Source organism: Carcharhinus amblyrhynchos, chromosome 10 (genome assembly GCF_965287045.1).
Source record: "Carcharhinus amblyrhynchos chromosome 10, sCarAmb.v2.hapA, whole genome shotgun sequence".
NCBI classification, from domain to species: Eukaryota; Metazoa; Chordata; class Chondrichthyes; order Carcharhiniformes; family Carcharhinidae; genus Carcharhinus; species Carcharhinus amblyrhynchos.
This window is the reverse complement of record NC_137333.1, coordinates 82,999,900-83,121,795: the sequence shown is the minus strand read 5'-3', so window position 1 is coordinate 83,121,795 and position 121,896 is coordinate 82,999,900. Positions and strand designations below refer to the sequence as shown.

The following is a 121,896-nucleotide window of genomic DNA, read 5'->3' as shown; positions in this document are numbered from 1 at the left end:
ATTAAAGGCCTTAAAGATACTCAATGACCTGGTCTCCACAGCCTTCTGCAGCAAAGAGTTCCACAGATTCATCACTCTCTGGTGAAAAAATTCCTCTTCATCTCTGTTTTAAAGAACCATCCCTTTAGCCTGAGGCTGGGTCCTCTGATTCTAGTTTTTCCTATGAGTGGAAATATCTTCTCTGTGTCCACTCTATCCAGGCCTCGCAGTATCTTGTAAGTTTCAACAAGATCTCCCCTCATTCTTCTAAACTCCAATGAGTACAAACCCATAATTCTCAACCATTCCTCATACAAAAAGCTCTTCATTCCAGGGATCATTCTTGTGAACATCTTCTGGACCCCTTCCAAGGCCAGCACATCATTCCTTAGATATGAGACCCAAAACTACTCACAATATTCCAAATGGGGACTGACCAGAGCCTTGTACAGACTCAGAAGTACATCCCTGCTCTTACATTCTAGCTCTCTCAACATGAATGCTAACATTGCATTTGCCTTCCTAACTGCACATTAACCTTAAGAGAATCTTGAACAATGACTCCCAAGTCCCTTTGTGTTTCTGATTTTCTAAACATTTCCCCATTTAGAAAATAGTCAATGATTCCATTCCTCCTTCCAAAGTGCATAACCTCACACTTTTCCACATTGTATTCCACCTGCCACTTCTTTGCCCACTCTCCTAACCTGTCCAACTCTTTCTGCAGCCCTCCACTTCCTCAACACTACCTGTCTCTCTCTACATATTTTTGTATTATCTGCAAACTTAGCAACAGTGCCTTCAGCTCCTTCCTCCAAATCGTTAATGTGTATTGTGAAAAGTTGTGGTCCCAGCACTGACCCCTGAGGCACACCACTACTCACCGGCTGCCATCCTGAAAAAGACCCCTTTATCCCTTCTGCCAGTCAGCCAATCCTCTAGCCATGCCAGGATCTTGCCCTTAACACCATGGGCACTTAGCTTATTTAACAGTCTCCTATGTGGCACCTTGTCAAAGGCCTTCTGGAAATCTAAATAAATCACATCCACTAGTTCTCCTTTATCTAACTTCCTTGTTACCTCTTCAAAGAACTCTAACAGATTTGTCAGGCATGACCTGCCCTTGACGAAGCCTTGCTGACTCACTCCTACTTTATCATGCACTTCCAAGTACTCTGCAATCGCACCTTTACTAACAGACTCTAAAATCTTGCCATAATGTTTGGAATGTGACACAAGAGTTTGTGCCACTTTAATACTTCATCATGGAATTCAACAGACAGCAAATGTATTCACTCTGGCAGCAGATGGGAACAATCCAGGTTAAATTGTGATTCGTTGCCTTGGCAGTTGAGATGGGGTTGCATTTAGTCAGGCTGAACCGGAGATCTCCATCAGTTCCATGGGGGAAGGCCAGAGATTATCAAGTTGGATATTTGAGTAATCACCATTCCCTGCAGCTACCCACCACCACCACCACCCCCATCACACCCTCCCTGCCAACCAGGACTTGGGAATTTGGCAGTGGAAATTCTGCCCGGGGAAAGCTGCCGGCTAATCAGAGACTAGCAGCTTTCCATTGCTCGTTAGCGCCACCCGGAGCAGTGGTGACTGACAACAGTACACCCACCAGAGGCTCAGGCTAAAAGTGAGTGAGGGTGGAATGGGATTGGCAGGAGAGTGACAGGGGAGTTGGAGGCTAGGACAAGGGTGGCTTTTAGTGCAACACCTTCCCTCTTGGGATGCCAGGTCCTTTGATCGGGAACCAATTGAGGCACCTCCCCAAGAGGCTGCTGGCAAACCCAGAAAGCATGGGAGCGTCGCATGGCTCCTATTTAATGGCTCAACCCCCACCATTTGTTTGCTTTTATAGATATAACTCTTGAGGCAAAAGGAATATGGGGGGGACACAGGTACAGGACACTGAATTTGATTATCATAATGAATGATGGAGCAGGTACAAAGGGCTGAATGGCCAACTCCTGCTGCTATTTTCTACATATGTTTCCATATATACATGTTTGCCTAACTGACATCCTACTGCAGAAATTCCACATCAGCTCATTCTGCCCACTGAGTAAACCAGAGGAGGATTTTGCCACCACGGGGACACTGAGTTGGACCTCTCCAGAGACGAAGTGGATCCAGACAACATGCTTTTTATTGCAATGGAGCCACATTAAATCCAGATCATGCTGTTTGTCTAAATTGTAACATTAGTGCCCTTGGCAGGAAGAAAGCAGCTTGGACTATTATATTACAGCACTCCGCCCTCCCCCCGTTCTTAGGGGTTTCCATTTAAACAAAGAAAATACATTAACCTGTCTTAAAAAGTTAATTTGAAAGGGGAACAGATTTTTTGGTATGCAAACAAACAAAACTGTTGAACAAACACAGCAGGTCTGGCAGTATTTGTGGAGAGAGAATGTCTTGAGACTATATGACCCTTCTATAGAACATTATTGGGGAACAAGGGTGGCATGGTGGTTAGCACTGCTGATTCACAGTCCCAGAGACTTGGGCTTGATTCCTGGCTTAGGTCACTGTCTGTGCAGAGTCTGCACATTCTCCCCATGTCTGCATGGGTTTCCTCTGGGTGCTCCAATTTCCTCTCACAGTTCAAAAGTAACAGTGCTGGCTACTTGGCTTGGCCATGCTAAATTTTCCCTCAGTGTACCCGAACAGGCACTGGAGTGTAACTTCATTGCAGTGTTCATGTAAGCTGACACTAATAATTAAATAAAACCACAGTGTGAAATGTTCATTGTTGTCTGAGAGCAAGTTTTTAGCATAGCTTAGCATAGAGCCGTGAAGAAAGCTTATAGTGTATTAGCGTTTATTAACAGGGGATTGAGGTTAAGAGCAGTGGGTTATGCTGCAACTATACCGGACGTTGGTGAGGCCACATTTGGAATATTGTGTTCAGTTCTGGTCACCTCACTATAAGAAGGATGTGGAAGCATTGGAGAGAGTGCAGAGGAGATTTACCAGGATGCTGTCTGGCTTGGAGGGTAGGTCTTATGAGGAAAGGTTGAGGGAGCTGGGGCTTTTCGCTTTAGAGCGGAGGGGGATGAGAGGCGACTTAATAGAGGTTTATAAGATGATGAGGGGGATAGATAGAGTGGACGTGCAGAGACTATTTCCTCGGGTGGATGTAGCTGTTACTAGGGGGCATAACTGGTGGGAGATATAGGAGGGATGTCTGAGGTAGATTCTTCACTCAGTGGTTGGGGTATGGAATGCACTGCCTGTTGTGATAGTGGAGTCGGACACTTTAGGAACTTTCAAGCAGTTATTGGATAGGCACATGGAGCACACCAGAATAATAGGGAATGGGATAGCTTGATCTTTAGTTTAGACATAGCTGGGCACAACATTGAGGGCCGAAGGGCCTGTACTGTGCTGTACCATTCTATGTTCTATGCTCAACCAGTAGAGGGCGACAGATTCAAACTTTGGAGATGAAAGTTCTCACAATTACAACCACGATTAGACTGTCAAGGAAATCAACACAATTTCACCAAGTTTTTAAAATAACATCTAAACTAACACTTCTGTGACATCTTCAATGTAAGAACACATCCAAAATATTTCGCAGAGGCAAATGAATCCTTTGGAAAATCCAAAAATGAAAGTTAATATTTGATTAAGGCGCGCAAGAGCAGAAATGACAAGATTTTTATTCTAATGTGTTACACTGATAATACTTCTCACCCTGACTGCCGGATGTTGAGTGCAAAGAATTAAAATTATTCCAAAACCTTCACTTTGTGTCACCTGGATCTTCAGATTCTGCCCTATTAGATTTATATTCAATTTCTTTGAGTTATAAAAGGGTGCAGATACTTTCACACATGTTCCTGGTGACACAGTATCTCGTTCCTGAAGTTGTTCCACATTGGTTAAGGAAACAAAATAGAAGTGAGGAGAGTGAGAATGAAACTTGAATAATCTGCTGAAATTCGCCTGCATCAAGTGTAAATGGTGGTCACAGTAAAAAACAGTTAGGTTAAGGCAGGTTAGCATTGCACACACACACACACAGACCAACATGTTTGTGTAATTAACCTGTTACTGAAGGGTAGAATTGATGAATCAATTTACACTTGGATTATGATTCATGAATTGAAACAAAAAGATGTGTGTGCATTCTGAGCCTGGCTTGATTCATTGGAGCGATTATATTTATTTTAGTGGCTGTGGGACTTCGATAACTTTCATGCTGCGGGGAGTTTGGTCTGGCAGTCTGCACGATATTGCTTTGGATGTGATCGACGGGCGGTTTTGCTTCCTAATCTCGCTTTTTTTTTCAGGGTGGGTGTTGTGGAATGTCTGCCTGGGGCTGGTCCTCCTCCAGGCTCAGCTGTTGTATAAAAGCTGCCTGCTGGTTTCGCTCCTGTCCTATTCCACTACTGCTGAAGGTGGGACAGCCGACAAGATGAAGCTCTTATTTTTAAGCACCTTCAGTCTCTTTGTCTTAACATACTTTGACCAAGCTGAAGCATCTTATTATGACAAAATATTGTCTCACAGTCGAATCAGGGCAAAGGACAAGGGGTAAGCAAATCGATTTAATTTTCAACTTAATAGAAAAGTAACAAAGCATGGAAATCCACATGTAGATTTTATTGCACACAAATTCTAAGCATGAAAATATAGTAGAATTTGTGTACAATAAAGTAGCACAGCAACTTTACAATGAACTTTGGAGAGTTTTAATATTGCAACTTTTCAGGTTCATTGAATACACTTGCCTCTGAACTCCATTCCATTCATTGTTCAACATTATTATATACAGTTCCAATCGCTCTTTTACATCTGATTCTCTGTTGCTGTCTGCAGACCCAATGTGTGCGCCCTTCAGCAAGTGGCCGGGACTAAAAAGAAATATTTCAGCACTTGCAGGAACTGGTATCGAAAGTCCGTTTGCGGCAAGAAAGCGTAAGTTTCATGCAAGCTTTCACGTCAGGAGCAGGGTGATGAAATATAACCTCAGACAGGTGATTGTAGCAATCCGCTATTTGAACCTTTGGAGACAGCTGCATACTGCTTGAGTCACACTTTGGAATTGGGGCAGACAGATGGGATTGGTTGCGTTTATTCGATCTAAATCCATAACATTAAAAACTTTGATTATGAGAAAGTTGATCTTCTCGATTCTTCTCTCAGTTGATAATTTTCCGGATAGAGGAAGATCTGTAGTGGCGTTCCCCAGGGCTTGATATTGGAACCCCTGCTTTTCCTAATATATATTAGTAAGCTCCACCTTAGTGTGTGGGGGGACAGTTTCAAAGTTAGCAGGTGTGGCTTTCAAGTATTGCAGAATTGAGGAACTTCAAAAGGATGTAGACAAAGTGGTGGAGTGGGCAGATTGGTGGCAGATGAAGTTCAGTGCTGAGAAGTGATGCATTTTGGTAGGAAGAACATGGGGAGAGAAAACAAAATAAGGGTAAAATTCTTAAAAGGGCTACAGGAGAAGGACCTGAATGCATATGTGCATAGTCAGGTGGAGAGAGCAGTTAATACAGCCTATAGTATTCTTGGCTTTAATAGGAGCATAGGGTACAATATCGAGGAGGTTATGCTGAACTTAAACAAGACAGTTAGATCCCAGCTGGAATAACGTGTACTGTTCTGTGCACCACGCTATAGGGACGATAATGAATTTATTGGAGAGGTTCACAAGAATGGTCTCAGAGATGAGAAACTTCAGTGATGAGGATAGATTGGTGAGGTTAAGACTATTCTCCTTCAAGGCTGAGAGGAGATTTGATACAGATGTTCCAAATCGTGAGGGGGCTGAACAGAGTAGATAGGGAGAAACCATTCCCACTCATAAAAGAATCAAGAATGAGAGGCACAGATTTAAAGTGATTTTGTAAAAGAAATAAGCGTGAGAAAAAACTTTTTCACATAACAAGTGGTTTGGGTCTGGAATGTACTGCCCGGAAGTGTGGGGGAGGTAGGTGCAATCGAGGCATTCAGAAGGAGATTAGATGATTATTTAAATAGAAATGTGCAGAGAAAAGGCAGAGGAATGGAACTAAATCATAATGCTCTTTGGGGGTGCCAGTGCAGATATGATGGGCCAAATGGCCTCTCTCTACGCCGTAACAATCTTATGATTCTCGAACAGATGGTGTTCACTTTGTAGATGGCTTAACAAGGGCAGTTTTGAAATTGGGAAATCAAAATCAGGTGCAATATTTAACTCGTGATACAGATTGGGGAAGAGATGAGACCCTAAATTACAATTAGCTGAACTGATGACTCTTCCAGCTTTTCCAATGTCATGGTGGGGCTGGGGATGGTGGGGATGGTGGGGATGGTGGGGGGTGGGGTTTGCGGTGTCACCACAATATTGGGTAACCACCCCTCTCCACCTTCATCAAATCAACCATTGTGTTTGGATTTGGCAGGCGGTTTTCAAGCTGGATTATCTTCCTGGCACTAATCCTCCCCATTTCGTTCCATGATTCTATGATTTATTCATGCTGGAGGTTGGCTCCAATATATGCTGAACTGCCATCATCATAGAATTGAAGAATAGAATCACAGAATCCCTACAGTGCAGAAGGAGGCCATTCGGCCCATCAAGCCTCCGTTGACAACATTTCCACCCAGGTCCTATCCTCGTAACCCCGCATATTTACCCCGCTAATCCCCCTGACACTAAGAGGCAATTTAGCATGGCCAATCACCCCAACCTCCACATCTTTGGAGTGTGGGAGGAAACCAGAGCACCTGGAGGAACCCACACAGACATGGAGGGAATGTGCAAACTCCAACCAATCTCTCAAGGCCAGAATTGAACCTGGGTCCCTGGCGTTGTGAGGCAGCAGTGCTAACCACTGTGCCACCATGTCACTCACCAGTGGGTGAGTTCCTCTCCAGCCAACAAGTGCTGGAGTGGGATTTGACCGCGGAGCAGATTTACTGCCTGAGACAGGAGACTCCCCCTGCCTCGCCAAGTTTACAAACTCATTTCCCCTATTTAAAAAAAGAACTTTCTTCAGATGTGATTACAAAATAATACTTGCTGATAGCTGCTCTATGACAGGAGATGGGTTATGCTGGTAAAGAAGACTTTGACAAGAATTCTCGCATGGGTGGACCAACTCTTAAGGAAATTTCAGGACTGTTAGTGCCTGGCATGAAGTTATAACAACTGATGTGGGGGTTGCGGGGGATATCACCAAGAATAGGCACTTGAACCAAAATAGGCGACACCGGGGAAGGCGACCAAAACCTTGGTTAAAGAAGTGATCTATGAAGGAAGTCTTCAAGGTGAAGAAGGAGCTGGGGAAGGAATTCCAAAATGCACAGTCATGGCTGAAGGCATAACTGAAAATGATGGGATGGAAGGAAGAGAGCATTTCAGGGGGTGTAACAAGAATCTCCAATAAACTGGTAGATACTGATCAGTGTGGAAGAATAAGTTACCATGGATTGTCTACTCACAGAACTTTAAAGAGAGCCGGACAGATTGATAAGGTAGTAAGGAAGGCAGTTTGACATGCTTTCCTTAGTAGCTGAAGCATACAATATCAGAGTATGGAGGCTATGCTAGAACAACACTAGTAGGACCACTGCTTGAGTGCTCATACAGTTCTGGTCCCCATATTACAGGATGTATGTGATTGCACTGGAGAGAGTTCAAAGGAGAGTTATGAGGATGTTGGCCAAATTAGAAAATGTTAATTGGGAGGGTCAGTTCCAGAAATGTTAACTATGGGGAAAGATTGGATAGGCTGGGGTTGATTTTATTTTCAAACAGAGGTAGCTGAAGGGTGCCTTGATTGAGGTGTACAAAACTACAAGGGGCTTAGATAGAGTGATTAATCTATTCACTTAGCAAGAGATGGCAAAAACCAGGGAGCATAGAAGTCAAATAACTGGTGGAAAAATTAGAGGGGAAATATGGAAATATTCTTTCATCCAGTGGGTGGTAGGGATTTGTAAATCACTGACTGGTTTTGTCTGAAGCATCTTTTCAGTCAATCACCATATTTTAAAAAATACCTGGATATCTACTAGATCTGTAGGGCTTTGGACCTACTCAGGGAGGTGGGGTTAGGCTCGGAAGCTCTTTATCAACCAGCACTAACACAATGGGCTGAGTGATCTCCATCTGTGTCATAAATTTGCTATGATTTCTCTGATGCCCAAACAGAGGAACTGAGAGTGGCAGAGGTGGAGATGGTTACAGAGATAGGGTTGGACACAGCCATGGAACAAATTAAGAACAAGGATGAACACAATTAAATTTGAAGTGTTCGGAGACTGAGGAGAGTTGGTAATCCCTTTGGATGGTTCAGGAGTTTCCCAGAATGAACAATCTTCTGAATGTTACTGCAGGCAAACCTGGGGAAATGTACATTCGGGTTCCAGTTCATACCTGGGCACCAGTTGCACTTTTGGTGCTTAGTATCAATGCCCATCTCAAGTAAGGTTTACTAAATTTACCAAACATCACAGTATCTAGGCAATCATTTCTGTATTTTGTAACACCAGTAGAAACATCAATCAACCTGTGATGTGGTTTGGACAAAGTCCACAGTACATCTCAAAAACTTATTTTCTCATTTTGCATCTGTCTATTGGGTGTAACTGAAGCAATTATAGCCAGAAGTACATAATAGTTTTCAAAAACATGATAGATTATGCAAGCTACTGATTTCTAGTGGCTGGAAAGTTACAGATCATAAAAGGAAGATGGAACAATAATAAACTGGCAAACTGTAAGAGTCACACATATAATTTTAACAATTTTGTTGTAAACTTTGAGCAAGGTGAGAGTTACCAGTGCAAAGAAGAGGAATGTTTTCTTTCATAAGTACCAGTCAACTGTTCTCAGATGAGGTACAATAATTAAGTCAACTTCTAATAAAGTCAACACTCAGGTGAGGAAATATAAATTGACATTTGACAGCAGACCATTCATTTCTCCCTATATTAATGCCATGTAATTGGATATTATGTGATCACACCTCCATCATAGATACATCTAGAGTTGGCATGGCTAGGGATTGGTAAACACAGTAAGCATTCTCACAACACCAGGTTAAAGTCCAACACGCTTACTTGGTAGCACAAGCCACTAGCTTTCGGAGTGCTGCTCTTTCATCGGTAAGTGTAAGTTCTGTTCACAAACAGGGCATATAAAGACACAAACTTAATTTACAAAATAATGGTTGGAATGCGAGTCTTTACAGGTAATCAAGTCTTAAAGGTACAGACAATGTGAGTGGAGAGAGCATTAAGCACTGGTTAAAGAGATGTTTGTTGTCCCCAGCCAAGACAGTTAGTGAGATTTTGCAAGCCCAGGCAAGTCATGGGATTACAGATAGTGTGACATGAACCCAAGATCCTGGTTGAGGCCATCCTCATGTGTGCAGAACTTGGCTATTGGTCTCTGCTCAGCCACTCTGCATTGTCATGTGTCGTGAAGGCCGCCTTGGAGAAGCATTCTGCACACATGACGACAGGTTTTAATTTAACATTATAAAGTCTGAATAAAGGCACGAATGAGCGTTCTGTTGCTGGGTTGAGGAAGCCGGATAAGTCCCCAGTTAATCCAAGTTGGTCTTTGAAATGGATATATGTACACACACACTGAATCCTTAAATGGAAATATTACCGGTGCCAACATTAGTGGATGAATGCTTAACATGTTTATATGGCAGTCTCTGCTATTTTAACACTGTATTTGTACATTTAAACAGGTCATCAATGTTTAACATTTAAACAGGTTAACTGATATTGCTGACAATACTCTCTTGACTTAATTGTTCAGAGCCTTTGGTGATGTTGACCTCCTGTATTCAGTGAATGAGAGTGGTATTTGGGCTTTAGACCAACATGAACTGGGGAATGTAAATCTACTGCAGGGTGAAACCTACCTCCAGAAACGTTGGAGTGATTCTTCTCAAAGCAGACAGTCTCAATGTCCTTTATTTGAACACCACATGGAGTACAAATCCAGTGTGACGGCAAACCTGGCTTGCAAAGAAAACGTGTGCATGCACCTTGCCCCAGTTAAATGTTCGTGGATTGGAAATTTCGCCAGCTTCTTTTCTAAGCATTTAAATTATAAACACTCTGCTTGTGCCTTTATCCAGCTTTGTACACAGTTGCTTCCTGTGATTAAGGTACCAGTTCCTGCAATAAATGCAGCAGTTATTTAACTGGAACCCAAATTTTGTGACTGGGTTTTAACAATACAATTAGAAAACAAAATTTACATTGAAGTAACACAATTTTAACCTAAAGCTGGAAGTATAATTCTGGTCAAGTTGATCTTGATCGCCTGGTGTGACCCTCATCTCCAAGAAGTAGTTTCACGTTGCCTGTGATTGTGTAACATACATTTCTGATCACAAACAGGTCTGATCAGAACTCCCATCCACCTGACAAAGGAGCAGCACTCCGAAAGCTAGTGGCATTTGCTACAAATAAACCTGTTGGACTTTAACCTGGTGTTGTGAAACTTCTTGCTGTGTTTACCCCAGTCCAACGCAAGCATCTCTATTTTTTAACACAGGATGCCCAAGAAGGAGGACCAACCTTCACCCCTAGTTGCAGATATATCTGCCAGGGTTCACCTGGTAGTTTATCCACATGATGTGGCCCCTGTCCAATGCTAGTTGAATTTTTCTTTATTCATTTGTGGGACATGGGTGTCGTTGGCTGGCCAGCATTTATTACTCATCTCTGGTTGCCTTTGGAGGGCATTTGTGAGTCAACTACATTGCTGTGGCTCTGGAGTGATATGTAGGCCAAACCAGGTAAAGGAAGCAGATTTTCTTCCCTAAAGGACATTATAGAACCAGGTGGACTTTTCCAACAATTGACAATGTTTTCACAGTCATCAGTTTTTAATTCCTAGATATTTTTTATTGAATTCATTTTTATTGATTCAAACTTGGGTCCCCAGAATATTAGCTGAATTAATAAAGTGATAGTCTAGCAATAATACCACTAGGCTATCACCTCCACTTGAATACCAGTGGTGGTAAAGCTCCAGTTGCAAATTGCCATTTTTGGTTACGATATAATGGTTATGATGCAGACCTGGATTTTGGATAGCCAGAAGTGGGAATTAAACATTCTGGGATCCAGTTCATTCAGGACAAGCAAGAAAGGAAAAAAGTCAGGGTGAGTGTGGCAATGCTGAACAAGGATGATATTCTAGCCCGACTGAGCGATGGTGTATTGGAGAGTATATTTGTTTAGAGTTCAGGAAAGAAAAGGAACTATTACATTTATGAGTGTTTACAATGGAATCCCAAGAAAGGGATGGAGGAGCAAGTTGGTTGGTTAATTTCTAAGAAATATAAAAATAATAAAGCAGTAATAGTGTAGGATTTCAATAGTCCTAAAATGGAGAGGGAAAAATGGTGCATGGGGCAGAGTGGGAGAAGAATTGATAAAATGCATCTAGGAGAACTTCCTTAATCTGTATATTTCTATTTCAAAGAGAATAGAAGTAGTGCTAGACCTAGTTCTGGGGAGTCATAGATTGGTGCAACACTGAAAGAGGCCCATTGTGCCTGTCCTGGCTCTGGGTAGAGTGAGCTAACTGGTCCTGTTCCATAATTCATTCCCAATAGTCTTGCAATTTCTTTTTCCTTCAGCCATTCACCCAACTTCTTTTTGAAAGTTAATTCCACCGTCATTTCTGTCAATGCATCCCAGATGAATGAGATAGGAAAAGTTCAGCTTGTTTCAGTGATATGGAATATAATTAGGCTTAATTTGATTTGATTTATTATTGTCACGTGTATTAGTATACAGTGGAAAGTATTGTTTATTGTGCTGTATACAGACAAAGCTTACCTTTCATAGAGAAGGAAATGAGAGAGCACAGAATGTAGTGTTACAGTCATAGCCAAGGTGTGGAGAAAGATCAACTTAGTGCAAGGTAAGTCCATTCAAAAATCTGATGGCAGCAGGGAAGAAGCTGTTCGTGAGTCAGTTGGTACATGACCACAGACTTTTATATCTTTGTGCTGATGGAAGAAGGTGGAAGAGAGAATGTCTGGGGTGCGTGGGGTCCTTAATTGTGCTGCTGCTTTTCTGAGGCAGCGGGAAGTATAGACAGAGTCAGTGGATGGAGGCTCAGTTGACTTCTGAAGTCGTTTCAGAAGGAGACAAACAAAAGTCAATAATAAAAATACCCAACTAGAAGGGAGTTTATTTCATTAATTTGGGAAAGGATCCAGTACTGGTGGACAGGAATGAAAGATTAGCTAGGGAAACTGTGAATGAGGAATGGCAGGCCTTTAAGACTAAGATAGTTCAGGTGCAGACTAAACATAGTCCCATCAAGAGGAAAGATGAAGCATCCAAATTAGAGCTCAACAGATGACAAAGGAAATAGATGTTAAAGCAAAACGGAACAAGGAACTTTCCGACTAATGCCTGCCAAAAATGAGCCAGATTATGGAGGGTGTGGGGGAAATTTGAAAAAAGGGTGGCAGGGCAAAGAGAGAGTATAGGAAAAGATTAGCGGGTAACAACCAGATATCTAAAATATGTTCCAAATGTATAAATTTTAAAAAATAGTTAAAGCAATGGTGGGAATGATTCGGGATAAACAAGGAAGTTTTCTTGTGGACACAAACCCTGGGGGCATGATTGAGTTACTGAATAAATGCTTTGTGTCTATCTTTATAAAAGAAGATAATGATATTAATGTTACAGTCAAGGAAGCAGAGCAGAATGGTCATTGGTTTAAAACAGATAGAAATGAAATTCTAGATAGGGTGGCATCACTCAGAAGTTAGCCAATCATTTGGTCCAGATGGGATGCATCCAAGCTTGCAGACAGAAGCTAGGGTGATAATAACAAAAGCATTGGCCATAATGTTTCAATCCTCTTTGTATAAGGGAGTGGTGCCAGAGGACTCGAGGTTTGCAGATGTTACATCCCCATACAACAAAGGAGGGATAAAACTACAGGTCAATCAATCAAATGTCTGTAGCGGGAAACTGACTTGAGACCTCTTTCAAGGAGAAGGTTAATTCTTCTTGGGAGAAATATAGACTAACAAAGGACAACAACCAGGAATTTGTTCAGGCAAATAGTGTCTGACCAACCTTATTAAGTTCCTTGATGAAGTAACAGAGAGCAGTGGTGAATGTAGTGCAGTAATCTATTCCAGCAAGTCAGCTAATATTTTCAGACCTCATATCAATTCTTGCACTTTCCACTCTTACATAACAGTCTATGATCCTCACTTCTTGGCAGTCATCTTAAACATTCAATCAATATTTAAACTTTCAGTAGCTTTTCATGCATATTCCACAACCGTTGCAGCCCTCCATTCACTATACCCCTCTGGAATATATGTCATCCAACTACCCTGTGGATATGGCAGCTCTGTCCTGTGTGTCAGGATCAGTCACTTCACCATTAGCTCGCCTTTGTTTTAATGTTTTTGAATCCTCAAGATTTCCATCGCAAAATACAAGTACATGAAGTTCAAAGTGCCTCATTTAAGAGATGATGTGGAGATGCCGGCATTGGACTGGAGAGGGCACAGTCAGAAATTTCACAACACCAGGTTAAAGTACAACACGTTTGTTTGGAAACACGAGCTCCTTCATCAAGTGAGTGGAGAGGTGTGTTCACAAATGCAGCATATATAGACAAAGAGCCAATTGCAAGATTGCAACCATTATCTTTCCAAACCAACCATTATTTTGCAATTGGGTCTCTGTCTATACATACCGTGTTTGTGAATCCACCTCTCCACTCACCTGAAGAAGGAGCAGCACTCTGAGAGCCCGTGATTCCAAATAAACCTGTTGGACTTGGTGTTGTGAGACTACTTACTGTGTTGCTTAAGAGATTCGGAATTTTGGTCATTAATTCTGATTTAATCACGAGGAATGCACATAAACTGTTTGATTGTAATTTACGACAAATACTGCCTTACTGACATGACCCATTTCTGAATCCATGCCTTTCTATTCCCTACTACTCCCCATTTAAAGTACATCAAATCACTTGAGTTAAATTCTGTCTCAGATGGTCTCCTCCTGTGCCATACTGCTCTCGGAATCTTTGACACATCCTCAGCCTCGAGGAAGTGCCTGCCTCCAGGTGTGCATCATTTAAATGTGCAAGAAAAATGAAAGTAACTGTAGCGCTTTCACGAGTTGGAGGACTATCCCTACCCAAACACTCTGTGACAGAATTCAGCACAGAATTGTGTTAACTTGTACTCAGCTATGAAACTCTTGAGTTCAAAAGCATTTAACGAAGTAATCAGTGCGCTGAAAACCACATCAATTGCAAATTATTTATCTGCTCAGCACAGCACAGGAGGCATTTTGGGATTTGGTTTGTAAACTGATAGCTAGGGATTGTATCATCCATCAATCAGAGGGGAATTCTTTACATGAATGGCCCATGCCAGAATATATGTCAACAAGCATATGGTCAATCAATTAAAATTTCCTGCAGTGGTTTATCAATCACCACATGAATCCTTTCACGGATTCCATTGCTGCAGTGTCCATGGCCACGATATTCATGTTTTCACACATCTCTTGCCTCAACATTGGTAAATTCTACTTCATTATCAATTGGAAACTTGCCTGGTGCCCCAAGTCAGATTCCTATTCATTTCTCCATGATTTGGTCTATGATAGCCATTTTTTTCTGACTAAGCATTATTGTGGAGAGGTTGAGGGGGCAGCACTGCTGCCTCAAAGCACCAGGGACCTGGGTTCAATCCCGGCCTTGGGTCACTGTCTGTGTGGAGGTTGCACATTTTTCCCATGTCCGCGTGGGTTTCCTCCGGGTGCTCCGCTTTCCTCCCACATGCCAAAGATGTACAGGTTAGATGGATTGGCCATGCTAAACTGCCCCATCACGTCCAAGATGTGGAGGTTAAGGTGACTGGTGGGAAAAATATGTGGAGTTACCAAGATCTGGCAGCGGAGGTGGGTCCAGGTAAGATGCTCTGTTGGAGCGTCGGAGATGTCTCAATGGACAGATTGGCCTCCTACACTGTAGGGATTGTATGGGGAAATTTTGCATAATTTGGGAATGTAAATCCAGAAATCCCAAAATGGAACTTCATCAAGCTTGAATATGGATTTTAAAATCCATCAGATAGGGTCCCATTTTCAATTCCAGTCTTGGATGACTGTGTGGAGTTTGCACATTCTCCCCATGCTGCGTGAGTTTCCTCTGGGTGCTTCAGTTTCCTCCCACAGTCCAAAGACATGCAAATTAGATGGATTGGCCATGCTAAATTGCCCCTTAGTGTCCCAAGATGTGTAGGTTAGCGGGGTTAGCACAGTAAATGGGGTTACATGGATAGGGTGGGGGGGGGGGTGCAAAGATGGGTCTGGTAAGATGTTCTTAAGGAGAGTCGGTGCAAATTCAATGGGCCAAATGGCCTCCTTCAGCACAGTAAGGGTTTTACGGTGGAACAATTGAAATTGCTTCATCTAGCTAGTGGGTTGATAACCAGAGATTATAGATTTAAAACAATTGGCAATGAACCAGTGAAGATAGTTATTTTTTTCACATAGAAGGTTGGGAAGATTTGAAATGTTATATCCGAAAGGAAAGTCGAATCAATTTCCTCAAGAACTTTCAAAACTGGTTGTCTTATTTGTGCAGTTATGACGAAAAACTGGGGTATGGGACTAAATTGGGCAGTTCTTTCAAAGAATTGGCTCAGGGACAATGGATTGAATAACCTTCTGTATTGCAAGGCTCTGTGGTTCTATTGGTGATATTGTAAATATCTTACAAAGCTTATTTGGGAATGCCATATGTAAGCTTTATATTAACACTGCAATGAATTTACTGTGAAAATCCCCAAGTCGTCACAGTCCGGCTCCTGTTTGGATACATGAGGAAGAATTTAGCAAGGCCAATGAATCTAACCAGCACACCTTTCTAACTGGAATAAAACTGGAGCACCTGAAGGGAACACACGCAGAGATGGGGAGAACATGCAAACTCCATACAGACAGTGACCCAAGCTGGGAATTGAACCGTGTCCCTGGTGCTGTGAGGCAGCAATGCTAACTAAACACTGTGCCGCCCTTGCTGCCAATTTTCTCCTGGGGACTAGTCTTTTTTAAATTTTGAAAAGCGTTTAATTATCTTTAGTGAATGATTTTACTGTGGGCAATTTCATGGAATAAAACGTTGTTAACAGTCAATAATTTTCAGTTATAATAATGACCCTGTAGCACTTGTTAAGCAACAAAGAAGTGGTTTAATTGGAATAAACAATGAAAAGTTTGTTAACCCAGCAGTGAAGCGTGTATGTTGTAAGCATTCAGTGAAAATGATGAACACGGAATCATCCAGCCTTGCGGTAATTAGATAAACATCCATGAAATACAAAATGTAAAGTAGTCATGTGGGCCGTGTTCCCCAGCAAGCTGGAACCTAGCTCAGACATACAGAATGAAAGATTCTGTTCTCTGATTATCAGTGATCATTATTCTGTTCCCAGTAAAAAGAGTGCAGAATTCAGCAATAGCTGTTATTAGAGTGGTTTCTGTATCCCTCCCACCCTTAAAATTAATCCAAAAGGATAGGGAATATTGGGATATGAAATGTCCCAGTGGTGTAGTAAAGGAGTTCTTTTTCAAGTTTTCGGAAGAGGAAGAGGCTCAGACAGATGTAAATAGACCATATCCTTGCTTTTCATTCAAACCATGACGTACCAGGCTGGAGAATGCAGGATACCGTCAAATCTTGATGAGCTGAATGACTCTCGAATTGTCAGCTTTTTCAAATGAGCATTAGAAAAAAGAGAAATAAGAAAACAGAAAGAGTTTGCACAGTCCCACACTATGACTTGGTGTCCCAGTATGCAGTGCCACACGTAAGCAAGATTCACATCCGCAATCCTTTTGATTTGATTTATTATTGTCACATGCATTGGTATGCAATGAAAAGTATTGTTTCTTGCACAATATACAGACAAAGCATGTCATTCATAGAGAATGCAGGGGAGAAAGAAAGGAGAGGGTGCAGAGTATAGGGTTACAGTCATAGCTAGGGTGTAGAGAAAGATCAACTTAATATAAGGTAGGCCCATTCACAAGTCTGATGGCAGCAGGGAGGAAGGTGTTCTTGCGTCAGTTGGTATGTGATCTTAGACTTTTGTACCTTTTTCCTGATGGAAAAAGGTGGAACAGAGCATGTCGGACTGCACAGGATACTTGATTATGCTGGTTGCTTTGCCAAGGCAGCGGGAAGTATGGACAGAGTCAATTGATGGGAAGCTGGTTTGTGTGATGGATTGGGCTATGTTCACAACCCTTTGTAATTTCTTGTGGTCTTAAAGTTTAAAGTTTATTTATTAGTGCCACAAGTATGCTTACATTAACACAGCAATTAATTTACTGTGAAAATCCACTAGTCGCTGCACTCTGGTGCCTGTTCGGGTACAGAGAGGGATAATTTATCATGGCCAATGCACCTAAGCAGCATATCTTTCAGACTGTGGGAGGAAACTGGAGTACCTGGAGGAAACCCACGCAGACATGGGGAGAATGTGCAAACTCTTCACAGACAGTGAGTCAAGCCGAGAATCGAACCCAGGCCCCTGGCACTGTGAGGCAGCAGTCTGACCAGTGTGCCATCATACCACCCATCTTGGTCAGAGAAAGAGCCAAACCAAGTTGTGATATATCCAGAAAGGATGCTTTCTATGGTGCATCTCTCACAAACCAGTTCTCAATCTCAGCCATATGGTTGTGGAGGGGAACAAACCAGACAGCTCCCTGCAGAGACCAGAGAAAGAGGAGAAAAAAATTTTAGGAATTTGCATCTTAAATTCATGAACAAGGAAAAGTACAGCATGGAAACAAGGCCTTTGGCCCTCCAAGCTTGTGCCAATCATGATGTCCTAACTTAACTAAAATAAACCTTTGCTCTTACTCGGTCCGTATCCCTCTACTTCCTCCCTATTCATGTACCATCTGGGTGCCTCTTAAATGTTGCTAATGTGCCTGCTTCCACCACCTCCTCTGGCAGCACATTCTAGGCACCCACCACTCTGCATGAAAAACCTCTCCCGCACATCTCCCTTCACCTTTCCTCTTCTCACCTTGAACCTATGCCCCCTTGTAATTGACACGTCCATTCTTAGGGAAAGCCTCTGACTATCCACCCTGTCTATGCCTCTCATAATTTTATTGACCTCTATCAGGCCTCCCCTCAGCCTCCATCTTTCCAGTGAAAACAATCCTAGTTTATTCAACCTCTCCCCATAGACAATACCCTCAAGACTAGATAACATCCTGGCGAACCTTCTTTGACTCTCCCCAAAGCTTCCACATCCTTTTGGTAGTGTGGTGGCCAGAGCTGCATGCAATACTCCAAATGCAGCCTAACCAAGGTGTTATATAACTGATTTTCCAACTCTTGTACTCAGTGCCCCGGGCGATGAAGGCAAGCATGCCATATGCTTTCTTAATCACTTTAGCCACTTGTGTTGCCACTTTTAGGGAACTGTAGATCTGCACACCCAGATCCCTCTGTATGTTAATGTTCCTAAGGGTTGTGTCATTACAGCATAATTCACACCTAAATTTGATCGTCCAAAATGCATCACCTCGCATTTGTCTGGATTTCTGTGCCCAAGTCTCCAATCTATCTATATCTTGTTGTATCTGCTGATAATCCCCAGTACTATCAGCAACTCCATCAATCTTTGTGTCATCTGCAAATCAGACCAGCTCCATTTGTCTCCAGATCATTTATATATTCATTCCTTTTGTGTATTTCCTTTGCAGCATTGAGAAAGGAAAGAAAGGCGAAGCAAGGGAGGGAGATGTTATTAAAAAGACTTAAAATTATGCAGGCTCGTACTTAAAAAACAAACTGGGCAGTACCAACAGACTAGGGTTAAGGAGAGGGAAGATACAAGCCTGTATTCACACTTGCAAAATAGGTGTCAATCCCAGGTCAGTAAGGAGTCACAAAGGTAAGGTACACTGCTCTTTCACTGGGGAAAAACAACTAGCAGGCAAGAATTCCTAAAGGAGATAAAAGCAAAATACTGCAGATGCTGGAATCTGAAACAAAAAATGCTGGAAAATCTCAGCAGGTCTGACAAAGCAAATGTATCTGCTGGAATTTTGCCACCTCGCTGGCTCAAGGCTCGTAAGATCCCACCCAAACGGAGGATGCTGTTCTGCGAGCCTCGCCCACCCCGATTCTGGGGGTGCATGCCGGTAAAATTCGTGTCTGAATAACCCCTTCTCAGAGCTGCAGAAGGACTGTAAAGTTTCTGATTGTAAGGCAACATTACAGATTGAGGGAGAGATAATCTGTCTGCCTATCCTTTAGGAACACAATTGTGCCTTTTACAGAATGAGAGTAATTAAAAGTGAATAGAGCTTACATTATGGAGGAGCCCAGGCAGACCGCAGTGTCACTCCTTGGGCACAATGTGTTTTGAGAAACTATTTTTTTAATGTCAGTTGTGTAGATCTTACCATTGGACCTCAAGACAAACAATTACAGGAAAATGTGTCAAAGTATTAATTTTTGAGGTAACTGCATTGCTAAGCTTTGACTTGGGAGCATTTGTTTACATATTCGATAACACTGAAGAGATATGTTCATGAGAAAGCTGGACTTTGTCAACACTTTAACACTTGGATACTGCATTGATGGGGAATCAGCTTTGAGATAGATCTTGTTTGTGTATAAATGATCTGTGGTTAAAAAGTCAAATGCAACAGATAATGGAAATCGGAAATAAAAACAGGCAATGCTGGGAGTGGTCAGTGAATCAAATGCTTTCTGTGGAGAGAGCAGACAAGTCAATATTTTAGGTATCACTGCTCACCAGTTCTCTCCACATTTATTTCGCAGAAATATGTTCATATAAAATCTGAAAGACATGTTACAAAACATTTTGGATTGTAAAGTGCAATGATAGTCACAGTTTCTCCAGAGATCAAGGTGCACTCTGAGGTACTTCAGTTCAGTAATGAGTACATTTCAAATAGTTCAATATGTTCATTGGAGAAAGTAAAATTCTTTACAAACAACATATATTGGTCATGTTGCACTCTGCAGTAGTTCAATACATAGAATTAGATTCAGTACAATAGAATTAAGATTAAGCACACAGTCCGAGGGGTGTTGCACAGTTACCAGCCCCTTTGTGTACATTGGCTGAAGGGCCCTTCCACCATCTGTTCTCTCCACATTATCAGTAATGTTAATTTCTGTGGAAACCAAGTGATTTATTTTGACTTGAGGATAATCAGGGAGATAAAGCTACTCAGAAAGCTCTTCATTGTTAAATTGGCTTCCTACTTTCCAGTTCCTGGGAATATTGACTTTGATGGATTGGAAAACTCAAGCCCCGAGAGAAATACTGTGCCTGTAGAAGAGATAAGACACTCATTCAGTCTGGAGCATTGCTTCTCTAACCATTGGTTGTTGACGACTGATTTCTCCAGAAGCAGTTCTGGGCTCATCTTCTGCAATGATTTATGCTGGGACCATTTTCCAGGGATCAGCTATTCAGTGGAACTGGCCACTCAAAATCACAGTCTTGCAATACTTTTTTGCCCTTTACCAAGTAGAAATGTGTTGCTTTTTGAACTTGTTACCCCATGTCTGCGTGGATTTCCTCCAAGTGCTCCAGTTTCCTCCCACGGTCCAAAGGTGTGCAGGTTAGGTTGATTGGCCATGCTAAATTGCCTCTTAGTGTCCTGGGATGCGTAGGTTAGAGGGATAAATGGGGTAAATATGTGGAGTTACAGGAATAGGGCCTGGGTGTAATTGTTGTTGGTGCAGACTCGATGGGCCGAATGGGCTCCTTCTGCACTATAAGGTTTCTATGATTTTGTTGATTTCTGTAATATTATGTCGAAAGCGTACAGATGTCACGTCATCCTGGCTGGAAAGAATGTTTGCTTTTCCTGAGGTTTCCTTCCAATATGTAAATTCGGTTTCCAAAAGTCTCAGTATAAGAGAATGTTTCTGCTGGGAACAGGTAATGCAGACGGTAATTAATTGGTTGTTATATTTTGAAGCCACGTATGCATTTGCCTTTGTTGCATTTACAGGGCCAGCACAAATGAAGCTTATTAAATAACACTGCCTCATTTATATTAGCCAGGTTATACAGCTGCAAACAGGAGTGTTCCACTTTCTTCTCAAACTCAGAATGCCACAATGTATTCATTAATTCCATGTATGCTGCAGTGTGTGTGTATAAACAGGGACACTCAAAATCTGAGGCCTATGAACCATTCCTGTCAATCCACCACTTAACAATTCAAAATCCAAAAGTTCATATGCTCATAAGATCTAGAATTGGACTATTTGGCCCATTGAGTCTACTTCACCATTCGACCATGGCTGATATGCTCCTCATCCCCAAATTCCTGCCTTCTCCCCATAACCCTTCAACCCATTACCAGTTAAAAATCTGTCTAACTCCTCCTTAAATTTACTCACTGTCCCAGCATCCATCGCACTTTGGAGTAGCGAATTCCACAGATTCAAAGCCTTTGTGAGGAGTAGTCTCTCCTTAATTCTGTTTTAAATTTGCTAAAACAAAACTCTTATGCTAAGACTGTGACCTCTTGTTCTAAAATGCCCCTCAAGAGGAAGCGCCCACTCAAGATCCACTTTATCCATACCTTTTATCATCAATTACCTCAATTTGATCTCCCCTTATTCTTGTAAATTCCAGAGAGTATAGGCCTAAACTGTTCATGTGTCATTTCAGTCAACATCTGGATTGGCTTATTTTCTAATAACTTTCATAGAATGGGAAGTGGTTCGATTTGACCTAAATAAATTGTTTCAGACTTTAGTGAAAGGGATTCTGATGCACTTACCTTCTCTGGTACAGAGTTTGCTCAGTATAATGGTCTAGCGGTTATAAAGTTTTTAAAGTTTATTTATTAGTGTCACATTAGTACCACAATAAAGTTACTGTGAAAATTCCCTAGTCACTACACTCTGGCGCCTGTTCGGGTACACTGAGGAAGAACTTAGCATGGCCAATGTCCCTAACCAGCACGTCTTTCAGAGCATACAGAGGAAACCCACGCTGACAAGGAGAGAATGTGCAGACTCACGGAATTAGACAGCCAGTGTTTGTAAACTGTGAAATCAAACTCAATAATCTGATCATTGTCATAAAAATCCAACAGGTTGACTGATGCCCTTCAGGACAAAGGACATGCTTTCTGGTCTATGATTTTACTGGGTTCCCCAGGGTACAGAGCACAAGCATATATCAGGCTGAGTCGTGTTCATGAGGCAGGAAGAGGTATTCCTGGATGAGGAATTCCTGGTGTCTCACTTCTTCCTTTGCTGTACCATCTTGTAGCACACCCCAGTGCAGATCTTCCAAAGAAACACAGAAGGTAGGAGCATTTGGCCCTTTGAGCCTGTTCCACCATTCATCACAATCATGGCTGATGATTCAACTCAATAGCCTAATCCTGTTTTCTCCCCATAACCTTTGATCCCATTCGCCCCAAAGAAGATTGCACCATGCCATTGCCCAACCAACCAGACACTCTGTAGGTTAGAAAGAAGCTGGAAAAATCAAGGCAAGGCCTCTGCCATTGGCCGTAAATTTGAATTTGTGGAGTGCAAAACTGATACTGTTGGATAAGCAGTCATACATCCTGTTCAATTTCCCATTCTGCTCCATTGAAACCAGTTTTACATCCTTGATTAAAACTTACCCACATTGTTTACTTCACCATCTCCTTCCACACCATCCCAACACCTTCATTTATTTTGCTCAATTGGTTGCCAGTGGTTCCAGTGCCTGAGATATAGCCATGGGCCTGAGGAACTTGCAGCTGCATTCAATGTTTATCTGTTCCAAATTCCATTCAGAACCATAACTCACTTGGGTGATAGCCACTCCCAAATTATATATTGTACTCGTGGGGCTTAATTCATGTTGCACTGCTTGTCAGTATATGTCTGCTGTACCAACTATTTTTGAACAGATGTAAAACATTTTACGATAGTTAAGTAAAAATGTGACATCTTCAATACTTTTCTATTCTGTTATGAATTTCTGCCATGTCAGCATTGGCTCCTTTAGTAGCATTTTTTTATTCATTCATAAGATTTGGGCACTGCTGGCCAGCCAACATTTATTGCCCATCCCTACTTGCCCTTGAGAAGGTGATGGTGAGCTGTCTTCTTGAATCGCCTCAGTCCATGTGCTGTGGGTTGACCCACAATGCCGTTAGGGAGGGAATTCCAGGATTTTGACTCAGCAACTGTGAAGGAACGGCGATATATTTCCAAGTCAAGATGGTGAGCAGCTGGAAGGGGAACTTGCAGGTGGTGGCATTCCCATGTATCTGCCACCCTCGTCCTATTAGATGGAAGTGGTCATGGGTTTCGAAGGAGCTGTCTCAGGATCCTTGGTGAATTGCTGTGATGCACTTTGTAGATAGTACACACTGCTGCTACTGAGCATTGGTGATGAAGGGAGTGGATGTTTCTAGATGTGGGCTGCTTTGTCCTGGATAGTGCCAAGCTTCTTGAGTGTTGTTGGAGCTGTACCCATCCAGTGGGGAATATTCCATCATACTACTGACTTGTGCCTTGTAGATGGTGAATAGGCTTTGCGCAGTCAGGAGGTGAGTTACTCATCACAATATTCCTAGCCTCTGACCTGCTCTTATAGATACTGTGTTTATGTGTGAGTCCAGTTGAGTTTTTGGTCAATGGTAACTCCAAGGATGTTGACAGCGGGGGATTGAGTGATAGTAACACCATGGAATGTCAAGCAGTGGTGGTTAGAGTGTCTCTTATTGGTGATGGTCATTGCCTGGCATTTGTGTGCTATGAATGTTACTTGTCTCTGGAGTAGAAGATTGTGGGTTTAAATCCCACCCCAGCAATTCAAAAATCTTGGCCGGAATTTTACTGCCTTGCCTGCTCAGATTGTGGGGCAGGTGAGGCTTCCAGAATGGAAATCTCCATTGGCCTCAGGCAGCATTTTACGATCTTGCCCGCGCAGGGTTGTAAAATCCTGCCCCTAATCTGCATTGACAATATAGCCCTGAGTACTGTGTTGTCTTTTGGTTGAGAGCACATGCATAGCCTGTTTGAAAACACAAATCAATCCATAAAATAGAAGTTAGGCTTAGAAGTTGCTTTGGCTTTTTGACACCTATGACCATTGGGTGCAGTGTGGTGGATGGCATGCGTATGCTCATTTCACATTGGAAAAGAACCACTCACCAAATGGATTATGGTTTTTCCACAAGTATCCGGCGTGAATGCTGACACCCACTTCAGCCAATGTGCAAATATGAGGTATAATATATGTTTAAAATCCCTTTCAAAATTGCATACACCGCATTGTGGTTTGTGTCTTTGAATATTTGACAATCAAATAAGCAGATCTTTCAAGGGCTATTGGACACTGCCATCAGAAAGGTAAGTTAATTTTTTTAAACTAAAGAGACTTTGGAGAGACAGAAGAAGAAAGATTACTCCTCCCAGCTTCATGTTAAATCTACAAACCCCTGCTAGTCATCACTCAAATCCTACAAGATCATCTTGTGATCTTCAACTGACACAGGAACAGCTTCTTCCCTGCTGGCATCAGACTTTGAATGGACCTACCATAAATTAGGTTGATTTTTCTCTCCATCCTAGCTGTGATTGTAACACTACATTCTGCACCCTCTCCTTTTCTTCTCCCCTATGCATTCTATGAATGGTATGTTTTGTCTGTACAGTGTTCAAGAAACAATACTTTTCATTATATCCCAATACATGTGATAATAATAAATCAAATCAAATCCCACGCGTATTTGCATGCCTCCCCAGTAGGATACGTTTGTCTGGATTTTGGCTGCCTATGAGCCGAATCTGACACTGGCTTCAATAACTGTGACCCCCATGACCACATCCTCTGGGGTAGACCTGCTGTGTTCAGGCAGTAAGGAAATGAGGCTCCTGCTGCTGGAAGATACACCCTGGCCCAATTCCTGGACCTTAATGTTCTTCACACAAATGGCAGATGTGGCACATTTATTTCCCTTGTCTGCTAAAGCAAACACTGGTTGAAAAATAAAGCATAGGAGGCGCCACGTCACCCACCATCTTCCCACAATAACATTCAGTTGTCCGGAATGTGACACGTCAGTGAACCTAATCAGTTGGTGTTAACTGATTTCAAAGGAGCCTTATTTATTTGCACACTTTAACATTGATCTTTCTTTCCATCACTTTGCTCCACAGTGAGTAAAGTTATTTGTCCCGGATCCCGGTTAAATGGCAGCTGTCTTTTGGTCCTGCACCAGGTTTGCAGCTGTTCCGCATTAGGCATGTTCTGGTGTATATAGCAATTAAAAATGGTCTGATTTGGCTTTGTTGTGCAGGCCAGGCTCCCACCTGCAGGGTGTGAGTTTCAATTTGCTTTGCGGCAATGTAACATGACTCACAGGCGTGTGCAAATACAGTCAGGTGCGGCCAAAGTGGACCTGGGCACCCTGCCGTCGTCTTAAGGTTTTCATTGTTAATTCCAAACGTGTTCATGTGCTATCTGATGTCAGTTCAATGAAATCCTGTCTGGCTTTCTGCCGTAGTCATAATACACGGTTCTATTTGCCATCCGGCTTAAATGGTTCAATGGCTCAATGACTCAATTGCTGTTTCTCTGGAAGCCGCGAATGCATTGAATGTTTCACTGATTCCCAGCTGTATTGATTCTAAGAGAAATAAAGCTTACCATATCTAATATTTGCAAGTGGATTATCAGCGAGGGTGAATATTATCTCTCTGTATTGGTGGGATCATAAACGTGATTGGAACGTGTCTTCTATTCGCTGTTTCCCAGCACAATCATACACTTGAAGAAGGATTATTTCACTGGAAAGAGAGGGAAATTGCCCTGCTGTGTTTATGCTTAAGGTCACACATGGAGCCCAGGGGAAGTCTTTTCCTTGTACATTAATGCCGTTTCATTATTTATTAACTTTCTGTTGGGGTCAACAGTCTCATTCAGCATCGTCTGTGAGGTCTGTTTAGGGATGGTTTGAAACGCCGCAGCACAGTGAGAAGGAAAGCCAGTCCGCAGGGAATGCCTCTCACAATGAGTTCCAGATTCCCAATAGACCCACGCTGTGCTGTTCCATAGTAAAAAGCCACGCACTTCCCCTGTTCAGGACTGACCCGAGCTCCATCAAGGCAGCAGGGGGAGAGAACAATGCTGACCTCAGTCGTAAGCAATACCCTCCAGCTCAGCAAGCTGACTGACTAAATCCTGACTGTGGATTTAGGAGAATTCTTTTATCTTGAGAGGCAGTTTTTTTTCGCCTGTCGAGAGCCCAAACTTGGAAATCGGCGATCACGTTCCTGACAGATTCCAGCCAGTTGAGACGAAGGGCCAGAAAAACAAACAAAGCCAGAGCTTCCTGGATGATGAAAGAGATAAAATGATGAAGAGAGGATGTGTATGACGGGTGTCAGATTGATAAGATCTGTGAGAACAAGGCTGAATGTCAAAAGTTTGGAGATGTAATGGAATCAGCATTATACGAGAAGCAAGAGATTGTGAGAAGATTTTTTTATTTGATTTATTATTATCTCATGTATTAATATATAACGAAAAGTATTGCTTCTTGCAGGCTATACAGACAAAGCATACCGTTTGTAGAGCAGATAGGGGAGAAGGAAAGGACAGGGTGCAAAATGCAGTGTGGGGAAAGATCAATTTAATGCGAAGTAGGTCCATTCAGAAGTTTGATGGCAACAGGGAAGAAGCTGTTCTTGAGTCAGTTGATATATGATCTCAGACTTTTGTATCTTTTTCCCGATGGAAGAAGGTGGAAGAGAGAATGTCTGGGGTGCGTGGGGTGCTTGATTATGCTGGCTGCTTTTCCAAGGCAGCAGGAAATGTAGACTGATTTAGTGCAGGACTGATTTGGGACCTAAAATTCGATTAATGCACGGAGGCAGAGTGTAAGGCTTAGCATTTGACTTTATCAAGGAAGAAAATGCTTCAGATAGTTGAGACAAAAATTAATAAAGAGGTATTAGAAATTTGGCAGAGATGTAATATTGATTCATCACCACAACCAGATGAGATGCATCCAAGGGAAGATTAATCTTTTTAAAGTTTAAATTTTATTTATTAGTGTCAAGAGTAGACTTACCTTAACACTGCAATGAGGTTACTGTGAAAATCCCTGAGTTGCCACACCCTTGGCACCTGTTTGGTTACACTGATGGAGAATTTAGCTTGGCCAATGTACCGAACATAAGAAATAGGAGCAGGAGTAGGCCATCTAGCCCTTCAAGCCTGCCCTGCTATTCAATAAGATCATGGCTGATCTCCAGTGGACCAGTTCCACTTTCCCGCTTTCTCCCCATAACCGTTAATTCCCTTGTCTATCAAAAACCTATCTACCCGTGACTTAAATATATTTAGCGAGGTAGCCTCCACCACTTCAACGGGCAGAGAATTCCAGAGGTTCACCACCCTTTGAGTGAAGAAGTTCCTCCTCAACTCTGATCTAAACTGCCCCCCCGACCTTGAGGCTGTGCCCTCTAGTCCTGCTATCCTTTCTAAGCGGGAAGAATCTCTCTACCTGTACCCTATCCATCCCCTTCATTATCTTATACATCTCTATAAGATCTCCCCTCATCCTTCTAAACTCCAATGAGTACAGACCCAGTCTATTTAGTCTCTCTTCATAGTCCAACCCCCTCATCTCCGGTATCAGCCTAGTGAACCTCCTCTGTACTCCCTCCAAGGCCAATATATCCTTCCGCAACTGCGGCGACCAAAACTGCACACAGTACTCCAGCTGCGGCCTCACCAGTACCCTGTACAGTTGCAGCAAGACCTCCCTACTTTTATATTCAATCCCCCTCGCTATGAAGGCCAACATTCCATTCGCCTTCTTGATCACCTGCTGCACCTGCAGACTGGGTTTTTGCGACTCGTGCACAAGGACCCCGAGGTCCCTCTGCACCGTAGCATGCTGCAGCTTTTCGCCTTTTAAATAATAATCCCTCCTACTATTATTTCTGCCAAAGTGGATAACCTCACACTTGCTAACATTATACTTCGTCTGCCAGGTCCTCGCCCACTCGCTCAGCCTATCCAGATCCCTCTGCAGACTTTCCACACCCTCCACGCAATTTGCTTTTCCACTCATCTTCGTGTCATCAGCAAATTTGGCCACCCTACACTCAGCCCCCTTCTCCAGATCATCTATATAAATGGTAGATAGCTGAGGCCCCAGCACCGATCCCTGCGGCACTCCGCTAGTCACCAACCGCCAATCAGAATAGCACCCATTGATACCAACTGTCTGCTTCCTATTAGACAGCCGATCCTCTATCCACGCTAACACCTCACCCCCAACTCCGTGCACCCTAACCTTCTGTAGCAATCTTTTATACCTAACCAGTATGTCTTTCGGGCTGTGGGAGGAAACCAGAGCACCCAGAGGAAACCCATGCAGATACGGGGAAAATATGCGGACTCTGCACAGACAGTGATCCAAGCTGGGAATCAAATCAGGTTCCTGGCACTGTGAGGCAGCAGTGCTTACCACTGTGCCACCCTGGGGAATCTGAGGGCAGTAAGAGTGAAAATTGTTGAGGCTCTGGCCATAATCTTTAGATACAGAACAGAGAATTGCAAATATTGCACCCTTGCTCAAAAAATAATGTTTTTCCAATGCTCATTCATGGGATTCGGGCATCACTGCCTAAGCTAGCATTCATTACCCATCCTAGTGCCCTTTGAATTGATTGGTAAGCTAGGGCAGGGGGCAGTTAAGAGGCAACCACATTGGATAAATATCTTGATTAACTGAGCAAAGGTTACATTTATTTGTTAAAGGCAAGTCATTTCTAACTAACGATGATTGAGCATTTGGTGAGATTTTGGTAAGTTAATAGAGAGGTTAGTGAAGGGAATACGGTTGATGTGGTGCATATGGACTTCGAAAAGGCGTTTGACAATGTGCCACATTGCAGGCTTGTCAGCGAAGTTTAATCCATGAAATAAAAGTGACAGTAGCAGCAAAGATACACAATTCTTACAGGGTGTGACAGGGTAGATGTAAACAGGATGTTTGTCCTGACTGGTCAGTCTAGATGTGGAGATGCCGGCGTTGGACTGGCGTAAACACAGTAAGAAGTCTGACAACACCAGGTTTAAGTCCAACCAATTTATTTGATAATAAACTCACAAGCTTTTGAGGTTCCCCTCTTCGTCAGGTGAATGAAGAGTTCTGGCCTCAGACAGAGCATATAAAGCACAGACAGTTTACAGATTACTGATTAGAATGCGAATCTTTACACCTAACCTGCTGTTCAAGCCTTAAAGTGGCCGACAATGTGAGTGGAAGGCGCACTGATCACAGGTTAAAGAGATGTGTATTGTATCCAGACAGTACAGTAAGTGAGGTTTTGCAAACTCAGGCAAGTCACAGGGGTTACAGATAGTGCAACATGAACCCAAGATCCCTGTTGAGACCATTCTCATGTGTGCGGAACTTGGCTATCAGTCTTTGCTCAGTGACTCTGCACTGTCGTGTGTCGTGAAGGCCGCCTTGGCTCTCCCCCTGGGTGTGGGGTTCAATCCCCGCACTCTCCCCCTGGGTGAAGGCGCCAAGGCGGCCTTCACGACATATGACGGCGCAGAGTCACTGAACAGAGACTGATAGCCAAGTTCCGCACACATGAGGACGTTCTCAACAGGGATCTTGAGTTCGTGTTGCACTATCTGTTACCCCTGTGACTTGCCTGGGTTTGCTAAACCTCACTTACTGTACCGTCTGGAGACAATACACATCTCTTTAACCTGTGCTCAGTGCGCCTTCCACTCACATTGTTAGCCACTTTAAGACTTGAATAGCAGGTCAGATGTGAAGATTCGCATTCTAATCAGTAATCTGTAAACTGTCTGTGCTTTATATGCTCTGTCTGAGGCCAGAGCTCTTCATTCACCTGATGAAGAGGAGAACCTCGAAAGCTTGTGAGTTTATTATCAAATAAATCGATTGGACTTGAACCTGGTGTTGTCAGACTTCTTAGTGGTCAGTCTAGAACCAGGGAACATTGCCTCAGATTAGGAGGCAGGCCATTTAAGACTGACTTGAGGAATTTCTTCATGCAGAGAATGGTGAATCTTTAGAATTCTTTACCCCCAGAGCTTTGGGTATAGAGTGTATTCAAGACTGAAATAGATTTTGCCATACTAATGGTCTCCTTATCAGAGGAAGAATACTCTTGCTATAGAGGGAATGTAGCAAAGGTTTGCCACACTGAGGAGAGATTCAGTCAGTTAGGATTATATTCGCTGGAGTTCAGAAGAATGAAGGGGGAATCTCTGAGAAAACTATAAAGTTCTAACTGGATTAGACATGGTAAATGCAGGAATGATGTTCCTGATGGTGGGGAGTCCAGAACCAGGGTTCACAATATAAGGTTATGAAGTAAGCCTTTAAAGACTATGAGGAGGAGTTTATTCAGCCAGAGGCCTGTGGAATTTACTACCACTGAAAGCAGTTGAGGCTGAAACATTGAATGCTTTCAAGAAGGGGTTACATATAGTCCTTGGAGTGAAGGGAATAAAGGGTACGGGGAAAATAGAATCAGACTAATGAATTGGAAATCAGCCATGTTCATAATGAATGGTGTAGATCAGGCTCAAGGGGCTGAATGACCTACTCCTGCTCCTATTTTTATGTTTCTATCAAGGGATATGGGGGTAATGGTGGAAAGATGGTGTAGAGGTAACTGAACATTTGAATAGCTGAACAGCCTCGACTGACCGAATGGCCTGCACCTGTTCCTATATTCCTAAAGATGGCTGAATATCAGGAACCGCAGTGGATGCTTTTTTCAGGCTGGAGTAGGGTATGCAGAGGGGTTCCCCAGGAGATTAATGCAAAGCCGCTGATTTTATTGATCTATATTAATCACACTTAGACTTAGATGAGCAGGGCGCAATCTCATAACTTACACAACACAAAACATGGAAGTATTGTGAACCAGGAAGATAGTGAAAGACTTCAAGAGGACATACAGGCTGGTGGAATGGATGGACGTATGGCATCTGAAATTTAAGGTGGTGAAGTGTAAAGTAATTCATTTTGGAAAGGATAACAAGGAGAGACAATCTAAAATAAAGAATATGATCTAAAAGGAGTGTGGGAGCAAAGGGACCTGGGTGACTCTGCACACAAGTTGTTGAAGGTGGCAGAGCAGGTTGAGAAAGTGGTTAATAAGGCATAGGGTATCATGCAATTTATTAATAGAAGCATGGAATATTAAATCAAACATGTTATGATTTATCTTTTACAAAACATTGGGTTGGCTTCAACTGAAGTATTTGTGTCCAAGTCTGAAAATCACACTTTACGAAGGATGTGAAGGCCTTTGATATTTATGAGAATGGTTCCAGGGATGTGGATAGATTCTGGAAGCTCAGGCTGTTCTCCTTGAAGAAGAAAAGGTTGATAGGAGATTTGATAGAGATGCTCAAATTAATGAGGGTTCTGGATGATTGATAAGAAACTGATCCCATTGGTGAAAGGGTTGCATATAACACCAATTTATGGTGAATAATAATAAAAGAAGCCAGGGTCCTGAGCTTCCTTCCACGTTGTAACCATCCACTGATTCCATAACAAGCCTTCAGTTTACGATGTTCAGAAAGCATATTTGTAAAGTCAGTCCCAGAAATGATAAACCTGACACCCAACTCTTTACAAACAGCAGGTCTACTGAGGATCATAGTGAGGTGTAAGTGGGACACACATGGCCACTCTGTTATGATGAGTGCCATTAAACTAGGGCCTGCAGTGTTGATCTTAAATCACTTTAATTGCTGTTACGCTGGTAGGTATTTAGCCAAATGGGAGTAACATTTAAAATTTGCTTTATCCAATAGATGCAGAATCATTAGAATTCCCTACCAGTTTATACTGTTCGGAATTTTTGGACCGTTCTCGCCAGCAGGATCTTCCAGTCCCACCAATGGTAAACCCCTGCTGTGGGTTTCCTGTCGGCGAGGGGGTGCATCCAATGAGAAACCCCTCTGACGACAGCAGGACCAGAAGATCCCACCACCAGCCGATGGCGGGCCACCTCTGCCACTCTGCAACATGTGGCAGGGTCGCATAGAAAATCCTGGCCGCTATATCATGTACACCAAATCGTGCTTTCTGCATAACATGATAACAAGATGTGTATGATTATGGGGGTAAAATTCAATTAAGAGCAGCAGCTTGCCTCTCTTTTAGAGAACTGGCTGAGGTGCATAAAGGAATGGAAAATACAACGATGTATAAAACTTGACCGAGTCATCGGTAGTCATTTTGTACCCCACCAGAGTTGAATTTTAATCCCTATATTTTCAAACTGAGAAGAACTCAGCACACACACAATAGTTAGCACTGCTGCCCTCACAGCGCCAAGGACTTGGGTTCAATTCCTGGCTTGGGTTACTGTCTTTGCGAAGTCTGCACATTCTCCCCGTGTCTGTGCAGGTTTCCTCTGGGCACTCCGGTTTCCCCCCACAATCTGAAAGACGTGCTGGTTAAGTGCAATGGCCATGTTAAATTGCCCCTTAGTATACCCGAATACTGAGTGTAGCGAGTAGGGGATTTTCACAGTAACTTCATTACTGTGTTTAATGTAAGCCTACTTGTGACACTAATAAGTAAACCCCATGAAATTTTAAAAGTTTAAAAACTGCATGAAGAAAGCAATATGTTTGTTGCTATACAATGGCAAACTCATTTAATTAAAAGGCAACCTGCTGTAATGTATAATGGCAGTTGTGAAAGAACAATGGTGTACTAAAGTTCCTCAGGACACTGCATAGCAACAACCAAATAACAAATGTGACATTGAACCTCATAAAAATAGATTAAATCAGATAGTTAAGGAGATATGTTTTAAGGGGTATCTTAAAGGAGGAAAGCCGGGTGCAACAATGGAAAGATGTAGGCAAGGAATTCCAGAGATTCACTCCTAGGTAACTGAACACACGGAAATCAATAATGGAGCAAAATCTATATTGTATAACATGTTCATTCATGGGACATATGCATTGCTGGCAAGATTAAAATCAGAGATGTCCAGGATGCCAGAATTAGATGAGCTCGGAAGGTTGTGGGCTGGAGGAGATTATGGGATTAAGGAAGGGCAATGGCAAGATGAATTTGAAAACAAATGTTTGACAAGAATTTAAAACCAAGATGTTGCCTGACCAGTAGGCAATGCAGGCCAGTGAACTGAGGGCTGTGAGGTAAATGGGACTTTGTATGAGTTCAGACATGGACAGCCGAATGTTGGAAGATTTCTAGGAAAGGTAGGAGGCCAACCAGGAGTGCATTGGAATAGTCAAGTCAAGAGGTAACAAAGGCATGAATGAAGGTTTCATGGGTAGACGAAATGAGGCAGAGGTGAAATTGGCCAATGTAACAGAAGTGAAAAGAAGCTGCCTTAGTGATGTGAATATGGGTCGGAAACTCATCTTGCGGTCAGTTAGCATACCATTTCTATTTGAATATGGAATATTCTCATTCTCATATTAATCAAGCTAGTTTTTGGATAAAACCACCAACCTCAGAGAATCATGTGTTATGCATTGAGCGATGAACAATTCAGTCATAACTCGTTTTCAGGAGACTTGTTTGTTCTCAGTCCAGTTTTTTTTTGGCTAACATATTTGCATATTTTCATTCTTTTGACTGCAGGTTGGTCTTATATGAATGCTGCCCAGGTTATATGAGGCTTGATGGAGGGCGTGGGTGCCCAGCAGGTAATTAAATTGTCCTGATGTAATCATTTTTAACACTGAATTTTAATTGTTGCATATGCAAAAGTCACAAAAAATTGTAATTCAATGTTATTCTAATTATATTTTCTGTTCATGCAATGGTATCTCCATTAGCTCCTCCCATCAAGGGTACTTACTTACTTATGTATAATGGAGATTACTGCATAATCTAGAGATCCTAAATGTTGGCTTTATGTTATATTTTGTGGCAATACAGTGGTTGTACAGCAATGAGGATACAGTGCAAATAATAAACATTGAATTTAGTTTTCCTGGTACAAAATATTTGGGCCAGGATTTTACAGCCCCACCACAGTGTGTCTCCCCTGATGGATGCAGTGGGTCATTTAAATCCCCATTTACTTCAGGAGGACTGGAATATCTTGCCGGGCAGGAGAGGCTGTAAAATCCTGTCCTTAGTGTATGTCACACAACGTGAGTTGATGTCAACTATAAGATCAGGTCTGTACTATAAGATGGTACCTGGATCGAAGCCTTTCTTGCAAAAAGCCTGATGGGATGTTAAAGCACGTAATGTAAATGGGACACTGGATGTTGATGTATCTGTGCTGGTTATTTAGTAATTAGCAACTAATAATGGTATTCCTGTGGTACAGTGGGTTAGTGCCCTTGCCTCTGAGCCAGCAGCTCAGGGTTTGAATCCCACCCCAGACTCAATGGCCAAAGAAGGTACATTCATAAGAAGGTGCGCTAAACAAGTGTCAACCTGCAGATCCTTCTAAACATGCAAATGGCTGGTGGTAAGAGCGGGTGAGACTGCTGGTCAGCCACACTTGATGTGGAGTGGCTCCCCTCAAACTATGAAATTCTAGAGACAGACTAGTGACTTGTTCTGGGAATTACTGGCTACGAAAACAGATGAAAGTCTGTCTTAGAGCACAGTTAAGTGTGGGAAGAGAACTGGAATTGGAACAAAGAATCCATCTTTGTGCATCAATATCAAAGCATAGAAGTAGTGGCTTCCTCTATCATTGAATCCCTACAGTACAGAAGGAGGCCTTCAGCCCATTGAGTCTGCACCGACAATAATCCCACCTAGGTCCTATCCCTGTAATCCCATCTAATACTCTGCTAGTCCCCTGACGCTGAAGACAATTGAGCACGGCCAATCAAATAACCCATACATCTTTGGACTGTGGGAGGAAACCGGAGCACCTGGAGGAGACCCATGCAGACATGGGGAGAATGTGCAAACTCCACACAGACTGTGACTGAGACCAGAAATTGAACCCAGGTCCCTGGCGCTGAGAGGCAGCAGTGCTAACCACTGTGCCGTCCATTCAAGACTATTCTCATAAATGATGCACTATACTGAAGAAAGCCTAAGTAAACTAGAATGGAAGGTCAGATTCTGAAGATAACTATCAAAGACACAAACTTTTCTTTCAGACTAAACCCATGGTGTGGTTATCATTTTGTAGGCCGGTAATTATATTTAATTATTTTTCCACTGCCAATCCAGAAATATTGAGGGTAACTGTAGTTCCGTTAATGTGGTTACACCCCCTCCATCTCGATACTGAGAGTAATTATGGAGCCCCTCTAGCCACACACAGACACTGAGGGTCAGGGCAGCGTTTCTGCTTACTGCTCTCCTCATTGAGAAGTACTGGAATTAATTCTAATGCTGTATAGCTATTCTATCAGCATATTCAACATTGGCTGCTTTCCCATTCTACATGATACAGTTAATCCTTGGATAACCCCAGTGAGCCATGAAAGGGAACTGTGCTGTTAATCATTTAAAGGGAGCTTTGAAGTCCTGTGTTGCCCTGTAAACCATTAAGCAATTATCTGCTGCGGTACCACAGGAGTTAGAGAATATCATTCCCTTTGCTCAATAATATTTAACCCATCTATCAATCAAAGTCTAAAATATTCTATTCTGTTAGGCAATTCTGTGTAACAGTGTATCATTTCATGCATCATCAGTAAAAGTAAAATCCCTGGGTGGGGGAGGGGTGGCCACTTCATCACCTTCCCACCCCTCCTGGAGATGCTCCCCCAATAACATGGTAGGTAGGCAGATGTTAAAATAGGCAGCCTGACCGTTATTTTTAAATAAAAGGTCAATCAAGTTTGTTACCATGTCAGTTGACAGGAATAATCAGCTGCTCAGATCATCATGCAGTTGGTATGGACAAGCAGGCAGGAGCGCGCAGGTCTTTTTCTTAAACAAAATACTTAAAAGATACAAAAGAAGTGAGGTACGTCCTTTGTGGGCTGCCCTTTACACATCAGGGGCATTCTCCCCTGCCAAGATGTATACCCCCTTGGTTCCTTCCTCTAGCGACCTCTAAAACCCACCCTCCTTACATCATCCCCCATCCCCCCTGCCCTCCTCTCAGGTTTTAGAATCCCCTCTTGCCCTAGAAGCCCAGGGCTTATCTCAGTCCAGACACCATCGCTCTCCCTCATGTCTCCTACTAGCACTCTCAGCAATGCCTGCTGCTGAGCCCTGGTTCTCCTGAGGCTGCGAGAGCTGCTGGCTAATCAGTGTGGTCCATCGCCCTAGAGGGCAGGAGTCCCAACAAGAGACAGCAGTCTCACTTTCTACATGTTTAGCCTGCTGACAACACAAGAAGACAACAAGCCACAAGATAAGGGCAAGGCATCACAGGCAGCAACAAGGGTTGGACATGAGCCGAAAGAAAAGTGGCAGAACACGAAGAAAAGGGGACACGTCCTCTCTCTGTCTGATCCCAAAAATCTCTGCATGTTTAGTCTGCTGGCAACACATTATAGCTGTGGGGCAGGGATTCTTTGAGGTGTGTCGGTAAATGGTCGACTCTTGCAATGGATGAATAATACCAAACCCCAACTCAACAGCCCACTGCCATGAAATCCAATCCCATGTTATTGACGTTAGATAAGACTTTCTTCACTTTTCTCAGCTGTAATTCCTTATCAGGGTATCAACTTTGGTCGATGTAATAAAGTCAGCCCATTTAAATGAGTTATAGATCACTGAGTCCAAATTGCTGTGGCAACATATATGTTTACATGCATGTTGTAGCATGAGTTATGGATAGTGATGGTAGAGACTCCAGTGTCCTTTCTGTCACATGGCTAATCAGGAATCTCTCCCATGTTTACCACTTGCCAATGACATGTGTTGAAAGGATGTGCAGGTTGATTCTCAGCCTGCGTTATGGATGCACCTTATTTGGCCATCAAGTCCTGGAGCGAGACTGAACCTGAAGCTTGGCTGGCTCAGAGGCAGGGATGCTACCCACTGCACTGCAAGATTTCCTCCCAGAATAGACCCTCTTGATCTAATGTGAATGAAGCAAGAAATTAATCGTTGTCATTTAATCACCAACAACCTGTCCTGGTCCCCCCATGCTGACACTATAGTTAAGAAAGCCACCAGCACCTCTACTTTCTCAGAAGACTAAGGAAATTTGGCATGTCAGCTACAACTCTCACCAACCTTTACAGATGCACCATAGAAAGCATTCTTTCTGGTTGTATCGCAGCTTGGTATGGTGCCTGCTCCGCCCAAGACCACAGCAACTACAAAAGGTCATGAATGTAGCCCAGTCTATCACGCAAACCAGCCTCCCATCCATTGACTGTCTACACTTCCTGCTGCTTCAGAAAAGCAGCCAGCATAACTCAGGACCCCATGCACCCCAATATTCTCTCTTCCACCTTCTTTCATTGGGAAAAAGATACAGAAATTTGAGGTCATGTACCAACTGACTCCCTCCTGCCTTTAGACTTTTGAATAGACTTACCTTGCGTTAAGTTGATCTTTCTCTGCACTCTAGCTATGACTGTAACACTACATTCTGCACCCTCTTGTTTCCTTCTCTATGAAAGGTATGCTTTGTCTGTACAGTGCACAAGAAACAATACTTTTCACTGTACTAAAACATGTGACAATAATAAATCAAATCAAATCTAACTCAATGTAGATTATAATATTTGGAATGATACTTTACAACTCAAGGCAGTATTTTCCAGCCATGCTCGCTCCAAGACTGGAAAATCTCACCTGAGGAAAACAGACCTCTGCATGGTCCGTGTCTCACCTGCTACGATTCCCTTGGCAGGTGGGATGGGAAAATTCTGCCCACAGTGTATGATGTAATTTAACTGAAAACCGTTCACGTGCAATGAAATTTTGAGAGACATTAAAAGGAATGATCAGGTGACACACTTTACACTATAGTATAAAAGCAAAATATTGTGGATGCTGGAATTGGAAACAAAAATAGAAAATGCTGGAAAAACTCAGCAGGTCTGACAGCATCTGTGGAGAAAGAATCATCAGACCTCAGCAGTGCAGTGGAAGCGACCGACCAGTGATAAAATCATGTGACTGGACATTCTAAAGGTCATCTCCCAATTCTCCACTGTAACTAGCAGAAACCCTTCTCTGACCAAAGTATATATGGAAAAAAAAGGCTCTGACAAAGGGTCATCCTGACTCAAAACATTGGCTCTATTCTCTCTCCACAGATGCTGTCAGACCTGCTGAGATTTTCCAGAGTGTTCTATTTTTGTGACATATTTTACAATACTGATTAAAGTAAAATATACGTCATGTTAAACACTGCCTCCAAAACGAGACTAATGTCATGTTATTCCAAATTACACTTATATTGATTGCCCAGCTTCTGAGCACAATTACCACAGCACTGGGAATATCCATAGTGGAAATGGTGACACTGTCTACCACTCAGATAATTTAGCTGTCTGTTGCTAAGATTATTATCAGTTTCTTAACTTGCGGAAATTCAAAGGCTTGCATTCTGTTTGCTGGCGTATATTCCTTTGACGATTAGTTTTGACTGAAACTCTTCCTTGTTTATCTTTTCTTTGTAGTTGCCCCTATTGACCATGTCTATGGTACTTTGGGTGTCGTGGGCGCCAGAAGTACACAGGATTATGCAGACAGATCTGATCTAAGAAGAGAGATTGAAGGGGCCGGATCATTCACATTTTTTGCACCGAGTGATGATGCTTGGATGTTGCTGGATGCCGTAAGTTGTCCATGAAATATTCATGAGAGAAATAGCAACAAGATTGTGCAAGGATAGCAAATTGCAAGTTATTTGAGGGACAGTCAATTTGAACGGCTGTGGCTATAGTTTGAATTCCACTGCTGGCTGATGGCAGTAATCAATGAGTTAAGTTGAAGTTTATTTATTTATTAGTCACAAGTAGTCTTACATTAACACTGCAATGAAGTTACTGTGAAAATCCCCTAGTCACCACACTCTGGCGACTGTTCGGGTACACTGAGGGGTAATTCAGCATGGACAGTGTACCTAACCAGCACATCTTTCAGACTGTGGGAGGAAACTGGAGGAAACCAATACACACATGGGGAGAATGTGCAGACACCGCACAGACAGTGACCCAAGCCAGGAATTGAACGCAGATACCTGGCACTGTGAAGCAGGAGTGCGAACCTCTGTGCCTGTAGGTGTCTGTGGTAACTGTCCCTTTAAGGGCAGCTCAGGAGAGGAGGGTCACTTGCTTTGAGGGGCCAATTGGGACTGAGAGTGGGTAATCACTCCAGGGGGTGGAGTCCTCTCTTAGGCATAAGACAGCCCGAAAACATGAATGGAATCCTTAAAGTGCAGAATGAGGCCAATTGGCCCATTGAGTCTGCACCAACTGTCTGACAGAGAATCTTACCCAGGCCCTATACCCGTAACCAGTTATATATTTACTCCACTAATCCCCCTAACCTACACATCTTTGGTCACTAAGTGGTAATTTAGCTTGGCCAATCCACCTAACCTAATCTTTGGACTGTGGGACGTTACGGGAGCATTTGATGGAAACCCATGCAGACATGGGGGTAATGTGCAAAGTCACCCAAGGCTGGAATTGAGCCCGGGTCCCTGGCACTGTGAGGCAGCAGTGCTAATCACTGTGCCACCATGCCACACTGTAAAAGATGTGTAGGGACTGGTGGGCTGCTGTGGAGGGGTGGAGCTTGCCAACTTCTGTACAATGTTTCCGAATTAACCTTTTTGAGTTCCTGACAAAGTCTGTCACCATTCATCATTCAGTGTCCCACTTCAGAAAATCTCCCTTTTGAAGTAAAAATAGTTAATTCCAAAAGGAAACATGAAATTTGCAGAATTAAAAATGGCCTGGACAGATTGAGACCCAGTCAGGTGCCAGCTGAGCTGGAGAGGGGATATTCAGAAGCAGTAACTGTGTTGGGGCTGGGGGAGGAGGAGATGTCTAACCAGGGAGAAATGTATCAGGATAAAATGTAACACTGAAAAACTTGAGCTCATAAACAACTGCTTTGCATCAGCTAAAAATATTTCTCTGTTCATGACTGTTCTTAAAATTTCAATTATAATAATGAGTTAGTTATTAGTAGATATTTATAAGATTTGACAAATAGATGATGATATTTCGCTGCATTAATTCAATGGAGAAATTTTAATCTTGCATATTACATTCCTAATTAGCATTATAAATTGTAGGCACTGGTTAAGTAGCTGACATTTTCTTTTTATTTCCTAATAGGAGATTCGCGATGCACTGTTAAGCAATGTGAACATTGAACTCCTTAACGCTCTGCATTACCATATGGTCAATTATCGCTTATTGACAAAGGATATGAAGGATGGAATGACTGTACAGTCTATGTATAGTGACCTTGGCATCCTCATCAATCATTATCCAAATGGGGTGGGTTTGTTGATCTTTACTCAGTTTTACATCTTTCAGCATTCGCTCGTGGTGGTTTGGTTAGCTCAGATGGCAAGAGTGTGATGCAGAATGATGCTAACATTCCGGGTTCAATCCCCATGCCAGCTGTGATAGTTTGTGGAGATCTGTCTTCTTCTCTTGCCCCACGCTTGCTGTGCAGAGTGGTGCCCCTTGAGCTACATCACTCATTGTTTCTCTCTAGTGGAGAGGGATACCTGTGATCCTTGGTGGATGACAACAGATTATCAGGGTGCCTTCAATATAAAATAAGTTAGCATGAGTGTTTACTCAGCGTGGAAGTTGGATGCAAGGCAAAAAAGTTTAAAGTTTACTTATTAGTGTCACAAGGGGCAGCGTGGTGGTACAGTAGTTAGCACTGCTGTCTCACAGCACCAGGGATCCGGGTTCGATTCCCAGCTTGGGTCATGTCTGTGTGGTGTTTGCACGTTCTCCCCATATCTGTGGGGATTTCCTTTGGGTGCTCCGGTTTCCTCCCAAAATTCAAAGATATACTGGTTAGGTGGTTTGACCATGCTAAATTATCCCTTAGTTACAGGGGGTTAGCAGGGTAAATAAATGGGGTTACATGGTCGGACCTGGGCGGGATTATGATTGGTGCAGACTTAATGGGCCAAATGGCGTCCTTCTGCACTGTAGGGATTCTATGATTTTAAGTAGGCTTACATTACCACTGCAATGAAGTTACTGTGAAAATCCCATAGTCACCACACTCTGGTGCCTGTTCAGGTACACTGAGGGGGAATTTAGCATGGCCAATGCACCTAACCAGCATGTGTTTCGGACTGTGAGAGAAAACCAAAGCACCCAGAGGAAACCCACACAGACACAGGGAGAATGTGCAAACTCCACACAGACACTGACCCAGCTGGGAATTGAACCTGGGTCCCTGGCACTGTGAGGCAGCAGTGCTAACCACTGTGCCACCATAAATGTGATTTGATTTGTGGCAGAACCTGGTACATATTCTGAAGCCACAAGGTTCCAGCTCATATAATCTTAATATATCCTAGGTAATTTATAAATTGTGGGCAAATCATGATAATCCAGAAGTGCTAAAGCTTAAGGCATGTGCACCAAAGAATGACCTCTTTTGTGCTTTTCTTCTTCTTTCCTGGAGGTACCAAGGGCAGAGATTTGGCATTTTGGAGCACTACAAATGCTTTAGAATTCCAAAATGCGTAAAATCCACTGGAGGCCGTCTTGGAAAAGAAATTAACACGTGGAGTGTGATTCTCCCAGCTTGCTGTGTTGCTCTAGCAGCGCAACGGGCTGGGAGACATCAGCAGAGGCCATTTAGCAGGCTCTCCACTGGGCGCCACAGCCTCCGTGTGTCAGTGGGGACAGGATTTATGGCATCTTCAGCTCCACATCGAAAATCGGTGCAGTGCTGATATAAATATTATAATCACCATTTAAATCCAATTAACTGTCCCGGGACTGAAGTCTCGGGCCTGCTAGCAACTCCCCCACAGCCAGGAATGCTTTACAACAGCTCCCCACTAACGGGGAGCTGGCAGTCCGACCCCACTGAAGTGAAGGAAGACCAATAAATTGGGCGTAAGGAGAAGTACCCCCTGACAGTGCCAGCCTGACTCCCTGGCACTGCTCAAAGGGGAAAACTGGCAATGTCCCAAGGGCACCTTGGCACTGCCCACCAGGCATTGGGCAGTGTCAAGGGGGCAGGGCTATAGGGAGGCCAACCTGTGGGGGTGGGGGTTCCCTCTGTCACCCTGCAGTCAAGATCATTGGCAGAGGGAAGGAGGGAAAGGGCAGATTGGGGCTGGCCATCAAAGACGGAGTGGGGTTTGAGACTGCAGGGGAGGGGGGGGGTGGGTGAGGTGGGGTGGGGGAGATCAGGACAGGAGGAGGAAGAGGGTTGGGAGATCGTGCCTTACAGTGGGGTGGGGGAAGGACAGGAGGCCAGCAATCGGGGAGTGAAGGGATCAGAGAGGCAGTGATGCGGGGTTGCTGTGTTGGCCAGTAGTGTGGGGCTACTTGTGACAATCTCAGCGCTAAAGGATCGATGGGTGCACAGTGGTCCACTCAGCGCTATGCTGCCGGCCTCTCCAGCAGTGAAAAAAATTCCATTAAGGAAGGATCCACTCTCCTTATCGAATCTGGCCTGTATATCACTCCAGACCCACTGCAGTGTGACTGATTCTTAATTGGATTGGCTCTGGTGATGACTGAAGTAAACATTTGTGGTTCATGGCTATCTGGTCCAGTCATTTAGTACTCAGTGTGTGTCTGGAGGGCTTCCTGGGGGTACAAAGCGCCACTCCTTCTCCCCAGTCTCGAAGGCCTCCAGTCCAGCGTTGGAAAACCTTGGTGCATGCTCTCCCTCACCATGGTCAGGCAATTCCTGAGCAACACTATCCCAAATGATCACAGCAGCACCCTTCCCTTTCAGAGACAGGGGCTGATTTTAAATACTGCTAACAACTCACAATATCGGGTACCCTGTTTTAGGGTGTAGTCAATGGAATGCATGGTCCATTGGAATGAGGGCCGTCACTACCTTTTGTTATCCTGTTTTTGCTTGACAGTCACATGCCTACTCTTCCAGGGTGGTGACTGCTAGGATACTGAGCAAGAACCCTTGGTTGGCTGTTCCCCTTCTGAGACCGTAAGAACTATTATCAATTATGGCATCCCTGCCACTTACTTTCACTTATTTATTTGAGTGCTGTTGGAAAGGCTGGCATTTATTGCCCATCCCTAACTGCCCGAGAAAGGTGGTGCTGAGCTATCTTCTTGAATCATTGCAGCCTACATAATGCAGGTACACCCTGTCAGGGAAGGAGTTCTAGAATTTTGACCCAGCGACAGGGCAAGGATCGGTTCCAAGTCAGCGCGGTATGGGACTTGCATAGAACGTGCAAGTGTTTCCATGTGACTGCTGACTTCATTCATCTATGTGTCAGAGGTTGTGGGTTTGGAAGGTGCTGTCAAAGGTGAGTTGCTGCAGTGCATCCTATAGTTGGTGTACACTGCTACCAGTGTGCAACTCTGTGGTGGAGAGAGTGAATGTTTGTGGCTGGGGTGCAAATCAAGTGAACTCATTTGCCCCAGATGGCCTTGAGTTTTGTTGGAATCACATTCAACAAGGCAAGTGGGGAGTATTCCATCACACTCTGGATTTGTACCTTACAGATGGCTGAGAGTTTTTAGGAAATCAGGAGGCGAATTCTGACCTGCTCTTGCAGCCACAGTGATTATATTCATTCATATGAAGCATATACATTACTTAATATCACAATTTTCGGTCTAACTTTAATTGTCAGTGACACATAGACGTTTACAACACAGAAAGAGGCCATTCTACTGCTTTAAGTTTTGTGTTTATCTGAATTTATTAATGTAATAATGTAAGTGCTTCCATTGAATATGTTCCAATCAGGCCACACATAGTTAAAAAGTAGAACTGGGGAAAGATGGACGGCCACGCTCGCCCCAAGGCCGGAAATCCCCACCTGAGGTCAACAAACCCTTGCATGGCTGTGTAGGCATGGAAGGTAAAGACATCTCAGGTAAAGGGTTGGCTAAACTGGGACAGATAAGAATGGAATGATGATAGGACCTGCCACAAAGGTGGGCCAATGTTGAAGACAGCATAAAAAATTTGAAATATTAACTGGAAAATACTCTTCTTATGCTTTGGATGTTGAAAATGTGGAACTAAGGTAGAAATGTTTGAAAAATGGTAAAAGCCTTTGATTCTTTCTTTTAACCTTTGCAGATTGTTACAGTGAACTGTGCAAAAATACTTTATGCAAACCAGATTGCAACCAATGGCATTGTGCATGTCATTGACCGAGTCATCACGGCACTCGGTAACACAATAGCAGATGTTATTGAAGGAAATGAGGATCTTTCATCTTTCAGGGTAAGTTGATGTCTAACAGATGATCCATATAAGCATCATCGCAACAGAATAAATCTCTGATTTTTCAGCACATTAAATATTGACAATTTGTTGAATTCCACAGTGCTGACTAGATACTTAATTTAATTAAATAATTAACATGTGATTTAATTGAGAAGTTATTTTGACACTATTATGTTTAAACATTGAATGAATGCTTAATATTCTACCTGAAAACCTGACCCAGCACGATGAACTGTGTTAAAATGTGGCATTATGAATTGAGACATATTGGAGGTGATTTTTGCCTCACTCCCATCTCAATTCTGGGCACTAGTGGAAGGAAAATCAGGCAAATTAGATGTCCATTTGGTTAAGGTCCTGTTTAATTTTTATGTTGGGTCTGGCCTGGATTTGAAGCCTCTACCTAAAGTAGTTAATGTACTCAGAGGGCACTTGAAAGGGCTTTGCACTGTTTCTAGGCTTAAGGCCTGCTGCGGATCAAGTTTTCAGCATGCTATTGAAGCTTGTCATGGTGCAGTGGGATTTGCAGGTTGCAGGAAATGGACCATAGCAAGGTAAGTTCAGTTGGCTTTCTAAAAACTGTTTTCCTTCATTTCCAGCACTTGGAAATTCATGAGTCTTTTTGCCACATGCAGCTATTTATTTATTCTCCCTTGTGACTCCAGAGGATTTGCCACCAGGCATTGTTTGATCTAATGTGGTCACAGGAAAGGGAATCAGTAGAACCATAGAATCCCTACAAGTGCAGAAAGAGGCCATTCAGCCCATCGAGCCTGCACAAACTCTCTAAAAGAGCATCCCACCCAGGCCCTCCCTCCAATCTATCCCCATAACCACCCACATTTACCATGGCTTAATCCTTCTAACCTACCAATGATGGGAAGAGGATAAACTAGCCATTGTGTTAACATATCTTCTAAGCCCAGGAGACAAGAAGACAACAAGCCATAGTATAAGGGCAAGGAATCAAAAGCGCAACAAGGCTTGGACATGAGCCAAATGAAAAGAGGCAGAGCAAGAAGAAAAGGGGACATGTCCTCTCTGTCTGACCCCAAAAACCCATATTACCTATATTCCCTTACTGGGCTGAAATTTCAACTGATAATTCAGTGACCTTGAAAAATTTGGGTTTCACCTTTAGTGGGCAACACCACTTGTAACATCACCAAATTAGACATGAATTCTCAGTATTAAACATGTCTGATTGGGAGGTTGCCTATTGGAAAATGGATTTAAAGAGTTCCAGCAGTTTCAAGAGACAGCCTTTAGCGTAAATGACTTTTCAACCTTTGTTACTGTTCCTATTGTCCGGGGTTATGGTTCTTTATTCCAATTTCCTTTTGTTTTCAATTTGCATTAAGTTTGTAAGGGAAAGCTAATCAGAAAATATATAGTCTAATTGTATCATGTAGTTAAAAAGGAGAGTTTTTAACTTCAGACCAGAGACTATTTTGCCATTTTTATCAATGAAAAATAGGAACTGCTATCTAGCGGTGTATTTTCATGCTGCTTATTCTTTCTCAATGGCCAGTTATTTTGTGGGAAATTATGAAATGACTTCTTTGCAGAGTACTTGCTGTTTCGTAACTGCATTTTAACCTTGGACCATTGGATAAATGTTCATTTGTGAGATTCTAACATGTTAAGAATTGTAATTTATTGGGTGCTATCTAATGTGCATTCCCTTTAGACTGCCGCCGCTGCTTCAGGACTGCTGGAAACCCTTAGGGAAGATGGACATTACACAGTCTTTGTTCCGACCAATGATGCCTTTAGCAGAATTTCCCCAGAGATGCTGGGACGCATCCTTGGCGATCCTGTGGCATTGAGAGGTACAGTGTTAAGTGATGCACAATACAGTGAATGACACAGCAGGGTCAGTGAGCAAGCATTTGGACTACTGTCTTTTGTCGGATGCTACGCCCAACATTCCATGACTGGCTTTGATTTATATCAGTATCTGCGTTTCAGACATGTTAAGATGGTTTGCTGGCCTAATTTACACATGGGTGTAAATCTTAAAGCGTAACGTCAGCTAACAAGTCAGTTATCCACTGGGGTCAGTAAAACAAAATCCAAGAAAGGAGTAAATAAGGCAGGCTGCTGACTGGCACAATGCATTTCATCCTGTCGCACAAAGATCCTCCCTAAAGTGCTTGCCGGCTGCAAAGGGTTTTTGAAATCACATTCCTCTTTGTCATAAATCCAGTCCTGGTGCTTTGTGAACATAATTTAAAGAATGGCAAAATGGTCTTTACAGCTGTACATAAATAGCTTTGCATGCACTAATCACTTAGATACAACACAAACCCATGTTTTCACAAGGGTTTGACTGATCATTTTATTCACCTTTGAATGTGCTGACAGATGTGGTTCAAGAATAGTTCATTTTGTCCAACATTACATTTCTGGATATCACATTAAATACAGATGTTTTGGAAATTCAATGGAATAAAAATCACACGTTTCATTCAAATTAAAGCCTTAAGCTTTGATAACATTCCTCACACTTTTCTATCTCACCCTGAATGCTTAAATGTTCCAGGCCAGCCTGCACAGCAGACCAAGGGCTGAATTTCCCCGCCCTTCCCATCAGTGGACTCTCCAGTTCCGCTGCAGGTGACCCTCCATGACGGGATCCCTGGCTGGCAGCACGGCCGACGAACAAAGCACACGTTGTTGACACTGGCGGGACTGGAAGATCCCGCTGCCAGCCACCTCTGTTTCCAAAAAACAAACAGCAGGGGGAGGGGGAGAAGAAGGGGCAGGGGTGAGTGAAAATCCCACGATAAGTGTAGTGCAATAGGTTTTGTGCTCAGTCAAGTCGAGCTCACATAAAGACTTGGTAAAATTTGTTCTTGCTCTTGAGTTCTTACCTGCACTTGATACCACAACACTGGAGTATCAGAGACACCATCTTTTTGGATGTTGCAGGTGGGTAGATCCCAATGCACTATATTGAATGCATCATTATCCTCAATGTCCTGGGGATGTTTATCTCTCAGTCAATACCATCGAAACTGATTATCTGGTCATTATCACTTTGTTGTTTGTGACAGCTTGCTGTGCATTTCCCACTTTAGAACAGTGCTTCTGTTTATGTTTATGGAAACATGCTGCTATCATCGCCATCACTTTAAGAGAGCTGTATTGCCTGGAAAGTGTTATGGAACATCCTGAAGTTGTGAAAAGCACTATATAAATCATAAAATCAAAGGTTACACACATAGGGGGGCATTTGGTCCATCTTACCCATGCTATCTCTTTGCAAGAGCAACTCAGCTATTCCCATTCCTCTACATTTTCCCTGGAACCTTGAAAATTATTTTCTATTCAACTAACTACTCAAGTATTTGTTTGATTGCCATGATTGAACCTGCCTCCATCACACTCTCAGGCCATTTACCTTAAATGCAATGCCCTCTGGTTCTCGATCTTTCCGCCATTGGGAACAGTTTTTCCCAATCTACTCTATCCAACTCCCTCACGATCTCTATCAAGTCTCCTCTCAACCTTTTTCCTGTATATAAGGGAAACATCCATAGTTTTTCCAATCTATCTACTCCCTCACCTCTGGGACCGTTTTCTTGAATCTTTTTTGCACACTAATCTCTTTGCATCTTTCTGGAAGTGTGCTTCCCAGAATGGGGCACAATACTGCAGTTGAGGTCAACCTAGTGTTTTATAAAAGTTCAGCATAACTTGGAAATCCCTTCTTTGGATGGAGTGAGAAGAGGCTGCTACCATAGGAGATAGGTGTGTGCAGCAGGTGTCAAGGACAGAGCACTGGGGACATGTTGGCCGGAATTCTCCAACCTTGTCCATGGCTGGGATTATCGATCCGATCCAACTGCTGTGAACGGAGATTTGGTTGAACGCCAAATTCTCCGCTTTTGGTGGCCAAGGGCTCCATGAAACCGAGGAATTCTCACCTTGAGACAACCTCCTTCCTTCTATGTCTGTCAGCAACTCACTTCAAATAAGATTTTCACATGATTGAGTTTATAGAACAGACTTTTTTTGTCCAGCACAGGTGATCATTGTAAACAGTAAAAATAGTAGTGGTGGATTTTCCAAACATTTCTAACACTTTCTCATGATTAATTACCTCCAGACTTCATTAATTTACTGTCTCCCGAGCTTTCTGAGGACAGCCAAACTAATTGATCCCACTGCTTGTGTTTGTAACACTGATCGCTAAAACTACACATTAATCATTCGTGGTTGATATTGTATTTCCTCACACACACATCCCCCCTTGCAGATGACAAGAGGCGTCTGGAGTGGAACATAATTCATCCCGCATGGCTCATAGGCAGCCTACTGTTCCATCTCTCCTGTTATTCCCAGGAAGCCTGTTGCTCCACGAGCAGTTATCAGTCAACAATTCAGTCTGATAATTCACTCTTAATTCTCCGACAGGAGATAGGAATGAATTGGCAAAATCTACCGACAAAAATTAGCCACCCTTTATCCCAATTTCACTTCATTGATTTCAACTTTGGTTGTTCACACAAAGTTTTTTTGGATATATTTTTAGCTTTAAAACACTGCCTTCCATTTTCTTCTTGAAATCACCAATTTGGCAGCTATGTTTGGCATTGTTAGAAATGGGATCCGATGTAAACATGTGTGGAATCTTGAGCTAATGAATGATTTAAAATACTTTTACTGGCAGTGGTTGAAATAGTAAGCCTGCTTGATTTTAATCACCCCTCTCTGCCCATCCTTCTCACCGTTAATGAGGTGAATGTGTGGCTAAGATCCCATTTGCACCATGCTTTCTCAGCTGTCTGAATTCAGGGATGGGATGACTCCCTGACTCCTTGGAGGAAGCCCCTAATTTAAATGGCAGAGTTATGCCCCATGGGCACAATTTTCCATCGGCCTGACTACCCCCTGCAAATTTTCAGTCCTTTCAGTAAAAGCAGTGAAGGTGATGGCTCAGTGGTATTATCACTAGATTATTCATCCAGAAACTCAGCTAACGTTCTGGGGACCCGAGTTCGAATCCCGCCACGGCAGATGGTGGAACTTGAATTCAATAAAAAAAAACCTGGAATTAAAAATCTACTGATGATCATGAAACTATTGTCAATGGAAAATCCCATCTGGTTTACTAATATTCTTTAGGGAAGGAAATTTGACATCCTTACCTGGTCTGGCCTACATGTGACTTCAGCACCACAGCAATGCGGCTGTCTCTCAGCTGCTCCCAGGCAACTATGGGTAGGCTATAAATGCTGGCAAGCCAGCAATGCCCATGTCCTATGAATGAATAAAAAATGATTCTGGCTACTAATGGGTCACATTCATTTTACTTAATGAAGTCAGATACACATGGATACCTTTGGATCTTCCTTTGCCCGGGGCTTACACTCCTCCCCCTCTCCCCGGGCCTGGATTAACCCAGTGTCAGACTATCCCAAGCTTACTCCACATTCCTGATTTATATTATCAAGGATCATCTCCCTATCTCTCTGGTAGGGCTGTGACACACCCCTCGCACCTGACAGACTTCAACTCCCACCAGTGCTTTTGGGAGGTATTCAATATCAGGGGCGGGATTCTCCGGCTGCACTCGCCTGAAAACCGGAACTTCTCGTTCGACTTCAATGGACCTTTACATGATCCGCCCCCCTGCCCCGCCCCATCAGCTAGAATTTCAGTGGCAGGCGGGACAGGAGAATTCCAGCTCACAGCTTGTTGAATGTGACCTAGTCAGTTTGCAGACATTAACCCGTGCCATCTTTTTTCTTGTAGCTATGCTGAACTACCACATTCTCAACTCTGTCCAGTGTTCAGAAGCCATTATGTCCGGGTCAACCTACGCCACCTTGGAAGGAACACACATAGAGATTGGATGTGACGGTGATAGTCTTACTGTTAATGGGCAGAGGATGGTCAATCGCAAAGACATTGTCACAAGCAATGGTGTGATTCACTTAATCGATAAATTACTGATCCCAGATGCAGGTAATTGATGAAAGCCATTGGCTGACAGAATTCCTGAAAGAGCATGTGCTTCCTTTCCTCCTGGTACACATTTTTTTCAAAGAATTTGTTACAATTCTAGTCTTGGCAACTCAATGAGAGTTGGACACAATTCTTTGGTCTAAGTTGAAACTGCTGGAAGGTCTATACATTTCTTAACAAATCAGTGCTTAATGTATAAGGAGCAAAAATGTCAGTTTGTACAATTTTGTGAATACATTAATTTATAATACTTTCCTGTTCATTTAAATGTATTATGAAATTGAAAGAATTATATTTCTTCAAATGTGTAATTTTTCTAACAAGTAAAATAATGCAGCACTCTTTTGAAAATCATTGTGCTGAATGTATTCTTTGCGATACACTTGACCTTTTTCCAAATCTTTTAGTTTCCCACAGTTTGAATTCTTGTGTTGACAAGTTAGATTAAATGGAAAATTGTGCCCGTGTGAATGTTGGGAGAGGATATTATCAGGATTGCATGAGATAGTCTCTTCTGATTGTCCTCGTCTATCAAATCAGTTCCTCCAGGGAAGAAAATGATGTACTGAAACTCTCTGTAAGCCTGCCAGTGCGGTATCACATTTAACTGAAAAACACTACGCTTCACAATGAATGTACATTCTGTCATTTCTGATCCACTGCATCAATGTAATTGTGTGTACTCAATAACTGATACAATACCGACTTTTGGTTAAAGTATTCTCCCCATTGTAAGGATACTTGTGTTTTTATAAACACTGATAATTCCAGCATCATAAATTAATTCCTGGTAGAAAGTAATTTTCAAATTGGTACAAACTCAAATGTTTGCTCCTAACACAGTAAGCCCTGAATTGTGTAAGAAACATATAGATGTTTTATCATATGTATCCCATATCACATATTATGTTTGTAATGGTCTGGGATTTGAAAAGGAAGTGTATGACTTTGGATATGGAATGCCTGAATCAACTTTCCACCTTAAAATAACAGTCCTAATAAGATGTAATAACTCCAAACTAATAATAAAAATGAGAGAAATTCATAGTTCTCCAAGGTAAAATGTCAATGCTTAATCAATAGTCATTTGTATATTACCCAGTCTGAATCCTACAGCCAAAGAGTTCTTAACACAAAGTAAAGAAATACTGAGATCAACTATTGAGACACTGTACCATTACCGATACTCTTTTTCTTATTGCATTTAAAGCTATGCAGATCTTGGAGCTGACTAATGGCAAACAGACCACCTTTTACGACTTAGTGAAGGAAACTGGAATCTCGACTTCTCTCTCTGAAGATAAGGAGTACACCTTACTCGCTCCTATGAATGATGCCTTTGATGGTAAATCCTCATTGTCAAATGTTCCATGCAACATGCTGATTTTTATTTGCAAACACCAACGTACATTTTATGGTATTATATAAATACTCAATGCATTTGGATGACATTTCTCTGACTGCTGTTTTAGCAGAGACTGTAAGGTGGATATTTAAAATTTTTAGAATGATAAAATTATGGCAGACGTATTAACTTGACCTAAGCATGTTAATCATTAATGCAAGGATATTGTGGACTTTTCAGACCATTGCACTGCCTTTGGGCTTAATTTTACCAGCACGTCTCTCCAAGTTTCACATGGCCCCGCCTGAGGCCAATGGAGAATGCCATTCTCTGAGCCTTGCCTGTCTCCGCAATCGGGGCGGGCATGTTGGCAAAATTCCAACCTTTGTCTCTGATAATGCAATCAGTTATTTCAGGATAATTGCTTGAAACATTTTTGGCTGGAGGAGGTGGGCTAGCCTCGGGCTTGGGGGAGGTGGTCCAGCCTAGGGGCTAAGTGTTAAGTGAATAAGGCCTCAGCTTCCACGCTACCCAGGAGGATGCCTCGCCTCCTAGAGCTGTTGATCCAATCAGATGACCAACAGCTCTCCAGTCTCAGCAGCACCACTGAAAGCAGTGGCCACTGTTGGATCTACAATCTATCCACCACAAAGAACAAAATGGCAGATGGATTTAAAAGTGGATGGGGTTGTTCCACAAGGACCAGTTGGGCAGTCCCAGCAAGGAGGCTGTGGGAGAGGGGTTGGGTGTGGGGTATGGTGGAACAGGAGAAGGCAGCGATCATGTTAGAGAGATTCTGTGTTGGACAAGGAGGAACCTCTGAGAAGAGGCCCATAAGGGTCAATAATTGGTCAGTTAAGGGCCTCAATTATCCCAAAGGTGGGTGGTCTGTATGCCATCTATCATGTTGTTAGTAAAATATTAACTGAGGCAGGTAAGCCATGTGACCCCTTCCCAAATGTATCCCACCTGACTTTCCAATCCCCTGCCTGTTGGCCCACTCCCAGTGGGGTGTAATATTTTGGGCTTTGGTAACATTGAATTGCTCTCATTATACTTTAGAAAGAGCAATGTTTTGAATGAAGTAATTCTTTTACAAATGTACATTAACCAATCTCCCAGCCACTTAATTTAGAGTTCGTATAGAACTGCTAGGTGGCAGCCTCTATGAATACATGGTAACATGCAGTGAGGCTGCAAAAAGCTTTTATGTTGGAGTTTGTACTTTCAGTTGCTTGTTGATGTTATCTCAGTGCATCCATATTCAAAACGATTGCTTTTTGTTAGCTGTTCTTTGCTCATGACGAACCTCAATATACAACATCAATCAGGTTCTTTGGAGCTGTGGGTCGTTTGGACGCTTCTTGGGCAAGCAAACTAAAAGCAGCAAGGGGGCAGCCAATGGTACATTGACAGCTTCCGAATCCACTTTCTGGCCCCCATTCTAGTTACAGGAGCTATCAGTGAAATGAATAAGCCAGGGTGTGTTAATGTCCTAAAGTGACAAATTCAGCTAGGCTTGGGCTGTGTCAGATACTTTGGCTGTTCTCTGCTTGACTAATGCCCTCAGACAGAGTGGTGAGGAATGCTAGATCAATAAGTAAAAATTCTATTGATTTGGACATAGGGTGCACACATATGCTTGGAATTAATCATTATCTGCGTTGTCATTGTCTAAAGATGTGTAGGTTAGGGGGATTAACGGGGTAAATACATGGAGTTATGTGGATAGGGCCTTGGTGGGATGTCAGAGAGTTGGTGCGGACGTGATGGGGCTGAATGGCCTCCTTTTGCACTGTAAGGATTCTATGAAGGATTCTATGAGTAATTTGCTTCCATTGTTGGCTTATTTCTATTTTAACCTGTCTGCTCCATTGCAAGATGAATTGAAGAGGGAGGTGTCTCCATCATCAGTACTTTAAATATCAACGATTAAAAAGAATCCAGTTCACAAGTTGATAGCCTTTAGTTTCCTTTTCTTCAATTTCTTCATTTTTTTAACCAGTGCTAGTGATTGCTTTGAATGGTTGAAATCTGACAATTCAAGGGATGAAGTTAGCTGATAATGTCACTAAAAATCCTGGGTTGATGACTGTACAGACTTACACTAATATAGTTCAATCACACAAGATGCCTGGTAACCAAATTCCCAGATATTGTCAGAAGTAATCGTTGTTTAATCAAAAATACTTCAATAGATGGTAATATATTATGAATGAAAAATAATTGAAGTGAATAAGGAGGCAAATGGCATAGTGGTATTGTCACTGGACTAGTAATCCAGAGTGTCAGGGCACAACTCTGGGGACCTATGTTCGAATTCCACTGTAGCAGATGGTGAAATTTGAATTCAATAAAAATCTGGAATGAAAAGTCTAACAATGACCACAAAACTACTGCCGATTGTCGGAAAAACCCATCCGGTTCACCAATGTCCTTTAGGGAAGGAAATCTGCTGTCCTTACTTGGTCTGGCCTACATGTGACTCCATACCCACAGCAGTGTGGTTGACTCTTCAGTATCCTCAGGAATGGACAGTAGATGCTGGGCCAGTCAGTGGTGCCCACACCCCAGGAATGAATGAAGAAAAGGAAGGAATAGTGATTCTATTTATAAATAAATGCATGTGGCATCCCTCTCTTACATGTAGATGTATGTGTCAGACTATTCAGTTCTAAACTGATCTTTTCCACTTCTATTTGACAGCGGAAATTATGGGACTTGATCAACGATTACTGAAAGTAATCCTGAGAAACCATATTCTGAAACTGAAAGTGGTCCTCAATGAGCTGCACAACGGACAAAAGCTGGAGACATTAGGAGGAAATTTCCTCAGGGTTTTTATCTACCGCACTGTAAGTACACAAGGATGGAATTTCCCTGTGCGTGTCTTCCTGGGCTTGATCCAGCAAGGGTACCAGTCTGAGAAGTAGCTCCCATGGCTTTCCATTCCGATTTCCCAATACACATACCCAGCAAGCAAATCTGGCCCTCAATACTGTCAAATTAAAACATTATCAGCCCTCAACCTATTTGTTTCCTTTCCCCTTTTTATGTGCAATGTTTTAAATATAAAATGACGCAAGGGCAATTTAAAAGAAGCGCTGAATTTGAGAATGGGACTTTCATAACTCCATATTGCTGATATAAATTGGATGGAATGTTGTGGAGACGACAGTTGTCTTGGCCACAGGTTAAAGAGCCAGCAAGACCCCCATATCACCTCATTTTGATAAGACCTACCTCATCTTGTGCAAAACAGGCACTTAACAGGCCAGCAGCTGCTGTCCTCTGGGATCAAGGACCCAGAAGGTGTAGATCACGCCTGTCAATTCCTGTCAGCAAATCAGAGGCCAGCAGCTCTTCGGTAGTGCCAATGGGAAGGCGGTGGTTGCTGTCAGTACTACATCCCACAAAAGGGTTCAGGTTGGAGAGGGACCCAGGCACAGGTAACTGTTGGCGAGAATGGAATTATGGGGTGGGAGTTGCTGCGAGGGTGGGTGGGGAGGTGAGAGTGGTCATGAAAGGTGAGGGACTGGCTCACCACAAGCTCCCCTCTTGATGCTGGGTTCCTTGAGAGGCTTTGAACAAGGGAGATCCCCGGAAGCCTGCAGGCTAACGTACCAGTGTGGGGAACCTTGCAATCAAGGTTCCCCACATTGAATACAGGAGTTGGGACATCTTGTGGAAGTTGTACAAGACATCAGTAAGGCCACACTTGGAATTACTGTGTACAGTTCTAGTCACCCTATTATAGAAAGGATATTATTAAACTAGAAAGAGTACAGTAGAGATTTACTAGGATGCTACCGGGACTTGATGGTTGAGTTATGAGGAGAGGTTGGATAGACTGGGACTTTTTTCTCTGGAGCGTAGAAGGATGATCTTATAGAGGTCTGTAAAATAATGAGGGGCACAGATCAGCTAGATAGTCAATATCTTTTCCCAAAGGTAGGGGAGTCTAAAACTAGAGGGCAAAGGTTTAAGGTGAGAAGGAAGAGATACAAAAGCATCCAGAGAGGCAAATATTTCTGACAGAGGGTGGTGAGTGTCTGGAACAAGCTGCCAGAGGTAGCAGTAGAGGCGGGTACAATTTTATCTTTTAAAAAGCATTTAGATAGTTACATGGGTACGATGGGTATGGAGGGATATGGGCCAAATGTGGGCAATTGGGGGCTTAGCTTAGGGGTTTTGAACAAAAGGGCAGCATGGACAAGTTGGGCCTAAGGGCCTGTTTCCATGCTGTGAACCTCGATGACTAAATGACATGGTGAGTCCCCTGTCTGCCCATTAACTACCCACTTTAAGGTCCTCAATTGGTGGTGGGGGAGAAAGGCCATCCATGGGCATTCTAGCTATAAACATAACGGGAATATAGGCGGGAAGGCAGCAGTGTGCCCATCTAAACCCTCTCTTCCTGGCCATCCCACCACAGGGGAGGGAATGAGGCTATGGCCATTATATAGATGTTGTGAATTACAGCATATTATAAAGCTGTTGGGGGGAATAAATCAGATGGGGAAGGAATATAGCGATTTAAATCATAATAATAACAGTTTAGGTACAATTGGAGATAACTGATAATTTAAACAGCTCCATAATCTGCAAAATGTCAATTGACCTCATTCCCACCGCCCCCACCCCCCCAAAAAAAAATGGGAAGTGCCATGTTTGGGACAGGCTGATGATTTTCAAGCAATTGTGCCATTTGTGCCATGGCAGGGAGGCTCTGTATCTCGGTGAAAAGTGAGCTTTATTCTACTTTGCGATATTTAAAATGCCTCAAGTAGGGATTTTCCCATGTCCATAATCCCTTCTGATGTATAAAAGGAACAGCTGCACTCAAATTAAAGTACTAAGATAGTCAATGAATGAATTTGAAATAAAACTTCCGAGAAAAACAGTTTTCAGCCCATCAGCTGTGCAATGCCTCTGCATTTGTTGCAGAGCTAAAGCCTGTAAAAGTTTCATGAGAGATACATATCGTAGGTATCTTAACAATTTCACTTAAATTTATGTTGACTGACATAGTCTCACAGTGTATTATAATAGTTGTATCTGTAAGTAACAGCAATCAGGGAAAACGTCTTGCCTAATAAAAAGCATTTCCTTCTGGGTTGCTGTTGTGGGGCTGTTTGGTGTTCTGCCTTTTAATTTGTTACAACTTCCATAGAATCATAGAATCAAACAGCTCAGAAGAGGTCCATCAAGTCCACACCAACACATTAGAAACAATTGAACTCCCATCTAATCCCATATACCAGCACTTGGCCCATAGCCCTGAATGTTATTATGTGCCAAGTGCTCATCCAGGTATTTTTTAAAGCATCCCGTCTCCACCCACCCACCCAGGCAGCAAATTCCAGACCGTCACCACCCTCTGGGTAAAAATGTTTTTCCTCATATCCCCCTTAAACCCCCTGCCCCTCACCTTGAACCTACATAAGAACATAAGAACATAAGAAATAGGAGCAGGAGTAGGCCATCCAGCCCTTCGAGCCTGCCCCGCCATTCAATAAGATCATGGCTGATCTGTCGTGGCTCAGTTCCACATTCCCGCCCTCTCCCCATAACCCTTAATCCCCTCTCTTATCAAAAACCCATCAACCCGCGTCTTAAATATATTAAGCGAGGCAGCCTCCACCACTTCAACGGGCAGAGAATTCCAAAGATTCACCACCCTTTGAGTGAAGAAGTTCCTCCTCAACTCCGTTCTAAACCGCACCCCCTTTATCTTGAGGCTGTGCCCTCTAGTCCTACTGTCCTTTCTGAGCGGGAAGAGCCTCTCCACCTCTATCCTATCCATCCCATTCATCATCTTATACGTCTCAATGAGATCTCCCCTCATTCTTCTAAACTCTAACGAGTACAAGCCTAGTTTATTCAGCCTCTCCTCATAGTTCAACCCCCTCAACTCCGGTATCAGCCTAGTAAACCTCCTCTGCACTCCCTCCAAGGCCAAAATATCCTTGCATAAGTGCGGCGCCCAAAACTGCACACAGTACTCCAGCTGCGGCCTCACCAGCGCCCTGTACAGTTGCAGCAAGACCTCCCTACTTTTATATTCAATCCCCCTCGCTATGAAGGCCAGCATCCCATTCGCCTTCCTGACCACCTGCTGCACCTGCAGGCTGTGTTTTTGCGACTCATGCATTGCGACTACATCCCCTTGTGACCGACCCTTTAGCTAAGGGGAACAGCTGCTCCTTATCCACTCTGTCCATATCTCTCATAATCTTGTGCATCTTGATCAGGTCACCCCTTAGTCTTCTCTGCTGCAATGAAAACAAACCAAGCCTACGTAACCTCTCTTCATAACTTAAGTGTTCCAATTCCAGACAGCATCCTGGTGATTCTCCTCTGTATCCCCTCTAGCACAATCACATCCTTCCAATAATATGGTGATCAAAACTGCACACAGTACTCCAGCTGTGGCCTCACCAAAGTTCTGACTTGGTCCACCTACTTCAAGTGGAGCAAAGATTGGACAGGTGGTTAACTGTGAGGTAGAGTGTCTTGGGCTATAAGAAGATATAGACAGAATAATCAAATGGGCAGATAAGTGGCAGATTGAATTTAGCCTTGAAAAGTGTGAGATGATATACTTTGGAAGGAATAATTTGACGAGAAAGTACATAGAACATAGAACATAGAACATTACAGCGCAGAACAGGCCCTTCGGCCCACGATGTTGCGCCGACCAGTTTTTTAAAAAAAAAACGCTGACCCACTAATCTAAACCAATCCCTTTTCGTCCATAAACCTATCCACAGATCTCTTAAATGCCCCCAAACTAGGCGCATTTACAACCGCAGCAGGCAGGGCATTCCAATCCCTCACCACCCTCTGGGTAAAGAACTTACCCCTGACATCCGTCCTATAACTACCCCCCCTTAATTTAAAGCCATGCCCCCTCGTGCTAGCTTTCTCCATCCGAGGAAAAAGGCTATCACTATCCACCCTATCTAAACCTCTAATCATCTTATATGTTTCAATAAGATCCCCTCTTAGCCTCCTTCTTTCCAGCGAAAACAACCCCAAATCCCTCAGTCTCTCCTCAGTACTCAATGAATCATAAGACACGAGGAAGTTCTGTGGAACAAGAGACCTTGGGTGTTTGTCCAGAGATCTCTGAAAAGCAGAAGGGCTTATTAGAAGGATGGTGATAAGTCAACACATAGATTACAAAAGCAGGGAAGTCATGTCAGAGTTCTTCAAATCAGCTGTTTAATCAAATTATATAGTATGGAGCATAAAGGTTGGCTATGGCCAGCCAGAGTGCAGGATATAGGAATACACAAGCAGATATAGTTTCAGATTTGATTACAATTAATTATCTATTTCAATCAAAGTATAAGGGTTATCTCTAACTTCTGTCAACTATTGATTAAGGTTACATCATGCTTAGGATACCAATGTTAAACACCAATCACCAGAATTGCATGCTCCCTTAACTATAATGTCCAATCAGCATGAAGATTAATCATGTTTGCCTACCTAATTCAATACTGTTGCAAGCCATCCTTGATGTCCCAGTTTGTATCTGGGTTTGTGGATCTCAATCACCTCCAGGTGTCTGATTTAATGAATTCTCTCAGATAAAGGACCTTGCCATTTATCTGGGTCGACTTTAATAAAGACCTCTGCTTTCTCTCACAGCCAGGTTATGTGATTCATTGTTAACCCTTTCAGTTACCAAAGAAAAGCCAGCTTTTATTTTGCAGTAAGATGTGGCTAACATTGTCAGGGTATTGAAGTTGGTTTGTTACTCTCTGGCAGGCAGTTTGCATTGAGAATTCCTGCATGCTCAGAGGCAGCAAAGAGGGAAGAAATGGTGTAATTCACATGATCCGAAAGGTCATTGTCCCTTCAGAGAAATCAATGCTGCAACTTCTGAGAGATGATCCTCGCTTCAGGTGAGTATTGAATTGATCTGGCTGTTGGGGTTTAAGAACGTTCTTTTGTGATTTACTTAGTCCCTGATATTGACGGGTTAGTTGCTTCAGTTGTAACTGATCAAAGCAGAAGAAAATGAACCCAACAGCCGTACACACAGCAGTAGATTTTAACTTCTGGCTAAAACTCATTTTCCTTTGAGTGGCACGGTGGCACAGTGGTTAACACTGCTGCCTTACAGCGTCAGAGTCCCCAGGTTCAATTCCAGCCTTAGGTCACTGTGTGGAGTTTGCACATTCTTGCCGTGTCTGCATGGATTTTCTCCGGGTGCTCCGGTTTCCTCCCACAGTCTAAAGATGTGCAGGTTAGATTGATTGGCCATGCTAAATTGACCCTAGTGGAATTAGCAGGGTAAATATGTGGGGTTACCGGAATAGGAGCTGGGTGGGATTGTGGTTGGTACAGACTCGATGGGCCAAATGGCCTCCTTCTTTACTGTAGGGATTCTGTCATAGATATCTCAGCAGGGCATTCCAAGTCACCTGCTGGGTTCCAAAAGAGAGCTGTATGGAGTCAAAAATGTTAACTCTGCTTCTCCTCCACAGATGCTACTTTTTCCAGCACTTTCGGTTTCTATGCCAGGTCACTCGGCTGTTTCTGGCAGGGTTGAGGTTGCAGCCATTTTAAGGTCCTGACCTGGCTGGAATTTTCCGGCTGTTCCTGCAAGTGAGGATGGAGAATTTGGCCAAATTTCCAATCATTGTAGCGGGACCAGAGAATCCTGCTGCCATGAACGGTCAGAAAATTCCAACCCTCGTCTAGATAGAAGCAGTGAGCTTATGGCTGTCCAACGGGCATGCTGATGCAGTGGTGGTGTAGTGATTTCATAACTGAACTAGTAATCTAGAAGGCCTGGGAAGATGACCTGGACACACAAGGTTAAATTTCACCATGGCAGCTGGGGAACTTAATTCAGTTAAATAAGTCAAATCTGGGGTGCAAGGCCAGTGCAAGTAATATTAACCAATAAGAACATCATAAACATCCATCTGGTACACAAATATCCTTCTGAGCAGATAATCTGTTGTCCGTGCCTGGTCTACCCTATATATTTTTCCTTGTTCATTCATGGATCATGGGTATTGCTAACTGGCCAACATTTATTGCCCATCCCTAGTTGCCTTTAAAGGGCAGTTGAGAGTCAACCACATTGCTGTGGCTCTGGAGTCACTTGTAGACCAGATCAGGTAAAGGACAGCAGATTTCCTTTCCTAAAGGGCATAAGTGAACCAGATGGCTTTTTCTGACAATCAGATTGCCTTAACTGCCTTCTGAGATGGTCTAGGAAGCCATTCAGTTCTCAAAATGCTGGCTCACTGGCCTCTTGAGGACACTTACAGGTGGGCAGTAAATGCTGGTGGGCAATAAATGCTGGCCTTATCAGTGTTGTCCATATCTCACAAATGAATATACAAAAAAATTTACTAGATTTGCAAGTCAGTTGGGCTGGAGTCTGGCTGTTAGCAGGTAAGGCTTAAGTTTTTTTTTGGTTTGATTATCAGTGTCACAAGTAGGCTTATATTAACACTGCAATGAAGTTACCATGAAAATCCCCAAGTCGCCACACCACGGCGCCTGCTGAGGCACACTGAGGGAGAATTTAGCATGGCCAATGCATCTAACCCAGAACGGCTTTTAGACTGTGGGAGGAAACCAGAGCACGGGAAGGAAACTCACGCAGACGTGGGGAGAATGTGCAGACTCCACACAAACAGTGAGCCAAGCTGGGAATTGAACCCAGGTCTGTGCCATTGTGAGGCAGCAGTGCTAACCACTGTGCCACCGTTTCATCAAAGGTGGGGATTTATGATCGTGGAAAGGGCAATATAATGAGGTAGTAGGCCAGGTGAATTTTGTGGGACCCGTTGCAACATTGCTACATAGAACCAGAAGAAATACGTTAGCTGACATTACAAATTAAAGGAACTTTGTGATTGCAGATGCTTAACGGTTGTCAAATTGTTGTACCTGTTTTTACTTTGTGTAGTAAATACTGACTGGAAGAAATAAAAAAAAATTCAGAATCTTTGTTAATGCAGAAGAGATATGAGGCAGTTCTGTCAGATCATCATATTAGAGGCAGCTAAGGGAGGAATGACTGCCCTTTTCCCATTGATATCTGCTGCAGAGTTTTCTCTCCCACTAAAATGATGGTTCCTTTTCTTATCAGCATATTCCTGACTCTGGCAGAATCTGCAGGTTTGACAGAACTGCTTACTGAAGAAGGCGACTGGACTTTATTTGTTCCGACCAATGATGTATTTGAAAGCCTTTCGCCGGAAGAGCTAAAGCAGCTGACAAGTAAGAAGTAATCAAATTCTCAAGAATCCAATTGAAAGGTTTCAGATTGTAAAGAACGGGTCCTGGAATTAACATTTGCGCACCAATTCTATGAGCCTAAAGCACGTGTGACAGTAACTCATTGACCAACACAGAGGTCCTGGGTGGAATTTCCCAGCCTGCCCGCCATGGGGATTATAGTGGGTGGGACAGAAAATTTGGTGTGCAAAGGTCCGTTGACCTCGGGCAGGAAATTCGGATCTTGAGATGCACATGTCCAGAAAATCCTGCCCCTGTCCTTATCTGCATGAGAGGTGAGGCCACCACTGAATTGGTTGGGGCCTTTTCTTTAGGTGTCCCTGACTATATCCTGAAATGAACACACACCCAATTGCAGCTTTGAAATAAGAAGCCAGGCCACATGTCAGACACTGACTCCTAATTTTGTATATTCCATTTGGAATTTGCAGTGCAAAAGTCTTGAACACTGTGATCTCTTCCAAGAGATGGCTGAAGGCCGCCCTCTTTAAAAAAAAGGCTAAAACCTTTTTAAAATATTGCATTTTGTGGACACCAAAGGAACAGCCGTGGTTTCTGAGCTCACTGAAGCAATAACAAGACATTAACTGCTCACCCTCCTTCCCCTCACTGATCACTGACCACCCCCCCCACCCCCTCACAGGCTTAACCCTGGGGGTGAGTGGAACGTTTCCATTCTGCTCTGTGGCTGGCGGGACATGGATCGTGCAAAGGTCAGTTGACCTCGGGTGGGATTTTCCGGTCTAGGGGTGAACACAAATGGAAAATAGCGCCCTGGGTCCTTATGCGGGCTGAATTAATAGGCATGGGCAACTTGTTTGATCTGTTCTGTTTATTTATTTTTTACTTCAGTGCATGGATCTTCCTGTCTGTACAAGACTGTGGAATCTCACACAGTTTGGGGCACAAAGGGTTTTTGTCCCCATTTTCTTTTATTTTTGTGGCTTTGTTAAAGAGACTTTGAACTCGCCTTTTCAAATTATTTTGTATCTATTTCAATGTCTATAGTTAACTTCCAAAATGTTACTAAAATGGTTACTGGTGCATATGTGTTCCAATGCTGTGGGTTCAAGCCTTGATAGCTTGGTCAAAGAAGTGGATTTAAAAGAGCATCTTAAAGGAAAGAAGTGAGTTGGTGAGGTGTAGGGACTAGAGTCCAGAGCTGCTTGTCTTGTCAGCTGAAGGCATGTCTACCTATGATAAAGTGATTAAACCACTCGTCAGCCTTTTGGCTAAGATCAAGTGTAGTATTTGGTTGAAGTCATGAGGTTACACTGAGGCTTCATTTGAAGCAAATTTTAAAGCGGCATCCAGACCTTTTGGCTAAGATGCAAATAAGATCAAGCCTTGTAGGAGGTGCAATGCCTGCTCCAATCAGCTTGGATCAGGAGATCAAGCCCAAGACAGGAGGTGAGAGTCCTGTCTTGTCAGTTTGGATCGGGAACGTCTCACTTGCTGAGATTTTGAATTGGACTTTGATTGGATTGAATTGGATATAAACAAAAAGAAATGATTAAGAACAGGGATGCTGAAACAGCCAGAACTGGAGTAGTGCAGATAGCTCAGAGGGTTGTAGCATTGAAGGAGATTACAGAGATAGGGAGGGATAGGGCCATGAGGGGTTTGTAAACCAGGATGAGAATTATAAAATCGAGACATTGCTTACATGTAAGTCGGAAAATAATTCAACGACCATAGGGGCCAATGGGTGAATGGTGCAAATGAGGACGCAAGTGGCAGAGTTCATGCTGAACTGAAGATTATGGTGCTCGTGTCTTGGGCTTTTCTGCTTCTAATTAGGAAATTCTCAGAAATTCACTTTTGAGAGGAAAATCAGATGAAAATTGCTATCTATTTTACAGGTGATAAAAACGCTCTCAGACATATCCTCTTGTATCACCTCCTGAAGGGAGTTTACGTTGGCGGTGGAATTGAATATGGAGTCACCAATGTACTGAAATCATACCAGGGCAGCAGAGTTATGATAAAACTGGTGAGTTCCACGTTGGATAATGATACCCTTCAGCCCAGTTTACCTAAATCGGGAATATTTCACAGCATGTATATTCGATTCCTTGTTATACATCGGATAAAAGATGTTGGTTGAAATTCTCTGATCTTGCATGCACCTGAGATTCTCCAGTCCCATGAGTTGAGCATCGGATTTTCCATTCTCACTGGCAGCGGCATCAGGGCGTGCAAGACTGGAGAATTCCAGCCATTATCACCCCAAATTAACATTTACATATTCAAATTCTAAGTATGTATTTCTGACGTATATAAAAAATTTACCTGACCAAAATCATCCTTGATAAAATGACAGCCAGATTCTGTCATATAGGTGAAATTTTAACAAGGAATCACAGCCAGATTTACTGGAATAAATAATAATTTATCCTTCAGCAGAGCGTATGTCCTTAATACATGGAACAATTAATCTTCTTACGGAGTCACTATATCTGCATCTGTTTCACATCATTGAGTCATACAGGTTTTACAGCATGGAAACAGGCTCTTTGGCCCAACTTGTCCATGCTGCCTTTTTTTTAACCAATAAGCTCGTCCCAATTACCTGCATTTGGCCCATATCGCTCTATACTCATCGTACCCATGTAACTGTCTAAATGCTTTTCAAAAGACAAAACTATATCCGCCTCTACTACTATTTCTTGCAGCTTGTTCCAGACACTCACCATTCTATGTTTGAAAAAATTGCCCCTCTGGACTCTTTTGTATCTCTCCCTTCTCACCTTAAACCTGTGCCATCTAATTTTAGACTCCCCTACCTTTGGGAAAAGAGGTTGACTATCTAACTGATCCATGCCCCTTATTATTTTACAGATCTCTATAAGATCACCCGAAGCCTCCTACACTTCAGGAAAATCCATCCAGCCTCTCCTTATAACTCAAGCCGTCAAGTCCCGGTAGCATCATAGTAGATCTCTTCTGCACTCTTTCTAGTTTAATAATATCCTTTCTGTAATAGGGTGACCAGAACTGTACACGGTCATCCAAGCATGGCCTTACCAATGTCTTGTACAAGTTCAACAAGACGTCCCAACTCCTGTATTCAATGTTCTGAGCAATGAAACCAAGCATGCCAAACGCCTTCTTCACCACTCTGTCCAGCTATGACTCCACTTTCAGGAAGCTACGAACCTGTACTCCTAGATCTCTTTGTTATTTGACTCTCACCAATACCCTACCATTAAGTGCTGCCCTGGCTCGATCTACCAAAATGCATCAGCTTGCATTTATCGAAATTAAACTCCATCTGCTATTCATCAACCCACTGGCTGAATTGATCAAGATCCCGTTGCAATTCTAGGTAACTTCCTTTACTGTCCACTATGCCACCAATCTTGGTGTCATAATGGCCTTCAACAAATTAGTAAAACAACTGAAATAATTTATTCTACTGCATTGTATTGTTCAGAATTGAACAATCTTAGTATTTCACTTATGTGACCATTATTCATGTGTGTGAACCTTGTCGCTGAAGGTCAGCGGTCTTGATGAGAAAGGTAGGATAAGAGTTTGCAATCAAACTCCCACCCCACAACTATGTTCCGTAACAGGGGTTGCCGAATGAGAACTCTGAGCCATTTGTTGTCCATGACCCAGGGATGCTGTGGGGCACTTGCAGCACTCAACTGTTGTCCTGGCTGTGGTCAACTAATCCTGTACACACTGGGGGATTGACCCTGAGACCTTTGGTGTTTGTATAGCACAGCTATTCATTGGCTAAATGAACTTACTTAGCTTTAAAACATGAAACCAAGACAGTTCCTCATTCAGAACTTTGCAGTATCTGGGCCATCTATTCGAAACAAAACAGATTATTGATAAAAGGCTGCAAATGCACTTAAGTCATCAATTCTCTTTGCTTTCAGGTGAACAACACAATGTTAGTAAACAATGTCAAATCCAAAGAATCTGATCTCATGGCAAACAATGGTGTTATTCATGTGGTTAATTCTTTACTCTTTCCAAAAGGTAAGCTTTTTGTTTTCTAGTTGGTTGAACCCTTCCCAATTTTACAATAAGTGAAATCTGAATGGCATTAATGCTAAATGGACCCTTTCAGTCTGTCTGCTGCCTATTCACCTGCTTGTATGTCTTTTGGAGCATTAGGAATTTTCTTAGTTGATGTACCTTTGATGGTGGTACAAAGGTGGCTTTTCTGGGGTCTCCTTTTATCAGCTGCCAGACTCAGAGCAGCCAATTAGGAAAACCTCAGAGGAAATGTTTGGTGTCCTGTCTGAACAGTTTCACAAAGGCTAGAATCTTACTCTCTGTGCCGTGTATTTTTTAGTACTGTTGTGGTATGTGTACATTGCTGACTAAGCCATCATTCATTGTTCTAATTGCTTTTGAGAAGATGGTGGTCACCATCTTTCTTGGACCACTGCAATCCATGTGTTGTAGGTACAGCCACAGTGCTCTCAGGAAGGCAGTTCCAGGATTTTGACCCAGCTACAATGGAGGATCAATGATATAGGACCCGATTTTACCATCAAGTGGTGCCCATTTTAAGGTGCGAAAACTTGGTAAAGTTGGGCATGAGGCAGGTAGCATGATCCACGCCACCTCCGCGCTGGTTCCCCCTTTACCGAGGCCTGAAAATGGCCGTGATTGGGACCACACCCAAAACAGGTGCAACAGCCATTTAATTGTATTTGCATGTATTTAAATTAACTTAATTGGCTGCACATCTAACCTTACCGACACTCCCCCTTTACCACCATGGTCGCCCACCCAGAATTGGCGTGAAACAGACATGCTCTACAAAAGTCCAATTTGGGCGCTGTAGTTAGTGAGGAGGTAAGTGCTGAGCATCTGATGGCTCTCTGCTTGAGATCGGTGGGGGAGGTGGGGAGAAGGTGGGTCCGATGGCTCTCTGCTTGAGATCAGTGGGAGAAGGCAGGGGAAGGGGGGGTTCTGCTCCTACTTTGCCTAATATCAGTGAGGGGAAAGGTTGCCATGCTGCCTGGGATTGATGGGAGGGAAGGGCCCACAATCGGTCTGGGTGGCAGAAAGCAGGGGAGGATATGGGGGTCAGTAATGTTTTAGGGTGGGCCAATGTCTGTGGGGGCCAGGGGAAGGCATTATCCAGCCCGGGAGAAATGTGGCAGGGAGCCATGTTCTACGTTTTGTTTCTGCGCATGTGCAGTTGGAGGCGCTGATCGGAGCTACAGGATTTTGGGTGTGTTAAGTTCCACTCCCGGCTTCTGCAGTGCAGTTCGAAATTGCTGATACTTTTTCAGGCAGAGTGCATATGGGTGCGCCTGAGAACAGGTCTAAAAGTCAGATCTGAAACACTCCCAGTTTCAAGTCCACCCAGTGCTTAGAATCAAAATGGTAAAATAAGGCCCTCAGTTTCAAGTTAGGTGAAGAGCAAAAGATTAATGAAAACAGTCCCAGACAGAAACTGGGGAATTTATAATGGGAAACAAAGAAATGGCTGACTGTCTTTACAAAGGAGGACACAAATAACATACCAGGGTTTAGTGAGAGGGAAGAATTGAAGGAAATTTGTATTAGTAAAGAAATGGTATTGGGGAAACTGATTGAAGACCAATAAATCCCTAATAATCTACATCCCAGAGTACTTCAGAAAGTGGCCCTAGAAATAATGAATGTATTGGTGGATACCTTCCAAGATTCTACAAACATAACCTGAACAGTTCCCACAGATTTAAAGGACAGCAAATGTAATCCCACCATTTAAAAATGGATGTGAAGAGAAAATAGGGAATTGTAGATCAGTAAGCCTATCATTGATAGTAAGGAAAACTAGAATCCATTGTCAAGGATTTCATAGCAGAGCACTTGGAAAATAGTGACAGAATCAGACAGAGACACTATGGATTTATGAAAGTGAAATCATGCTTACCAAATCTACTGGAATTTTTTGAGGATGTAACCAGTAGAGTTAATGAGGGGGGGGGGGCAGTGGATGTGATTTATTTGGACATTCAAAAGGCTTTTGACAAAGTCCTACATAACAGACTAGCATGTAAAATCAAAGTGCATGGGATTGGGGTAGTACATAGGGATAGATAGAAAACTTCTTGGGATAGAGGAAGAACAGGAATAAACTGGTCTTTTTCTGAATGGCAGGCAGGGTTCAGTGCTGGGACCCCAGCTATTCACAGTATATATCAAAGATTTAGGTAAGGGAACTCAATGTAATATCTCCAAATTTGCAGATGATACAAAGCTGGGTGGGAGGATCCAGAGATGTTCAGCATAATTTGGACAGGCTGAGGAAGTGGACAAATGCAATGCAAATGCAGCATAACGTGGATAAATGTGAGGTTATCCACTTTGGGGACAAAGTTACAAAGGCAGATTATTATCTGGATAGCTACAGATTAAGAGAGGAGAACATACACCGAGACCTGGGTGTCATCACACAACAATCCCAGATACCAAGCATTCAGATGCAGTGGGTGGTAAAGGAGGCAATAGTATGTTGGCCTTCACAGTGAGAGAATTTGAGTACAGGAGCAGGAATGTCTTGCTGCAATTATACAGGCTACCCCAAGAATATGGTGTACAGTTTTGCCCTATCTGAGGAAGGATGTTCTTGCTATAGAGGGAATGCAGTGAAAGTTTATTAGGCTGATCCCTGGGATGGTGGGACTATCTAATGAGGAGACATTGAGTTGGTTAGGATTATATTCGTTGACGTTCAGAAGAATGAGGGACGATCTTACAGAAACCTGTAAAATTCTAACAGGATTAGACAGAGTAGATGCAAGAAGAATGTTTCTGATAGTGAGGGTGCCCAGAACCAGGGTCATAGTCTAAGGATAAGGAGTAAACCTTTTAGGACTGAGATGAAAAATTTCTTTACCAAGAAAGTAGTGAGCCTCTGGAATTCGCAGAAAGCGGTTGATGCCAAAACAATGTATGTCTTCAAGAAGGAGTTAGATATAGCACTTGGGGCAAAGGGGTCAAAGGATATGAGGAGGAAGGCAGGATCAGACTTTTGTGTTTGATCAGCCATGATCAAAATGAATGGCAGGACAGGCTCAAAGGGCTGAATGGCCTTCTCCTGCTTCTAGTTTCTATGTTTCTAAGTCAGGATGGTATGTGTTTTGGAGGGGATATTGCAGATGGCAATGTTTCCATTCATCTGATGTCCTTGTTATTCTAGACGATAGAGGTTATGGGTATGGAAGGTGCTGTCAGAGGAGCCTTGGTGAGCCTTGCTGCACTGCATCTAGTAGATGGTACACACTGCTGCCCCTGTGCATCATTGGTGGTGACTGTGAAAATTTAAGGCAATAGACGGGTGCCAACTAAGCAGGCTGCTTGGTCCTGAATGGTGTCAAGCTTCTCGAGTGTGGTTGGTAAAATATCAGTGGTCATGGAAGAAGCTGTTAATAGGCCACCTAATTGTCTCAGTTGTCCTCTGGATTGGAGAGCCATTCTCCACTCTCTCAGCAATGACAAAATGGCATGGCAGTGGAAGGATGATAGGTCCGCCAACCCCAGATCCTCCCTCATTAACTTATGGGCACCCAATATCACCCCCACCAACCTCCCAGCCTGCTCCTGTGCCCAAAATTGCACTCCAACCCAAACTGTTTGCTGATATTGATAAAAATCCAGCATGTTCCCATCCAAGTAGCATAGTTTTTCAATGCACAGAATGAGCTGTGTTCTTTGCTGACACAATAACAGATATCACTTCCTCCAAAAGCATGTGAAGAGTTTGAGATATTTCAATGTTGGCATTGTCCAGAATTCAAATTTCCTAATTGCATGGATTGAAATATTTCTTTCTTCTTCCCTTTCTCTGGAAGAAAAAATATTATGTACTTGTCTTTACAAATGGTTAGCCTGTGTAAGTTCCATGTTATGGGAAATGAGCTAATACCACCACCATATGGATCACACCGCAATCCAGCTCCCTTTGGAATTTGTATGGATTAATCCATGATTTATGATTCAAACAAGAGGGGTCATTCTTGACTTATGAGCCTGAACAGTGTACATTGGCATTCTTCTCAGTCTGAAGGGGGAATCAAAATCTCGCTCAATCCCAATAGTTACACTTGCACATTATTTCAGTACCAAGCCACAAGTGTGCAGAGAAAGCCAATGTGGCTAATACCTTCCTCGCTTCAGTCAAAGGTTACAAAGGCTAATTGTAAATTCTCAGCGTCACCAGAGCTGCCTCAGTCCAAAGATTGGATGTGAAACCTTGCATGGTGCAGAACAAGGCCAAATGGCCAGTGGAGGCTGGGTGAACTTGCCTTGTTTATTTTGTATTTTTCTCTACTGAAGGCAAACTGTCAATTTAAGGGAGACATGAGTGGATATTATTATTTGACATAATTCAGCATTACCTTTTTGTTCTGGGGTTGTTGGGGCTCTGACGAAGGGTCATCCAGATTCAAAATGTTGGTTCTATTCTCTCTCCACAGATGCTGTCAGACCTGCTGAGATTTTCCAGCATTTTTCTGTTTTTGTTTCAGATTCTAGCATCTGCAGTATTTTGCGTTCATATCAAAATGTTATTTTTTGGCTTAATTTTTTTTTACATAATAATTTATGGAATATAGGCATCAATGGCTATAACAGCATTTCTCGTGGTGGTGAGCTGCCTTCTCAAACCACTGCAGTTTCTGAGGTGTAGGTACATCCACAGTGGTGTTAGGGAGGAAAATAACTGATTATTAAAGTGTTGCGGGTTATAAACATTTAAGGTCGTGACTTTAAATCTTGAATCTACTTCCACAGATCTTCCTGTAGGAAGTGACTTCCTGTACAGAATTCTGACAAAAATAATCAAGTACATTCAGTTTAAGGTAAGTTTCTTTTAATTTAAAATTAGAGCATTAAAATAACTGAGCCAAGCATTGTATGTTGCGTAACATTTTGCATTAGTAATAATAAATAATGTGTAAATATATAATAATCAACAGTGACATACAAGCATTGGCATTACAGTTAAATTGCGTGCAGCAATGTGTTATAACACATTCCTTTGGTGAAGATGTGGCTACACAGTGATCATATCTTTATGTTAACAAAAAAAATTCCTCCACACAACATACTTAAAATATATTTTCACACAAATTTTTATGTTTTTATGATGTTCCAAATTTGTGATTTCAGATGTATTTCTATAATCCCCATATTAACAAGGTTAACATAATACAATGAGCTGGATATCACAGTGAGTGGCAAAGTGACAGTTTTTGCAGCCGGCCTTGCCAAAAGGGTGCCCACAAAGAACTAGTGGTCGCCATGGTGCAGATTTCGCCTTTAGAACATAGAACACTACAGCACAGCACAGGCCCTTCGACCCTCAATGTTGTGCCGAGCTATGTCCAATCCCAAGATCAAGCTATCCCACTCCCTATACTTCTGGTGTGCTCCATGTGCCTATCCAATAACCACTTGAAAGTACCTAAAGTGTCTGACTCCACTATCACAGCAGGCAGTCTATTCCACACCCCAACCACTCTCTGGGTGAAGAATCTACCTTGGACATCCCTCCTATATCTCCCACCATGAACCTTATATTTATGCCCCCTAGTAACAGCTATATCCACCCGAGGACATAGTCTCTGCACGTCCACTCTGTCTATCCCTCTCATCATCTTATAAACCTCTATTAAGTCACCTCTCATCCTCCTCCGTTCCAAAGAGAAAAGCCCCAGCTCCCTCAACCTTTCCTCATAAGACCTACCCTCCAAACCAGGCAGCATCGTGGTAAATCTCCTCTGCACTCTCTCCAGTGCTTCCACATCCTTCTTATAATAAGGTGACCGGAACTGAACACAATATTCCAAATGTGGTCTCACCAACATTTGGTATAGTTGCAACATAACTTTGTTTGAATCCGGCATCAAGTCAGAGAGATCTCCAGGCAACCAGCAGGTTAAACAGCCAATCATATTGGAATATTCTCATGGACAGCAAACCAGGATATTAAAAGGGTGGCATGGTGACACAGTGGTTAGCTTTACTGCCTCACAGCACCAGGGAACCAGGTTCAGCTCCAGCCTAGGGTTACTGTCTGTATGAAGTTTGCATGTTCTCCCCATGTCTGCGTGGGTTTCCTCTGGATTCACTGGTTTCTTCCCACACGCCAACGATGTGCAGGTTAGATTGATTGACCATGCTGAATTGCTCCTTAGTGTCAGAAGAATTAGTGGGGTTACAAGGATTGGGACAGATTGTTGTTAGTGCAGGCTCGATGGGCTGAATGGCCTCTTTCTGGCACAGTAGGTATTCTATGATTCTATGAAAAAGGCCTGATTACTCCACACTTTTTAATATCATTTTACAGGGTGTGGAATAAAGGTTGGTACATGCACATGGGCATAAGGTAGAAGCTGAAATATCTTTTAAAAAAACCCAAATATTTAATTACCAGGCTGCAGTTTTTTAAATAATGAGTTGACCTTCAGTCCTCTGGCACCATCCCTGGAGCCAGAGAGAATCAGGGAAAAAAAAATCCGAACTTCCACTATTCCCTTGTTTCCCTTAGCGACCTGGGATAGATTTAATTTGGGCCTGGTGATATATCCACTTCCAAAGATGGAAAACCATCTTGTTATTTCCTCCTTTGTTATGCTTATTCCATCTAATATATCACACCCCTCCACCTTACCTACAAAGTGTGTTTCATCTCTCTCTCTTTCATGAAAATACTTGCAAAATATTCATTGAAAAGCATTCCCATGTGTCTCCACACACAAGTTATTTCCATGATGTCTAATTGGACCTACGCTTGTTAAAGTCACCCTCTTGCTCTTTATGTATTAAAAAACATGGTTGGGTTTTCCTTGATTTTACGTCCCAGTAATTTTTTATGTCCTCTCTTTGCTGACCTAATTTCCTTTTTAATTTCACCTCTGCACTTTGTACATCCCTCAAGGCTTCCCGCAACATCGAATTCATGACATAGAATCATAAAAATACGCAACACAAAAACAGGCCCTTCAGCCCAATTCACTCATGCCAACCAGGTTTCCTAAACTGAACTAGTCCCGTTTGCCTGCATTTGGCCCATATCCCTCGAAATTTTACCTACCCACGCACCTGCCCAAATGTCATTTAAATGTTGTAATTATACCTGCCTCTACCATCTCCTCTGGCAGCTTATTCTATATACAGGTCACTCTCTGTGTGAAAAACTTGCTTCTTCAGATCCCTTTTAAATCTTTCCCCTCTCACCTTAAACCTATGCCCCCTAGTATCTACCCTGGAGAAAATAACTTAGCTATTTTTTGAGAGTGTACTTGAGAGTCCAGTGAGGTAGGTGCGGCGAGTAACTTACCTCCTGATTCCCCAAAGCCATCCACCATCTACAAGGCACAGGTCAGGAACGTGATGGATACTCCCCACTTGTCTGGATGGGTGCAGCTCCAACAACACTCAAGAAGCTTGACACCATTCAGGACAAAGCAGCCTGGTTGATTGGCAACACATCCACAAACATTCAATCCCTCCACCACCGATGCTGAGTAGCAGCAGTGTGTCCTATCTATAAAATGCACTGCAGCAATTTACCAAAGATCCTTAGACAGCACCTTCCAAACCCTTAGCAACTTCCATCTAGAACGACAAGGGTAGCAGATAAATGGGAACACCACCACTTCCAAGTTCCCTTCCAAGCCACTCCTGACTAGGAAATATACTGCCATTCCTTCATAGTCGCTGGGTAAAAGTACTGAAATTCCCTCCCTAACGGCATTGTGCATCAACCCACAGAACATGGACTGCAACAAGCTCAACACCGTCTTCTCAAGGGCAACTAGTCTTGGGCAATAAATACTGGCTAACCAGAGACGCCCATGTTCCACAAATGAACCGGAAAAACAGGAGCTTTTCCCATTCTGGAATTAAATTCAAGCATATTCACAGTCAAATCCAGATTAACTGGATCCCTTCAAACTAAAAACTATTCAGCAGGTCATGCATTTTTCTCTTGCCTTATCCAACGCTGAATGTCGTTTAATATCCAGAATCATTCCTAATCATTGCTTATGTTCAACATGGGGAAAGAAGAGGTCTCTCTGTCATGATTAATGATTACACCACTCAGGCTCTGTTTCAATTTTAGTTTGGTTTCTTGTGATGGTGAATGCATTTTTGCTGAGTTGTAATCTCAGTTTGCCTAGCAGAGGCAATCAGTTATGATGTCCCATTGGAAAATATTTAGGTAATAAGTTAGATTGTCGAACAAAGCTTTGTGCTTTTATTGTTCCCATACTTACCTTGCCATAATGGTTAGGAGACTGGGAAGTAATGTAAACTTGTTGTTTAGTCAGTGGCATGTTAACCCTCCAGAATTTACTAATAAGAAGATTGAATGAGGTACTATAAAATAATAACGATAGCTGATCTTTTTTATTTTGTTTTCTTTGGCCAGTTCATCCCGGGTTACACCTACAAAGAAATCAGAATGCCAATCATCAGTAAGTTCTTTAGTGATTAACAATATCCTATAAAGTTTGAAATTGTTTGTATTGTAATTAATGCTTCTTGCTTTAAAACATTTATTGTTTTTTTTGAATTGGTACTTTAAGGTTTGAAATATGTAGGTAAAATGAAACAAAGAAAAAATATAGCAGTAAGATGAAACCGAAAGGATCAGAGGATGAAGATGTCACTTTGGAGATCTGCTATTGACATGTATATTTGTCGTGGTTATCAGGACTTGCCTGTCTTCAAGCTGGACTACATGAAACCCAGAGAAAATGTTTTCAATCCCAGTGAATTGGATACTGGATTGTCAAATCCAAGTGTTTGTCCCTTCCTTAGAGAACCTTTCAGGAGTTAATTAAGATTTCCCCACACAATCAGGCAGGATCACAGCACACAATGAAGGAAAACATTGCAGCTACCTCATCATTGCATCCCTCCTGGGATCGCTGCTGGTCTTTCATTCCCAGCCCGATGAATAAAGGTAGAAGTTGGGGGTATCACTGAGGGGCAACAGGGGGTCAGAAGTAGGGGGGGTTGATAGACAACAGAACCCAGATCCCCTCCCTCCCCCGTGATACTCCCCCAAATTAATTCTGTTCTTGCTGCTTCCCAAGGCTGCCATGGGGTAGGTGGGTGGAAAATCCCAGGAATTGAACTCTTCCTGCATAGCCCCCCATCATAGCCTCCTCCAATCATAGCCTCCACTCAGGCTGCACCGCAACTCAGCCTTCAGCCCCTGGGTACTGCCCCTGGCACACTAGCAGTGCATAACTGACACTGCCAGTGTGCCAGGTGGGCACTGCCAGATGTCCTGGACCACCCAGGGATTCTCTGGTCTTTGACCCTCCCTAGTGTGGCCGTCATGCCTGGTAGTGATTCTGATCAGTCTCGCCTGTAGCTCGGAAGGGCCAGGATCGAGGAGAATTCTGCATCAAATGGGTTATGCATGTGCAAGTGCCACTTTAAATATGCTAATTGGCCTTACGCCCTTTCTGGGAATGATCCAGTCGCACCATTAGAAAGAGGACAGCATGATTGCAAACAGTTTTATGCCAGGCACGAAACTCGTTTTTAGGCCCATATGCAGTTTTTCGGGATTGGCACGATCTGCACCAGGTACAGCGAGGCCGGAAAATCGTGACTCTGAATGGAAGAAAAGGGGAGGAGTGAATACTGGAGCTGTCTTATCAGTTTGCTGCAGGTTAAAATGAATGATCACTATATCAACCTGAATGTGCTAAAGGAATCAGTGAAGCCCATTCAGAGAGCCCTCAATTGAACAAATCTTTGTGATTCATGCTCAAGTGTATTGTCTCAATGTAACTAATTGTTCAGATACCAATAGTAAAATAATCATTATGGTTGTACAACACACTTATACAACCTGGTTTCCTGAAGACTCATTGTGATCAAGTCTGACCTCTGTCGGTGTTGGGTCTCTGACAGTCCCATACACTTTAACATTATGATGGCTGCTAGCCATTCTTATATATCCCATCTATCAGATGCCCAAAAGACCTTCCAAATATCTTTAAAGGACTTTCCCTTTTAATGAAAATCATAAATGATACATAAGTCAAAGAGAATTTATATTGAAGTGAGATTCCTTCTCACAAAACCACCAGATTGTGACATAATGTCCATCTTGATACTTAATCGATTTAATCTGTTTGTATTCTGACATTATAAGGAGATGCATTGGGTCATTCCAGATGGTTAATAGTCCATATTGCTAGCTGCAGTGACTATATAGGTCTGCCCAATCTAAGTCTAACATCTCACGTCGAAGGTTAACGACTTCAGTGATTCTTATTTTCCCTTTGTTCAAACTGCTCTCCAATATTAGCAGATTGGAATTGGATAATATCCTCAAGATTTGGTTAACCATGATGGGATATTTGACACAAAGCAAATTCGAGCGTTCTCTCCAAATCAACCTTGGTTTTTACACTCTGAATTTTTTTCCCCTTTTCCTTTTCAGTCATGTTCCTCACAACTTGTTCACCTTGAGTTTACAAAAAGCTACATCCTACCAATTTATTTACTGCTAATTTTGTGGATTTTGCTCATTTTATGGGAGCTACACATATTCATGGTGACCTTCCAAGAGGCCCATATAAACAGGTAGACCCTGCCGGTCATGCAGCTGAGTCTCCAACCGGTGACAAATGCCACGCAAACGTATCAAAGTAATAATGACTGTAATGGTTAACACAAATTGAACAATTAAGAAACCATAAGAGGCCATGCGAGCCCAAACAGATTGTCCCACATTATATACCACATCCCACCATCTGTGATCTCCTAAGGTTTTGACTCCTTTCTCAATATCTTTATTGTCCTGTTGCATGCGGACCAAATGTTCTTGTGAGGTTGCTGTACGTTGAAGGATTGACTTCAGACTAATAGACAGAGGCGGAATAGGGTGTCCAAAATGGACCACCGACTTTAGAGCTTCCTCCTGCAGGGGCAGCTCTAACTGTATTTCTGTCACGTTGTGCAGGTGAACCGGCAATAATATTTTGCCTCCAACTTTGACCGGTTCCACTGGGGAGAGACAAAACATCGGAGTATTGATCGGGCATAAGGTCTCCCCATGATAGAGGTGTGAGGCACTGGTTGTAACGCAGTACCTTCCCCTGCCCACGTAGGCAGTTCTTGCCTGGCCAGGACTCCATTGGCTTACAGCGACTGTGCAGTTTGGAGAATGCTTATCCAGTGTGAATCCACAGGCGGGAGTGGTATGCTGGTACACGTCACACCTGCACACCCACTCGTTCCCAGCTTGTCGGCAACACCCTAAGTCTGGGGCTAGCCACGTGCCCCTTTTGTTAATCAACCAGTGAGGATAGTCCCGAAATTCCTTAAAGATGGCATTGTTGTTGGAAAGTTCAATGACTCCTATGGATTCCACCTTATACAATTGCATAGGAAGGGCTGAGGAGTTCACGACAATTGGGACTGCCAGTATCACTGGGACTTGGCCGTCAGTGCCCTGAGAGTGGGCCCGAGGGGCGAAAAAGGCCAAGCCATGCCGCCTGATGCGCTTATATTCTTCTTCCGTCTTATTGCTCCCTAACCACATGGCCAGATGGTGATTCTTAATAAAGGCAGGAATGCGATTAGATTCAAGGTCAGATAACCCCTTTTGCAGCAAGGTCAGCACAAAGTTTCCATACATGCTACAGGTGACTGCTTTGGAAATGTTCTGCTGTGCAAACTCCTGATTCTTTTCCCCAATGATCTCATTGACCTTACTGACAATGGACTGCATGGCGGTCACAATCTCTTGGGTGGACAGCAGAGTTTTACCCTGTTCGTGGATTAGGTCCCCACTTTGGTCATTTAATTTAGTCAAAAGCCCCTTCAGTTGCCTCCGCATGACTTCATCATGTTCCCACATTGATTCGATGTCTATCCGATTCAGACCAGCCACACCCGCAGTAGCTCCTATCCCTACCCATTCAGCTAGGCCTCTTCTTTTGCGTGTGGTTTTCAGCCCCTCACCCATATGTGGGTCAGGGCTCTGCCAGTCTGTCCTTTGGTTCCTCGCCTGCGAGTCCCCTACCAACTCCTTCAGCATGAGGTGGAACAAATTCAGATAGTTACTATGGCACAATCCGTCCGGCATATGCAGAGAGCTTAAATTAAAAACAACCGGGACAATTTCAAAGCGCACATCATTATATAAGAACTCTCCAGATTCTATCACTTCTAACCCATTTGTCTGTGGATTAGGAAGCAACGTGGGGCAAGGGGTGCCCAGACGCCTGGCAGCATCTTTATCTGGTTTCCTGATAGCCTCTAACTTCACATGAGAGCTTCCGTAGGCACTGTCATCACTTGGTTCACAACGGACATTGCCGTTGTGCCTCTCCCAGAACTGAGGCCAGTTTAATGTTTGAATTAGCATCAGGCCATTCTTTCCATTGGGTTGTTGGGATATTTTTCCTTTATATGGCACCCCGACATCCCCTACCAAAGGGGCAAACATGCCAAATTGGTCTTGAAACCACCTCCACTGGATCCCCACCGCTGTTCCATTCCCATTGCAGATGCACTTTATCTGAAGTCCCTTCCCTTCCTCCACGCGTGCACCGATAGTTCGATTCCTGTAGAACACTCCTTCCATGTAACCAGGGCTTACCACTTCCCAGTGACAGCTCCACTTTCGACTCAGCCGTTCTGTGATTTCTTTTGCCCTTTCCTCTTCTCTGGACTGATTATATTTATTCCATTCATCTTGAGGACCGTGCTGGCACCAACCCTTAATCACAGCTGAGTGACACACATGAAACATGCCCAATTTAATGAGCAGGCACATCCACCAAATAATTCTCACCATACCTGGGAAGAGATCAAAAAACAGTTTCTGGTTACTTTTTAGCTTGAGTATGTAACAAAAAAAAATGAACTGTCTTACCATCCGAAAGGATCATGGCTGGTCTTTGATTTCAACCTCACTTTCCAATTCAGGGCTCATATCCTTTGATTCCTCTGGAAACATCTAACTCACTGGGTGAAATTTTATGAGAAAAATTCAAAGTGTCCAGTTAGTGTGGAAACGGAAGAGTTTCAGATCCGTTTTTTTGGGCAAGCCTGTACTCCCAATCTTGTGGACTTAGTGTATGAAAGAATTGGGCTAGACCATTTCTAGCCACTAGAGGCAGCAGGCAGACCCATTTCTTGCACACCGGATATCCATTGTTGGCAAGAGTGTGAGAGGTGAAAAATCAGGCGTGATTCTGAATTCTCGGCTCTCGTGTGATTTCACTGGCTTGCTCCTCCCATCGATGGGCGGGGTGAGCCAGTAATATCGCAGCCACAATCTCAGCTTTGACCTTATTCATTGAAAGAGCACTCATAACCCTCTCGGGTAGATCATTGCAAAGATTCAGAACTGTCTCATTCCGCTTTATCTCAGTGTTAAATCACAATGATGATAGAAATTAAATCACAACGAAAGAAAAGAAATATGGCTCGGCATCATCTGCCTTTAGACCGACTAGCAGCAAGAGGATGAAAAAAGGTCAGGGAAAAAGTGAACACCAATGGTGAGGTGAAGAAAATGCTGGGAGCGTTATGTGCCTGCAAAGATCAAGAGAGCTGATAAAATATTAAAGAAATAAATTACTACGACGATGGATTCTTTTGACAGACTATGGAAGATTGAAGATATATCACTAAGTGGTGAGGACAATGAGCAATGCCACACTATCGTGCTAAAGGGTGGACATACGAGAAGAATGTTAAGAATATTTCAAAGAAAATAATCATTATTGTTCAAGAAGTAATGAGAAGCAGTTGACATACTTGTAGTATCAAAAGACTTGATTATGACAAGAGATTTGAGTAGACCACAACATGTGTCCCATAAAGCCGAAGATTGATGCAAGTGACCAAAGATGATTGTAGTTTGGTGGGAAAAAAGTTAGAATTAGACAGTGCAGAAGGAGGCCATTCAGCCCATCAAGTTTGCACTGACCACAATCCTACCTACCCCTATAACCCCATGCATTTAGCCTAGATGGGTCCCCCTGATACCAAGGGGCAGTCCACCTAACCAGCACAGCTTTGGAGCATGGGAGGAAACCGGAGCACCCAGAGGAAGCCCTCACAGACATGGGGAGTATGTGCAAACTCCACACAGATAGTGACCCATGCTGGGATTGAACCTGGACCCCTGACGCTGTGAGGCAGCAGTGCTAACCACTGTGCCACCATACCACCCAGTGACAAAAGGGTTGTGAAACAAACTGGAATGGAGAACAATGGAAGATGGCTGAGTGGGGCATCGGACCAGAATTTGGAGTGTCTATGAACTGTTTGGTACTGATAACTAATGTTTGACAATTATCTCATGTAATTACTTAACGGTGTCCATTGAAAGCCCGTACAGAACTTCTGAGCAGGGTTGATCAGCTTCAGTTTGTAAACAGTGTGGCAAACGATGAGCATCTAATAGTGACCATTTTGATAAACTATGGTGCAATTGTTTACAAGCAACTTATTCAGAATTTATTTTTGACAAGACTTCAGCATAACAGCAAACTCAATCTTAAATCCCATTTAATTGCAGAGACAGATGTGTATAATTATAAAACATGTTGCATTTTAATCATTTTACAGCTGCTTCTCCTCAGCCATGAGAATATGACGTGGATGGCAGATTGTGGTGAAACTGGAGGAAGTGATGATCGATTAATGTATTATAGCTTGAGGATACCTGCCTTTAAATCATATTGTCCTTGCATTTTCAGCTCGTATTATCAAGGTCATTTCTCAGCCAAACATTTCCCGAGAGATTGGAACAACTATTACCCGAGTGATTCCATATGGTAGATGCATGTTCACATGCACTGTATTTGCAACATCTTTTATTTTCTTTAACCTAACTGTTGTTCCTCTAATCTTTCCTCATTTTACCCTCCTCCCTTGAAGCTAATGGGATCTGGGCTTTGTGGAGGTGTGAGCCTCTGAATTATTTTTCCTATCTAACGAATGGCTGTAAAGCACCATCAGATATTCACTGAATGCTGAACAATGCACTGATTAGATCTCTTTCTGTGCAGAAGGTCACATATCTTGGCAGCAATCTAAGGACAAAGGATTTACTTCCTAGCCTGCCAGTAATGGGACCATAAACACTTGCAGTACAGAAGGAGATTTAGGCCAGAATTTTACCAGCACGCCCGCTCCAGGCTTGCAAGATCACACCCGAGGCCAACGGACAATGCCGTTCCGTGAGCCTCACCCGTCTTGAATCGGCGTGCCGGTAAAATCAGGGCCATGGTGTCTGTTGGGTGTGCCGGCTCTTTGATGGAGTAACCCAAAACTAGCTCCACTGCCCCAGCACTTTCCCCATAGCCCTGTAACTTCCACTGCTTCAAATACTTTTCTACTTCTGCCTTTCAAAGATGCCATGTCCTCTACCTCCCTGTGTCATGGCATCGTATTCTCCAGTAACCCCCGTGTGAACAAATTTCTTCTAACCTCTATTGTCACTCACAATAACAATGTTACAGAAATGATCCCCCCTGACCCCGGTCCCCCAATTCTTGACTGCCCAAGTCTAAGGAATGATTAATGGATCTAAAATCCTGAGGAGCATGCACCTGAATGTTTAATATTTGCACGCACAGACATCGATTTGCGCCGGGAATGTGAACTTGTAAAACCTGCTGCGCCAATGTTAACCCAGTGAGAAGATGTACATTTTGAATGAAATGGACATTTCACTGTGTCAATACTAAAACAAAGTCTGAAAAGTATTTTTATGTAAATCTGAATGACATTGCAAACAAAAAGAGACTTTTATTGCCAGCATCTAGGGGGAAGGAATTGAGGTATGAGGGATCTGGGTTTTGTCCCGTTTGACCCTGATGTATTCCCAAGTGTCAGGTTAATATCATAAACCAGATTTCGACCTGTACATGTTGCACCTTAATGCTGAGGTTAAGGACATTGGCTGCTGCAACAGGCCCTTCATGGGCCATGCAGCATTGCAAAATTCATCAGTTCCAGGCTTTGCCGAATGACCATCTGGAAACAAGTGGAAATTGTGTCTGATAAGATCATCATTGTTCTGGCTCTGTCGAGGTAGAATCGACACTGTGAGACCAGCCCAAAACCAAGAGGAATGAGAGTCAATAGAAATTGATCCTTGAACCTCATCCTATTTCCAAAGGTGGCTCCCTCACTCAAGAGAGAACTGGTTCTTGGGTAAGTGCCGATGCAGTGTTTGGAGTGAGCTTGGGTCACCTCAATAAAAGGTCCCACAATGTAATGCCTGCACAGATTTTAGTGCAGAGTATCCCACTCCTGGATGAATGTACTTACTGCCCTTTTTACGCTCAGATGTAACATCCTGCTGGATATGATTCATCCGTACACGAGCTACCTAAATATAAAGCAGCAACTAGTGAAGTTATATTGGCATAGCACCAAACATTGTCCTGCAGCCACAGTGAGGGGTAGGATAAGGGGATAAAGTCTTACTTTTCCACCATCTCCTGCTTTACCTCATGGTAATGAAAGCATTAAATATCTAACTGAACTTCTGCTACTGCTTAGTTGGCAGTAATTAAAAGGCAGACTCCACTTTGATATCCGTAAAAACTTTGTTGTATCTGAACCCTAATAACATTTGAAGTTGCATTAGGAGTAGCACAGGATTGCAGCCAAACTGCCCATTTTGAAAAGCAAAATGATTGAAAATAAAACGAGTTTCCAGTTTCCCTTACCTCAACTGATCTTTCAGAATTGGAAAATCAAAAGGTGCTCAGTGAATCTGCAAAGCTGAATCCAGTTGCAGCACCGTACAGATAGGGGATTAAGACCCACGGAAGTGCAAGTTGTCCTGATGTTGAGACCAGTGAAGCTATTTAAAATGAGTTAACATTTGCTTATAAAGTAGTGACCCAAGGAATTTGATACAAATGCATGAATGGTAATACTGCATTGTGTAAGGAAGTTTCAATTTTATGTTAAGCACAATTCAGCAGAGGATACCCTTTTCATGTACTTATCATTTCCAAGATTTTCTACATCCACTGACTTGAATCTGAAGGAGTGAATTCTCGTTAAGTAACAACACAAATATCTTTGCTTCTTAGAAACTAAGGTCACAGAAATTACAAGATTTGTTACAACTAAACCAGAAATAAAAGTAATTAGTGGAAAGGTCATCCAAAGTGGTGAGCTCTTCATATTTTATCTTGATAATTTTTTTTATCTAGCTATGTGCCATTCTCATAAGCAGTTTTCATGAGTGAATGCAATGGAAAATCAAACAGCCGTTCTTTGTTTCATTCACACATTCATATATATACATTTGGCGGCACACTTCAGTTTAAAAAGTAAATGACAGTGCTAGACAGGAAGAAGAGGGCAGCACAATGGCACAGTGGTTAGCACTGCTGAGTCACAGCTCCAGGAAGCTGGGTTCAATTCCCGGCTTGAGTCATTGTCTGTGTGGAGTCTGCACGTCTCGCTGCGTTTGTGTGGGTTTCCTCCGGGTGCTCCGGTTTCCTCTCACAGTCCAAAGATGTGCAGGTTAGGTACATTGGCCAAGCTAAATTGCCCCTTAGTGTCCTGGGATGCAAGGGTTAGAGGATTAGCGGGGTAAATATGTGGGGTTACGGGGATCGGGCTTAGATGGGATTGCTGTTGGTGCAGACTCAGTGGGCCGGGTTTCCTCTGGGTGCTCCGGTTTCCTCCCACAGCCCAAAGTTGTGTGGACTGTCCATGATAAATTGTCTCTTAGTGTCAGGGGGGTTAACAGGGCAAATATGCGGCATTATGGGGATAGGGCCTGGATGAGGTTTTTGTCTTTCAGCCTCCTTCTGTACTGTAGGGATTCTGTAAATTCTGTGAGATATGAAGAGGAGCCGTTGGTCAATGGGAGGCTACGGTCAATGTGAGGTTAGAGAGGAGTGAGCCAGGGAGGCTGGCAGTAGGGCAGAGGTAACAGTGCTTTGGTCAGTAGGGGAAACTAGAACATCAGGCCAGTAGCAGCAGCAGAGAGAGATGTGCACATGATAGACACCAGGAGGAAATGAACGGGAGGTCAAATCCTGCAAAATGCTTGAGGGCTGTTGGGCAAAAGGAGCAGCAAGGACCAGTACAAAGATAGTGGCTTCATACTAGCAAGGAATAAAGTGACAAGAACATTGAGCCAAGTTGGAGAGAAGCGAACATTGAACAAATGGAAGTGACGATGACTGGGAAAAGGAGGGAATTTTTAAACCTCTGGTGTGGACAAAGTGGTGACAAAGGATGAATTTGAATTCAACAATAGTGGGATTAGAAAAGATAATAATACATTTGAATTAGGGGCCATGAAGTAGCAGAACTGCTACCTGAAGTTTGAAGATTTGTAGGGAGGATAATGATGAGTAAAGCTGGGCATAAGTTGCATAGGACTGTCCTAACAATGCAAACTGCATGCAGGGAATAATCAATGCAGCATGTAAGCTTAAGGCTTGACTGAATTTGGTCTCAGGCCTTATTTAAGTTAGGCACATGAACCACAGATCCTCTACTGCACATCCCAGGTAGTGCACCAATGAAGCAGATACAATTATGGGTCACTGCACCTGTAGCCCTCAGGTAGTGGAAAGGGGCCAGCAATGATCTTCAAGCTATGGAAGTCAGGGGAACAATTCTATTGTTCGTATGTTTTAAAAATAACTTGCATCTTGGTAGCCATGCTGCTGAATCCCGACCAAGACAGGGGTACTGAAAAGTAATGGTCTCCACAGATTTAGCACTGGGAAAAATATTGTTACCTAGTCAGCAGCAGCCTATACCACTCAACCATTCATTATTTGCCACTTAATTAACCATCTAAATTCTGAAGGGCTATCTGATTCTGTGTTCTTCATCAAATGAGGTTGGATATGACACATTGATGGGGCAAAATACACGGAACTTCATGTGCTCATCCATGTACCCCCTCAGCCCCCCACACATCCACTGATTCAAAATATATTGAACCAGGAGTGTGAGAAACAGAAAAAAAAACATCCATTTACTGCCATTTAGGTTGATAAGAATAGAAGCAAACCAATTCATTTGGCATAGATCAGCTTCTACAGAAAATGAATTATTTTCACTAAATGTGAAATCACTTTATTTGAGAGCATTGTATTAGTTTTTGCCAAGCTTTTGTAATTAGCATTTAAACAATACTAAACAAATTTCAGGAATTGTTTCATTATCAGTCATTTTTCTGGCATGCAACAAAGCCATCTCCTGGCTCAATAAATGAATAATGTGTCTTAGATTTTGTGCTATCTGCCTAATTGAGACATTCTTCAAAACAGGTTATGAAAGAATGGGCTTAAAACAGACCTTAGGCCCTTTGTATAAGGAAATATGGGTCCAAATGTCTGTTTAATGCCCTTTTTATCAAGTGGTTTGCCTTGAACATAGTCAGTACCAGCTTTCAGGAAAAGCCAAGGTTTCACACGCTGCCTTTAAAGACACCACCACAGTCTGCCACTAAATAACTGAATATGAAACTGTGAGCTATAGGACTGCTAATCTCGCCTCATTAAGATTTCAAAAAATTGGACTGCTGTCAGCCACCAACCATGCTAACCCCACAAAATGATTGTTGTCTCTCTCTCTCTCCCTCTGCCGATTGCTGTCCCTACCTTCTCTTTATTGCCCTTCTCGCCTCCGATTACCCCTCTCACACTAGACCTACCTTTGGCCTTACTGATGTAAAAAGCCAATGTTGAAATCACTAGGCAACCTGCCTGGAGGCATATAACTCACTGGTATCATGCCGTTGAGGCCTGTTCATTAGTTTTGGATGGCTATCAAGCTTACCTGTCTGGCACAGGAATCATTCTGTGCAAACCTATTAGTAATATTTTAATATAATTAATTGTTCAAAGTTATAATAGTAGATGTGCCAAGATTGGAAACAGAAAGCATGTGAAATTCAGAATGAGTTTCCTAATTGTGTATATTGGTTGATTTAGAATGTTATAATACTAAAGAAAGCATTGATATCGTTTCAGCAGAGATGTAATGGAATTAACGTATTCTCTCTCTCGTTGGCTATTCAGGAACAATTGAAGGCAATACCGAATATCGTGGTGGAGAAGGTTTGTAGCTTCTTTTTAAAATTAAGAATGCTTCCAAGAGTTGTTGTAATTTATAACATAGTCAAGCTGGGATCTTGTGTTAATAGTATATAAACTATATTGTTAAGATACACAAATGAAGGATCTTGTTTAATTATGTACCTAGAGTACATATAAAGAGAGACTGCTGGGATGCAGGGCCAATTGGTAAGAAGCAGGCATAAGTTATGCTGCATTCTTTAAATACACTAATTATTAAGAAAATTATTAGTGTCTAGTTTAATCTGTCATCAACTGGCTTGGGATTGATTTAACATCGCGGATTAGTTTTGATCGCTCACCTCTCCCCTCCACCCTGCATTATCAAACATTCCTGGGATCTCTGACTTCTGGGAATGCTTAGGAACCCTTTGTGGCCATTTTAATGGAGAAAAGTTTATTTCTGTAGATTTGTTTACCTGGAGAGTGATGTTAACTTATTAAATATTCACAGAGCAGCAAGTCGAAATGCCATTAAAAAAAGTAGCCATGATGTGGAGATGCCGGTGTTGGACTGGTGTGGGGGCACAGTAAGAAGTCTCACAACATCAGGTTAAAGTCCAACAGATTTATTTAGAATCACAAGCTTCCAGAGTGCTGCTCTTTCATCAGGTGAGGAAGGACCAGTGCTCCAAAAGGTCCCGATTCCAAATAAAACTGTTGGACTTTAACCTGGTGTTGTGAGACTATTAAAAAAGTAATCCTATTTTGATCACTGGGCTTCATCCCCTCATAGGCAGGTAGGTTATTTACTGTTCAGACAAGCATTCCGCAGTAATTTTGATTCAGATGGCACAGATGGAATGCCCCTTCCCCTCTGTTGTTTTAACGTTGAAGTGGCAAGTATAAAATGTAAAAATAAAAAGCCCTGACTGTCAGAGTTTGTGTGTTGCCTTTATCAGCAATTAGCACTGGGAGTGCAATTTTAATAGGTTGGTTGCTTGCTGACATCGTTAAGAGCAAAAAGAGGCCTTGGGGCCTTGGTGCTCTTAAACAAAGGGAGGGTGGTAAAGGAAATGATTTCCACAAATCGATCAACATAGACCAGCTTACAGCCCGTCTTGCCCTAACTGACACTAGTGGGAATCGTTTTTGCATCGACTTGATGTGCACACATTTAGCCGCAGAATCCTCTTGCCAAGGATAGCTTTAATGATGTTGTTAGATAAGGGTGAAGAAAGGATCCATGAACTGCCAGTGGCTGGGTTTTATCAGAGCTGGTGGTAGAGTTGGTAACATTGTTCTCAGTCACTGTCAGTCGCAGAATGTAATCTTCTGAATCCAAAGACAATTCAGCGTACAAGCTGCCTGTGAGCTAGAATAATATCTTGTAAACGAGATATGGAAGAATTAATCCAATAGCATGCGCTTATCATGTGCTTTGAAAGTATCCATTGCAGAAATCCTGTATGCTAAAATTGGTTTAGTGAAGGGCATGTGTTAGGAATAATGTTCTGCCTTATATTTTGGCAATCTTCCCTCCCCCAAATCCATTCCCACAATATCTAACATGAGTAAAGCCCTTGGCATGTAGGACTTTCCAAACCTCACGACAGGCTTCAGGTTGAGAGAGGTGAAACCAATACCAGCCTTTTGACTGCCCCTTTAGCTAATCGATGGTCACAGTTGCAGGAGACAGAGGCAGAAAGCCAAGAGTGCTCATCTTATTAGCTGCCCTTCTGCCCATTTCATAGTTGCACTTTGCTGTGTAACACCAACATTACTGAGGAAAGTTGGCAGAGTTTTGAGCTAGTATCCTCAATTTTATCTCTCCCTGCCAGGTGGTGTATGTGTGTCGCGAGGGTGGGTGGGGGAGGTGGCAGTGGATGGTGGTAGCTAAAATCTGTGGAACTCTTTGCTGCAGAAGGCTGTGGAGGCCAGGTCATTGAGTATCTTTAAGACAGGGATAAATAGGTCCTTGATTAATAAGGGGCTCAGGGGTTATGAGGAAAAGGCAGGAGGATGGGGATGAGAAAAATATCAGCCATGATTGAATGGTGGAATAGACTCGATGGGCTGAGTGGCCTAATTCTGCTCTTATGGTTTATGGTCTTAACTTGGAATGGGGAACTGAACCATTTCGTGCCGTGTCCTGAGTATGATCGAGTGCAAATTGAAGAAGGCTCCCCCCCCATCCCAGGCTGGTGGGAATTCTCTTCACATACATTGGTCAGGCTCCAATGATGTCTTCAGGATTGGATCTGTGATTTGAACAAGAGGCCTGAGCAGAAGAGCAATGGGGCTTTTCCCCCAGGTCAAAGCTGCCCGTAAATGGTTCAACGGCTCGAGGTAGTCCAGAAAGTTTAATTATTTTTAAGAGTTTCTTGGTGGACATTGAGAAGTGGAGTGCTTGGGCCACCTTCGGCCTGTGCTTCTGACCAAACAACACCTGTCCCCCAAATTTTTGTACCACTGCATCCCCTCACCCTTACCACCCGCCTAACAGAAGGAGATTCTTCTTGCAGGTCCTTGACTTTGGCCTAACCAGCCTGGATTCCTCCGCCCCTCACTAGCCATATACCTAATGAGGCCCTGGAATCCAACACCACTTGATGTTCAGGTGGTGAAAGACACAATTCTACTAAAAAGTCACTTCAGAGAATGAGTGAAATACCCTTTTTTTTAAGCTTGGAGCTCGACTGATGTACATCACTGTATTAAAGTAGAGCTTATGAAAATCATGGGGAAATGACACATTAAGGTCAAGAGCAATAGTGCGGCCTCGGATATATTCCTCTGTGAATACATCAGGGCTGTGCTTTCCGCGGCGTAAGGTCAGAATTAATCATTGAACAATATAGTTTATGGATTGTACATTATTATTTGGTCCAGATTAATGGGACAAAATCCTTTCTGCCCTGACAGCTGTTTGGAGTTTTGTTTGAGATTATTGTAAGTTCAGAGGAAAAATCGGAATTGACTCCCCTAATGTTACTGAAGCTTTTTAAGAAGATGGAATGCTTCCAGCAGCTCTTAGCTTGATTAGATAAATTACACAGGAGGAAATGAAAATTGTTCCATTTCCTTCACCAAAACGATTACCCAGAAATTATCCCTCAAGATATTATCGTATAAACGCTTTGTGTAATTGTCTCAAAGTCCTCTTAATTGCAGGATCAAAGTATTAACCTATCCATTAAAATATGCTACAGGAATTTAACTTAATGTATGAAGCATTTCAATAATATTACATAGCTCTTTTATGTTTTGGTCATTCGATGACATTAATAAAAATCATGAACCTGATTTAAGAAACATTTAGGCTAATAAAATGCATTTCATAAGACTCAGTTTAAAAAATAATAATTTCACTAAATGGGCGAGATCCTCTGATCTCCCAGCTGTGTGTTTCTTACCAGTGGGAGGTGGCGCGTTGTTTGCCAGTGGTGGGATTCTCTGGTCCTGCCACTGTCGGTGGGAATTCCCATTGACACCACCCCACACTGGCAGGAAACCGCGGGCAGGGGTGCACTGCTGGCAGGACTGGAGAATCCTGCCAGAGTGAACGGCCGGGAGAGCTTCAGCCAACATTTGGTAATTACAAACAGAGATTCCAATCATCTTTCTGTATTTCCGATATATTGTATGTGTCTTCCTGTGGTGGAAGCAGTGAAAATATTTAAGGTTTATCGTTGACGTGTATCTTATCAGGAACACAGTACACCAAAGTTACCAGGATTATTGAGGGTGATCCCAAATTACTTGAGGACGAAGAAATCCAAAAACTCCTTCATGGAGGTTAGTGAGCTGGCGGCTCCTGAGGCATGGACTCACAGGATCTTCATTCCCTGTTTACAACTCCAACCAACTAATAGCCTGTGTTTCCCTTCCCTTACTCTACACATGGAATTCACTTAGTATTTTGGGTGAAAGTTAATTTTCTCCAGACATTTGTGACTCAAACAATGTTTTCCTTCATTAACAATCTAAACAAACATTTCTTTGCGTTTAGTTCCTTGCTACCAGATATCAAACTCCAACGTAGAATATTCCGCCTAACCTACATTAACAATCCAAGGTTGCATTTGTTTCCATCCCCCCTCCTTCACTCTTGAGGAAGCTTCCTTATATCTGTACTCTCCATTTAATTTATAATTAATGAGCGTCACAGGATGGCATAGTGGTTAGCACTGCTGCCTCACAGTACCAGGGATTCTGGTTCGATTCTAGCCTTGGGTGACTGGCTGTGTGGAGTTTGCACCTTTTCCCTGTGTCTGTGTGGGTTTCTCCGGGCACTCTAGTTTCCTCCCACAGTCCAAAGATGTGTGGGATAGGTGGATTGGCCATAGTAAATGTGTGGGTTATAGGAATAGGGCAGGGGAGAGTGCCAGGGTAAAGTACTCTTGTCAGAGAGTCGGTGCAGACTCAATGAACCAAATGGTTTCTTCTGCACTGTAGGGATCCTATGAATGATAGAAGGAGACATATTTTCAGTGCTAAGAGATTTTTTTTTATTCTGGACACTGAATAACACAACGTTCAGAGGGTACAATTGTCTTTTGTTAAATAATTCAAGGGGGGAAGGGAGGGGAATTTATTTTATTCATTAGCAAAGATTAGCGAATGTACAATTGATATTGTACATTTGCTTCAAATGAGACTTGTAAACCCCATTTCACCTCCAACCCCTGCCTTGTTGATGGGTACAACCTTTTGTCTTAATTATTGTGGGTTGTTTTTCATGGATACTCAAATGCAGCCAGTGGAAATCTCCTTCCCCGTATTTTCCTCTTCATTAACAGTATTCATATTCAGCGTAGTGTTGTGAATAGTGAATAGTCACCCCTACCCCTTTGCCTCCCATTAACAGTCTAAGGGCGGTTTCATTTGTATTCGAGATATCATGATACCAAACATGGTCAACTTTGAGAGTACCTGGTTTATAGTGGTGGTACATGCCTTTTATACCACAGTGTGAACTGATTGCAGTTGGTCAGGTTCACAAGTGCTGTAGCAAGTCATCTACCACAGCTAGCGACACGGTTCTTCATTCACAGGGAACATGTTGTGGTTTGTGAGACCCAGCCATTGTTTATCACACTCATACAGCACTTCAAGCAATCATGAATACAATTTGTTCACGTGAGATTTTAATTCACCAAGTTGTCGTTCACAGATGTCTAACATCGACAAAATTGACGCAGTGTTCGAAAGGCTGAAGTGTTTGTCAGACATGATTGGATTTTTTTATATCTCAGATGCACATAAAAAAAGCCCTTGTGTTCTGTTAAACACATCTGATTGAAGGAAACTGCAATCTCTCCAATAACAATTGCAGTGGAATGCAAAACACTTAGTTTATTAACTTCTGAAAATTATGCAACTGATACACTGTGTTTCATGGAATAAATTCAGGGTTCAGAATTCTTCCTGAAGGAGGTGCTTTCCTGTATAGATAATGTGCGTCATTTACTAATGCTGTCATTAACCGCTACTTTGGCAGGGTCCTCTTCTACATTCACTAAAATTACAATTGAGGGTGAACCATTGAGCGAGCATGAAAAGGAAATCACAAAAATAATTCACGCAGGTAAGATCTTCCCCTGAAAATCACATTGTTTTTATTTTCAGTTGCAGCATGGTGGTTAGCACTGCTGTTTCACAACTCCAGGGACCCAGGTTCAATTCCCAGTTTGGGGCACTGTCTGGGTGGGGTTTGCACATTTTCTCCATGTCTGCGTGGGTTTCCTCTGGGTGCTATGGTTTCCTCTCACAATCCCAGAAACACGCCGGTTAGGTGAATTGGCCATGCTAAATTGCCCCTTAGTATCCCAGGATGTGTATGTTAGAGGGATTGGTGGGGTAAATATGTGGGGTTATGGGTATAGGGCCTGGGTGGGATTATTGTCAGTACAGACTTGGGCCAAATGGCCTCCTTCTGCACTGTAGGGATTCTATGATTCGATGTATTTACTCACATATCAGTTGTATGGAAATAAATGAAACAACATCATAAAGATAGTGAAAACTCTGACCTATTTGCATGATAACTTCATACTGAGGCCTGGTTATATATATAGTTTGCTAAAGCTTTGGGAAAGCTTAGCACATTGAATGAAGTGGCTCCAAAAACTATGGGAGGATTTTCACACATACACCCCTCTCCCCAGCCACATTACCATAGCCTGGATTGTTTTTAAGCGGTGGAACCAGCTTGCCAATGGCTGCCGGCAGGACCTGCCAATGTCTATGCCATTCTATGTGGCTCACCCATCCTGTGCCTGTGGGGGCCTCAGGGAAGGGCTGGAAAATCCTGCCAGATGCATTAGAACCAACACAGTGACTGCTGGCAAGGATTTCCACACTGAGACAAATGTCACATCTGTCTCTGATGTTATTCTTGTGTAGTCAATTTCATTTATCAATAAATCTTCAGCAAAGAGGACCAAGTATATGTACACCACTAAAGCTGTTTAGATTTACTCATCAGATAGAACCAAATAAAACATACCATTGAAAATTCTGAGGGCGAGTATAAAATTGTTTGTCTTTTCTCTTAATGGCTCATGACTGACTGACTTATTGGGGCGGCACGGTAGCACAGTGGTTAGTGCTGCTGCCTCACAGTGTCAGGGACTCGGGTTCAATTCCTGGCTTGGGTCACTGTCTGTGCAGAGTCTGCACGTTCTCCCTGTACCTGCGTGGGCTTCTTCCCACAATCTGAAAGACGTGGTGATTACGTACATTGACCAAGCTAAATTCTCACTCAGTATACCCAAACAGGAGCCTGAGTGTGGCGACTAGGGGATTGTCACAGTAATTTCATTACAGTGTTAATGTAAGCCTACTTATGACACTAATAAATAAACTTTTAAATTTGAAACTGTACATTTGCTGGATTTCTGTTTCATTTCTAATCAAATGTATTTATTTCGAAGAACCATCAAGGAGAGTTTCTCATGGTTACAGACGAGTGCCAGGTATGTTAGACCTGATTACTTACAATAGTGTTGTGAAGTATTCTATTTATTACCATCTGCATAATCTTTCAGTGTTGGACATGAAGCCTGAGTTATCCAGAGACGCCAGGTTTCTGATTGGAAATTTGAAGCACGATGTCTCACAACACCAGGTTAAAGTCCAACAGGTTTATTTGTAGCAAACACCACTAGCTTTCGGAACTGGCTGTTCCTTTGTCAGGTGGGTGGGAGCTCAGACTCCCATTGAGACTGCACCAGCACTCCAAAAGGTCACCTTGCCCAGGCCCACCCTTCCACCTTATTCCACAAAAATCTGATTGACTCTGAATTGCCTTCCAAGGGCAGCTAGGGATGGGCAATAAATGCTGGCCAGCCAGCGGCGTCCACATCCCACGAATGAATAAAAACAGATGTGGTCAGTGGCGCACTTGTAGCAAATAATAAGCACCATCAAATTGAAAGCTTATGCACCCGTTTTAGCAGCTGAGAATGGATGGCAGCCCTATTACATCCCTCGACCAAAATGAGATCATTCTGTTGCCTACTCACAAGCATAAAATGGCAGCTTTAAGATTAGATTTTTGCCAGGTTGTACATACCTGCCAGTTTCTAGGCTAAGAGCATAAGAGTTAGCAGAGCAAAAGCTCATCAACTCCACTCCATCCAGTACTCTTATGTGTTTATAGATCCCTGCTTCAACAAACACTAATTTCCTTCTCCTATTTCTGTTGGGGCAAATACCTGGCAGTCCTGTTTACCTATAATACCTCCAATTCTCTTTTCAATAAATACACATGGCCAGGGTCCATGCAGTATTTATTTTGAACTGTACTTTTTGCAGATGTCTGTTACTGTTCCAGCTCAGTTAGATCTTGCTAGGTTTAAGAGACAGCCCTCCAGGTGAGGCAGAACGTTTCTTTCAAGGCATGTTCGTCATGGAGTTCGGTTACGAGTGGTGTGCCTCAGGGATCTGTTTTGGGGCCACTGCTGTTTGTAATTTTTATTAATGATCTGGATGAGGGTATAGTTGGGTGGATTAGTAAATTTGCTGATGACACCAAAGTCGGAGGTGTGGTAGATTGTGAGGAAGGGTATCATAGTTTGCAGGGTGACTTAGACAGGTTGCAGAGCTGGGCCGCGAGGTGGCGGATGGAGTTTAATGCGGAGAAGTGTGAGGTAATTCATTTCGGTAGGAGTAACAGATGTGTTGAGTATAGGGCTAACGGGAGGACTTTGAATAGTGTGGAGGAGCAGAGGGATCTAGGTGTATGTGTACATAGATCCCTGAAAGTTGGGAATCAAGTAGATAAGGTTGTTAAGAAGGCGTACGGTGTCTTGGCGTTTATTGGTAGGGGGATTGAATTTAGGAGTCGCAGCGTCATGATGCAACTGTACACAACTCTGGTGCGGCCGCACTTGGAGTATTGTGTGCAGTTCTGGTCCCCACATTACAGGAAGGATGTAGAGGCTTTGGAGAGGGTGCAGAGGAGGTTTACCAGGATGTTGCCTGGTATGGAGGGGAGGTCCTATGAGGAGAGACTGAGAGATTTGGGGTTGTTTTCGCTGGAAAGAAGGCGGCTAAGAGGGGACCTTATTGAAACATATAAGATGATTAGAGGTTTAGACAGGGTGGATAGTGATAGCCTTTTTCCTAGGATGGAGAAAGCTAGCACGAGGGGGCACGGCTTTAAATTAAGGGGGGTAGTTATAGGACTGATGTCAGGGGTAGGTTCTTTACCCAGAGGGTGGTGAGGGACTGGAATGCCCTGCCAGCTGCAGTTGTAAATGCGCCTAGTTTGGGGGCGTTTAAGAGATCTGTGGATAGGTTTATGGACGAAATGGGATTGGTTTAGATTAGTGGGTTAGTGTTTTTTTTTAAAAGCTGGTCGGCGCAACATCGTGGGCCGAAGGGCCTGTTCTGCGCTGTAATGTTCTATGTTCTATGTTATTGTACCCAGTGTGCAAGTATAGACTCAAAGAACATATTATCACGATAAATGCAAAATTCTGGCACATGATTTAACAGTGAAATACACATTAAATTGTTAATAAAAGTTCTCACCCAACTGGATTTGTAATGAACAGTTCTTAGAATAATTACAACATTGATTAGATCTGGCCAAGGCACAGGAACACAGGGACATAGGAATTAGGAGCAAAAGTAGGCAAATTCAACCCTTTGAGCGTGCTCCACCATTCAATCAGATCATGGCTGATCTCTTCCTGGTCTCAAATCCACCTCTCCACCTGTTCCTCAAGTTCCTTTATCCCTTTCTTATTATGAATATATCCATCTCCTTCTTGAAACTGCTCAACAATTTAGACTCCACCACGCTATGGGGCAATGAGTTCCCCAAATTCACTACCCTCTGCGAGAAGTAGTTCCTCCTCTTCTTTAAATCTACCACCTCTCAACCTACACCCGTGACCTCTCATTTGAGATTGTCACATAAGGGGAAGGCCTCAAGGCCTCGCAGAACAGCCCTATTGCATTTGTCTATATTTTCAAATATGTCCTTTAAGTTTAAGTATCGCCCTCACCGATTTTTATAATATCCCCATTCAGCTGGAAGAAGCGCTAGACAAACATGGAAGAAGTCCCCAATAAGAAGAAAGCCGGTTCAAGCTTGAGGAGGATTTGAAAATTTTGCTCTCTGAAAATGCAGGACATCCCACTAAATGCAAATGGTTTAATTTAAAATTGAGGCCTGGCCGACAGCAATGACAAATGATAAGGATGTCAGCTTTTTGCACACGTCACAAACTCCTGTCAGGTTAAATGATTGTTGAATTGGAAAAGACAATGCATATTATAACTTTCTATCTCGTTATGTTTCACATTGAATGTTAGTATATTTGAAAGTCAAATTTGGATGGATCCTGGAGGCATTCCATTGGTACTATTGGAAAATTAAGTCAGGGACCTTTTTTTAGAATGTAAAACGGATACAAAATTTACCAAATAGTCAAAATCTCCAGTTATTCCCCAGACTAATAGTAGGATTTGCTACTTTAAATTCGGGGCATATCTGGAAATAAAATGAATCAATATGTATCTCTTGGTTTTCTCAGTATTGAGATTATATGCAACAGGAACCTATTCTAAGACATATCAATTCAAATTTTTTCAAAGTCAGCAGTTTAAAAAGATTAAAGGTTGCTTTATGTTATCTGTTTGTTTCTACTTTTAAAGCTGGGCTTAATAAATTACAGACGGGGATTTGGCTAAAACTTGGAAACTGTTATGTTTGTGAGATTAAGAAGAAAAAGATAAAGTCACTGCTTGCTCTAGTGAGTCTTTGGGCTATTTCTAACATGTATTTTGTACTAAGGCATAAAAAGCTTTGCAGTCCACAACCACAAGTTCAAGTTGTTCGTACTTTTGTAAAAATGAGTGGTATTGCCTTTTTTCTCAACACTTTAGTAGCTCAAGTTTTGTATCATTGAAATGTTTTTTTTCCTTCATCCTTGCTATTCTTGCAGTTTAAATCCTATCTTGTTCCATCTTTGGGAAACCAACTTTTACCATGCCTGAAAATCTGTGGAAAATATGCTGAACTTGGTGCTTTTTTTTGTATTCTCCTTGAGAAACAATTATTCAATAAAGAGTACTTTCTCACATGTTTTGTTCATTTTAGTTCTTCCATGTTTATCCATTCGAATGTAGTTGGGGCGGCGTGGTAGCGCAGTGGTTAGCATTCACACCAGAATGATAGGGAGTGGGATAGCTTGATCTTGGGTTTGGACATAGCTCAGCACAACATCGAGGGCCGAAGGGCCTGTACTGTGCTGTACTGTTCTATGTCTATGCTTCTATGTGTTGCTGTCTCGCAGTGCCAGGGACCCGGGTTCAATTCCGACCCTGGGGTAACTGTCTGTGCAGGGTCTGTACGTTGTCCCTGTGTCTGCGTGGGTTTCCTCTGGGTGCTCCAGTTTCTTCCCACAGTCTGAAAAACATGTGCTTAGGAGCATTGGCCATGCTAAATTCTCTCTCCGTGTACTCAAGTGGGTGCCAGAGTGTGGTAACTAGGGGATTGTCACAGTAACTTCATTGCAGTGTTAATGTAAACCTATTTGTGACACTAATAGTAAAATTAACTAAAGAAATTATGGGGAGACGATGGTCTAGTGGTATTATCGCCAGACTATTAATCCAAAAGCACAGCTAATGTTCTGGGGGCGTGGGTTCGAATCCTGCCACGGCAGATGGTGGAATTTGAATTCAATAAAAATATTGGAATTAAAAATCTACTGGTGACTATGAGACTTTGGTGAATGTCAGAAAAAGATATCTGGTTCTCTAATGGCTAAATCACTAAATCTACAATCCCTACCTGGCCTGACTGACATGTAACTCCAGACCCTTTACCACCCTCTGAATAAGGGCAACCAGGGATAGGGAACAAATGCTGGCCAGCCAGTGACACCCATGTCTCACGAATGAATAAAAGTTTAATATCCTGATCAATTAGCTTAACAACCTGCTCAATCAACTTTTAATTATTTATTGAAATATGCTAGGTGCACAGCCAATCTCAGCACCCGCCCACTTATCTTATGGGGAACAGCTCAGGGGTGGGGGATTTTGGCACCCTTGTATTGTAAGTGGCACTCCACAGCCCAGTGTCTGAAAGTATGTCTGTTGGGGAGTAGTTGTGAAGAGTGTGCAGGGGTAGAGGGATCAGGGGAGGGTGCAGGGGCATAGACCTTTAAAGCTAACAGAATACATTGAGAGAGTGGTTAGCAAAGCAGATAGGTTCTTGGTCTTCATCAACAGAGATATTAGCCCTAAGAAATTTAAGAACTGAATCCCTGATTGGCGCGCTCTGGGAAAAACAGCAATTGCACAGAATGGTGCTTTGGAAGTTGTGGGATTGCAGCCCTGACTTTTTTGACCCCCATTTCAGTCGAATGAGACCCAGGGACTGCAGGCCATTCTTTCATGGGTGGTGCTGACTCTGAGTCCACTTCTTACTGGAGGTTGGGCAATCAATACTTTCAACTCATCCCCCTCTTCTGACCCTGTAGACTCTGCCAGTGTGGCTGTCACTGCTCCACTTTGCATCTCCCTCTGGAGTGTACATTCCCTTGTGAATAAAATCTGTGTCATCCGTGAGCTTAGTGTGGATGATCACAGTGACGAGAATGGCCCTGGTGGAATCATCGCCGAGGAGTGATGACACCTTAACCCTTAATGAAGTTATATTTCCTCCCACTTTCCCAACTCAAACAGTTGGTGGTGTAGCCAGGGTCCCAGGCTGGCACTGTCGGGTTGGCACTGCCCAAGGGGCACTGCCCACCCCTGTCCCCAACTCCCCAGAGGGGCCTCAATAGCCTTCAGTACCAATGGCGAGACCATGATGCCTGATCCCTGTTGCCAGGGACCATATGTGATCCTGAGGGCCTTCTTTGGCAAGGTGTTAAGGGCTCACTAATAATATTTAAATAAGCAAATGAATATGTAAATCAGCCTCGCATCCTTCCCAGGCACGAGGCTGATTACGCTGGCAGAATCGAGGCTGGTAAGGTCACGAGACACAAGAAACAGGGCACAGACCCAATTTTTTGTCTCTCTAGTGATCTTACCAGCTTGCTACGCTGATCGACTGGTGTAAGAACATAATAAGAACATAAGAAATAGGAGCAGGAGTAGGCCATCTAGCCCTTCGAGCCTGCCCTGCCATTCAATAAGATCATGGCTGATCTGCCGTGTCTCAGTTCCACTTTCCCGCCCTCTCCCCATAACCCTCAATCCCCTCGCTTATCAAAAACCCATCAACCCGCGTCTTAAATATATTTAGCGAGGTAGCCTCCACCACTTCAACGGGCAGAGAATTCCAGAGATTCACCACCCTTTGAGTGAAGAAGTTCCTCCTCAACTCCGTTCTAAACCGCCCCCCGCCTTATCTTGAGGCTGTGCCCTCTAGTCCTACTGTCCTTTCTGAGCGGGAAGAGCCTCTCCACCTCTATACTATCCATCCCATTCATCATCTTATATGTCTCAATGAGATCTCCCCTCATTCTTCTAAACTCTAACGAGTACAAGCCTAGTTTATTCAGCCTCTCCTCATAGCTCAACCCCCTCAACTCCAGTATCAGCCTAGCAAACCTCTTCTGCACTCCCTCCAAGGCCAAAATATCCTTGTGTAAGTACGGCGACCAAAACTGCACACAGTACTCCAGCTGCGGCCTCACCAGTGCCCTGTACAGTTGCAGCAAGACCTCCCTACTTTTATATTCAATCCCCCTCGCTATGAAGGCCAGCATCCCATTCGCCTTCCTGACCACCTGCTGCACCTGCAGGCTGGGTTTTTGCGACTCATGCACAAGGACCCCGAGGTCCCTCTGCACCGTCGCATGCTGCAGTTTTTCGCCATGTAAGTAATAGTCCTTCCTACCATTATTCCTACCAGAGTGGACAACTTCACACTTGCTAACATTAAATTCCATTTGCCATTTCCTGGCCCATTCACCCAGCCTATCTAGATCCTTCTGCAGACTTTCCACACCCTCTGCACAATTTGCCGTTCCACCAATCTTGGTGTCATCAGCAAATTTCGACACTATACACCCGGTTCCCTCCTCCAGATCATCTATATAAATGGTAAATAGCTGAGGCCCCAGCACTGATCTCTGGGGCACTCCACTAGTCACCAACCGCCAATCCGAATAGCACCCATTGACCCCCACTCTCTGCCTCCTATTTGACAGCCAATCCCCTATCCACGCTAACACCCTACCCCCAACTCCATGCTCCCTAACCTTTTCCTGCCCAAACCTGCTGCCAACTGGAAGGACAAGGGCAGAAGGTTTTAGATAGAGGATTGGTTAATTAACAGAAAGAAAAGAATGGGGGTAAATCAGTGTTTTTCTGGTTGGCTATCAGTGACTGGTGATGTACCTCAGGGATCAGTGTTGGGACTGAAATTGTACATAGATGATTTGGAGTTTCTATTCTAGTAATGATCTAATCCCCTCTTGAATGCCTTGACTGAACCTGCCTCCACCACACTTCCAGGCAGAGCATTCCAGACCCAAACGACTCGCTGTGAAAAAAGTTTTCTCTCACATCATATTTGCTTCTTTCGCACATCGCTTTAAATCCGTGTCCTCTCATTCTCGATCCTTTTCTGAGAGGGAACAGTTTCTCCCTGTCCACTCTATCCAGCTGTCTCATGATTTTGAACATCTCTATCAAATCTCCTCTTAGCCTTCTTCTCCCCGAGGAGAACAGTCTATCTCATCATGAAGGTTCTCATCGCAGGAACCATTTTAGAGAAAGTGTGAATTACAGAAGAATGAACACTCTCCAAAAGCAAAAATGAGATTAAAACTGAAACATGCCAAGGTAAAGGAAACTAAATGGGGGCAGAGAATGCAATCTAAAATTGCTGAACTCAATAGTGCATCTGGTTTTTAAAGTATCTATTCGAAAGGTGAGGTCCTATTTGTTGAATTTAGGTTGAATTTCATTGGAATACTGCAGGAAGATCGAGGACAGAGAGCTCAGCATGTGAGCAATGCAAAAAAGGTTCAAATGTCAGGGAGCTCAGCGTCATAATTATAGAGTATACTGGGGCCCAGAATTTTTGGATAGTCCAGTCTCACATCCTGCTATTTGAACAATCAGCGGGGAACGCATCCCATCCCGCTCTGAATGCCAACAACCATTCCACGCTTAAATAAGTGTTAAGTGGTTGTGGGAGGGACTTCTACCATGCAGTCGGGAGGAAGCCCAACTTTAGAGAGCTGTCAGCCATCAGATTGACGGACAGCGCTGCAGTCTTGCAGTGGACTGGAAGAAGAAATGCAGGAGAATGCCTGAGATTAGGTCAGGGCACCAGAAGCCCTTGTGCATTCAAGGGGTCTCAAGGTGAGGAGTGTACAGTAGGATTCAGGGGTGTGAGGGAGATGAGCAGGGTCTCAGGGGAGACATTGGATGGGAGGGATGTCCAGAGGCCACTGGATCTTAAGGGAGTGAGGACTGGGTGCCTGACTTCAAAAGGGGATTTTGATGGAGGTGCCACTACCCTCCCCCCCTCCCCCCCTTCCCGTCTTGGATCTAACTCAATTTAATTTTGTCTTCTCCCATGTGAGTTCAATCCTCCCATCAGCGCAAAAGTTAATGCTGGGTTGGAATCACCCCTTGTGACCAACTGTTAGCCATTACATGTCTTCACTAGCGATAAACAAAGGAGACTACAAAAGAATGAGGGAGACATTGGCAAGGGTAGATTGGGAGCAAAAACTTTATGGTGGGACAACTGAGGAACAGTGAAGGACTTCCAAAGCGATCTTTCACAGTGCTCAGCAAACTTTTATACCAGTGATAAGAAATGACTATAGAAAAAGAGATAATCAGCCATGGATATCTAAGGAAATAAAGGAGGGTATCAAATTGAAAGAAAATGCATACGAAGTGGGAAAGATTAGGGAGAGCCTGGAGGATTGGGAAATCTTTAAAAGTCAATAGAAAGCCACGAAAAAAGCTATAAAGAAAAGTAAGATGGGTTATGAGAGTACGCTAGCTCAGAATATAAAAACAGATAACAAAAGTTTCTACGAATATATAAAATGATAAAGAGTGGTCTGTTAGAGAATGAGAGGGGGATGTAATAACTGGAAATGAGAAAATGGCTGGGGCACTGAACAGGTATTTTGTGTCGGTCTTCACAGTGGAAAACATAAATAACATGTGAAAAATTGATGACAGGAAAGCTAAAGCAGGTGAGAACCTAGAAACTATCATTATCACGAAAGAGGTAGTGTTGGGCAAGTTAATGGGGCTAAAGATAGACTAGTCTCCTGGTTCTGATGGAATGCATCCCAGGGTACTAAAAGAGATGGCAGGGGAAATACTAGTGGTAATTTGCCAAAATTCACTGAACTCTGGGGTAGTTCCTGCAGATTGGAAAACAGCAAATGTGACGCCATTGTTTAAAAAAGGAGGTAGACAAAAGGTGGGTAATTGTAGACATGTTAGCTTAACTTCTGTCATAGGGAAAATGCTTGAATCTATCAGCAAAGAAAAAAGAGCAAGACATCTGGATGTAAATTGTCCCATTGGTAAGACGCAGCATGGGTTCATGAAGGGCAGGTCATGTTTGACTAATTTGGTGGAATCTTTGAGAACATTACATGTGTAGTGGGCAATGGGGGAACCCGTGGATGTGGTGTATCTGAATTTCCAGAAGGCATTTGACAAGGTGCCACATCAAAGACTGCTACATAAGATAAAGGTGCACAGTCTTACAGGTAATGTATTAGCATGGATAGAGGATTGGTTAACTAACAGAAAGAAAAAATTGTGGGTAAATGAGTTTCTTTCTGGTTGGTGATCAGTGACTAGTGGTGTGCCTCAGGGATCAGTGTTGGGACCGCAATTGTTTACGATTTACATAGATGATTTGGAGTTGGGGACCAAATGTAGTGTGTCAAAATTTGCAAATGACTCTAAGGTGATGGCAGAGCAAAGTGTACAGAGGAGGCTGAAAATCTGCAAAGGGATATAAATAGTCTAAGTGAGGGGGTGAGGATGTGGAGTACAATGTTGGTAAATGTGAGGTCATCCATCTTGGTAGAAATAACAGCAAAATGGACGATTAATTAAATGGTAAAAAATTGCAGCATTCTGCTGTGTGGAGGGACCTGGGTGTCCTTGTGCAGGAATCTCAAGGAGTTGGTTTGCAGGTGCAGCAGATAATTAAGAAAACAAATGAAATTTTGTCCTTCATTGCTAGAGAGATGGAGTTTAAAAACAGCGAGGCTATGTTGCAGCTGTATAAGGTGCTAGTGAGGCCATGCCTGGAGTACTGTGACAATTTTGGTCTCCTTACTTGAGAAAGGACATACTGGCACTGGAGAGGGTGCAGAGGAGATTCACAAGGTTGATTTCGGAGTTGAGAGGGTTGACTTATGAGGAGAGACTGAGAAGACTGGGGCTACAGTCATTGGAATTTAGAAGAATGAGGAGAGATCTTATATAAACATATAAAATTATGAAGGGAATAGATAAGATAGAGCAGGGAAGTTGTTTCCACTGGCGGGTGAAACTAGAATTAGGGGACATGGCCTCAAAATAAGGGGAAGCAAATTTAGGACTGAGTTGAGGAGGAACTTCTTCACACAAAGGGTTGTGAATCTGTGGAATTCCCTGTCCAGTGAAGCAGTTGAGGCTACCTCATCGAATGTTTTTAAGGCAAGGATAGATAAATTTTGGAACAGTAAAGGAATTAAGGGTTATGGTGAGTGGGTAGGCAAGTGGAGCTAAATCCGCAAAAAGATCAGCCATGATCTTATTGAATGGCAGAGCAGGCTCAAGGGCCCAGATGGCTTACTCCTACCCTTAGCTCTTATGTTCCTATGTTCCAATTGGGCCAAGAATGGGCTTCCCGCTGGAGGTCTTACCTGCCGCTGTGTAAAATGGCTGTGTGGTCGGGAGGGTGAGTACTGAGCGAAAATCTTGGCCCTTCATTTTCACCGCCCCTCTCCCACCCCCGCCCCCGTCCACTCTAGATGCCCCCACCCACTCCACCTAAAATCCCATCGGGGGTGGGGGAGAGGGACATGAAATTCGGCCAAGAAGTCACAAAATCTACATTTTGTCTTCCCATAATAGAGCTAGCAGCATTGTAAATGGTGAATACAGTAGACTAAATTGAAAAACAGAATAAATCATTGTCTTATTTAGAAGGAGCATTTGGAGCCTGACATGGATTTGATCTGATTTGATTTAATTTATTATTGTCACATGTATTAACATGCGGTGAAAAGTATTGTTTCTTGCATGCCATGCAGACAGAGCTCGCCGTTCTTGGAGAAAGGAATGAAAGAGTGCAGAATGTAGTGTTACAGTCATAGCTAGGCTGTAGAGAAAGATCAACATAATGCAAGGTAGGTCCATTCAAAAGTCTGACAGCAGCAGGGAAGAAGCTGTTCTCGAGTTGGTTGGTACGTGACCTCAGGCTTTTGCGTCTTTTTCCTGACGGAACAAGGTGGAAGAGAGAATGTCCAGGGTGCGTGTGGTCTTTAATTATGCTGGCTGCTTTGCCAAGGCAGCGGGAAGTATAGACGGAGTCAATGAATGGGAAACTGGTTTGCGTGATAGGTTGGGCTACATTCACGACCTTTTGTAGTTCCTTTCGGTCTTGGGCAGAGCAGGAGCCATACCAAGCTGTGATACAGCCAGAATGCTTTCTAAGGTGCATCTGTAAAAATTGGTGAGAATCGTAGCTGATATGTCAAATTTCCTTAGTCTTCTGAGAAAGTAGGGGTGCTGGTGGCTTTCTTAGCTATAACGTTGGCATGGGGAAACCAGGACAGGTTGTTGGTGATATGGACACCGAAAAACTTGAAGCTCTCGGTCCTTTCTGCTTCATTCCCTTGATGTAGACAGGGGCATGTTCTTCTTGACACTTCCTGAAGTCGATGACAATCTCTTTCATTTTGTTGACATTGAGGAAGAGATTATTGTCACCGCACCGGAAAGTAGAGAGAAGTGAAAGGACAAATATTCATCTCCTGGCCTTGAATGGAAAGGTGGCATGGGCAGGGAAGGGGGTGTTGGGGGTGACCGAGGAGAGTGCTGGGCTGCTGCAGAAGGCACAGTCCCTGCAGAATGTCGAAAGGAGATAAAAGGACAAGTTGGGTGCAATCTTACCTGTCACAGTCGGAGAATTTGGCAGCCAACCAAACATCCGTTCATCGCAGTGGGATGGGAAAATCCTATCAGCGTTGACAGTGGTAAGGTTCTGGCTGATATGGAGATACCGGACATGGCTGAGGATGATCTGTTGAATAAAGAGGCTGGTGGATGGAAGCTGATGATGAGGGAAACCCTACCATAGTTCTGGGAGAGTGTTGAAGGGGTGAGAGCAAAAATGTGGGAAGTGGGATCGGCAAGGTAGAGGGTGCTGCAACTGAGTGGGTGGAAACTGGGTGGGTGGATAAAGAAAGAAATATTGGAAGCACTGGTTTGGAAAGTTGCATCATCAGAACAGGTGACAGAAATGGAGACAGAGAAACTAGGAGAATGGAATTGAATGCTTCCAGAAAGCAGAGAGTAACGAGATGTAGACAAGGTAGTTGTAGCAGCCAGTGGCTTATGGTGAATATTGATTGGTTGACTGTCAGTAGAAATAGATGTGGAGATGACGGTGTTGGACTAGGGTGAGTACAGTAAGAAGTCTCATAGCACCAGGTTAAAATCCTACAGGTTTATTTGGAATCATGAGCATTCGGACTACTGCTCCTTTATTAAGTGAGTGGAGCATTGGGTTCACAAACAGGGCATATATAGACAAAAACTCAATTGCAAGATGAAGTTTGGAATGTGAGTCTTTACAGGTACAGACAATACAAGTGGAGAGGGAGATAATCACATGTTAAAGAGGTACGAATTGTCTCAAGCCAAAGCAGTCAGCAGAAGTTAGGATGTAGCAGAAATAGAAACAGGGAAGTGGAGGAAGAGAAGAATCAGAGATGGACCATGTAAAGGTTGGAGTGGCATGGTGGCATAGTGGTTAGCATTACTACCTCACAGCGCCATGGACTCGGGTTCAATTCCAGCTTCGGGTCACTGTGTGGAGTTTGCACATTCTCCCCGTATCTACGTGCGCTTCCTCTGGGTGTTCTGGTTTCTCCCTATAGTCCAAAGATGTGTTGGTTAGCTTGACTGGCCATGCTAAATTAACCCCAGTGTCAGAAGGATTAGGCGGGTAAATATGTGGGCTTATGGAATAAGGCCTGGGTGTGATTGTGGTTGGTGCAGACTCGATGGGCCGAATGGCCACCTTCTGCTCTGTAGGGATTCTATGACTATGGAAGCTAAGTTGAGGACTCTCCCAGTTCAGGGTGAAAGCAGGAAAAGCCGATAGTTAGATTCTGCCTTGCTGAAGATGCCATTGCCTGGCACTTGGTAGAGACTGGAAAGAAAGAGAAAGAAAAAACTGTTCAGTGGGATAGGTTTAGGCTGTTGAAGTCTACCAGGACAGTACTGTTTGTGGATTTGGGATGCAGTTAGAAGAAGTCTGTTCGGGTTGGAGCCTATGAGAATGAAGACTATGAATGGAAGGTCGCCAGAGGAGTGATCAGTGACATTCCTGGAGACTGATGTTCAATGGTGGAGTCATCGCCCGGGGGCGGTAGCAGGAACTGTTGTAAAAGCTGATGTTCAGCTGCTGCTGGTTAGAGGTCGTGCACCAGACAACAGCAGCACCACCCTGGCATGTCATGTCAAAGCTTCAGCACATATTTCTTTGTGGATTGGTTCACTTTCTGAAACGACTTCCTCCTGCTTCTCTTTGTACTGTGAATTCAATTAGATTCCTTTTCTCATGCGTCTTTCAGATCACTGGGAAAGTATTCCTCCTACATAACAAATGAAAACCTCCCACAAGGCAGTCAGCTAAAGTTAATTAAGTTCATGACTTAAACCTATTTTTCTTGAGTCCTGGGAATAGTGAATGCTCGTATTGGCACTCAGAGTAGCTTTAACTGGCTGACATTAAATGGAAAAATATAGAATCATAGAATCATACCGTGTAGAAGGAAACCAAGTCTGCACCAACCAAAATCCCACTCAGATCCTATCCCTATAACCCCATGTAAACTAGCCTCCTATTCATTGACTCTGTCTACACTTCCCGCTGCCTCAGCAAAGCAGTCAGCATAATTAAAGACCCGACGCACCCCGGACATTCTCTCTTCCACCTTCTTCCATCGGGAAAAAGATACAAAAGCCTGAGGTCACATACCAACTTACTCAAGAACAGCTTCTTCCCTGCTGCTGTCAAACTTTTGAATGGACCAACCTTGCATTAAGTTGATCTTTCTCTACACCCTAGCTATGACTGTAACACTACATTCTGCACTCGCTCCTCTTCTTCTCTATGAACCGTATGCTTTGTCTGTTTATTGCACAAGAAACAATACTTTTCACTGTATGTTAATACATGTGACAATAACAAATCAAATCAAACCAAATATTTACCCTAGCTAGTCCCCTGCCACTAAGGTCAATTTAGCATGGCCAATCAACCTAATTCACATATCTTTGGAGAGTGGGAGGAAACCGGAGCACCTGGGGGAAACCCACACGGACATGGGGAGAACACACAAACTCCAATCACACAAAGAGTGACCCAAGACCAGAATTGAACAACTGTGCCGCTGTGCCATCCACGATATCATTGTCACTCTGCGATCTAGTGGGGGCAAAGTTAGTCGACACAATTTTCAACCAGTGTCACAGTTAGGGCAATGCTGGGCCAATCTGAACAGAACAGTCTGGTTGGAAATGCAGTGGGATTTGTGTCCCCCCAGCACGTTCCAATGGTTGGGACCTGCAACATTTGGAACACCTGCCCTGTATGATTGGGGTGCTAATGTACATTTATATTACAGTGCGGGCTGGCAAGAGGGTGGGAGAGCTTGAAAAACACAAGGCTCAGGGCTGGGGGTGCCTGTGGGTTACCTGGATAGAGACCCATGAAAGGCCGGGTTGTGAGAGCAAAGTGAGGGATTTAGGAATTGGGTTGCATCTCCCCTCATGTGACCTGTAGGGACTTTGGCTCAGGAGAGAATGACTGCAATGTGATTGGAACCCACACTTGGGCAGCAGTGTGAGGACAAAGGGGGGACGTTATCCAAAAGGTAAAAACCAATGTCAGGGGTGCTTGGGTGTAACGATAGACCTCAATGGGTCATGGAAGGCTACTGAACTCTGTACCTCTTGTGACCTGGGTGGACATGCTAATTGTTGGCCTCATGATTCATCTTTGCCTCATCTGCCACAAGAGGCAGACACTTGGCTGAGGGGGCACCACAGTCTCCCCTCACTAGTGATTATGCCAAAGGTGTGCAGCAAAAAGGCATAGCCATTTCATGGAGGCCACCCTTTGCAAGCCAATGTCCCAAGCATTGAGTTGCAGTAAGGCAACACACAGATAACACTGATGTGCACCCCATGCAACATGTGATGGTGATGTTTATCATCGAGCACCCCAATTCAGGTCATGACAGGGGGCATCAGTGATGACCCTGTCAGGATGCAAACACTGTCTGCTAATATGAAACCATGCTTCTTTGGTGGGGATGTGCTTAGGGACTGTGGGAATGTTGCCGTGTGGCGCCACTGAGACACTGGTGAGCCCACACATTGTTAAACCCCAGGGGAGCAATGTTTTTAGCTGAAGAAAGGTGGACAAGTTGCAGCCTCTGACACTCCACTGCTGCTACTATCTCCTCCATCTGCAGTTGACCCCTTGTGTTCTGTGAAAACTCAACGATCTGCCTTACTGTTCCCCAGGAGTGTGGAGTGGTGCTGTCCTGTGATGGGGTACTCTCAGTGTGAGTGAATCCTCGCATCACCTGCTACTTGCTCTTTGACAGTCTTGTGCCATGAATTAGGAAGAGGTAAGGGAGTTTTTTAGTGTACCTTTACACATTTACTTTCACATTTTGGGGGATAGTGGAGAAGTGGTGGAAGGATTCCTGAGCTGATGACCATTTTTGGCCTTGTTAGGTATGCTTCTTATATGGCCAACAAATCCTAGTGCTGGACTTATTCTCCCATTATGACCTGCAACCTTTCTGGCAGTGGGAGATGTGCGACATTGGCCTTGTTCCGGGATTTGCACATGCACCGAGAATGCATTCTCATTTCCTCAGAGCTGGTGAACAGTATCTGGTCAGACCACGCTGGAAACCAGCAGGAAGGCAGGTAAGACATTTAAATTTTTTTAAACTATGTTCTAAATGTTATTTAAATCTAATTATCTGGAATTTACTGGTCCCGATTGAATCTCCCACCCTGGCAGGAATACTTCATTCCCGTGGGGTTTAGACTAATTCCCCACGTTCGGGGAACTAACAGGACACCCTGCCGCAATGAAGGAGGGGGCAAAAGGGGCCTCCGGTGGGTTGGGTGGTTGGGGTAATGCCCCATGGGCATGGAAATTCTGGCAATGCCAGCCTGTGTCCCCTGGCACTGCCCAAGGGGCAAAGTGCCCATGCCCAGGAGGTACCTTAGCACTGCCACTGGACATCGGGCAGTGCCAAAGGGCCAGGGCCTATTGTGAGCAGTGCCTGGCAGCAATTGGTAGGGTGGCAGGTCCCACTGCCACCCTGCAGACAGGATCAGTCTGGGATAGAGGAAGGCAGCAATCGGGGCAGACTGGGGGAGGGGTGGTCTTCTAGGGAGTGGGGCGTGGCCTGCCTCCAGGGGGGTGCCACCCTGTGGGGAGGGGGGAGGGTCAGTGGGGAGGGGTCGGCTGTGGTGAGGGGGGTGGGGAGAATGCTGAGGGGCGCTCCAGGGCTGGACAGCAAATGGGAAGACTGACAGATCGGGGCCACTGAGCATGCGCAGCATTCCGGAGCTATCAAACTCCAGCATGAAGAGGCCCACCACCAACCCCCCCCCCCCCCTCCCCCCCCCCCCCCCCCGCTCCCCCCCACCCACCCACCCACCACCCCAGCCAGGCTTTGAATGATATTCACAACTGGGACCTCTGCATTGCACAGAGTGGGGAGATTCGAGTGAGAAGCTGAACTGACAGAACAGTCGGGATCTTGAACAGTTTTCCCGCCAATTCAGCGCTTTTGGGAGAATCGCAGAAAATGTTTCAATTATCCGCTTGAGCAACGTAGTTTGTGTTTTTTCAGAGCTATCTCCAGCAATTCCCTGTGACAAGTCTGATTCAATAAAATTAACTCAGCCAAAAACCAAGGGAACGTTGCTGTCAAACTTAGGCCTCAAACAGGATAAAGTATAAAGTGTCTTCATGAGTTGTCTGGGCACAGTACAACCTCCGGCTTGACTTGGTGCCGTATTGGAGGTGGGTCCAGAGTGAAATGCTCACTGGAGAAAGGGTTCTTTATTCACTTCTGGTTTTCCCTATCTGTATCTTCAGAACAATTTTTATATTAATTTTAGATAAAAATGTGGTACAAATTTTACAATGCCAAGTTGTCCAAAGTGCAGTTTGACCATAGATTTTGTGGTCTCCAGAAGTTCCCAATGGAGAGAAGAATTTGTGCGTCATTGTGAATAAAACTCAGCCTACTGATATCAAAATTTGGCTGAGCGTATCAAAGCTAATTTGTAACCTCGCTCTGTCTCTCAACAAATTGACTGACTCGAGGAGATCATCAGCGCTTACAGTTCAAACATGATTGAAGTGGATCAGCAAAAACAATTAAACACTTTGATTTAACTATTAAATAATTAACATTTTAACGTCAGGAGACTCAGAACTGAAAGCTTGGGGTCGTCATCACCGACAAATTCCAGGATTCCGGAAAGAGAAATATAACTAGTAGGAGAAAGGATGAGACAGTAGGATTCCTCTATATTTGCTGCTGTATGATTCATGTCGTAACTGAGGAGTACTTACCTGCTTTCAGCTGAGGTTTGTACAATGACTTTCCTATAATCCCATTCCTTAAATGTGCAAATATCCTATTATGTACATAAGCATAATAAGCATAATAAGTTATTAAAAACTGTATCTGCTGGAAGGTTGAATTAGAATCATAGAGTAATCAAGCAAAACAGCACGAAAACAGGCCTTTCAGCCCAACTGGACCATGCCGATATGCCGTCCTCCCAGCTAGTCCCAATTGCCTGCATTTGGGCCTGTTCCCTCTAATCCTTTCCCACCCATAGACTTTTCCAAATGCTTATTAAGTGTTGTTATTGAACCTGCCTCCTCTGGCAGCAAATTCCATAGATGCACCACCCTCTGCATGAAGAAGTTGCTCCTCAGGTCCCTCTTAAATCTTTCCCCTCTCACCTTAAACCTATGCCCTCCAGTTGTCGATTCCCCTTCCTTGGGAGAAAGACGATGTGCGTTCATCCTATCTATGCCCCTCATGATTTTATACACTTCAATATGGTCTCCCCTCATTCTCCTATGTTCCAAGGAATAAAGACCGAGCCTGACCAACCACTCCCTGTAACTCAGGCCCGGTAGGCCTCGTAAATCTTTTCTGCATGCTTCCCAATTTATCAATGTCTTTCCAAAACAGAGCGACCAAAACTGTATGCAGTAGTCCAAGTGCAGCCACATCAATGACTTATACAATTGAAATGCACAATAGACCATAGGCTGCAGTGTCTTTAACTTGGTAAGAAGTCTGACAACACCAGGTTGAAGTCTTAAATTGTCTTGGACTTAAACCTGGTGTTGTCAGACTTCTTACTGTGTTTACCCCAGTCCAACGTTGGCATCTCCACATTGTATCTTTAACCTCCCAGATATTCAGTGGAGTGAAAAGCTGAGCTGTTAGGGATGAAAAGGGGAGGCCTAGAGACCATCATGATTTATGGAAAAGCAAAATGACATGTAAATTATTTGTTAGAAAAGCAAGGTGTTGTGAAACACGTTAACATACTTTCAAGAAGGCATCTAACGCATCCCCCCAGTTTCTCCATCTGTTCTGACGCCGCCAAGTTCTAAAATTTCTCCTTTTTCCTTAACTGAAGAGTTCCCCAGCAGGGATATCAGACCACGTCTGCCCATTTCCCACACTTCTGCTCTCAAACCTTTCCTTTTCTCTAGACCACAGTACAGCTTCCCTTGTCTTCATCCATCACCCCAACCAACCTCCACATTCAACACACTATCCTCTACCATCGCCCAGGGTGATGCCCCCAAGCACATCTTCCCCACCATTTCCCTTTCATCATTCTGAAGGAATCATTCTATCCATGACACCCTGATTGACTCTTCAGTCATCCTCAACAACTCCTTCCTTCTTATGACACTTTCTTGTGTAAATAAAGGAAATGCAACACCTGCCCTTTTCTCTCTTTCCTTCCCACTATCCAGGGCAGCTTACTTTACTCCCTTCATTGAGTACCTTGTATTTGCTGCATATATTGCAGCCTCCTCTAAGTTGAGGAGGCCAAACATAATTTGGGTGATTGCTGTATAGGCTGCAAGCTGCCTCAAAGCAGCCAGGGAACTCAGTTCAATTCTGGCCTTGGGTGACTGACTGTCTATGCAGTGCTTGTACGTTCTCCCAGTGTCTGCATGGGTTTCTTTTGGGGTGCTCCAGTTTCATCCCATAGTGCAAAGATATACAGGGTAGGTTAAGCTCCACTCATTGCCTTCTGTAGCGAGAAATGGACTAGCCCAAAATTTTAAAGACAGAGTGCATAAGATTGGGCCTGAAAATGCACCCAAAAACAGGTCTGGAACTCTCCCAGTTTAACAGCCACCCCACACTTTGAAAAAATCTCGTAAAGTTCAGCCCTTTGTGTCCCAAGATGTGTAGTTTGGGGAGATTAGTTGGGTAAATACATGGGTTTATGGGGATAGGATCTGGATAAGATACACTATTGGAGAGTCAGTGCAGATTTTAAGGGCCGAATGGCCTTCTGCACTGCAGTGCTTTCGTAAGTAAGAAGCTGACCTCTGTTTGCTTGGCTATCATTTTAATTCCCCACTCACTCTCACTCTGACCTCTCTATCTTTTTCTTCCTCCATTGTTTTCATGAAATACAATGAAAACTTGAGGACCAGCACCTCACTTTAGGATGAGGCACTTTAACACCTACCAGATTCAGCACTGAGGTGAACAATTTCAGATCAAAATCATTGCTCCCATGTTTGTCAGACAGTGGCTGTGGTTAGTGCTATTGCCATTTAAACCTACTCCAGACCAGGTCACTGTCTGTGTGGAGTTTGCACATCCTCCCCATGTCTGCATGGGTTTCCTCAGGGTGCTACAGTTTCCTCCCACAGTTCAAAGATGTGCGGGTTAGGTTGATTGGCAATGCTAAATTAACCCTAGTGTCAGGGGTATTAGCAGGGTAAATATGAGGGTCTACATGAATAGGGCCTGGGTGGGATGGTTGCTGGTGCAGACTCGATGGGCCGACTGGCCTCCTTCTGCACTGTGGCGATTCTGTGATTGTGTGAAATTCTATGAAATACTTGCCACCTGTCCCATCATCATTTTTACTGGTGCCATCATCTGTTTATTTATTTGAGCCATGAAATTTGATAAGGCCTGTAAGTGGTCCCAGGGATCACGATGCGTGGCTAATCTACCTCCATTCCTTGAGGTATAGGCAGCTGTGAGAACATAAGAGCATAAGAACTAGGAGCAAGAGTAGGCCATCTGCCCCTCGAGTGTGCTCTGCCATTCAATAAGATCATGGCTGATCTTTTCATGGACTCAGCTCCACTTACCCACCCCACTCACCATAACCAGGTCATGAATGTAGCCCAGCCCATCATGCAATCAGCCTCTCATCCATTGACTCTGCCTACGCTTCCCACCACATTGACAAAGCAGTCAGCATAATTAAGGACCACACACACCTCGGATATTTTCTCTTCCACCTTCTCCCATCAGGAAAAAGATACAAAAGTCTGAGGTCATGTATCAACTGACTCAAGAACAGCTTTTTCCTTGCTGCTGCAATCAAACTTTTGAATGGACCTACCTCATACTAAGTTGATCTTTCTCTACACCCTAGCTATGAATGTAACACTGCATTCAGTACTGTCTCGTTTCCATCTCTATGAACGGTACGCTTTGTTTGTATATCGTTCTAGAAACTTTTCACTGTATGCTAACACGTGTGACAATAAAAAAATCAAATCAAATCAAAACCTTTAATTCCTTTACTGTTCAAAAATTTATCTATCCTTGCCTGAAAAAAAATGAGGTAGCCTCAACTGCTTCACTGGGCAGGGAATTCCACAGATTCACAACCCTTTGGGTGAAGAAGTTCCTCCTCAACTCAATATCTGCACCTCCTTATTTTGAAGCCAAGCCCCCCAGTTCCAGTTTAACTCGCCAGTGGAAACAACCTCCCTGCTTCTACCTTATCTGTTCCCTTCAGAATCTTATATGTTTCAATAAGATCTCCCCTCATTCTTCTGAATTCCAATGTGGATAGCCTCAGTCTATTCAGTCTCTCATCAGAAGCCAGCCCTTCCCCACATAAGCCAATCCTAAATCTCTGCGTGTGCTGCCCATGATAGCAGCCTGCAGGCAATGAAGAGTGCTATTGAGTGGCTGCACACCTCAGCAGGCGGTGCATAGTTGTGAAAGGCTGGCACCATTTAAAGCTAGCCTGCTCGACTTAAAGACAGCGGGCGTCTCTTTAAGGGGAAGCAAATTTTAACTGAAACAGATACTGAAGATAGCTCAGGGCTGAGTGCCTGAATAGAAGAATAGGAAAAAACTGGTGCACCAGGACAAAGAATATGCTTCAAATTCCTCAGATGCTCTACTGCAAGGCTCAGGCGCCGGCACAGCACAAACTGTTCAGGGTAGTTTAGACGAGGGATGTGCGTGCGATTAGACAGTGAGTGAGGTAGCACGACTATCAGCTCTTTGGATAGTGAGGTCACACAAATTCACAATCAAGAATTCAACAAAGAGCAATGAAAAATACAGCTCAGGAACAGGCTGTTTGGCCCTCAAGCCTGCGCCAAGCGTGATGCCTGCCTAAACTAAAACCGTATGCACTTGCAGAGTCCATATCCTTCCATTCCCATCCTATTTATGTATCAGTCTAGATGTCCCAAATGAGGGCTTCACTGAGGCAGCATATGGAAAAAGGCTAGCACACTTTTTGATTGGGGAATTGGGGTCGCATGCAATGGTACAGCAGTCACATGAGACATTCATCCAATCGTGGACAGCCTGGCTGGAAAGATGAGGTATTGGCTGCCTCCACCATTCCTACTCCCTTCCTCTTTCTCTTCCCTATTATCCTCCACTTACTTTTCCTTCTTCACTTCCTCGTCCTCCTCTTCTCCTCCACCTCCTCTCTCTCCTCTCTTTCCTCTTCCTCAGCAGCTTTTAGCCTGTACTTAGTGGCAAGGTCTTTGCCCTCATGATGTCAAGATGATTCAGGAAGCAGGAGACCATGATGAGGCATGATATACCCACTGCAGAGTACCTCAAGGTTCATGCTGACTGATTCAGGCTGTGGAAGCATTGTCTGGACTCAAAAACAACTGAAGGGGGTGTGCATGGTGCAGACACCACATTAAACTTGAAATGGCAACTTAATGCTGAAAATGCAATGCTATCCAACTAAATGTTACAGTGTTAAACTTCTCTATCATTATTCTACAACAAAATATCCCCTTTTTAAATTCTTCCCCTTCTCCTTAATCTGTTAAGTTTCTAACTTACTCCAGTTTTGCTGAATGATCAGTGAACTGAAATGTGAACTTTGATTCTCCCTTCACAGATACTCCCAAACTTGCTAAAGAAATCGCAGCAATCCATCACACAAATCAGCCTCCCATCCATTGACTCTGTCTACACCTCCTGCTGCCTCGGCAAAGCAGCCAGCATAATTAAGCACCCCACGCACCCCGGACATTCTCTCTTCCACCTTCTTCCATCGGGAAAATGACATAAAAGTCTGGGATCACATATCAACCGCCTCAAGAACAGCTTCTTCCCTGCTGCTGTCAAACTTTTGAATGGACCTACCTTGTATTAAGTTGATCTTGCTCTACACCCTGGCTATGACTGGAACAATACATTCTGCACTCTCTCCTTTTCTTCTCTATGAACAGTATGCTTTGTCCATATATTGCACAAGAAACAGTACTTTTTACTGTATACTAATACATGTGACAATAATAAATAAAATCAAATCGACTAGTTCCCCTTTATCCATGGTGCGTTACTTCTTTAAAGAACTCCTATAAATTGGTTTAGCATGATTTTCCTCTCAGAAAACCATATAGATCCTGATTGTCTTATATTTTTCCAAGTGCTCCAATTTTAATGCCTTTAATAAAGCTTCTAACATTTTCCCTATGATGGATATTAACTGTAACACCACATTCTGCACTCTTTTGTTTCTTGCTCTATGAAGGGTATGCTTTGTTTGTATAGCGCACAAGAAACAATACTTTTCACTGTATACATGTGACAATAATCAAATCAAATCAAATAAATCAAATCATTCTCCGTTTTTTTTCGTTTTAGATTTCCAGCATCTGTTGTATTTTGCTTCTGTTAAGGATCGTTCCACTTATTCACCTCAAATAAAATTCTTTGTGCTGCTATTTTGGCAAGTAACTCATCATGGAAAAGGTCGCTTAATTTTATAGAAGCTTCTGGGTTGGTCTGGCGATGAGGAAAAGAACATTTTGTTTGTTGCTCTCTATGGCTTGTGAGATTTTGGTCATCGTCCTGCAGCTACTGAATGCTGGAGACTGAATAAGAACTGACCTTATCACTGAAAAATGCATAAGTGTTGTTCATGCGCCTGCTGTAAATAGGAGGCAGATGTGTTTCCTCACCCATGACAGGATCAAATCATAATAAGTGACTCATTATAATATCAAATCATAGAATTGTAGAGTTGACAGAAGGTTATTCAAGAACTATGCTTCAGTTGCCTCTTTGAAAAAACTGTCCAATTTAGACCTACACCTCAACTGTTTCCCGCATTACTCTGCGAATCAGTTTTCTTCAAATGCATCTGCAATTGCTCTTGAAAGTAGTACATTCCAAAACTGATCAGCCGCCGAGAACATAAGAACGTAAGAAATAGGAACAGGAGTAGGCCATCTGGCCCCTGGAGACTGCTACACCATTCAATTAGATCATGGCTGATCTTTTCGTGGACTCAGCTCCACTTCCCCGCCCACTCACCATAATCCTCAATTCCTTTACTGTTCAAAAATTTATCTATTCTTGTCTGCCTGAAGAAATTTCTCCTTACATCCCCCGGGGTTCTTTTGCTAATTATTTTAAACCTGTGACCTCTGATCACCAACCCTCTTGTCAGAGGAAGCCATTTCTCTCCGTTTCCTCCATCAAAACCCTTCAGAATTTTGAATACCATTGCACACGCCCCACTATATTATGAACTTTCAGCAGATACTTATACAGAAACAGGCTGTTTAAAATTTCTGCTGTGGATCATTGGACCGTTTGCATTTAAGCTACAGATTGCTCCACATCTCTAGTGAGTAGCTGATTAAATGTGGTCATTCACAGTCATCTAGGGCATTCACACCTCTCTTTGTTTAAGGATGGATCAATAAAACTAATCTTCCAGACTGATGTACTTCAATGGCCTTAGTGAAATCAATCAAAAGTGGTATTATCAGATGGAATGAGACTCTCTCCAACAAACTCAAAGTCTCAGAGTCACTCAACAAAAGCCATAAAATTGACATGAAAACCAGCCCCTTTGTTGGAAAAGATGTTGAACTTGTGTAAACTCATAGGGTGAGAGAGGCGTTGCTTTTTGTCTGCTTTTAAACATCAGCAGCAAGGCTACTTGCAGTTAGTTCTGCCAGAAAACCATCAAACCAATAGTTCAGTGCTTGGAAAGCCAGACCACAAAGTAGCTGCAAGGCAACAAACAGCAAAATAATTAAAAATGGGAGAACGCAGCTGAGAAATGGTCTCCCCTACCGGTTCCAACTTGAAAGCCATCTGACAATCAACATGCTAGAATTTCAGCTACAAGAAACTTTACCACCTTATTGAGTACCCTTCACTTTACAAGGTCCTGGCTTCAACATTAAAACATCAAAATCATCCAAGAAGCTACAGGCCAGCAGGCAGTTGAGGTGCGGGTTGTGGTAACGGCTCCTAATGCTGCTTATCTTATTTCTGATCTGAGATGTAAGGTAACTATTGCATACCACACTACCAGAAGGGCGTGGATGCTTTGGAGAGGATGAAAGAAGGTTTACCAGGATAATACCTGAACTAAAGGGTTTTAGCTAAGAGGAGAGGTTGGATAAACTTGGATTGTTTTCACCAAGGATCAACGGCCGCCTGATAGGGCTCTACAAAATTATGAGAGGCATCGATTGGGCGGATAATCAGAAGTTTTTTTTCCAGAAGTGGAAAGGTCAACTACAAGAGGCACAGGTTTAAGATGAGAGGGTAAGTTTAGGGGAGAAGTGCAGGGAAAGTTTTTCACTCAGAGGATGGTGGGTGCCTGGAACGCGCTGCCAGAGGAGGTGGTGGAAGCAGCACGTTAGCAATGTTCAAGGCATATCTTGATGGACACATAGACAAGAGGCAGATAGAGGGATAGAAACCATATGTCAGTGCAAGCTTGGTGGGCCAAAGGACCTGTTCCTGTTCTGTTCTGTTCTTTGTAAATCTGCAAAAGTAACTCCCAGGTTGAAGTGAAGGTGAAGAGCTGGATAATACTGAAAGAATAACTCCAACAATTTAAACTGCAAAGTAGTGAAAGTGCACTCTCAGAACATGTCTTGTGAGTAAGGAATCAGGTGCATGATCTCAATATTTAACCCGTTTCGCATTTTGGGCAGCATGATGGCACAGTGGTTAACACTGCTGCCTGACAGCGCCAGGGCCTTGTGGAGTATTGTAGAGTATTGTGTGCAGTTTTGGTCTCCTTTTCTGAGGAAGGATGTTCTTGCTGTCAAGGGAGTGCAGCAAAGGTTTATCAGGCTGATTCTGGGGATGGCGCCCTGATGTATGAGGAGAGATTGACTAGATTAGGATTGTTTTTGCTGGAGTTTAGACAAATGAGGCGGGGGGGGGGGCGCAGAATCACATACAGACTATGAAGGGCATAGATAGAGTAAACAGTGGGAAGCTTTTTTCCAGGTCAGAAGTGACGAACATAAGGGGTCACAAGTTCAAGGTGAAGTGGGGGGGAAAGGTTCAACACAGATGTCAGGGGAATGTATTTTACACAGAGGGTGGTGGAGGCCTGGAATGCACTGCCAAGCAAAGTGGTTGAGGCGGACACGCTGGGGTCGTTTAAGACTTATCTAGATAGCCACACGAACAGACTGATATTAGAGGGACACAAACGAATGGTCTAGTAGGGCTCATGAGCTGCGCAGGCTTGGAGGGCCGAAGGGCCTGTTACTGTGTTGTATTGTTCTTTGACTTATAAAATTCTAACAGGACTCCACACGGAGGATGTTCCCAAAGTGGGGGAAGTCCAGAACGAGGGGTCACAGATTGAGGACATAGGGTAGACTATTTAGGATGGAGGAAAAGAGACATTTCTTCACCCAAAGAGTGGTGAGCCTGTGGAATTCATTACTACAGGAACTGGTTGATGCCAAAACATTGAGTTGGATAATCAACCATGGTCGTAATGAATGGTGGATCAGCCTCGAAGGGCCAAATAGCTTCCTCCTGCTCATATGTTCGTTGTTTCTTTGTCGCTTTGTTTGTTTGGAAGACGTAACGAAGACCATGCCAGAAAGTGTTGGCCCGAGTCGCAAGATTTCACACAAATTCCTGGAACTAATGGAAGTACCTGCTTTGCAATCAGTGTGACTGATGACAAATTACTTGAGACAGCAAGTCAGGAGCCTGCATCTTAAACATTAGCATTCAATGTTCTTTCATGATGGTGAACGCTTATTACTCATAACTGCTGGAGGCATTGGGAAAAATTCTCATAATATTCTAATGTCATCAAATTACAAACCGGCAGTGTCAAAACTTGGAAATGTTACATTCAATTGGTCACAGACATTATTTTGCAACAAATAATATTTTTAAGTGCCAATGTATTGTTTTCAGATGTACTGTTGGTAAGGCAGTAACACATCTAGGCAATTTTCATGTTTGGTTTTAAATAATTTCCAAGCACAATGCTGTACGATTTGTAATTGACAATTCACATTTTTAACATTTTTTACTGTTGTTGTGCTTTTATTGCCTCCAGATAGAAACGGAAAGAATTAGTTCCAGGTACAAAGAAAGGAGAAAAGGGAGCTTGGCCAATTTGAAAAGATAGGGCTAGGAAAGAACTTCTGCAGCTAGTTTTTAAAAATTTAACAAAATGTGTTGCATGTGTTCAACACATGAGTAGGGGGATATGGTCCCTGGAAGGGTAGGGGTTTTAGTTCAAACAGGCCTGCCCCTGCGCTGTCATTGTCTTCTTTCTTCTTTATCCATGTAACTAATCTTGTGAAGTCAACTTAACTAAGCTACTTGTAATGCCGGGGGCGGGGGGAGATTTCCAATATTTTTTCAAAGTGTCGGTGCTGGTGAGAAAACTGGGGTCATTTTGGGGGCATTTAGAAAGCAGTGGCAGGATCAGACAGAGTTAGCATGGATCTATGGAGGGGAAACCATGCTTGACAAATCAGTTGGAATTCTTTGATGATGTAACTAGTAGAGTTAACAAGGGGGAACCAGTCGATATGGTATATTTTGACCCTCATAAGGCGTTTGACAAAGTCCCGCACAAGAGATTATCGTACAAAATTAAAGCGCATGGAATTGGGGGAAGTGTATTGAGATGGATAGAAAACTGGTTGGCAGAGAGGAAACAAAAAGTAGGAATGAATGGGTGCTTTTCAAATTGGCAGGCTGTAACAAGTGGGATGTCACAGGGATCAGTGCTGCAACCCCAGCTATTCACAATATATATGAATGATTTGGATGAGGGAACAAAATGTAACAGCTCAAAGTTTTCAGATGATACCAAGTTGGGTGGGAGGGTGAACTGTGACGAGAATGCAACGATCCTTCAGACTGACCTGGACAGGTTGGGTGAATGGGCTAATCAATGGCAGATGCAGTTTAATTTGGATAAGTGTGAGGTTATTCACTTTAGAAGCAAAAACAAGAAGGCAGATTATTGCCTGAATGGCTGTAAACTGGGGGAGGGGAGTGTGCAGTGGGACCTGGGTGTGGCACTGAAGGTAAGCATGCAGGTGCAGCAGGTGGTAAAGAAGGAAAATTGTATGTTGGCCTTCATTGCGAGAGATTTTGAGTACAGAAGCAGGGATGTGTTATTGCAATTATACGGGGCCTTGGTGAGGCCACACCTAGAGTATTGTGTGCAGTTTTGGTCTCCTTTTCTGAGGAAGGATGTTCTTGCTCTCACAGGAATGCAGCAAAGGGTTACCGGGCTGATTTTGGGGATGGCGGGACTGATGTATGCGGAGACATTGACTAGGTTAGGATTGTTTTCGCTGGAGTTCAGATGAATGAGGGGGAATCTCATAGAGACTTATAAAATTCTAACAGGACTAGACAAGGTGGATGCAGGGGGTATATTCCCAATGGTGGAGGAGTCCAGAACCAGACGTCACAATCTGAGGATTCAGGGTAGACCATTTAGGACGAAAGTGAGGAGACGTTTCTTCACCCAAAGAGTGGTGAGCCTATAGAATTCATTACCACAGGAAGTAGTTGATGCCAAAACATTGAATGTATTCAGGAGGCAGCTGAATACAGCACATAGAGTCAATGGGTACAAAGGTTATGGGGAAAAAGCAGGATAAGGCTATTGAGTTGGATGATCAGCCATGATTGTAATGAATGGTGGAGCAGGCTCGAAAGCCAAATAGCCTCCTCCTGCTCCTACCTTCTTTGTTTCTATGTTTCTATTCTATTCTAGTCACTGACTATGGGCACGGATTGTGGAGATCTGAATCTCACATGTTGGGAGCTGGTGGATGAATGGATTGAGAGTCACATGCAAGAAAGTATGTGTGGTGGGGGTGACAATTAACATTATGTTTCTATGTTTCCACTAATGGGAAAATTCACCATGTATTCAATTACTCTAACATTTTTTTCCCCCAAGTGATTCACTATGCACTCATGAGAACATCTCTGTGAACGCTCATTCTATGAAAGCTTAATTTCTGTAATCTATGGGACACTCCTTTTAAGCACCTCCCCAGCACTTGTTACAAGTCCAGTCAGGAGGATGTCTGGCAGGAAGACAGCCCAACAATTCCGAGGGAACCCTTGGCAAACTTTTGGATGGTGTTGGGTGGAGGTATGACATTCTCTACCCAGGATCAGTCAGACTTGCAGCAAACAAATTCATCAACCCATCTGGAAGGCTGTGGCCGTGATTCTGAATGCCAACTGGCTCCTTGAGAGGGCA

The 121,896-nt window shown here is 43.2% G+C and overlaps 1 protein-coding gene across 5 annotated transcripts; it reads left to right on the top strand.

Annotated features, from left to right (window-relative positions):
• The first annotated feature begins 4,370 nt into the window (after positions 1-4,370).
• On the top strand, positions 4,371-96,659 carry LOC145349122 (periostin-like). 5 transcript variants are annotated; one of them, XM_080197488.1, is made up of 23 exons: positions 4,371-4,536; positions 4,822-4,920; positions 33,724-33,788; positions 38,661-38,818; positions 40,332-40,496; positions 44,278-44,424; positions 46,118-46,259; positions 50,191-50,403; positions 51,614-51,748; positions 54,455-54,603; positions 59,528-59,664; positions 61,875-62,005; positions 63,886-64,016; positions 65,917-66,019; positions 70,781-70,848; positions 74,427-74,472; positions 80,743-80,820; positions 83,098-83,178; positions 86,062-86,100; positions 89,770-89,856; positions 91,562-91,648; positions 92,997-93,038; positions 95,605-96,659. In XM_080197488.1, the coding sequence occupies exons 1-23, from the start codon at positions 4,418-4,420 to the stop codon at positions 95,667-95,669; spliced, it is 2,487 nt and encodes an 828-aa protein (XP_080053614.1). In that variant the 5' UTR covers positions 4,371-4,417; the 3' UTR covers positions 95,670-96,659. The 5 variants fall into 5 exon arrangements, with proteins under 5 accessions (XP_080053614.1, XP_080053615.1, XP_080053616.1 ...); XM_080197489.1 differs by lacking the exon at positions 80,743-80,820; XM_080197487.1 differs by lacking the exon at positions 89,770-89,856 and having other exon boundaries at positions 4,376-4,536.
• Positions 96,660-121,896: the final 25,237 nt, after the last annotated feature.

Excerpts from the sequence above, each read along its gene's own strand:
- LOC145349122 (XM_080197488.1), top strand. The coding sequence starts at position 4,418 with ATGAAGCTCTTATTTTTAAGCACCTTCAGTCTCTTTGTCTTAACATAC. Across the intron at positions 33,789-38,660 it reads AGGGCGTGGGTGCCCAGCAG|TTGCCCCTATTGACCATGTC; the intron begins GTAATTAAATTG and ends TTTTCTTTGTAG. Across the intron at positions 89,857-91,561 it reads CCAAAAACTCCTTCATGGAG|GGTCCTCTTCTACATTCACT; the intron begins GTTAGTGAGCTG and ends CTACTTTGGCAG.